Genomic DNA, 144,179 nt, shown 5'->3' on the forward strand with positions numbered 1-144,179 from the left:
ACCTCTTCCAATGTGTGCCCACCTACCCCCACCTCATACACACATACTCAGGTCATAAAAATGGTAAATTCAAGTTACAACAGGAAAAAATATTCTGGAAATACAATGTTTAAAAAGAAAGACAAGTCTCCTGCCCTCACGGAGCTTACATTCTACTAGGAAAAGTTGGCATTAAATATACAATCACTCATATAAATATATAATTTCCATTAAAATGACTGTTATAAAGGAAAATGCAAACCTCCAGTTAAAGTACTAATATTAATTATTAACTTATGCTTCTGAGCTATTAACCAGTCATGGCAGCTGGATTTGCATAACTTACATTTTTTGGCATTTTCTGATTTAAATGGTCATTCATTTCGCTTCAACAACCATTAGAGTAAAATATAAGTAAATAAAGTAATTATTGAAATGAAATGACCAGTTAAATAATCATGGGAAAACAAAAACAAAAAAAATAACTAAATTCCCAGATAAATTGACACACCTAATTCTAAAAAGAATGAAGAATAAAGTTAGCATTGTCAATGGCCCTAACGATACCAATGACAAATTTCAAGCCTAAAAAAGCAAGCAAACACAATTTCACGAAAACCACTTGGATCCATCTGGCAATGACCAGCAGAAATAAGGTTCCTTCTGGATAACACCTCTCCTCAGCTATCCCAAAGAAAATTATGATTCATTGAAAAAAAGTTTATTTCTAACTGTATCCGGGTAAAGGTGACATGTTCTTGTTCAGAAAACATGAAAACCAATCCAAATAATTAACTCTAAAGTGTGAAGCAGAATGAGCAAATTATATTATGAGGCAAGATGGCCTATAGGAAGAGTGAGAAAGCTTCCATTTTATTCATTATGATTCTGCCAGTGCATAACAATAATCCTTAGCATGTCTCCTTAACATGACTTAGCTGTTCTTATCATCTACAAATGATAAGGGATTTTGCAGTTTCCCAACCTTGAATAATTAATAATTATGGAGTATGAAAAGATCCACACCAACTATGTAAGGACACATCACAAAATGATATCAGTGCTTACCTCAAGGGAGAAGACTGAGGGGGATAAATAAGGTTAAATGAAGTAATGTTCTCTTTAGATGAGTTATTACTTTTTTTAAGAAATGACATTCATCTATCATTGGAGGTTTAAAATTTTAGAAAATATTTAAGAACTCAAATAGAAAAAAAAAATGATAATGTTCTTGAATCCAATTTTACCTCTGGACTCAAACAAAAGAAAAAGAAAAAGAAAAAAGAAAGACTTTGATGCACAGATGTTTCATTCCAGAATCCCTGAATTCACTAAAGAGGAAAGCAGTGTCAAGAAAAATGCTCTAGGATTATATTGTATGGAAAGATTTAGGAAGCGTTAATTTACAATGCAAATCAATTACTGCAGACTGGACAGGTTCAACAGCTATTTTATGCACAACTAGGATTTAACTTGATTTAGGAACCTACAATGTAAAATTCCTAGAAATGTTATGACTCCTTCAATAGGTGGCACAGGAAAGGAGAGCTGCATCAGGGATTCCCTGATCCATGCTAACTTTATCTTTTCTGAATGCCCACCACATTTTTTTCCCTACTCTCACAGCATTTGCATTCTGTCATTTATACTAACTTGTCCACATGTTTTCATTTCCCTACTACACTGACATTCTTTGAATGTGGATGCCACATCATAGTAAAGATTGTATTTTTGCTCTAGAAGGCAGATTTGTTGAATTGATTTGCTATTAAAGGGCTTACAAATCATGTTTCTCATTTCTATATATCTAATTAACCAACATATAAAGGTTACCACTCTGATTTGCAAAACACTCAAATCCATCTGACAATCTTCTTTCCCTATTTAACATCAAAAAGCATCTTGGTCCCATAAACAGAAGAAAAATGTAAAGGAGAAACCAAATTCCCATGCTTTGCACTTTTGTGCTGATTGAGAAATACTATTTGATGAAAAGTAGTGAAGTAAAAATATATGACCCATATGTCAACAGAAAACATTTAAGACTGACATAATAAAACTAAATGACGTTAAGTGACATTTAACATTGATGACATTAAAATATCAGCTGAGTATAAATATGAATTATTCTATATGTAGAGTTAAAAGGTTATAGAATTAGAAAATTATTTTTGAGTTAATTTTTTACATCATATATATGTATGAGTATATTTAGAATATTTATTATATTTCTATGTGTATACACATGTATTCATAGATATACAAAGACATATACTTCACTTAGTTGATAAAATAAAATATAAATACAGTTCCCTCTATGCCATCTTGAGTCCTTTAATAAGGGACATGGTGTGGAATGCCCATTAAGAAAGGAAAGTAGATAGGAATTTGACCAAAAAAATTTAGAAAGCATCCCAAATAGTATATAGCATCTCTACAACAATTGATACATTCTGTCATGTGTATAGTTGCTGGAAGGCTTAAAATAAGATTAAATTATATTATTGGAAATGGGTGACCAAAACACAAACTACAATAGCATATGTTCTCTTTATTGGCTCAAAATATCCAAGCAACATTTGTTTTGAAAGCTTTATTTTTATACATTTAAAACTTTGCTATTATTTCTTACTTTGCCTGGCTCAGGTTCAGGTGCTTTTCAAGCGGAAAATTTTCCCTGCTAGATGACACAGTGTAAGAGAAATTTCATCCCAATTCACCAGATTAACATTCAGAGCACAAGAAAACTCAGAGAATTTAAGGATGAGACAAATTCCTGCATTTAAAATAACAAAAACAAAACCCACAAAAAACAAAAGGCGACAGACCAAGGGCACATTCACTAACACACAGTTAAATGATTAGCTTAAGGGCTATGATACATGTTTACCACAGCTACAGATCATCTACTCCTATTTAATGACAACACTAAACACAAACGTGGATGGTTCCAAATGGCAAAGTAAGCATGCTTTTAAATCTGGCATCAATGCTGTCAAGGAGTACACATGCCTGACTTACCAAGTGATGCAGAAATGTATACCTGGTTGATAACGTTCTTAAAACAAAGTTAGTATGTACAAAAGAAAGAACAGGCTTGTCTTGTTTCTTTAATTTTGTCATAGTACTACCTTTCCAGGTTCTTGTGGAATTAATGTGTGTACATGACATCTAGCAGGCAAAAAGGTGATGAGCGCACAGCAGTACCACTTCGATGTTGTACGTGCTTACACTCACATCCCAATGCAAAATGGCTGAGGCAGCTGTGCTCCTGAGTTAAATGTTTGAGGATGACATATTTATGGTAACTACACTCTTTAGTTAACTACCATTAAATGGTACTGCAAAAAATGACACTCAAACCTGTTGCTAATTTCTAAATATACTAATTATATAGGCAGCCGACATGAAAAAGCACCTAAAGAACAAAAAAAAGTGAAACATTTTGATGGAGTTTTCTTACCTTAAATTCATAAAATATTCATTAATACTCATACCTACCTTCCAGTGGCCACTACCAACACAGAAAGGTCTAAATACATTTGCATAACTTATACACACTGTAATTCACAGAGATGATATTAAGAAGAAACAAAATAATATAATACCTTTACTTTTACCTATGGATTTGATGAAATGGTTCCATGAAGAAAGGGTTTCCATACAAAGAGAATAAAGAGAGAAACAACAATAAGAATTATGTATATATGTAAATACACTACTCTTTGAGAATTAAACAAGACAAGAAAGTATATATAAGGGTTTAAAAACACATGGAGATATAATCAGTATATTTTCAGAAATCTGTCCTTTTTTAAAGGAAATACATGCAAGGAAATTGAAAAGTCCATGCTCACTTTTAAAAGATTACACAAAAAAGAAGATACACAGGACTACACTATAGGTAGAAAAAGTATTGATTCTGTGAAACACTATAGTCAGCATTCTAAAAGCCAGAAGCCAAAGATGTCTTCATGTTCCCAAACTGCCATGCATGGGTGAAAAATGGACTCTTTCTGGTACAGGAGCATAAACTGAATATATTCTTTCAGATAGTAACTTCTGATGGTTCTCGGTTTTTCTTTACTATAGCTACCCTTAACTTCATATGCTTATAAATGTATGGAAATTTTCAGTCACAAATTCTTATGTCTCATTTATTTACAGATATAACAGTGCAAAGAATGAATGAAAATAAAAGTCAAAGCAGCGAACCAAAATCAAACCAACAAATAAAGGGGAAAAACATATGAAAAAATGTGAACAAAAGTTATGTATTTAATTTGCAGCCAGATAATTTGCAAGCATTTGCCCTTCCTTTGCAGTGATGGTTTAAAGCAGCTACAGAACAAGAAAACACTGAAAGCAGAGTGGAAAAGGAACAGAGCCCATACCTTGGTCGCCCATCATCAGGTGCGCCAGACCTTGAAGGGAAACAAGAGCACAGTCAGCAATAAACAAGGGAGCATGGGAAGTCAGGGTTGTCACGGTGACAAAAATGTTCAGTGACAGACATCTTGTTTCCTATGAGACATGTCTGTATCTCAGAGGCAAATCAAAAAGCATTCTTTCAACTCCTGGTTGGAATGCTTTGGGGCAAAGAGTTAATAGTACTGTAATTGAAACAGTGGCATATGCTGGCCTGTGTATTTCTTCAATGTATCCGTTGGAACAATGAAGAACATAAAATCATGACTTAAAATCCAACCAATCCCTTAAATATTGCATTTGTCCTTCATGCCCTTTGACGATATTGCCACCACAGGGCTTGTTATTCTTTGGTGATGAAATTATATTTTTTAAAACCCAAAAGAATATCTGAAACATGGGCTGGGTCTGATCTTTTTCCCCTCATCAAAAAATGAGAAGTTTTAATTAAATCAAAAAAAATCCTTAGTCACACTGAAATGATAATGCAGAAATGTCTCCTTGTCTGACACGTGTAGCGATACAAAACCAGATTATTAAACATGCAGCTGTAAAGTCAGAATTTACTACAGAATCATGTATTTAGGAAACAATGGATCAGCTTTAAATAGGCTCAAGTAATTTTCCATGGAGGACAAAATTATTTAGTCTTTCACCTAAACATTACCTAAATAGTGAACTATGAGTTAATAAGTGTGTGTGTATATATATTTATATACATATATACACATGCATATATGTGTATATATATTTGTATACATATATACATGTGTATATATGTGTATATATATGTGTATATATACACACACATACACAATAAAGTTTTGTTTTTATATAATTCCTAACTTCATCAAGGAAGTTTTCTAAAATAATACTGAATTCCCTTAATTTAAGTATGTATTATCTGTTGCCTAACAACTAACTTAAGATTGAAGTTCACCCCTTTACTAAATATTGCTACTGTTCTTAAAAAAAAAAAAAAAAAAAAAAACTCTTTCACTATCCAAGAAGTTAGTTTTTACTGAGGAGCATTAATTCCTAGTTCTTCATTCCATATTCAGCAAGAAAGCTTCTCCTCAATCCATGTCTATTTCAAGAACATGGGAAAAAGTTACAGCAATACAGTAATACATTCAGCAATTTCAATAAAATTTATATTTCATTTCCTAGTGTTATTTATTGAGCTACATAATACCATACATTAATTGCATCAATACTGAAATAATCTGCATATTTCCTTAAAATTTTAGGAGTACTTAAACATCCTCAGGGGCAGTGAATTTACAAATCATTATATAATCAAAATATAAAGACGATTTAACATAGAAGTTAAATGTTTATGTAATATAGCCTTTTTGTATTTTCAAAGTGATTATAACAAAAGCATCACACAGGGAGATTAAAAAGTTTATGATCTGTTGGTCATGATGTGTAGGTTATATTATTTTTCATGTAATTTCACTTTTAAAACCTACTACATATATTTCTGAAAAAAGTTTAAAACTTTGTAGACTAAATCAGGGATTTTTCTCTATAGGATCTAACTTTTAGAAAATATATAAGACACTTCTAATGGTGGTTTTTAATACCTCCTCAGTAAGGATATAGGTTAATAAGCCTCAAAAACATTCACATTGCTCATGCTAGACTTCCTTACCTCTAAGGGAGCTCTGCTATATTGCCAAAGTCAAGTTATGAGTAGGAACGTCACAATTATGATTGAATAGTTTATGGGCCTATACTCTGAAAATCTTGCCAAAATTTTTCATGGGATGCATGTGTGAGGAAAGAAGCATTCAGGCTTATTAGGCTGGTTTTAAAGCCCCTGGAAGGCAAGTGGATTTAAAAAGAAGGAACAAAAACATGGAGTATTTTACAGAATGTTTAAGGAAATGCAAAAAAAAATTGAAAAGATACTTAAAAAATCAATCTCAATTAACATGCATAATATAAATGATGCTGATTTTGAAAGATGTCAGACCCTCGGGATAATGTCCTCCTTATCAAGTGCATATTCACATGCTATTAAAATTATAGTATAGAAAAACAGAAGCCATACAGAGAGCGAACACTTGGAAAAACACTCAATGATGATTACTTCTGAAGTTTTAATCTATTTTATTTAAATAATGGAATAGAAATGTTCACCAACTAAACAATTATATTGTCCAGGAAAGGATCACAAATAATATGCTGAAACCTGCTACTTGACCAACTTTGTATTACCATGAATCGTTCTGTGAGACATCAAATCTTCGTGACATTAATAGCTATTTATCCGTAACCTCAGATGGGAAGTCTTTTTCTAAGAAATCTGTCATTCTGTAAAAGTGTTCATTATTCTTAAAAAATGGCTCTATTTTAGAATATCGCAGCAAAATAAAATATGTTAAACACTTCTGAAATATATACGTGAGTTGAATGTTTCTGCAAGAATTGTTAATGCTGTGATTATGTGAGCTGACAGAACATGAGCATCCCTTACACAATTACCTAGTTCTTTTAGCACTCTTATCCTTGAGAGATTTGTCTGGCAGCACACTGACATACATTTAAGTTCTTTAAAGATAGAATGTTGAAATATGTTTTAGTTTGCTGGATTCTATAGAAAAAAGTATAACTTTCTCAGAGTTCCTTTATAAAGATAATTTCAGAAAAAAACTTTTAATGACTATTGTAGTTTTATTTAACAGACACAGGATACCACAAGCATACTTACCGGTAATCACGCTGGAGTGCTGTATACTTTCATTTCCAATGGCCAGTGGCTTATTTTTTCAAATCTAAATGTATGCCTCTTACTATGAGTCAATGCTTTATTCTGTGTTTTTATATAAATCAAATCACTTGAAATTAAACCAATGAGCTTGAGGTGATGAAATGCTAAATGTTTCCAAAAGAAAATAAATCATTTTGATGGAGAAAAAAATGAAGACCGAATCATGCATTGAGTTCTGAAACTTCAAAGAAATACTTTCTCATTTAAAACAAAAGAAGCAGGATTGCATCATTTTCCCATACAGAACACTGCGATAAGCATTCTAAGGTTTTGACAGCATGTTGGAATCCATCAAGCGACAGAGTTAAGACTGAAGGAGTTTCATATATTTAAGGGCTGATGGGGTTGAGAGTGTGTGTTCTATATGAAAAGTGATACACAATCCAAAAATTGACAAATGCTCAGAAATAATTTCAACTTACCGTCTAAATTTGAGATGTACTCTATTAATACTAAGAAATAAAAGGCAAATGAGAGTTGGAAAAAAAGTAGAAAGCACCCACCTTCCACATTGTTGTCTTCTGAAAGCACATGACAAGGAGGGAGAGAAAAGGAAAAACATTCATTAAGCAGCATGCAGACTGGACCTTTGCCTTTGCATGTCTTCCTCATGCAAGGCACCAAACACATCATGCAAGTGCTCCATCGCTATTGTTCAAAGGGGAAAACAAAATCATGGGAAGCAGGTTCCCCCCTACTGGCAGCATTTTAAGAATGTGAAACAAAATTTCAGTAAAACTGTCATGTCCTGAGCAAGGAATTTTAAAGTCATTCACTGCCCTGTATTAAGCAAGTGTTATTCTTAAATGTCACTGATGTAGTTGTTTTAGGCAATTATTTTTAAAGCCTTATTATTATTATTACAATTACAAAAAAAATTACATTCATAAATTCTGATCAGGACTTGGATAAAATAAAGCCCACTGTCAAGAGCCATGAACCTTCACTTAAAGACACCCCAGATCTACAAAATATGTAATCCATTTACCATCATAGACTTTAAGTATTTCTAATACTTTAATTTTTTTCCTTAAACACAACATAAATCTATGTAACTAAAATTTATAATCTTGTTTATTTATAGTGTGTTAATAGTTCATTACAAATAATGGTAGTTTACTGAATTTGTTAAAAAGTTAATTTTCAAACCCATTATCTAGAAAAAGTAATCACTGCAAAAGAAGTGATATAGTCTTTATCCATTTGGGGGCTGTCCGTTAGGAAAAATTTATCATAGTTTATTCACTTTGTACTTCTGTTTACGGTATGAGTATGAAAATAGTTAATATAATGACAATATTTGGTAAACCTTCTTTTCCATATAATATATATATTTACATGTTTTCATATATTTACATGCATTTACATATGTGTACAGATATACATGTATATACAGACATATACACATACTTGTGTGTACAAGCAGATTTTGCATGTATTTCCTACACATAATCAATGCAAGTGTATGGGATTTGAACTGTTTTCAGTAATTACTAAAAACTTCAGGGCTCAAAAATGATACACAGGGCTCAGCATACAGTAAGAAGTGGAAGATAAAGATGTTTTCCAGGATTAGGGCACCATCAAGGTTTTAGTACTTATCATAATGCTTTCAACAATAAAATATATTCATGTTGACATTTCTAGTCTTATTCTTTAATTAATTATAATTTTAAAAGTGGTTATTTGATCAAAATTGTTTAAGATGAACACAAGAGGAAAAGTAGGAAGTTGGAGAAAACAACTTATAAATGTGCCATTTCATAAGGCTGAACAAATAAGTCTTTTTAATTCGTAAAATTATTAATGGATTAAAAATCTTCAATTTTGTTTAAAATCTATCAGCTGGAAACTGAAATATCAACATAGGCACTTTTATACTGAGATGGTCTTAACAAATTTAACAGAAGAAAGCTAGTGAATAAATGTGTACAATAGCATCTATACAAAATACTGGGTTTGCCAAAGTTTTTTTTTTAAAGAAATAACAAAAAAAAGCCTGAAATATTCATTTCCTGATTGGTTTTTGTTTCCAATCTACGAAATAAGAAATTAGACTGAGTTTGCTACTTTTCAATGGCAACTTTGACACAAGAAGGACACAAATATTAAAGATCTGTATTAGGGGCACCTGGATGGCTCAGTCAGTTTAGTGTCTGACTTCAACTCAGGGCATGGACTCACAGTTGGTGAATTTGAGCCCCACATCAGGCTCTCCGAGGTCAGTCAGCACAGAGTCTGTTTTCAATCCTCTGTCCCCCTCTATCTGCCCCTACCCTACAGGTGATCTCCCCAAAATAAATAAATATTTAAGTAAGTAAATATTTTACTTCATTATAATGGGCATCATACAAGATACCAATTAATGTTTAAAATATACTTTCATTTTAGGTTAACTGCCCTCCGAAATTGTATTCCCCATTTAAGATGTGTTTTCTTATATAAAATTTTTTAATATAGAGACTAAAACAACAAAATCAGGGAATTTACAGGGAAGTCAGTTGGCAAAAAAGTCCACCAATTTCCATGGCACTACTTAATTTCTGTAAACAGAGACTGGCAATATGATTTTGAGTAGCACAGTCTCGGGGGAAAAAGGGTTTTTTGTTTGTTTGTTTTGTTTTGTTTTGTTTTTTGGTAAAGTGCTACATGAAAATCTAATATGAAAAGAAAAATGAAAACCAAAGTAAAACAAGCCCAGCCTTGACACCAATTTTATAAATGTGCTAAGTAAGATACTGGGAAAGGAAGCTGTGGTAATAAAATCAAGGTCATTGCCTCGGATCCCCTGTGAGTTCTCTCCTTTCACTGTTAACTAAAACATAAGGCCACAGATTACACCACTGATCTTGCCCCGCCATCCAGCATGTTTCTGAGGTTTTGTTCATCAAGAGAACCAGCTTAACTAATGGTATCCCCCCACTATGCAAATCCAAGTCATTTCCAATGTGTAAACAAATCCTGACTTGGCCAAATTCAGGAAAACAGTCTGTCTCAAAAGACTTAGATTAAAAAAAAATCAAACTACTATAGTAAATGAAGGGATAATATATTAACTACTGTATTAAAAAAAAATAGAATACGAGGGGCGCCTGGGTGGCTTAGTCAGTTAAGCGTCCGACTTTCACTTAGGTCATGATCTTGTGGTTCGTGGGTTCGAGCCCCGCGTTGGGCTCTGTGCTGACTGCCAGCTCAGAGCCTGGAGCCTATTTCAGAGTCTGTGTCTCCCTCTCNGGCTCTGTGCTGACTGCCAGCTCAGAGCCTGGAGCCTATTTCAGAGTCTGTGTCTCCCTCTCTCTCTGACCCTCCCCTGCCCACGCTCTCTCTCTCTCTCCTAGAAATAAATAAAAATATTTTTAAAAAATAGAATAGGAAAAAAAGGAAGAAAACTGGTTTGGAACAGACTGTATTGAGTTTCAGACAGAATTAAAAAAATACTCTCTTTATTTGTATCTATTCTATTTTACCTTTTCAGTATCTATTTATTGGCTTTAGTTGATTTAAATCTGTTAACCTACAGATGATCCCTACATTATGTCAGAATCTGGCATAATTGTAAATGGTGGTAGCTCTCCCATTTACAATCATTCTCCTGGTGTTTTTCCTTCCCTCTTTCCCTCAACTTGGTTTTTGGACTATAAGAATATCAAGTTTAAAAAGATCACTTTTCCTAATCCCATCAACTCTTGCTTTCTCTTTGTAGATTCTTTTGAAATCAAATAGTATTTTGAGTTTTAACAGCAACAGAGACAGGGGCAAAAACTGGCATGCTACAGTTTAAAGTTAATGAAGTACATTTTGCTTTAGTGTAAGGTAGAAAGCAGTTCATCCAGCCTTACCTGTGGAGATTGTCAAGTTAGGAAAAAGCCCTTGGTTTGCAGAATACCCTGGCCTCTTAATTCTGTTGACCTAATACTGTTGTGTACGTGAAGTGAGTCAGTAATCAACCTCACTATGATGACCATGCTACCTATAAAGATTACCCTCATTTTTATCTTTTGATTGTTAAAATAAGGAATAAAATCATGAAAAAGATACCTTAAATTTTCTTTTTCTTTCAGATATGTTTCCCTCACAAAAATGGGAATAGGTACCAGAACATCTGTTATGTTATGAATAATTTGTGTGCAATTGACATGAAGAGAAGCTGCGGACTGTTAAACTGTGTATTTCTGAAATACTTCAAAAGAGCATCTCCAGAAAAAAAAAAAAATTTCCTTTGGCCTTCCAGCTTATAAGAATGCAAGGACAGTAAGTTTAATTTATCATGAGGTGTTTTTGCACATAATTTTACATGCTTCTAGGAAAAGAAAAATAAGCAAGAAAATAAATGTATTTGTTTCAATGTAAAGAAAATCAGGAATTTAATCATGACCAGTAGATACAGTTTGATATAAAAACATCATAAGTAACTCTCTTTTGTACAATCAGTATTTAAGGTTAGCAATATGAAAGCTTCATTAAATCTATAAGCAAGAGTCAACTTATGTGCTACATTATAAGTTCAAAATTGGCTAAAAGAAGTCTGTCACCACTTGGGCATTCCTTCTCTGTTTTGGCTTCCTTCCTTTGCAGCTAGTTGCCTATAGCTCCCTTTATTTTATTTTCCTTGGGCCCTTTTTTCCTTCATCAAAACTCCCTTTAATGTAGGTAACTTCCCATCCAGATCTAGCCATCCAAAGTAGGGTATAAAGCAACAAAACTGGTGGTGGTAATGACCAGCAGAAAGAGGAATACAGAATAGGATTCCATTTCCTTCTCACATACACCGAGCTTGCTAGCTTCTATACTCAACTTTCTGGCCTCTCACAATATATTCAAGACTTTATCTCTCATTTTGAAGATTAAATACCAGTATAGCAGAGTCTGGTTCCCATGGTGGTACCGGATGGAGCTTTGCTTTATTTTATTTTTCTTTCGGTGTTAACAGTGAGAGCCTTTAGAAAACCTCAGTCATCTGGTAATGTTTCAAGAACTGGGAAATGGAGGAAAGCACTGAAACTGTAGATTTGTGCAACAGTTAGCTGGAGGAAGAGAAATGCTGGCCAGAACCAAGAGAAAGTTCAAACAACAAATGAAGCAAAAAAGCTCCACTGTGGAGGTTTATGGAAGGAAAGAAACAGCCTGGGCACGGATCTGGCTAGTTCCAAAAATGTTTTTTACCAGGTGGCCTCAGTAAATTATTTTAAATCTACCTAAATGATGTTTCCACCAAGCCTGCTGGAATTGCAGTCTTTGGGCATGAAGGGAGCCAACTAGAATAACTAATATTTTTTTTCTTTCTCTCTTCACTGATTAGGAGTAAAAGAAGGGGTATCTCTAAACCAATGTGCAGCAGTAAGCACATTCATACATCCCACTTGAACCTATACAAACATTTTCCCTAGGAACATGAAGAGTAATATCAAAGTATACTCTTTGGTACAATATACTATGATTCAAGTATATTATGGTGTTAATGAGTCCTTTGTGAAGTGGTCTGAGAAGTTTACCTTGCTGGAGAGTGTGGTTCCCCTTGAAAAATATGATACGAATTTCAACATTTCAAAGAACTTTTGGAATATTACTTCCCTAAGTTACAGACTACCTTTGTTTCTGTATCACACAGGTGCCAATTTTGTTACAAAATTTGTGGCATTCAATTCAAAATATTCCATGTTGTTAACAGGAGAAAGAAGGAAAACACAATGAGAGGAAGGAAGGATAATTATATGCCAGATTCTTCTGGTGCTTAAGCTGTTCAATGGACCTGATGAAATTTAACAGCTATTAGTCAACATATTAAAATACATACTAAATGACTCATATAAACTATACTGAATATAATTTCAAATTTTATTTTCACAGGGGACTATGACAAGGATTTTGTTTTGCTTTTAGAGCTTCAATTCTTCCCTACATCTAAATTTTGAGTTAGTTAACATTGCTATATTAATATCAATAGCTTAACTTAGAGAAAGAACATCACATATAAGAGTGACCATAAATATTGTGACGAGAGTAGTCTATACTGCTCATGTGTCTGCTTATGTCACCCATTTTTATTGTTTTATTGCTTACTTAGAAATAAACTTTCCTAAGACAAAATTGAGCATGCATTTTCCCATCCAAACTCAACCAATGCCATACAGATCTTCAAAGAAAGCTGGCTGGGGCGAGTAGCACTTCCTTTCTAAAAGGCTGAAGTCATCACATTTTAGAAAGCAGAGCAGGAGAGCTCCTGGATTAGCTGGATGAATAAATTTAAATACAACCCTAACTATCCAACATTCCACCTCCTCTCATGCTTATATTAAGGTTTCAGTACTCAGAGATGGCTTTTTTTTATAACCAAAAGAATGGGAGACCTCCTCTAAGTATATGCTACCAGAAGAGAATACTCAACAAAGTGTCTTAGGTTCACCAACATTAGGATGGAGAATACGTGAACTTCTCTGCTGAAGACCACTAATGGTCCTTCATTTGAGAGAATATAGGCTATGTTTACATAATTTTTTCACATATTATTTTATGACAGAGAATTTTCAAATAAATTTCCAAGTACTTCTGATTTACTCATCTATACTTAGTTTCTCAGACTAGTCCAAAATAAATCTATTCAATTTCTATGAGAGAAAAGCAAACATTTTAATTTTGGGGACACTGTATGAAAATATGACTAAGTAAACCATAATGTAAAAAACAAAGGTCCTATGTTTAGAGTTAATAAATTAGATTTATATGTACTAAACAGAAAATGGTTCACATAAAACTGACTAGTCAATAAGGATATATATTTTATTTAAAAAAATGAAATTTTATTTCAAAATAAAAAATACTTCATATTGTTTTTAATTCAACGGGCCTTTCCATATGTAACAAATAGTCTAGAAAAAAATGCACTATTAAAACAATCTATTGGTTCTTCAGGGCTCTTAGTTTTCATTTTCTTCAGTATTTAAAACATAGTTATCTTTTCAACTATAGCACATTTCAACAAGAGGAAGATTGGAGAATTCCTCTGCTTCTCCAAAAACTGAAATCATTTATTCCAATAGCACCTGAGGTTGAAATATGACAAATTATTATTTTCAGATAAAAACTGGTCAAATAGCAATAGTTTAATGTGGTTAAATTTAACATCTTTAAGTTGATAGTTTTCCTACAAACTTTGCTATTCTCTACTTCCTAAATGTAACATAGTAATATCAAGTTAAATTAAAACATTTCTGAATTCCTGAGATTCAACCCACAAAAAGCATTTGGGAGTGGGAGGTACAGGCTTCTAGATATGGAGTGTGTAAGTCATGTGAATGAAAGAGACAGCATAGGGAATGCAGTCAATGGTAGCGTAATAGCATTGTATGGTAACAGACGGTAGCTACACTTATGGTGAGCACGGCATAATATATAGAGTTGTTGAATCACTATGTTGTACACTTGAAACTAATATAACATTGTGTATCAACTATACTGCAATCAACCAATAAATCAATCCACAGAAATGACAAAAAGAAGGGAATCAGAAAATACAGTAAATGAAGTTTTTACAAAACGTTTCATAAAATTTTATGAAGAACTCAAGAAACCTTTTCTAAATGTTCAAAAGAAATAAGAAATAATACACTAATACTTGAGTTGTCTTACCACTTGAAAGGTACTTTCATAAATATTATCTTATATAATCCTTATCAGTTAATTTGCTATGGTTGAGTGACTTGCCAAGATACCCAAATAGAAAGGAGAAGAGGTTAAAAGTAAATAGAAAGTATGTTTGAAGGTTCTTTGTCCAGGACTGTGTGGATTTCAATTTAAAAAAAAAAAATGAACATAAGGAATCTGAATAAAATAGGGTAATGCTGGCATATCTACTAAAGTTGTGTTATGCTTCTGGAACTATTACCAAAATATATCAATGAGCATCACTTTAAAAATAATAATATAATAAAGAAGTAAGAAGATTGTATTTATTATTTCTTTGACCCTTTTACAAGAAGGCAAATATTTCTTTCTTAATTGTACTGATTGTATAAAGTCAAGCAAATTTAATACTGTTTACTTTACTGAAGAAAAGAATGCCCTGACACTCTTCTCCTCTGTACTATTAAAAGTATTTCCCAAAAGAAGAAAAAATAGATAAAAAATAAAACAAAACAAACAGACCAAAAAACATCAAAACAAACAAAAAGCATATTTAGAAAACCTTTGGAAACAAGCAGTACACGTTTGTACATGTGTTTACGCACTAAAAATAAGAGGAAAAATTATCCATGTATTTCTTATAGTTTTAAAGGAAAGTGTTCATTTCATTCACAGCACACAAAATTTTGCATCCTTTTTAAAAATATCTGAAATAAAGAGACACTTTCATTCCCAGTCAAATATTTTGGAATTTTAGGCAACATATATGTAGTTGCCACCTAAAGTGTTTTTCCCCTTTCATTTTAGTTGTAAAATGCAAATCTGATAAAGATACTACTTGTATTCCTTTTACATACATGTTGCGTAATAAACCTGGGGACTGCACAGCATGTTCTAAACTTTTAAAATTTGACTCAATAGACAAGTAGGAAGAACCACTAAATAGACTGTCCAAACTCCTATTTTCTTAAAACAAAACAAAACAAAACAAAACAAAACAGAAAGGGGTGTGTGGATGGTTCAGCTGGCTAAGCAACGACTCTTGGTTTCAGTTCAGGTAATGATTTCATCTTCCATGATACGAGCCCTGTGTCAGGCTCTGCGTTGACAGTGTGGACCTGCTTGGGATTCTCTCTCTGCCCTTCCCCTACTCACACTTTTTTTTTTTTTTTCCCTCTCTCTCTCAAAATAAATAAATTTTTTTAAAAACCCACCTTTATGTTCAAGGCTAAAAAGAAAATAGTTTGTTCATAGGTAAAATAAATTATATGGTTTTAAACTATATGTAGTTGTTTGGCCTAATATCTAGTGCTTATTCATGCCCACATGAAAGTAAGCCCATCCCGCAGAGGCAGCCATGAGCTTGAACAATTTACCCTTTATCTGCTGATTTACTGATCCATAAAATCAAATCACCACATATACAAGCCTTTAAAGTAGCCTTATAAATCCCAATCTTATCTTTTCCTAAAACGGCCATTTGCCACTTAAGAAAACATGTTAAAATATAGATTTCTCTTTTGGACTCTTATTAAACATATTGAATGTTAATGCCATCATTCAGAACAGCTCATTTGATTATTTAAAATGAAACAGTATGATTGTGATATAACTAATTATTTCTTGACATATGTGTAAACTGCTTTCTGATTACTGGAAAGTCTGAATTCTTTTGACCCAAACAACTTCCAAACTGACAATTTAATTTTCAAAATAATCTCAAGTTATATCTTATTACATATTGATTTAAAATGTGTGGCAATGTTATTGTGATTACTTCAAGAGCTCCACTCTAAACATTAATACAAGCATGTGTGCCATTTCTCTGACACAGGCACACATACCTATTTGTACTTTCTTTTGAAAACAAATTCAAACCTTTATACTTTTCTCAGTAAAAATATTTTCCTACAAAAGTTAATATGGACAGAATAAGACACCATTTACAAATAATATTTGATAATATCATCAATAATAATACAACTCCTACTACTTTACTTCACTGGAAATCTATTTATCTACTAATAAATAAGCAATAAATGAATTCTAAATTTCTCTCTTTTTGTTTCCCTCTATTATTTAACTTTATGTTTGTCTGTATCAGAAGAATTTTCTAACTACACTAATATGTGACCCATCAGACACATATGCCTAATTACATATCATTTAAAATTAATTACAATTAAATAAAATTAAAACTTTAGTTAATTTACAATAGGGAAATTTCACATTCTTAGGAGTCATATATGGTCATCAGCTACCAGACCAGATCTCACAGATTACGAAACATTACTATCATCACAGGAAGTGTGATCGAGCAGTATCAAGGGTTTTAAGCAAATTGCCACTTGCCTGGTAATATCTTTGAATATAAAGCTGGTCAAATAATGTATACGTTATTTGTTTGCTGTTTTTTTGTTATAAAGGGAAATAAGTTAAATTTATAATGATGTTTTTAAAAGAACACCTAAATTGAGATTTGATATAGTTATAGTATTTGTATAATGTTGTGGAGAACTATACAATATTTCCATTTTGCCTACAAAATAAAAAACACAAGTTGAGAAATAACTTTAATAAGAAATTTTTTCTCATGCTAAAATGTCTTTGAATAATAGAAGCTCTGGACAATTATTACTCTTTTTGTCATATGCCCTTTCCCTTAAGCCTCACATATAATGAGAAAATGCTAAATGTTTTGATTTTTAAGTTAATTACACAAGCAATCAAGTATCTTTTCTCTTGATTGCTCCACCCATTTCTCAGTATTCTCCATTTAATATTGTTTGTCATAAACTTTATGTGTAAACCACATAACAGTTTAATAGCAACATCAGTTTTTAAATTGGGAAAAAGTACCCTCTATCCCATAATCTCAAACAATAAATGCCTGTACATTCCTCTGTATTTATAGAAAGGGAAAGATTTACCTTTGTATAAAATGGGCCTTTTACTGAATATTACACTATGGGTAAATAAACCAAATGGGCAAATAAAGGGATCAGCATTTCTGCAACACTGAAATACAGGAGAAAAGAAATATAAAAGAATAAAAAGAACAGTTTAAATCTCTAGTTAATTCTATAAAAGCCCAAGATCCTGTTAAGGGACTATTACATGATAATAAATGTACCACTGAATAAGCAGATAAAAAACTATGAGTAGGAAGAATAGAAAAATAACTCTGAATATGGAAGCATTAACTGTGGAGTAGTAAAAGGCAAAAAAAATGTGGCAAAAACATCTAAGAGATAAAATGATGAACAAGTTTTCCATAAAAATAAGATGTACAACAAAAATTCAGAGCAGACCTAGCAAGTCTATTTTCAGTATTTAAAAAATGTAAGCCTGTTCTTAAAGTTGAACAATGTCCACTTTATTATTGAAAAGTGTGCCCTTTTTCATGATTGGTTAGTGATATCCAAACTCTACTTTTACACAGTACTGGAAATGAGGCAATATAAGAATGAAAAAAATATATTTATAGTCTCAATACCTTAATGAATAAGATTTAATCTAGTTATCCCAACCAGCTGCTGTCCAATAAATTAAGTGTTAAGAACAGTTGATTTCTAGAGGTTACTCAGGTCATCTGACATCTTAGTCCAATCTTGGCATTAGAAAGGCGTGAAAGAGATTACACAACATAACCATATATTTATCTTATTTCCAAAGAAGAAAATCAAAACCAGAAGCAGTTTCTTGATTCAGTACTTGTTATGGACTGAATGCTTGTACCCTGCCCCAAATCCTGAGGTTGAAACCCTTCTGCTCAGCATGACGATATTAGGAGACAGAGCCTTTGGAAGGTAATTAGGGTTATGTGAGATAATCAGAGTGGAGCCCTCAGGAATGGCATTACTGCCCTAACGAGTTCTGAGAGAGCTGGCCTTCCCTCGCTGCTCTCCACCATGCGACATACACCAAGTCCGCAGCCTATAATCCAGAAGATGGCTCTCCCCAGTATTTGACCATGCTGGCACCCTGATCTCACATTAGCAGTCTCCAGAACTGTGAAAAATGAGTTTCTGTTTTTAGCAAACCACCCAGTCTATGATACTTTGGTACATCAGCCTGAACTAAGACAGTACTATTTTAGATCCTGTATTACTAGAGAAAACTCACCTTTACATAAAATAAGAAATATGACACAAAGCTTAATAGATTTCTGATATTATTACAAAAACAAAGGAAAAACTCTAGTTGCACAACATGTACAGTATGTGGAATGGCTAATTCCTGCTAGCAAATGTAGCTCGTGACAGTACCTAGTAGCTTAGAGAATGTTTACCTTATAGCTGTTTGAAGTAAATTATATTCAAAATGTGCAATTTGCAAGTAATACTCAACCTATGGGGAAAAACAATGGAAAAAGAGTAGAAAAGCCATTATGTTTTAAAATATTGAATAGAGGATTCCATCCTTTTTTTTTTTTTTAAATTTATATGCTTCCCCTATAGTATGGGAGAAGTTCTGAATGGAGTTTGAAGAAATAGACTTGATAATTTTACATGGGTTTATCAACACATAACTAAATCAACCACTTTAAAATTCATAAATATGAATAAAATATTCACAGAGTAAAAGGAATCAACAAGTATAATGAATCATTAAAACCAGAAATTCTTAGAGAATCTAGGCATTTCCTGACAATATGCAATACTTCAATGTTTCAACTCATTCTCTCTAAAGAAGGAATTGGAAAGGATAGCAAGCCTGGAGTTAGTATCCTTTTAGGCTTTGCCATCACAAATCAGTTTTAGGAATCTAGATAAAATTTTTTAGAACCTTTCTTTAATTTTCCATGTGCTAAATGTTTAACTTGTTCCACAGAGAGGCTGTGGCTCATAGCAGTACAATAATGAAAAACCACTTACTCAATAATGACAGATTGTAAAGCATTTTATGTATAGATAATACCTATTTAATGATGTTAGCCATGACATTATTATAATTAATGCTTCCTTACACAAATTGTTGGTTACTTAAGAGCAGAGCTTTCTCTTCCTTTGTTCAGCTGCTAGCCTGGTGTGTACATATAAGACTTGCTTAATAAATGTGTTTTAATGAGTAATTAATTTCCAATATTAATTTCCTGCTTAGCTTCTAGGAAGCTAGCAATGTGGGATGAAGATGATTAAGTTTCTTTTCATAGGCAAGATTTTCACCACAACAGGCTGAATTTAGTTACTGTATTCTCATATCAGAAGTAAAGAACTTTAACAACTGGAAACTTTTTTGGGGGGGGCAAAGTAAATCAAAGGGTTTTAGTACTCATTTCTATTAAAATATTACTCTGAGTCAGTTCAAGATGCATTAACTGGATATTTCCAAATTATTTTCCTCTGTGGACTGTTGTTTCTTATGTAGATCTGACAATGAAGATGGTGGGGATGCAGAAGAAATACAACCACCACCACTTAAATTCACAAAACCATTTGTGTAATCTTAATTACCAAAATGATGTGGCCAAGATCAGTTAAGAAAGTAACTATTAAAGTCCAATGGTGTGCACATAATGCCTATTTATTCACCACTTTATATACAATTCTTAGCACAGTGCCTGGCACATTGTAACAACTCAATAAACATGAGGGAATAAATGAAAACTGAATGATTAAATGGTAGAAATCAGCTCTTTTGACCCCAAATCATATGTTCTTTCCTCCATACTATGGAGGTTTATCAAATTAATCACATATATCCTAAAGTCTTATACTATATTTATAGGAAGCAAATTATTTTAATCAAAACAAAAATTGAAATGCAAATAATTCCAGTAAAATAATGACTTAAAGAGCTTCTTTTAAAAAAATTCACCTTCTGTGAAATACTAGCACTGTTTCCCGCAAGTAATCTAATGTTTCATGATATACTTATACTAAGATATCCATAACAAATATTTTAATTATATTAAAACCATTTTAGTGAAATTATATGAATTAAATTTATTTTCCATAATTCTAATAAGTTGTATGATTTATTCATTATAATGGCATGTGTTAGGCCTCACATATTTGTGCTGGATAGAATGTGAGTTTTTAGCATGGTTACACTGGTGACTTTTTAAGATGATCTCAAATTTTAGTTTTCCTACAAATTTTGCCTTAATACTTAAAAAAAAAAGAAAACAGAATAATATTTAAAATGGCATTCTCAGGGTGCCTGGGTGGCTCAGTCTGTTAAGCATCAGACTTTGGCTCAGGTCATAATCTCACAGTTTGTGAGTTCAAACCCTGAGTTGGGCTCTGTGCTGACAGCTCAGGGCTTGAAGCCTGCTTGGGATTCTGTGTCTCCCTCTCTCTCTGCCCCTCCCTCCCTCTCTCAAAGATAAATAAACATTATTATTTTTTTATTTTTATTTTTATTATTACTTAAAACACAGTCTCTGCATTTTGGCCAAAACAGTCATCTCAAGGTTTCACTTAAATTGGCTGTCATGATACTTGTTTGACAGGTAGTTACTAAACTAAAATGCTCCATCCCATTAAAGCAATCCAACGCAACGACATCAACTATGTGCATGAGAAATACATAATTTAAAGTCTTCTTTACTCATTTCTAAATACAACCTTCAGAAATGCCAAGCTGGTAAATGTGATAGACACCTTCTGGTTCTAAGGGGATGGATGTTGATAAGAATGTTTTTACGTACTGTAGTTAACTTAGCAGAAATAATTGAATCACCCATTGTATACAGTCATATAATACTCAACTAAAGTTTTAAGTGATTTTCCTGTAAAGACATTACACAAGGCCTACCTTTAAACGCAACACCCTAAAAAACGTAATTATTTTTCCTATTTGTAGTTTAATCCTATTTATAACCCCTGAAACTCTGACTGAATTTATCTTTTTAAAATGATCGTAAAGTGCAATGATATTTAGAAATTTAGAGTGATAGAATTTAAAATTTTTCATTCTATTTCTGAGAGAGACAGCATGAACAGGGGAGGGTCAGAGAGAGAGAGACAGAGAGAGACAGAGAGAGATAGAATCTGAAATAGGCTCTAGGCTCTGAGCTAGCTGTCAGCACATAGCCCGACACAGGGCTCGAACCCACAAACTGTGAGATCATGACCTGAGCCAAAGTCGGACACTTAACTGACTGAGCCACCCTGGTGCGCCCACAGTGACAGAATTTTAAAACTGAAATGAATAGAATTTTGTTTAACAGACTAAGAAAAAAATCAAATCAAAGGCCCACTATTGTAACATGTGATGAAACCTTGGTTAACTGGCCTCAGGGTCTTACCTATGAATAAAACCCCAAAAGGAATCGTATCAATAAGAGCCAATGTTGTTTGAAAAGGAGCCTTCAGCTAATAAAACAGATCAAAGCTGCATACTTCATAAACTCCTTAAAATAATCTAAGTTGGTTGTTTTTTTTTCCCACATGAATTTCAAATAAGAAACTGGAATTCTAAGTTGTTAACAGATTTCTGTATTGAAAGGTTTGAAAAAATGATACAGAATAACCAACTAACTAAGACCCTACCAAAATAAAGAGCATCTGAAACCACATATATCAAAAGTTGCAACTAAATCATTTGATATTTGTCTGCATCAAATGGGGAAGGAATACTCATTTTTTTTTTTTACATTTTACACATGAAAAAAGTGAGACCCAGAGAGAGTAAGCTACTAATCCATAAATGCCATTAGCAACAAGATATGCCGTCTAAGAGTTTTCTATGCTACTTTCTAAATCAGGACTGTCCAGCAGAGTCTTCTGTAACAGTGGAAACGTTCTATAAAACCTTGGACTGGATTATGATCCTTTACCAAGAGTAACCTCTACCACCTAAGTTTTCCCATCAAGAATCATGTCCTAGGAAATATCCCACTGTCCTTGTAAAGATCTGAATGAGAAACAATCACCTCAATAAAAATTTCTTTCTGTGAGGACTTCAGCGCAGCTCTGGGAAAATAAAAGAATTTGGCTCATGATTTAGCCCAGATCAGTGTTCCACACAAAGTAAAGGAAAATGCACTGTGAAATAATTTTCAGAAAATAATGTATGCGGCAAAGACACTAAGAACATTGCTAGAAAACAGCACAGAAAGGGAAATACTTTCTTATAGATACACTTCCTTATTCTTCCAAAGAACTCTTTAAGTACAATTACATAAGAAGCAAATTTTATTTGTGGAAGATTTGGCATTTGACTTCTGTCAAATGATGGAAGTGGAAAGGAAAAATTATGAACCACCTTGTATCTCTGGAAAAATCAAAATTGGCTTCAGCACTGAAAAAATGCAGAACTTGGTTGTTTCTGTTTACACAGAATTTAAAAGAAACTCGTATATCTAATTTCAGAATTTATTTTCCACATAGCTAAAAGAGTAAGTAGGATATTCTAGTGCTATAAACTTAGGATGTGAATTTTACTTGCCAATTGTTATGCACAACTAAAGGCATGTCTTAGAAAAAAAAAAATTCGCAAGAGCTGATCCAGTTTAAGCACTGGTTATGGAAATCATGGAGAACAGGCTGTGGCCTTGTGGCTGAGGCAGAATGGCAGTGTGGAAGGAAGCCACAGCCACAGCCAGGCCCAGAGGTTAGGAGTTCCAAATGGGTCCTATCACAAACTGCTTTGTGATGTGACATTGAGCACCTTATTTCACATCCTGAGCCTCAATTTCCTCATATTTAAAATGGAAATAATGAGGGGCGCCTGGGTGGCTTAGTCGGTTAAGCGTCCGACTTCGGCTCAGGTCATGATCTCGCGGTTCGTGGGTTCGAGCCCCGCGTCGGGCTCTGTGCTGACTGCCAGCTCAGAGCCTGGAGCCTGTTTCAGTCTGTGACTCCCTCTCTCTCTGACCCTCCCCTGCTCAGGCCGTCTCTCTCTCTCTCTCCTAGAAATAAATAAAACATTAAAAAAAAATTTTAATGGAAATAATGAGACCTACCTCATAGGATTAACATAAAAATAAATTAGTGAGAGTCATACAGAATATATAGCATGTAGCTGACACACAGTTGACACCTAATTACTCCCCTACTTCAATTTAATCATTTTGTATGAGCAAGCAGAGAAAAAATTTTAAATTAAACCTAACTTTAATCTTAACATATTTAACAACTATTTTTTATCTTCTACCTCTGTCTTGCAAAAGGAAATTGTACACAGAGTAACAGCAAGAATTTGAATGCCAACTGATTTTCAAAACGGTGCAGTATAATTAGGAAATTCATGAGTCAAATTCCTGTTTATGCCTGCAATGTAAAGGCTAATCATTTGTTTGTTTTCTATAAGAAGGACTTGATTAAAGCCTCTAGCAGCAATAATTAAATAACCCTATGCACTGAAGGACGCAGGCTCAGCTAGTACTGTGGTATGCTAAAACCCATGATTAATGCACTGGGATGTGTGTAAATTAACAACTGAGTGTCATTTACACTAACACTACAAATGTAGATTTCATTTTAGGGAAACTACCTCCATGTTTTCTGTTAACTATCACATCCTGTAAACACAATATACAACATAAACAGCATTTTAACATCTATAAACAGCCTCTAGTTCAGGCCGTGATCTGGATGAAAACTTGACAAACTTTTGATCCTTTTTTAAGTTAGTCTCAAACATAAATTAGAAAAAAAAATGACAAAGTGAATTTACCACAAGTTTGCTCAAGATTTAAAAGCATTTTGAAAAAAAAAAAAAGTTACACACTTGTGAATCATTTTTATTGTTGTTGTTGTTGCTGCTGTGTTGTTAATTGCAGCTCTTTTCAGCTCTGTTTCAAGACCCCTGGAAGTCACATCTAATCTGGGATAACCTCAGAGGATGCAAGTCGCATAAAATTCACAGCTGGTATAGGATTCTAGAATTTGCAAAAGATCAGGTAGGCTTAGAAGCCTACAGACTCCCATCGTAAGGCAGCCTTTCCTAAAGTCAGCCCTAAGGTACATTAGTCACGACAAATTTTTTTTTTTTAAGAAGTCCGTGGAAAGATATATTTGGAAATATATATTTGGCCAATATTTTGGCAAGAGTGCATAGGACATTATAAACATGAGTGTAAACATGAGTCTACTGCTACACTCTGAACATTAGTACTAAAGAGATACTTGTCAAGGAGCCCTTGACCAGTAAGTTTGGGACACTTAAACTCCTCTCTCAGAGATTCAAAGTGCATGATTACAACTGAAGATGCTGAGATATCCTGTAATAAATTAAAAAAAAAAAAACTGCATAGCTTTATGCAACCCAGCATTTCCAAGATTTATTTCTATAGAAATCCTGTATTTTGATCTTGCAGTCTATAACAATACTTCTCCAGAATAAAACTGGGAAAAGCTTTCATATAAGTTATTTAAAAATTTTTTTTAATGTTTTTTTTTTTTTTTTTTTTTTAGGAGAGAGAGAGAGAGACAGCGTGAGCAGGGGAGGGTCAGAGAGACAGGGAGTCACAGACTGAAACAGGCTCCAGGCTCTGAGCTGGCAGTTAGCACAGAGCCCGATGCGGGGCTTGAACCCACGAACCACGAGATCATGACCCAAGTGAAAGTCGGACACTTAACCGACTAAGCCACCCAGGCGCCCCCATATAAGTTATTTTTAAACATTACATTATTTCACTCTGGGTGTGGGGAAACTACCCCATTATTCTCACATTTGACAGTATGCAGGTAGGGACACTCATTTAGCCATTTGCTTACATTCTATCAGTGTGGCATTATATCGGGACTTTTACCTCTAACAATCAAGTAAAGACCAATCAAATTTGTAAGATAATCTAAGCAGTATGAAAATTACACTCACCTCAGGGTACTTGAAAAAGGGGGATGTAAAACAAATTTCAAACATTAAATATCTCTGATTTGAACTTTGAAAGATAACAACAAAAATGTTCACTGAGGTAATATCTAGTGATAGAGACTTAAAGAACTTTGTGCTGAATGCACTGGAATCCATTAAAATCCAAATAATTCTTGCTTTTGTTGAATGCTGCTTAAGCTGTCCAACAGGAAGAAAAGGATGAAAAAGAACTGCATAGTTCATCAGTTTCTTATAGATGGCTTCTTATAAGATTTCTGGAGGCTTTTTCACAGACTATTTAATAAAAAAAAAAAAAAGGCAGTTCTGTTCTGGCAAGCCCATACTGGGCAGTGATTATCTGAGTTATGATCAGTCTTTAATTTCCCAACATTCTTTCCTTTGCAACCAATATTCTCTTCCACAACAAAGCTATACATTTTCGTCTAACATCAATTTGGGTACTAGAAGCTGGGCTGAATTCTGGAATTAATCGTATAAAGTAACCAAAATCAACTTATTTACAAAAACTAAGCAACATATCCTATTTCTAGGATCTAGTATAACCCCTGACATACAGAAGGGATTGAATAAATATGTGGTGAATGAGTAAATGAAGAGATGAATAAAAGAGAAATATCAACTACTTTAGCTCAAATATACAACTACTATTATTTATAAATCATTTTTACTGAATAATTTAGAAATACCTTCTGAAACTGAATATCCAGTAATTCAAAAGAACTGAAACAAGCAATATGATAATCTATTACTACAGTTACTCATTTTGATATCATAACTATTATTTGCCCATGCACAGTAATGGAGAAGTAAGGTACTTTGTGCTGGATAACATAATAAATCCATCCATGATACAGAGACAATAGGCAGAATAAACTTTTTATTACAGTGCTTAGATTATATTGTGGAGTCTATCTATCTTCATATGTTGAAGGATTAAAAACAATCAATACCAATTCAATATCATAAAATTCTTCAACAGAGCAATAGAACAATCCTCTATCCAATGGTTAGGAAAAGTTACACATCCAAACATAGCCACTAATACAAAGGCTATGAAAGTACCCTCCATTTCTACATATATAGAATCCTCCAATCTACATATATAATATCTACTTAACAGCATATTTCCTAAATTACTTTTCCACACTAGTGAAAAGAATAAAAAACCTTTTCATCACTCTGAGTATCAATTTAACAGGTTATGCAATCTGCAAAGTATTGATACCCTTTATTCAGAATGATAGCATGGTCCCATTCATATTTCTTTGTCATTTGTGAAACACTGACTTATCTCAAAATGAGTTAAAAAATTATTTTTCATGTAATACTGGAAAATAATTCATTTTATTTTTAAATGTTACTACTTAAAAACACACTTCTCAGAACACCTTTATAATGTATATGGTGCAGATACCACAATTTCCTTCAGTGAAAAAATATGTCTTTGCCTCTAAGAGCACATTAAATAATTTCCTGAGGTGATTTTTGTTTTCTTTTATCCATTAATGCATGTACCTCTTAACAGTTTAATGTTGACAACATTTTAAAATCACCATGTGACTATTAACTATTATGGAAGACTTCATAAACACTTCCATGGCAATTTAAAGAGATTCCAAATTTCACAAAACTAAATATGATATTATTTCTAAATACTTATATGCACTAATTATTATTAATTCCTAGATACCTTTTGTAACTGAAACAGCCACATGACAAATTAAAAAACACACTTCAACTGAATTGTGTGAGGAACACAACTATAATTAAAAGCACTTTAAAAATGTAGTAAGTGCTCTTTCTTCAATTTGGGGGATTAAACCAAATAGATGACTAATAGTTTTATACAGGTGTATTAAATGTGATGCCAGGAAGTAAAATAATGAGAATCAAATTTAAAAGTACTGATGGGCAGGTTAATATTTTCCAAATTTGGTTTGCTCTTCTGAGGTTCACTAGTTGCTCTGGCCTCATTGAAGTCTGTCTCACTGGTTCAGAACTCACTCAATGCAGAAGAATTCTGATGATTCAAGGGGCACCTGATACACATTGTTCCCCAGGCTTCTGATGTAAAAATAAAACTTAACAACTCTTTTTGGACTTCAGAGCAGTCACAAACCATAGACAATTCCCTCTCTGGCAGTCACTGATGGAACACAGTTGCTTTTTGTCTGTGTTCTATAGTCAAGATACCAAACTGAATTACAGGTTTGGAGCTCTATTTTTATAAGAATTGATAGATAATTTACAATTAGGGACAACGAAAAGGACACCCTTCTCCTGAACAGTTGCCAGAACACTGTAAATATACTGAAAGGGTATTTCCATGAATTCAAAATGGCTTTTCCATTGATTTTAGATCTGCTTTTAGGGTACACCAAGAAAACTTGCTGCAAAAAGTGACAGCCAGGCAGCAAAGAAAGAAATGCTAAGTCTGTTCTACACATCTAAGGGAATGATGCATTTAATTACTCCGGTGTTTGTTAGTAAGCAGATTTGTGCCTATGCTCGTGTAACCGGAACACGAGGAGGAAAAACGTGAAAACCCCTGGCTATCACTAGTATCTTATCCAATTTATTAAAATTATATAAATGCATCTTATTACATATTCTCATTTCCAAAACAATACATGGGTCTCAAAAGGGAAAACAAATCACTATTCAAACACACAAACGGAGTTGAAATAGGAATTTAGATAAACAAACAGAATGAAAGTGTGTTTGGTTTAAAATGTGTCTAATGTAGTCACTTACCTTTCATTTCAATTCTGACGTTTCCAAGGGTCAGAAAATGACATCAAGAAATAAACTTGGCAGAACAGTTTACACATACTCATACTGAAACACAGCCTTTAAAAAAATAATTATTAATATAGTTCCATATAAAAAAATCAAACTGGGGAACACAAGGCATAGAGAAGGCCACAATTCTCATCTGATAATTCCATTTTGTCTCCAGAATAAAAAGGTCATGCTCACTCTCCTTCTTCTTGCTGCAGTCCAGACATCCTGCAATGTTTTCCAATGGGAACACATTTTGGAGAGCAATATATGGTGTGGTTGCATTCCTACTCAGGCCTTCATTCTCCTAAGAGCTTCTCATTGTTTCTGCAAGGAAAGAATCTTCTGATATCTTGGAAAAATTGGGAACTCAAAATAAAAACTTCACTGGAGAGTTTTACTTGCACAGCCAGCACTTGCCATGCACTAACGTCTGCTAACCTTGCATTTCAAGGGTCAAGTATTCCCACAGATGAGTGATTCCAAGCCACAAACAGGCTTTTTTGATATCATTTATGCATGCCCACCTATTTCTCTTTGAAGTGTATATGTACAAGGAAGATTCTGAGAAAAGTACAATTCATTTGCTACCTCATATATAAGTGAGGCAGCAGAGAGTAATTAAAACAAGAACGTGTATGGAAGTGCTGGTTACTTGTGTGTTAAACAGACTAAAAATACTGGAATCATCTCCTGGCCTAATGGTTAGAGCAACCTATAAATGCTTCCAACATTTTCCTACTCACTATTTCTTTTCTAAAAGTAGTGGGAGAAAGTGACTGGATTTACTCTTCTTTTCTGAAGCCTACAAATCTTCTAAAATGTGACAAGATATTAGCTTTGTAAATAATTCAAATAGGAAAGCTATAAAGAAGGGAAAATGAAATGGTCTTAAAATAGCAATAAAAATTAAAAGATAAATATTTATGAACATGTAAAATTATATACCTTGTTCTCATTCATTTCTCAGAATATATAGGTGGCAATTCAGGCTGGCTTTCATTACAGAAATAACTCCATGAACCTGAGTTCACTTCATGAGCTCTTTCTCTTCAAGAATAAAAGAAAGCACATGAAAAGCAAACACTAACAATAAACTTAGGACTACATGCTATATATCTACAGCCGGGTTTCCTCACCTTCAATGCTATTGACATTTTGGGCTGGAAAACTCTTTTCGGAGGGACTGTCCAGTGCATTTCAGGATATTAAGTAGCATCCAGCCACTAAATACCAGTAGCAATCTCCCTCACACCTCACCCAAATCACTCCTAACTTAGAATCACAGATCCACAGTAGCGTAAAAGGCAAAGACTTTTTGGCAATAAAAAGCACTAACATCAACTGTATCTTTGGGTTTACGATAAAAATGTTATACAGAGAATATGCTGTTTAATAATCACAGGCACAATGGCTTTAATTATCATTTCCATTTCATAGCAGAAAAATCTCAATCTCCAAGATATTAAATAACCTGACAGTTCTCACTTTTATAGGTGGTTAGCAAAACCATGGAATGGCTTTGGAAAGCCAGCAAAACTTAATTATTTCACAGATACACGGAGAGGTCTGATTTTAAACATATGCCTTAGTCCTTATTTAAGTAAATGCACACACACACATACACACACACACACATTTGTTTTCAAGTAAAGCTTTAAGTCCTCATAGGTCAACAGTTGTTGGGAGCCATTCTGAGCCCACTAGTCGAGAAAACTCCTGGTGAGGTTAAAGCAAGTTTGCACAGTCTCTTGCCAATCAGATGACAACCAATATCCATCCCCACTCAATTATTTCTGCTTGAGCACTAACCCCTAGGGTACCTTGTTGATCAATATCGGGAGTGACTTGTCTCCTTATTCCGGCCCTGGTATGATGATTGCACCTTGTGAAGGAACTTATTGGGGGAACTTCTTCTTTTGATTATGGGAACAGACATCGTGTCTCCAGAAGGTCTTGTTTCCCTCCATACTTTCCCTTGAGCTATGAACAGGCTAATGACCCCTAGTCATAAAAGATTGACCTTTACATGTACAATTCTGCTTCTACTGTTGCATTAGTCCAAGATGTTCATACAGCTCAACATGCAAATCAACTAACCAAAAATGTCTTTCATGCCCTAGCTATTCAAGAAATCATAAAAGTAGACACAAAGGTAAATGCACTTGTGGAGGCTATTCTACGTATTGGGAAATAAGCTAAACTCTTTAAAGGTATGGTTGGCTCTCTGGTGCAATAAAGCATATAACTGGAAAATCAAGTCTTGCCCGGAGACAAAGAGCCTAACTTAGAGAAAAGGAACAGATAAGGGCAGAAGATAAGTTAGTACATACACCTTTGCTAACTGATGGTGTATAGCAACCCTTTCCCTAAGGCCTGCTTTCCACAAACACCTTCCCTTACTCTGACAGCTGTGATGAGGATGGATAAGAGTATCTACAAACCTATGACTTATCTTAGTGTTATTAAAATGTGAACACCTTGTTATTTTCTTAGTTACTCAACCTCACTATGATTGGGGCAGTTCTGCAAGAAGACTTCTGCAAAACCTGTTTCTGTACATTTTCCAAAAACACCTTATCACAAAGAGCTATCCATTGTAAACATTCCATTTCCTGATGCCATGATAACATATGACCTATAAATAAAGACACCAAAACCGACAGGAAAGAGATGACTGCCTGGTGATCAGAAAGGATCTCGGGGCTCTCTCACTCTCTTTCACCAACACCGTCCATCCTTCAGGGACCCCTGGACCTGTCGGAGCCGGCACGGCCTCCGACAAACAGTAGTACGCTGGGAGTTAATTTATCAGATTTTATTAAACTGCTCAATGACAGAAGCTTGTCATAAGGGTTGAGAAAGCCTCGGCTCAAAGCCCAGAGTATTTCCTGGGAGATGCATCTTGAGGACAATATGAGGGATGAAAAAGGATGGGATGAAAGAATGACTGAAGGCAACCAGTGCCAGTGTTAGTAGATCTGATTGAAAAGAAACATTTATGCCTCAACTAAAGGGAAGAGAGAAATAAATTTTGCCCATCTCCGTATTTATTTACAGCAATGGTTCTCAAAGTGGGTAATACTAACCCACAGGCACAAATATTTTAGATTTGTGATTCCATACATATGTAGATACATAAGTAGAATGTGGAGCCATGCTGAGATTTAGTAGGTAGTAGTCAAGGATACTAGATGTCCTATATTGCAAAGGGTAGTCGGTATGTTCCGTGCTGCTTCAAAACACCCTATCATATTTCTGAATGAATAACCTCTTTATAATTATTGGAGCCAATAATCTAATTTTAAGCAAACAAACGCAGGCATTTTTTGTACACTTTCACTGAATTTCTGGTATTTTGTTTGTTTGTTTTTGTTTTATTGGTTTGTTTTTGTTTTTGTTTTCAGAATGCAACAATTATGTAAGCCTAGAGAAATGCAAAACTTATTTGGTTTGGAAATTTAACAGGAATTATTCACCATTTCATAAAATAAGTCACGGAATACAAAACCTCTCATACTATGAGTCACCAATATAACACACCTCCATTAGTGTGCAAGTGTGGCTTCATATTCACAGAGTTTCTATATTTAGATATAAACAGCTGACTACCTTTTATGACTCCTATTATTTACATGTCTGAATATTTGCACATTGAGGTACATAGATTTTTATAAAAGTAGCTTCCTCATATTTCATCTTTATAGTTAACTAAATAGAATTATATTGACTTTGAAAATTATGAGGTATATAAACTATGTGATCTCTTACTAGACTATCTTATTTATGAATTTCAATTTAGGATACTAAAACAGGGCCTGTGCATTTTATAAGAAGTACGTATTGAAACTAAGACCCTGATAAAAGTTCTATCTTTTCTTACACTTAGAAATATTCTAACAAAACAGTAAACCTACTAATCCCCACCCTTGCTTGTAATAAAAACCCAGATAATGTATTGATAAGAGCATGCAAAATGTAAAGCCCTTTAATATTAGCTGTTTTAGTAACCAGAAAGCAAAATGAAGATGCTTTTGTCTAACTCTTTCACCAATTTTTTATTATGAAGCTGTTACATGCTAAAGGCAGTTTGTAGGTGTTAGAGATATAGAGATAAACAGGTCAAACATGGTCTGTGCCATCACTGATTTCATGTTCTAGAAATAAAATAGGGAATCTAAGTTACAAACACTCTTAGTTTAAATTTAAACTACTAAAACTTTAAAATGTTTGGTAAGTTCTTTATATTTTTTGGATATAAGCTCAACACCCTAGAAACAAATAATCCAGTGAAGAAATGGGCAGAACACATGAATAAACACTTTTCCAAAGACATCCAGATGGCCAACAGACACATGAAAAGATGCTCAACATCACTCATCATCAGGGTAAATCAAATCAAAACCACAATGAGATACCACCTCACACCAGTCAGAGTGGCTAAAATTAACAACTCATACAACAACAGATGCTGGTAAGGATGCAGAGAAAGGATCTCTTTTGCACTGTGGTGGGAATGCAAACTGGTGCAGCTGCTCTGGAAAACAGTGTGGAGCCTCCTCAAAAAATAAAAATAGAACTACCTTATGACCCAACAATAACACTACTAGGAATTTATCCAAAGGATAAGGGGGTGCTGATTTATAGGGGGACATGCACCCAATTGTTTACAGTAGCACTTTCAACAATAGCCAAATCATGGAAAGGGCCTTAATGTCCATCAACTGACAAATGGATCAAGAAGATGTGGTTTATATATATAAGAGAATACTACTTGGCAATGAGAAAGAATGAAATCATTCCACATGTAGCTACACGGATGGAACTGAAAGGTATTATGCTAGGTGAAATAAGTCAGTTAGAGAAAGACATATATCATATGTTTTCACTCATATGTGGATCTTGAGAAACTTAACAGAAGACCAGGGGGAAAGGGAAGGGGGAAAAGTAGTTACAAACAGAGAGGGAGGCAAACCATAAGAGATTCTTAAATATAGAGAACAAACTGAGGGTTGATGAGGGGGCAGGGGAGAGGGGAAAGTGGGTGATGGGCATTGAGAAGGGCACTGTTGGGATGCCCCTGGATGTTGTATTTAAGTGATGAACCATGAGAATCTACCCCAAAACTAAGAGCACACTTTACACACTGTATGTTAGCCAACTTAACAATATTATATTTAAAAAATTAACTATTAAACTATTTTAAAAAAATAGAAAGAAAAGCACTTCTGATGAGGGTACAGAAGCATGTTTCAAAGAGCCTGTTATGAGATAATAGGTCAGCATCAGGCCAGGCCATCTGAACTGACTTCAAATCACTTCTTCAAACTCCTGTTTTTTCTATTCTGAAATATTTTCTATCCTTTCTCATCTATGCCAGATCACAGTGAGCTTCACCTCCACCCTCCCACTTGACATACCTGGACATTTTTATTCATCATCTGTACTGGGATAATTTTGACTAGTCAACCAGAAAGCAAGGTGCCAGAAGGAAAGAACCATCTCGTAGGGGTTTTTTTTGTGCTCCATCCTGTGCCCAACAGAATGCTTTACATAGAATATAATCCATAAATGGTCAATATATATGGAGGAGAAAGGTATTAAGGGGATGAACATTGTTACCTGGCAAGAATAGGGCAGGCAAATGGGAGATTTAAGAAAGAGGCTTTAACTTTCCTTTAATTATTCATTTTTCACTTCCTGATGGATTGTAGAATAGGGTAAGCATGGACGCATTGTAGATACCAGAACTGTTGAACAGAGTTCAAATCCTGATTCAGCCATTTGCAATCAAACCTTAGACAAATTCCTCAAAGTGTCTGAGTCTTAGTTTCCTAAGAGAGAGCAATGAAAACCTTATGAGATTGTTATAATGTGATGTTTCAAAAGTACTTAGCAAATTGTATAGAATACATTAAGAGGTCAAGTGTAGCTCATGTCCAGTTCTCTAGTTTAGGAGTTGTGCTTACACTGTTGGAAGCAAATGATGTAACTATGTGATGTGACTGGACCACACCAATTACATCATGGATCATGTGGACTCTAAAAACTGAAATAGAAAAAAAAATCTATTCTAATAAGACAAGTAAATGTTAATCTGTATTCAACTATCAAATTGGAATCATACCATTTGGCATTACATGGGATACTCTGTGTAGGTTAAAAATAAATATATATATTTATCAGAATTGAGAAGTCCCACCGTGGGGAAAAATATACCCATTAACTAACCAAGCATAATTTTTTAATAGTTGGATCTATACTTTCTACGTACTTCATTTAGGAACTCCCTAGCCCACACTTCCCTACATACAGGCACATGAAAGTGATGTTTTTTACTGACACCCAGAGGCCTAAAATAGTCATCCATTTTAATAAGGTTAAGCATTTATTCCTCCTCCTCCTGAGGTATTATATATACCATATGTATAAATTATATGCCATCAAATCTGACTCCTTTGCTCATTATATCATGTTTATATGTTTTCATTTTCCCAAATAGAAGTCAAACACCAAAGCATAACACTACTTCTGATTTAATACAGTGATTTTAACGTCACCTGGTCAACACTTTTGAAGGGATAGAGTTATATGGATCACCTTGTAGAGACTTCCATTTCCAAACTGACTACGTATTAACTGCCAACACTCAGTTCACAAGTTTGCTTGCAGGGCAAGCTTTAGTTGATGCAAATGTTACCCACAAAGAGTGTGACACAGGGATGATTCAGAAGTTTATAGAACAGATGAGGGACATCCAGGAATTGAGGCACTGACACACGCACTTGAAAATGGAGCATATACTCAAGGTCCAGCAGTGCTGGTAAGAAAACGTGGATGAGTGGGTAGGTAATAAAGGAGATAGAGTAGCAGCCACTGACAAGATCTCCAGGAACACATAATCAGACAGGAAAGCAGGAGGGGTGATCTTACACAAAAGGTTTTGATCATAAGGCGTGGGTTTCAAGGCTAAATATCAGTTATTCATAAAGTGGGAATCAAGACAGAGATGGAGTTTCTGTAAAGCGAGCACTCAATAGAAGCTTCCTACAAAGAAAAGCTCTTAGTTTCCAAAAACCAGGATTCACGACACAGCAATCAAAGCAAAATAAGAGACTTAATGATGACATCTGACTAGGTTAGGATGGTCCCAGGACCTAAAGGGGTTAGTGTACAGTACTTTCAAATGGGAGGTAAACACTTAGCCATGAAGAGTGACTCAAGTGGCATTCACATGGGGTGCAGCAGGTGTGGAAGGAGAACAAAGAAAAGGAGCCAGGTGTAAGGGTGTGTTTGCTTTCATCCTCTCTCTCACACTCACATTCACACTCACACACACAATGGTCTCATGAGAAAGTAAGCATTTTAATCCAGAGCTGGCCTGAGTCGCTACTCATACATAAAAATATATGTATTACTTGAAGCCTGCAAGTAATTATACACCAGAGATATTATGAATAGGATGAAAATCACAGTTCACAATACTGTTAGTAAATAAAAACCAGGAGAGGCAAGGCTCAGGCCTGACTGCCATCAGCAGTGTTCAATTACAGTTCTTCAGTGCAGTTCAAAGACTAATTATAGAAAAGTGAGTGGTGGTTGCACAGCATTTTATGTGATCATCTAGTTAGTCACTGGGTTCCTTCTTTAAGAGGAAAATTTTAAAGTAATTTTTTAAGCAAGGTTGCAGATGTATCAGTGTAAAAGTGAATTTTATTAAACCATGTATGAAAGCTTCTCAAATGTTCCCTAAAGCTATGTCAGATGACTATAAATAAACATGTCTGTTGGCTGTAGAATAAGACCAACTGAAGGAAGTCTTGGTCAGCATTTTCAAGTTTTGTGAGCAAAACACACTGACTTCCATATTACTGTTTTCAGCCAATTAACACTTATTAATCTAACATGACTTTATAAGTTTTTTGTAGTTTTTAAATTTATTTTTGGGACAGAGAGAGACAGAGCATGAGTGGGAGAAGGGCAGCGAGAGAGGGAGACACAGAATCTGGAACAGGCTCTAGGCTCTGAGCTGTCAGCACAGAACCTGATACGGGGCTCGAACCCATGAACCGTGAGATCAAGACCTGAGCTGAAGTCAGATGCTCAACCGACTGAGCCACTCAGGCGCCCCTAAAGGAAATAAATTTTATAAAGTCTAGGAATAAAGTACTAAATGTGTTGAGGATGAAAGATGTGAAAGGAGTTAGCATCACAGGAAAAGCTTCAAAGAGCGGGGATCGGGGTATACAATAAAAAAAAAAAATCCTTCCCTTCAACCCAGATTTTTTTCTATCACATTAAACAAAAACCAGAAAATATAACCCCTTTTGCCAGTCTGACTGCATCTCTGAATGCACCAATGTACTATGATATCCTGGTTGGAACCCATCGTAAAATGCCATGGCCACTCTGATCATTTTTTCAAACCTAGCTTGACATTTGGTGCCAAACTAAAAGTCCTCATAACTGACCTACAGGAGCCAAAAACAAAATTCCCCATTTAGAGCACACTTAACCTAAAGGCTAAACAGATACTATGTAGTTTGTACATATCATCTTATCTACCACAATACCCAGTGAGGCAGGAACCATTACTGTGGTATTTTTGTATATGAGGAAACAGTACAGAGAGGGTAAGCAATTGGCTTATACCTAAACAGCTAGATAAAGTAAAAGTTGAGATCTGAAAGTAGTTTCATTAAGTGGTTATGATAGAGCTTCGTTTTACATCTCCCAACAACATTTTCATAGAGAAGGCAACACTTCCTTCTCACCCAGCGCAACAACTGAATAAATAAATGAATGAAATATGTAGCCTTTCCAGCCAGTTCTGTAACAGCAGGTTACAGAGTTGGGCCAAAGATTCCAGAGAGAACTGTCTGGCAAGACCTGGACTGGCAAAATACAGGAAACACACATGTAAGAAAACAGTGCTGAAGAAACAGTGGCTGTCTCTACCCTAGTAACTCAGATTTTCTTCAGGTATTATAAAATGTTTAGCTAGTTCTCATCATGAAGCAAAGCAGATACGTACTTCTAGTAACATTTTAAGGTGATGGGCTTAAAACACATTAGATTTTAAAACTAAAATTTAACATTTACAGAGCTCATGTTCTGTTTACTGTTCTAAATGCTTTACATATGGTAACTCCCGTCATCCTGGCTCAAATTCTACATGGAGGCACTACGACCAGCCCAGGTGTACATATGGAGACACTCAGATACAGAAAGATCAATTCTCTTTCCCCAAATATGCAGTAAAAAAGAAGCATTCTGGACTAAAATACAAATATTCTGACTCCAGAGTCCATACTTTTGCCATGATGCCTCACTATCCTTTAATATGAAATGAAAAGAATGATGCAAAAGATGTAATTGGGGATATGTGGGGTTCAAATAAGTTAGCTAAAATGTTATCTAAACTGGGAGTATCAGAGTAATTATCACTGCCACTTTGTGCAACACTCCACTCTTAAAATCTGTGCACTTGTATAAACCCCTATTACATGACCAAAAATAAGAATTCAGTAGGAGAATTTGGTGTCTTGCAGACATCAAGATAAATCCGGTAGCAAATTTAGGTTCTGGCACCTTTTAGCGATGTGTCTTTGAGCAAGTTATTTAATCTCTCCCAGCTTTTAAATATATATATACGTATATATATATAAGGGGATTATGATTATACCTACCTCGAAGTTGTGGTTATAAAGTTGAGGTTATAAAAAGTTCTCCGTCAAGGATGACTATACCCCACAGGACATTTTTTCTGATTCACATAACTGGGTGGGGTTATTACTGGCATCTACTGGATAGAGGTCAGGATGCTGCTAAACACTCTGCAATGTATAGACCTCCACAATAAAAAACTGAGAGGTAGGTAAAATGTTACACATTTTCAGTTATAAAATGAATAAAGTTTGAGGGTCTAATGTACACGATGGGGACTATAGTTGACAATAATAATACTGTACTGTAGAACTGAAATTTGCTAAGAGACTGGATCTTAGGCATTCTCCCAACACACACAAAAGGTAAATATATGAGGTGATAGGTGAGTTTTATTTCGTTTTTTTTTTTTCAAGATTCTATTTTTATGTAATCTCTACACCCAACATAGTACTCGAACTTAGAATCCCGAGGTCAAAAGTCCCATGCTCAACTGACTGAGCCAGCAAAGTGCCCCAAATGATGAATGCATCAAATAATTCAACTGTGGGAATCCTTTCACAATTGTGTGCATATCAACTCATCACATTGTAGACTCTAAATACACAATTTTATATAAAAATTATACTTCAAGAAGCTAAAAAAAAAAAAAAAAAAAGGTGAGCATCCTTGTCTAGTTCCTGATCTTAGGGGAGACTCTGATCTCAGCTGTGGGATTTCTATAAATTCTCTTTATGAAGTTGAATATATTCCCTTCTATTCTTAGCTTGCCACTAATTTTTTTCATTTGCCTTTTTTGACTTGGAGTTTTGTTTGTTTTTATTGCTGCTGTTTTTTTAGCTAGGTTAACTGCTTAAACCATCAATGGAAAATGCTTCTTTTTTTAATCATGAAATGATCATATGGTTTCATGTACTTTCTTTTTTTCTTTTTCAGTTTACTAATACGGTGAACTGCAGCGATTTATTTCCTAATGTTAAACCAACATTGCATGCTAAACTCTGGTTAGTGATCATGTAGTATCATTTTTATATATTGTTGGATAATGTTTGTCTAATTTAATTTTGAATTTTTGCATCTGCATTTGTAAAAATTTTGATCAGTTTTTTTATTTGAATTGCTTTATCTAACTTTAATAGCAGTATAATAAAAAAGGCAGACAATAACAAGTGTTGGTAACAATTTGGAGAGAAATGATAGCCCTCATAAATTACTGATTAGAAGGCAAAATGGTACAGCTTCTTTGAAAAATAATCTGTCAGGTTCTCTAAATACACAGATAATAGAGTTCATAGATGACAGATAGATAGACAGAGTTATGCAGCTATATATATATATATATATATCTATATATATGTATTCTAGATAGACAATACAATTATACAGCTATCTGTATATATGTATTATAGATAGAGAAAGAAAGAAAGAAAGAAAGAGAAAGAAAGAAAAAAGAAAGAAAGAAAGAAAGAAAGAAAGAAAGAAAGAAAGAAAGAAAGAAAGAAAGAGGAAAGAAAATATAGAGTTATGTATGACCCAATAATTCCACATTTAGGTATGTGCTCAAATACCAAAAACATACGTTTACACAAAAATTGGTTCCAGAATGTTCATAGCAGCTTTATTCATAACCACCAAAATGTGGAAACCTCCAAAATATCTGGCAACTTGATGAATAAACAAAATATAGTACATTTATACAGCCGAATATTATTCAGATACTAAAATAAATAATAAAGCATTTAATAGATGCTAGAACTTTAAGACATTATGTTAAGTGAATGAAGCCAGACAAAGATCCACATATTGTATGATTTCATTGTATTAAAAGTCCTAGCTAGGCAAATTCATATAGTGAGAAAGTAAATTAATGGTTCCTAAGAGCTTTGGGGGGGGGGGGGGGGAACAGTAGTGACTGCTAATGTGTGTGGGGTTTCTTTTTGAATGATGATTTGATTTGATTTGATTTGATTTTTATTTTATTTTTGAAATTAGACAGTAGTGATGGTTCCACACTCATAAGAATATGCTGAAATCCACTGAACTATTCCCTTTAGAAGTGCATTTTATGGTATGCAAATTATATCTCAATTTAAGAAGTCATACATGCATGTGCACATATACATACATGCATTACTGATTTTATCACATGTATCACTTGATTATTTTCAAGAAGAATGGTATTTAAAACTGGAAGTAACATTGCCTTACAGTTCATGCTAACATCCCGTTTTAGCAAATGGAAACTTGAGGCCTGTAGAAATTAAATTACCCAAAATCACATATCTAATTACATGGAAATTTTTTTTAAAAAAATACTTATGGTTCTCGATTGCTTCCAGAACCATTTTCTTACACGTAAAACTTCTCCACTGTTGAAAGCATAAAAAAATTAAAATAAAATAACCCTAAGGCAGCTGTTTCTTTGACTCCTTGTTCCCCAAATAAATTTTTTTATCGGTCTACTTTTTCTTAAATGGTAACAAATACCCTTTCTGGTAGATTTTAATATTAAGAATATTAACCAATCTAATATCACTCTCAGAAAGTGACTCACATAGAAAACTCCTAAGTGGATACAACCTATGTTACTACTCCCTTATTTTACAGATGAGAAGTAAACAGTAAGTGTCAAGAATTTGTTTCCATAAATAAAATTAGCCCAAAAGAGAACATCAGATCCCCCTTTCATAAGGCACTAATTTTTCATATCAGATGTAGTCAGAGCCCTTTAAAAGATGTTCTTTTTTCCAAACTTGCTCCTACTCTCCTTCCCTTTCTTTCCCTCTTCCTTCCTCTGTCCTCTTTCCTTCCTCTTTCTTTTCTAATTATCAGTCTGACTTTTGAAGTCATCTCTTCTTGGGATAAATACCATGAGAATGTACTCAGCATGTATATGCAATTTAAAGTCTTGTTTTGAAGAAAATAATCAACTCTTAAAAAGAAGAACTGCAGAAAATAAATATTGGGAAGAACCCCAAAAGCCAGTGAAGTTAGTGTGCAAAAGGGCACAAATATTGAAATCTGAAAAGCAGGAAGTATATGCCATATATGGAAGGACGAGACGAGTCTCAGAACTTCTACACTTTGCTCACTTTCAAGATTAATCTGTAGCATCTAAGACGTGAACCTGGGTTATCCTAATAGCCCTAAGAGTCTCCTGATATAGACCTAGATGCAAAATACAAGTATACTACGGCCCTCTCCTTGCATTAGGATAGTATCCAATATCAGAAGACTGTTTAAGACAGTTTATTTTTTAAAAAAAAAATTAAGTATTCTATTTACTCTCCAAAGACATATACTGATAACCTGGTTTCACTTCTTTCATCAGGTACTTAAAAAGTCAGGGTTAAACAAAGTGCTTTTAGTCTTTTTTTAAGTTTATTTATTGTGAGAGAGATAGAGACAGTGAATGCGAGAGGCCGAGAGAGAGGGTGGGGGGAGGGGGGGGAGAGAGAGAGAGAGAGAGAGAGAGAGAGAATTCCAAGAAGGCTCTGCACAGTCACTGCAGAATCCAATGCAGGGCTTGAACCTATGAACCGTAAGTTCAAGACCTGAGCTGAAACCAAGAGTGGGGTGCTTAACTGACTGAGACACCCAGGCTCACCTTTTTAGTCTTTTAAACTGACAGAGGAATGATTGTTTTGATGATTACATACGGATCATTCCATCTTAGTCTCAAATTCAGCTATTTTTTTTAACTATGTTATAATAGGGAAAAATGTATTATTTTATTTCTGTTTTGAAAGTCATGATGTTGGTGCAGACCCAAGAAATAAAGTCCTGCCCTAATGTGACACACAAGAGATTATTCTTCAGAGAAACAGGCACTCAATATCATGTTGGTCACAAGTATGCATAACCCATGTACCAGGTCAAATGAATGAACTGAAGGGAGATTACGGTTATGACACTCTTAGACTGCTTATTTAATAGGGAGAATAAATACTGGTGTTTAAATTCTAAAGATAAACAGAAAAACGGCAGTACGAAAAAATGGCAGTACGAAATAATGAAGTATTTTTTTTAATATGGTATACCATGACTATGATCATTAAGAATGGTAGAAACTTATTTCCAAAACACTTCATGCTGATTCACAACAAGGCAGGTTCCTTTTTATTTATGTTTGCTGTCCCTACAATCCAGTTTTGTAAATCCAAGACTTTTTGAGCGAGTTAGCTCTTCCTATGCCCAGCAGTCACATTCTGACACTGTTATGCATTTAAAAACACAGCCAAATATTTTTTAAAATTAGCAAAACATATATTTGTAGATAACTTTGTAAAGATTACTTTTCAGAATGGAATACTTGATGCTTAAACATAATTTAAGAATACAAAACAGATTCTATCTCTTGCAAATGTAATTTCCAGTATGCTAGCAGGCTAGATTTAGATGTTTAACCAAAACAATAGAAACAAGAGCAAACACAAAGCAAAACCACAAGCACGTACTTCCAAGAAAATTACCATTCCCTACTGAGTTTATACATATTAATTTATGTCTTAGAAATCAAAAATAATAATATAAAAGTAATATAATATAAACACAGAGCTTTTAATCCTTAAATCAGTCCCACTGTTATTGTTCTCAGGTGAGTAGTGCATAGCTAACAAAAGCTTTTATAAAGATTAGATAACATATGGGACAAATGAGCAAGTACCTTATGAATGCTCAGTATTTATAGATATGCTGATATAAAGATATGGCCTTCATAAATTATATGTCTATTGGGAGACCTATAACTAATACTTCATATCATTAGATTTGTTTCCTCAGTAGTCCGGTGAAGTGGCTCAAGTGTGTATCATAATGGCCCTTCTACATATGAGAACACTGAACCATGAAAGAGCAGTCCACTAAGGATGAGAACTCAGTTCTAGATTCCAAGTTCTTTTCTAGACACCATAACAGAAATGACATGCAAAGAAGTGTATGGATTCAATATGTTACACAAACATTCTTAGGACAGAACCAGTACATAGTGGTTTCAAAATGTTCACCACTAATAAATTTTCCTTTTCTCTATATTGTCTCTCTAGACACCTTTCCAACTTTATATTAAGCTAAAACAGAGTAGAAATTTGATTAGATATAGCAAATCACTATAATATTGTGAAGAAAAAGTGCTTTTCAAGGATATCTTTTTTTAATGATAAAAAAGAATCCCATTTGGCCATTATAATGTTTTTATTACATTTATTTATTATTTTCCTTTTTATAATAACATGATAAATGAAGCACAATTTTTGAAACTTGGTGAATAAAACTATATTCCTTTAAAATAATGTGGGGGTTTTTTTTGACCAAAGAAACCCCAGACAAAATACAAATAACGTTTCTGTTAAATTTTCAACTGTTACTATTTGACAGAATGTATTCCAAACATACACAGGGGATTCTGCTGTACAATATTTTTAATAAATAATAATTATCATCAATTGTATGTTTAATCTATGCCAATTGATCTACATACACTGTTTAACTGAAATATTACAATAATTCTAGACTGTAAAACTATGTCCTCCCTACCCCTCCCAATTAATAAAAAAAGGCAGGCAAGGCTAAGAGAGAATAAACAACTTTTCTAAGTCACATAACAGACAGAGCTTGAGTCTGAGTTTAACACCATGTTATGCACAAAGGATATAACTTGGCTCAGCTCTTTAGCTACAAGTCATGCCATGAAGAACCTCTTCTTGCCTGATAGGTGAGGCAAAAACCAACATATACAATAGACTTGTTCCGATTAAATACAATTCCCTAGTTGCTAATAGTCTTTCTGTAGATATTAAGTCAGAAGTGAATACAGTGTCATAATTACTCTTATTTCCATACAAAAATCACTTCCTTAGGATGGGATGTTTTTCCTTTACAATGTCTCCATGATTCCAGTCTGTGTTGGTTTTTCAAAATAACAGAACTCACAACACTCCTGCCAAACAAGCAAACTTGTTCCTTCCTTCATCTACACATTTAAGAATTGTCATGATTTCTCACTTATCTTTAAAATTTGTGTCAAATTCCAAGGCCTCACCTGGACTCTGTTTATCTATCTTTCTTGCCTATGTATTCCTCAATACTACTTTAACTGGTACTTTTTTAACGTATATTTTTTTAACTCTTGATTTTGGCTAGTAACTGAAGTTCACAGCTTCTCAAACTAATATGCAGATTTTAATGTAAAAGTAGATTTCAATATTTGTATCTTGTTAAAATATAAACTATTTCTCAGTAGGTGTGGATTGGACCTAGTATACTACATGTTTCATAAAATCTCAGGTGTTGCTGATGCTTCTGATTCCTGAACAACACTTTTAAGGAACAAATACTTAAACCACTACAAAAAAAGAGAGTTATATGTAAGATCGACTCATAGCTTGTTTTAAATAACTCTTCCATACTACTCAAGGCTATAGCTGATCTAATTCATATGTTTACTGGTTTCATAGAAAAGAGATGGGATGTTGAAAAAAAAACACACACACACACACACTTTATTGTATTTTTTTTTAATTTTTATGTTTTTTTTATTTACTTTTGAGAGACACAGAGAGACAGTGTGAGCAGGGGAGGGCCAGAGAGAGAAGGAACCAGAGAATCCAAAGACAGGCTCCAGGCTCTGAGCTAACTGTCAGCACAGAGCCTGACGTGGGCTCGAACTCACAAACTGTGATAGCATGACCTGAGCTGAAGTCGGATGTTTAACCAACTGAGCCACCCAGGTTCCGCAAAACACACATACACTTTATATACATACACCTATAAGGAATGTTTAAGTTCTAGAAAGATAAAAAGAAAGGATAAAATATGATCAACTGGGATTCATCTATACCATCTGGAGAGAGTCTATGTAACATCAGACCACACATACACACACTTTTGGCCAATAATTCAGTCACTAAGTGTGGTATCTACTTGAAAGATAAATGGCCCAGAATAGTGATCCATTCTCTTAGCATTTGTGGTGTTGAGTCAGGGCAAGTAAAGGGGATTTTTATTAATCTTTACCTCAGAAGCAAAAGATCATCATATATATACATAGAGACTAGCATATCTTCTGGGGAACAGGGTTTATTCCTGTATATCCTGCATTTTTGAAAATTTACAAGATTTTCTATAAGTTATCAACCACAGTTGAAGACAATTTCTAGAGTAGCCTGGCAGGTTAAAAATAAAATAGAAATTAAACTGAAAGAAACTAAAGGCAATGTAAAAAATCTAAAGGATATTTAAAACAAGTTGGCATTTGCCTTTAAAGTACCTTTTTAGCATATGAAGTGATTCTGAAAGTACTAATGGCTAGCTCCCAGGTTAACAAAATACTCTCACTTCACTTACATTGAAAGTTTCTCATACTTATATAAAATAACAAATGGCATACAGATGTATCCTAAATCTCTGTTCCATTCCATAACTGGGAAGTACAGTTGTTAATATGAACAAAAGGCTCATCTCCCTTCCACTTGTAATTCCCTCTATCACTGTTTTTCAGATCTGCCTTCCAATTAAAATTCTGATTATCTTCCTGAGTGTCCCCTGAGGCCACTGTTTCTTTTTTAGTAGTTGCTAGGTGAGCTCTAGGCTGGTAATTTACAACACCAGAACCATCCAATGATGGAGAATCTTTCAGTACACACCATGGAAATTTAAATGTGGTCTCCACACATCACAGCTTCTAAGTTTTTAAGTCTACTCCCTATACTCACAAGTGCAAGAAAGCTTATGCTTGCCTCCTTTTATTTCCCAGAGTAATTGTGTTCAAGACCTAGGACCCTCACTGCAAGCTTCCTATTTTTTACCAGATCTTACTGTCTTATGTCTGGTTTTTTATGCTGATGATGACTTAATCACTGGTTTTGCCTCAGAAATTGTATTTCTACTGTAAATGTTGTCTTCAGTATTTTTTTCTTTTATTTTTAATTATTTTTTAATGTTTTATTTATTTCTGAGAGAGAGAGAGAGAGAGAGAGCCAGGGTGAGCAGGGGAGGATCAGAGAGAGAGGGAGGCACAGAATCTGAAACAGGCTCCAGGCTCTGAGCTGGCTGTCAGTAAAGAGCCCAACTCGAACCCAGGAACTGTGAGATCATGACCTGAGGCAAAATCGGCCACCCAACCGACTGAGCCACCAGTCGCCCCTTCAGTATTTTTTTCAAGTTACCGTAAATGCTGATTATAAAAACAATTTCAGGCTTACTGAGAAATCAAGTGTACCAGTTAGTATGGTACAATTTTGCCCCCAGATGATCTCAATTTTCCAAACCACAGATCAAGACTTCCTAAGGTTTTGCTCGTTATCAGTCAGCCAGCAAGTGTTGAATGTGATCAGATACTCAGCCTTACAGAAGACATGAGGAGGAGGGAAAACACAGCCAAGATTATCACAAATGTACAAAGAAGGCTTAATCCTGCTATCTGCATTTACAGAATGTTTCCCTAATATGGGTTATATGAATTTCTAGAAGAAATTCTATTCCCTTCACATTAAAGATATAAAGTGTGTAGCCTCAATTGTATACGAAATTGACTGTGGCATATACCACAAATGCAGATTTCCCTTTTCGTTCTTTAATCTGACTAGAAATTACCTCATTAATCTGTCAATTTATTTTTCACCACAGCTGCTGGGATGCTATTGTCCATTAAGATTACTCTGATATTAAAGAAACAATGAACCAGTGCTGGCCTATTTGAAGGAGAAAAGCTATCTTCTTGCTTCCTATCTTCCATCTTGCCTGTCTGCCATCCTTCTCTCTGTTTCTGCCATTCTTCCTTTACCTTTTCCTTCCCTTTCCTTCCTTCTGCCCTCCCTCCCTCCTTCCTGCCTTCCTCTTTTCCTTCCTTTCCTCTCCTGAACACATCCTACAATAGAGAAGTGGGAAAAAGAAAAATGTAATGTAATTCCTCTAATACATCTTTATTACAAACTACTTCCCATTTATTACCTTTCCTCCAAAGAAGGAATTAATTTTCCTTAATTGATGAATTTATCTCACAAGTTATAGAGGTTTGAGCTATGTGCTTACAGACATGTGACGCAGGGAATTCTTCAGTGATTATTATTAACAGGGATGCTGCCAGCGTGCCAAAATGGAAGACACACACATTCACATCATGTCTAAGAAGGTAAGACATGATGCTTTTTTTCTTCTCAAATATATAAAGTAGCAAAGATACTGACTGATGGGGGCCTTACTGTTAAGCACACACCTCTAATCTGGTAATGAAGAATTAGGTCTTTTCAAGGAAAGTCAGTGCTTCAATAAATCACTTTCTTCTATTTCTTGAAGAGCTCTGCAAGCAAGGGACTCTTTTGTTCACCATACACAGTACCTTGCAAATAGTTAACAATACATATTTGTTTAATGAATTATGATATCCTTGCACCAGGCATCAGTCCAGTTTAATTTGAACTCAAATAATACTGGACTAACTGTATGTCATTGTCTTTCTCTTGATGAAAAATAGAATAATATCCTAATCAGCATTTAACTTTTTGCCTACTATGCAGAAGAACTGGGAATGAAAAGTATTAAAATCCTGTCATGGTATTTAGTCAAAAATCATTACAAAAATCCTTGTCATCTGAATTATTAATACAGTTGAAAATGTCCAGTCGGTAGAATGTTCAGACCGTGCAAAGGAAAAATTTTTATTAATCATTTCAAATTTTCTGCCATTCCAAGTCCCATGTTTAGAATAAGAGTCATGCAATATTTTATTTTAAGCAGTGGGAAAGTCGTGGCTACTTTTCAGATGAATCCATATGTTTCAGATAACCACTAAATCAATAATATAGTTCCCAGTGTTTTTTGTGAGTCTGCTGTAGCACAAAGAATATGCATTCTGTCCCTTCTCTCCTTGAAGATGGAGAACACAAAAATTAGTATAGTTTTTCAGTTAAAGAATACAACTTTTTTATTTTACTCAAATGTGTCCTTTTTAAAATTTTTATTTATTACCAAAATGTGATTTACAAATATCCAAATTTATGAAATAATTATGATAAGAAACTTTGTCTCCAAAAGGATTTTACATTTTGTAAAAGAAGTTACCGTGATTTTTAAAAACAAAACAAAAAACAGTTAGGGATCATTCATTTCACATGATTTTGAGGACAACTTTTCATTTATATCTAATTTTCTTTAGAGATTATCATTTGGCAGATATTCATAAATGCTTTATTACAGGCAGATTTTTTAACTTAAGGTACATTCTCACATAAAAAATATTGTTATATAATCAGATATTAAATCTGGTCAGATTCCATTTCCATTAAGTCACTCCCAAGAACAGTTCCTATTGATGCTTCTATGAAAGCTCAATTATCTTTTTAACTTATGGGAATTAAAGATGGAAAATATGTAACATATTGTTAGCCAGGGGGACTATACCTTAAGAAAGAAATAATAAATATATAATTTCCAGTTTTAAATTTTATTTTTAAGAGCTGAGTACATATTAAATGTACTTCTCATTAAACTAAGAGTCCATTATGAAGTCAGGTAAGGTAGAGAACTATATAACTTTCATAGTCATTCTATTCTTTAAAAAAATTATGAAATATCTTAATATAGCACAATTTATACAGAGATACATATATATATGCTCATATGTGTTTATGTGCACAATATATATATGCATACATGTGTCCAAATGAATGATATCTATGTATACTTATATACATATGCAATATATAACTATCTAAAATAATTTTCATCTTAAGGATATTTCAAGTTCTTGAACACAAACTTGTTTTACTTCGCTGAAAGAGTACAGTTCTTAGGGCTATATGAATGGAAAATATTAGCTATGTAAATACTGTGAAAAGTAATACACTGTCGTAAAACAGAGATTATCATGTTTACTGATCATTGATACAGGCCTCTGCTTTGAGACCTGGCAGAGAAAATTCTTTGAAAACATCGTGAATAATAACCATTCAACTACATTTCGATAATGATAAATTTCAAACTGATGTTTTTAACTGTCTTACATTATTAAAACTTAAATATATCAAAATTATACAGTGGTCTAGATTACCCAATGGTCGAGATTACATTTATTTTTGCTTGACTAATTTAATTTTTGTTTTCCCATGATTTTGTAAACCTTATAAAATCTTTTATAAAGATTTTTTGATGCCAACTCAGATATCTGGCTACATAAAACCCATGGCTTTCAATGCTAACAAGAAATTAGTAGATCATAATAAATTTAACACCTGGATGAATGCAGTAAGGTAGCTAAAGGAAACAAACAAAAGATCTTTTTAAGGAAAACCTTAACATTTTATTAAGAATTAAATTTTCTAATAAAAATGGACCTCAGTATTCATGCCAGTTTTACGCTTTTTATGCACACAAAGTTTCAGTTTTATATATTTATATAGAACTTTTATATAAGATCAGTGAAAGGCCTACCACTACTTTTTCATATATATTGTCTTATCTCCCACAGAATTTTGTCTTTCAATTCTTCAAAGTCACATCTTCTAGTAAAACATAGACACTTTCACAATTAAAGAGACACATTACAGCAACATCAGCTTTTGTATGTTTTTTCTCAATAGGTAAGAAAACTCCCCTGATGTGTTTTCTTTATAAATTTTCCCCCAGCTATTTTGAACACTTCTCATTCAGTATTTTTTAAAAAGTAATGCTGCATTTCACGTTCATGAATCTGTAAAACACGTGTGCAATATATTCATAGGAAAGAGAGTAACGTGTATATATGATCCTTTGCTGTTACAAAATGTCAGAGGCTGGAAATTCTTAACAGAGCTGCCTACAAGCCAATTAAATCTTCTACAAGGCGCCACATCAGTTTTTCCCCCAATCCCAATAGAGATTTAAAAAAAAAAATACCAATGAATAGCATCTACAATTAATAGCATTCCTGTAGCCTGTAGGTCTAGCCTGTTCCTTTAGTTTCCCCCTGACAATAATGGAGGGCCTTATTATTTGGTTTCTCCTGGGCATTTATTAGGCATGATGAGGAAAAGGTTACATCTTCTCTGGAAAAGTGCACAATCTTCAACTCTCTTCCAAATGCAGATGCCGTAATGGGCATTATATCAGAAAGGCATTCTATGCTACCTATTATGTTACTTCTTCCCAATTAGAAACTCTATTTTAATGTGACTGCCAAAAATTTAGTGCCTATCATTTGATAAGATTGAGAGTGGGATTTGCTAAACATGAGTTAATAGAAAATGTGAGGCAAATGCTGCATGAGTAGACTGGCTGCCAGTGGGTAGAAATGAACAGGCAGTAATGGAAATTAATGGATAGGGGAAATCTACTTTGATTTCCTTGGAAATTATTCTGTAACTGTTATGCACATTATAAACCAAACTCTTGCTGTTTAAAAAGTGAATAATATGATATTTTGGTTTAATAGGATGACACCTCTTCATAAATCATATAACTGGATTAGCTATAGCTCTTTTGGATACATTCACACTATAAGTTTTACTTTGGTAAAATCATCTGTTATGACACTTAGCATTAAAACAAATCAAACTGTCAATAACTAAGAAAAAGCTGTTAAAGATGCCATCCTCCAATTTATCGTTTTAAATAATAAAAAATGTTTTAAATAAATAAATCAGTATATTTCAATATATATTTTCAAAATCTCTCCTCCATTTGAATCCCACATTAGGTTCTAGCCTTTTATTATCCAGATACATAACTTAGACATCAGATAACAAAGATAAGGCACATACACTTGAACTTAAAAGACAATATAGATTTGGGGCGCTTGGGTAGCTCAGCCGGTTAAGCCTCTGACTCCAGCTCAGGTCATGATTTCACGGTCTTGAGTTCAAGTCCTGCTTAAGTCTCTCTGCTGTCAGCATGGAGCCCATTTGGGATCCTCTGTCCCCTTCTCTCGCTGCCCCTCCCCTGCTCATATTCTGTCTCTCTCTCTCTCAAAAATAAATAAACATTAAAAAAAAAAAAAACGACACAGTCAATTAAGCATTCGACTTCAGCTCAGGTGATGGGTCTCACAGCCTGTGAGTTCAAGCCTCAAGTCTGTGCTGGGAGCTTGGAGCCTGGAGCCTGCTTTAGATTCTGTGTCTCCCTCTTTCTCTGTCCTTCTCCCACTCATGCTCTGACTCTCTCTCTCAAAAATAAATAAACATTAAAAAAAATAAAACAAAACAAGACAGGGGCACCTGGGTAGCTCAGTCAGTTGAGTGTCTGACTTCAGCTCAGGTCATGACCTCACGGGTCATGAGTTCAAGGCTTGTGTCGGGCTCTGTGGTTAACAACTCAGAGCCTGGAGCCTGCTTCAGATTCTGTGTCTTCCTCTCTCTCTCTGCCCCTCTTCCACACTCTGTCTCTCTCTCAAAAATAAATAAAAAACATTAAAAAAAAAACAATACAAATGTATGCAGACCATTGACATTTGACACTTATATTTAACACTGACACATCCAAAGTGATTTCCAATCGTTATATGTAATTTCTAACATCTTCCTTTCAGAAAATCTAATTAAATCTATCATTTAACCTGAACGCTGCAGTCACTTTTAGCTTCTTAAATCCATCCTGCACAATGTCCAGGTAAATTCCCAATATTTCTTATTTAAAAGTCTGGTAGTAGCCAACTTTTTTAAAGGAGCATATCTACTGCTGATGTTCTGGAAAACTGGAGGAGGTCCACGAATCATGAAGAGCCCAAAAGGCAGAAAGGAAATTTTCACTTATAGAGTTGTTATGATTTTAAACAAAGAATATTTTACACTACAGTAAGTGCTAAATGGTAAAAGAATGTGAGGGGCTAGGATGGAGAAGCCTCACTCTCCTCCCAGTACTACAGTAAAAGGGGTTGATGTTGGGTAAGTCATTTCACTCTCAGAACTTGTTTCCTCTTTGGCAAAAGGAGATAACTTGCATTATTTCTAAGGTATTTTCTAGCTTTTGAAATTTGACGAGCCCATATTATTGCAGTTGGCTTTTCTGCTCATTTATCTCGCAGTAGGCTAAAATTATGGGATGAAAATATCAAAGGCTAAACTTAGCATGGTGATAATAGCAATGCATGGAGCTCATGAGTAATGATTACACCTCTCAATGAAATAATTAAGATACTCCCTGGGGGACAACTTCCTAATTTAGGAAACTGAGTAGTTCTAAAATGAGGGATTAGGTTAGAGATTTAAAATTAAAATAATACTAATACTACTAATAAATTCCTCTGAATAAGTGAACAAGAAATTATGGCAAGAATGGTAGCAAAATTTCTCAAAAACTCTGGCCCTACCATTCTCTTTGACTCCTGCACAACAGTCTCTGTGCATCTTCTTTTCATTCCTGTATGTGATACAGTCAACAGAGTATCATCCACATTTCAAAATTTTATAGAACTCCTGCAAAGATTCATTTTTTAATTGATATACTCAAGTGGCGATACCAATGTTTTTTTACTCATTTTTTCCACTATTCTTAAATGTCCTGTACACAGTCCACTCACTCAATCTGAACCATTTATCACTGAGAAAATGGAGGTGTCTTATCTTCTGACAACCAACTCTGTCGGCCCACCTACCTCTGCACCCCATGCTCTCTACATTCCCTCCTGCTAGTGTGGGTAAATTTGTTTTTCATCTGCCAGAGGTCAAGGCTAACATCTCAGGTAGTTATCTGGATCCCATCTTCCTACTCTGACACAATGATATTCTCTGAGAAGATAAAACTGTTCATTGGAATCACAAATTCTTCCTTTTTACTAGATCATTCACATCAACATTCAGAAATAGAGTTTGTGTTCTCATCAAAAAGGAAAGAAGAAACTACCCTGAAGCCAAATCCCCTTAGCCCTGCCCAATTCTGCACTGCATATACACTATGCTGAAATGCTCTTCTTCCTGAACTGCACAGGCTTTTACTTGCTTTCAATGATCACATTCTCATCGCAATCTTGCTAGACCACCCATTACAAGTCCTCACCCAGTCACTCATAGATACAGTTCTAATTTTCTGCAGAGCACATATCATTAATTAATATTATAGTAACTTACTGGTTTTTCTACCCCAAAGATATGAGACCTAAAAGAGAAGAAATCTTACTACTTTTTTCCGCTTCTACATTTTCCCATTAGAAGAGGTTGACTTTAAATAATTATAAACTCTCTTAATGAATTTACTCAGCTATTATTTATGGCAGTAATTAACCAGTGGTTCTTATCAGGTAGTAGTATCTTTCAGGAGAGAACTGTACTAGCAATAGACAGTTTTGAACATAAAATACAGTATTATTTGGAAATTAATAAATGATTTACGCATTTGAAGAAGTTGTTTCATGAGTGTCAGAAAACACTCAGAACGTAAAAGCATTTTTTTAATTTGTACATACATCTAACTTTAAGACTACTATGGCGAATCTTTATTTAATAATCATATATGGATCAAAGTTTAGTACTGAAAATTTGCAGCCCTATATTCAATATTATGAGGACATTATTCAATAAAATCCAGTCATCTGGCATCCCACATAGAAACCAATGAGATTCCTACAGACATTGGGGTTTCATGGCATAGAAAATCACATCAATACCAATAATAAAAATTAATTTTTGTGAAGATGAACAGTAAAAAGAACTCAGAAAATCTAAACATTTAAAGAACTCTATACAAAAAAAAAATATTTTTAATTCCTACCTTGATTGTTAATAAATTACCATCAGAAAAAAATCATTAAGATCATTGAAGGAAAACAAATCATGAAATTGTGAAAGTTCACTATCTTGTTACAGATAGGAAAATAATGTAACTAGGGGTTGTCATATTTATATCAAGTTATGGGACTATCATTGCATAACATGCTATTAATCTTTGAATTTTATGCTATGAATATAGTGGAGCTCTTTTTGTAATTTTAAAAAGTTTTTAGTTGGGGTGCCTGGGTGGCTCAGTTGGTAGAGTATCTGACTTCGGCTCAGGTCATGATCTCAAAGCTTGTGGGTTTGAGCCCCGCATCAGGCTCTGTGCTGACTGCCAGCTCAGAGCCTGGAGCCTGCTTCAGATTCTTTATCTCCCACTCTCTCTGACCCTGCCCTGCTTACTCTCTCTCTCTCTTTCTCAGAAATAAATGAAAACATTAAAAAATTTTTAAAAATTTTAAAAAATAGTTTTTAGTTAAATCCAGTTAACATACGGTATAATATAAGTTTCTGCTATACAATTTATTGATTCAACAGTAGAGCTCTTTTAATGATCTAAGCCATTCCAGGAGTCTAAAAAGAACAATTTAACCAAATTATCTGTTTCCAGAAACTGTTTCTTCTGAGCTTGCTTTTTTCACTATTAATAGTATTTCCTCCTAATTCAGGATAAATTATTTAAAATCACAACTCTGGGGGAATGCTTTATTATACAATAAAAATTGATTATAAACCAAGACTAGTGTTGACAAAACAGGGTATACCTACAAATCTCAGTTTTATATTATACTTGAAAAAACTAATTTTCTATTACTCAAAAAGAAAAAAGAAAACTCCTGAAAAACAGTATTGACTGCTTTAAATCTCAGTTATCTGCCTCCAATGTTAATGCATAGTAGACAGCTACTAAATTATGGAATGAGTAAATGAATAACATAGCCATAATGCCCGTTATCATCAACTGAATGAAATTCAATGATTCAGATATCTAAGTTTTTAAAAATAATTATTTTATGGAGTGAATAATTTTTTTGAAAATCACTCCATTTTTCCTCTTTATATTTTTATAGACCTTCAAATTATCTGAGAGTTGTACCTTTCTGATCTAATTTCTCACCTTGTTTACACACATTTATACACACACACACACACACACACACACACACACAAACACACTTAAGATAATGGGTCTAGAATCCTCATAATGATCTACATGGATGTTTTTCTCAGGGGCACCTGGGTGGCTCTGTCAGTTAAGCATCTGACTCTTGGTTTTGGTTCAGGTCGTGATCTCATCATTTGTGAGTTTGAGCCCTATGTTGGGCTCTGCACTAATAGTGCAGAGCCTGCTTGGAATTCTGTCTCTCAGTTCCTGCCCCTCCCCCACTTGTGTGTGTGCACGCGCTCTCTCGGTCTCTCTCTCGCTCTCTCTCTCTCTCCCTCGCTCTCTCCGGATAAACAAACATTTAAAAATAAAATATTTTCATTAAAAGTTCCTTCTCAAGATAATACAAATTTACTAACTAATGGAAGAATTATGTTTGTCTTATTTAACTTATAATGATAGTGTTCCTGTCACCTGACCAGTTTGATAGAACAGACCCACCAATTGAAATTATGTGCCTTTTATTTTCCCAAAGAAAATACTGATATTCCCACTTCCATGTTTGGGGATTTCAGTAAGAGAGAAGATATGCCAGAGACTCAAATATCCTCACTTAATTGTAAGCAACGTTTTCTAATAACTTATGCTGCTCATAATAATTTTTTGAAACAGATTTCTTAAAAGAATTCCTAAAAGGAATTCTGCAAGGAATTCTTAAAAAGGATTTTGTGAATAACCTAAATTGGAATTAAAATTTGTGTATATTTTTATGTGCTTCATTTGAAAGGAACAGTGTTTTAAAAATTTCTCAAAATAGCTATGCTGCTAAACAAAGAAATAAGTGATTAATTAGATTATCAATTGTTGTTAATATCGTTGCTTTATGTTGGCCTGAAACATGCTTTATTGTGCTTTGGATCTACCTTTACACCATGACCACCACCAATCTAAATGTCACCTTTGTGAAACTGGAAAATAAGTCACCTCCATAGAGACACAGAGCCTTGGAGGCAAGACTTGATGAGCTGACTACTACTTCATAGCTAAAATCATCCCCCATTTGCCTTTGCAACTAGATGTCCATCTGTAGTGCACAACCTGTGCAACTGCACATGGGAGCCTTGTCCTTTGGAGATTCACCTTCTTCCACATAGCAGTCCATACCAGGTGCTTTGGTGACGGTATCTTTTATGCATTATCTCCTTCAACTTTCAATTAGAATGTAACTAACCATAACCCCCTAACTCAGGGATCCTTAGCATAGATCTAACTATAAATTACACAAAGGTTAGGGATCTGATCCAAAGGCATTTCATCTAGAAGGTGGGTAACAACCCTAAAAGTAGCCAGGGATGTGGCACTCTGCAATAATAATTATCAGCTAAATTAATCAGACTGGCCCCCTCAAAAAGAGTGGCAAATATTCCAAGAGCAAATGTCCAAGGAGATGCAGAGATATACATGAGCCATCCTGCACAGTTCTCAAGATGAAAGCTGGTCTTGTAAAGGCTACTGGTTTTTTAATTGCAGTCCCTACTGCAATAGGGACTACTTACAAATACGTTATATTTGTCTTCAAGATAATTGAATTTAATCCCAGATAAAAACAACCACTAAGAACCCAATGCTTCTCACACTTGAAGAAAGTTATCATCTACTCTAGGAATATATTCTCTAAGGTCAACATTTCTTGTTTCTTCAATAACTAATCATATACCAGGATTCTATAGCTCCTGCAATATTTTGCCTGTTTGACTCTGAACAGTTCCTAGAGTTCCCATTAAAGACAATACTAAAAACAGACAGAACAGCATTCTGACCCAAAGTAGAGCTGAACCACCACCTCATTCAACATTTAAGTTCACTACTGAAGTACAATAATTTAAGTATAGAAGAATTTGCACTTAAGTTATGATTATAAACAATGGTGCTGTTTTTGGTGATTTATAAGGCTTCTGAAGTTCTCCAAATATCCTAGGGGCATCATAAGAAACAATTATCTTTATTCATTTCTGAACAGGGAGAACATTTTGGTTTAACCAAATCTTTATTTACCACAGAAATTTTATAATGTTACCTTCATATTTTTTATCATTTATCTCAGTCACGATTTGTGGGTTGCAAGGGAAAAATATGTTGGGGGTTTCTAGTTATTCGTATGGAACATTATCATATATTAATTAAGCCCTGTATACTCAAAATGACAGCATGCAATGTGAGAGTAGAGAAAGAATAAACTAAGAGGTCCTTCCACTCATGAAATAATCCTTCTGGTGTAGAGAGATACTATCATTCATGAGATGATTTGCAGATTACAGAACAGTCTGAACAGTACCCTCCACTCAGAGTGATCCAGGTTATCTAAACCAAGAGTAGTGATGTCATGCAAAACTCCCTAACTGAAGATCACTCGACTATTCACATTGCCATTTTTACTCATCATGTGAATACAGTTTGACTATTTCAATAAAAGTTGTGGTGAATAATAAGGACTTTTTGTACAAAATGCCAGACAAGGGACAGGAAATGAGCCTCTATTCCATATTATTCTCATTTTGACCATGATTCACTCACATCTATAAGATATATGCCTGACAGATCTTTAGGTTTGAAAGGCAAAAGAGAGAACAGTACCTGGGGATTGTGCTTTTCAAGCTTACACAGCAGGATATGAAGAAAAGAGGTCAGGGTTTGTGCTAAAGGAACTGCAAAGAATAACATATTTGTCAGAATATGAGACACAGCTATATTTAAGAAAAGTTGACCTAAAATTGCTGACCATCTTATTGTCTGATAGTGGAGCTTTTGCTTCACTCTAGGCACTCGGGCTTTTATTCTCATCACGCACATCCAAGAGTTCTTCCTTTTTGAACGAGTTGGCTGTTCACGTTTTTGGCATTTTCTAAATCAGTCCCTCCATGTCATCGCTGTGGAACTATTCTCCCCCACCTCTCTGGTTTTTTTCCACCTAAGATCTAACCTCCATCCTAATACTGAATAATCTATCATAAATGTAACTTTAAAAGAGGGTTTTCAAATTTTTAAAACTAAAACTCCTAATAAGAAAATAATTTGCATTATGAAAAATACACAGATGATCACGTAGAGACACACATATTTAATTCACAAAAAATTTTATCCTTTAGAGCTACAATGCATTCGTATTCTCCATTCATTTTCATTCTGTTTCATTATATCCAATTCCATACCACAAATACTAATCACAAGCCACTGCATTAATTCCATGATCCTCCAAAGTAGCAGTTCCTAAAACATGGTCTAGGGACCATGTGGTGTACCCAAGATGACTTCAGGAGATCCACGACGTCAACATTCTTTTCATAACTAAAGCATCATATGCCTAATTACTCTCATTCTCTAATGAGTGTATGACAGAATTTTCTAGAAACTACATGATATGAGGCTGTCATCACTCTGACAGCTAGTGGAAGATATGCTTATATATTTTTGTTTAACATTTTTATCAGCTTTAATTTATAGTACAATCAATAGCAATTAATATAACCATATATACAAAGCTCTGTGGACTTTTTAAGAATTTAAAGGGATCATGAGGCACAAAGTTCGAGAACTGCTCATCCAAAGCAAGCTTCAGTTTGAAAATCACTGATTTAAGTTAAATCACTGCATGTACACACACACACACACACACACACACACACACACAAACACACACACACACTTACACACACACATTTCAACCCTCTATGGCCAGCCAAGCAAATGCAACCTGGAATCAAAGGTCTTCCACAACTTAGCCATGATTCTACTGTTCCCTTAAAACAATTCTCTATTCAACCAGAAATTCTAAGACCTCTAACCATACCTTGTTCACTTCTACCTTTGAGCTTATTCATCTTCTGTTCCTAAAATATCTTTATACTTTTTTTAAATTTTCTGATGAGATAAATCCTATTTATGTGGAAATCTACAATTATTGGCTCGGCCCTATGTTGCTTTTTAAAACTCTTCAGGACTCCATGGATTTGTGTGGGAATGCATATGTGACCTAACTTTCCACAGACGTGGGGGATCCACACTATTAAACAGAGAGCTCCATCCCTTTGGAATAACGGTTACTGTAGGGTACAAATTACATGGGGAGGGCTATACAAGGAAGTACACAAGGAGCAGTATCAGTGCTAGGGGAAGAAGAGATCATGCTATTTTCTTATTTTCATGTTATTGCTCATTATCAGAAAAGCAATGAGACCCATTAGATTAAGCAATGGTTTAGGGCTGCTGTGGGAAGAACCTCATTTAATTACTAAAAACATTTTTTTTTTAACTGAGTTATTCCTGGACTAGAGAACTATGTATAATCTTGGCCCTTTGTTTGGCACTGCTCCTGAAGATGCCTGTATCGCCTTTATGTTCTGATAAAGGTCTTCTGAGAAAGTCTCCTAATACCTCATAATTCTCTTTTAAGATACATTTTATTGGGGCACCTGGGTGGCTCAGTCGGTTAAGCATCCGACTTCAGCTCAGGTCATGATCTCAAGGCTCGTGGGTTTGAGCCCCGTGTCAGGCTCTGTGCTGACAGCTAGCTCAGAGTGTGGAGCCTATTTCACATTCTGTGTCTCCCTCTCTCTGACCCTCCCCTGCTCATTGCTGTCTCTCTCTGTCTAAGAAATAAATAAAACATTTAAAAAAAATTTTAAAGATATATTTTATTATTTTACTTTGTGACTACTTGTTTTAGGTCTTCCTTTTGTCTTGCAAAATCAAAAGGTGCAATAAAGAGTCTGAATTTGCCTCTGTGTCTTAAGTAAATGGTTTTGTGTTTTTGTTTTTGTTTGTTTTAAACTTTCTTAGAACTCTAGGGGGCTCTAATTTTTAATATGTGTTTGGAACCCATTCACTTGAATTTTTGTTTTTCCTTTAAGGATGACTGACAAGTTGAATGCTGGGTTATCTTAGCAGTTTTCTTACATTTCCTTAGAGTGCTGTGTCATGCACAACTTTTTTTTTCACTTGTGTTTTAGACATGTGTTTTTCACTTGTGCTATCCCCCTGCTCAAATGTCATCCTTTTATTAAGAAGACACACAACTTACACACGTGAAATGAAGAAAAATTCCATGTTTTTAAAATATAAAGTTGAAATCTCTTAATTAAAACTAGAAAAGCAACTTTTTCATATTCATGCTAATAGAAAAAATATAGTATTGGAGAAAATTCATACTAATACTGATACTCTTAAAGAAAAAAATGGAAATCAATCTCTATAGTGTCAGAAGGTCACAGTAATCAGGTAATGTGACCCTGTGTCAATTTCAGTAAGATGAAGACTTGAGTATACCACAGTGTAATCAATTAAATCACATTCTGAATGGCCTGAGCAGGCTTTGCTACATATGCCTGAGATTCACAATTAAGACATAGCCTAGAAGAATTCAATGATTCCATTACCTCTTTGTAGAAATTAAAAAGGATGTTAATCAAAGGACAAACATGACTTCTCATGTTGAATTTAATTGTTTAACAGGTCATTTGAAATTTTCAAGTCATAACCTAATATTCTTAGAATTAGCACTTTTTAATTAACCAAACAGCATAATAGAATTTACAAGGGTGAACAAAGCTTAGTTAGTGTCATAAATAGTAATTCATCCAACTCCGTATTTCTTGGTCCATTGATCCTAAGAGGATACCTCATTAACATTTAAAAATACTACAAATAAAAATAAAGGGAAAAAAAGGAGAGTATTTACAGCATGTTCATTATTTCATCTTGGTGTTTTGCAAATGTAATTATAGCCATATTTTGGGGTCAGAGATGACCATTTGGTTCAGTTTTCCATCACAAAAGAAAAATTCCTGTTTCATAAAACCATGCAAAGCATTTAATATCTATCTAGTCATATTTTATTAAGAATATATTTTACACTATATATTAAAATAATATGTATAATTTTGCACATTATGTCTAAAATTTGCATTATATATTTTTTTTGTCAATCAGTTAGATTGTTTTTTTAATGTTTATTTACTTGAGAGAGTGGGTGCACACATGCGCACAAGCAAGGGAGGGGCAGAGAGAGAGGAAGAGAACTGTAGCAGGCTCCATTCTCCATGCTCACAGCAGGAGGGCTCAATCTCATGAACCAAGAGATCATGACCTGAGGGGAAATCAAGAGTTGAACACTTAACTGAGCCACCCAGGTGCCTCTTAAACTGTTTTTCTTAAATATATGCCTGTATACAAAGACCACACACACCCCAGTAAAAAGGAACATAATCTCCATTTTTAAATCTGCATGCAGGAAATGATACGGGTTTAGGTGAAATATGAGAAATAGTTAATGTTAATGCAAAATAATTTCTCAATGCATTCAAAATATTACACAGCTTGAAAGTAGTATGATCCTGTCCACAGCATTAAGTATATTCCTGCCCTTTTCTGACCTATTTTGCCAAACCTAAGAAAGGTTCCAGAATTTATCAAAGTTATTTCAACCCTCTTATCCTTATAAAAACCAAAGGCAATGCCCATGATTACACTACCTGAACTCACATCACTTTATAAATAAGCTTCTTTTTTAAAAAAGTCCTATCATAAGTTAGTTGAGCATATTTTGCCTTACTCAAAATAATGCTTAACAATGAGGCATTCCCTCTATTCTTATTTCCAAAATGTAAATAATTGCAGATTAAAACATAAATAAAACTAAGCACAGAGAGTGTCTCCTCTTGGGGGTCATTCGAATGTGTACCACAGCATGTTGATGATTTTGTCAAACTAACCAGACCATTTTCTTGACTAAAAGTTGGCCATTGCAAAGCAATAATATATCTTCTTAATGGTACCATAATGATCTATACATATTTAAATGTTTTTTAATGTTCCAAAATTATATGTTCATTCTAAAAAAATCAGAAAAAAATAGATATGGAAAAATATTACTTGTAATTTCACTCACCGAAAACAAATATTAACATTTTGGTATGCAATATATCCTTCTACAGAATATATAATGTAAGTCGATATGATATGTGCATATTGTGTATAGATTTGTTTTTAAACCAACAGACACTTTAAAATGTTATTCCATAACCTGTCCTATTCACTCGGTAGCATCACAAATATATTCTCATGGCAACAATATACATTTATATAATCTGTATCAGTGTTTTTAATGTCTGCACAATATGCTATTAGTGGCTACAGGAATTCAGCTAAAATTTTCTCACTGGACATCTAGTTTCTTTCCTTTCTAACTTCTGGGATTGAGCTGGGATGAATATTTGACTACTATAATGTCTATATACTTAGGACTGTTTTTGAGTACAGGTTATCAAAATATATCCGTTGCATGAATGACTGGATGGATGAACACAGTAATAAGTGAGGACTTCAAAAATATCAACTTAAGAAGCATGTCTAGTTGACATTCTGATTTTCACTCAAGTTACCTCATACACTGTTGTCCTTTCTCCCTTTGAATTCTGATAAAAAGAAAACATCTTATGATAAAAAGAAAACTGTTAAATGACTTTCATCCCTGGATCTTTCCTTACCATGTATGATTTTGTGGGATTATCGATAATACTCTGTTTAAAATTATATATGCAACTGATATTCCGATAGTGGAGAAAAAATTACTGTTTTTAAAAACATTATAATTTTCCATATTTTTGTCCCGCAGAGAGTATCTAAAGTTATATGGAAAAATATTTTTCAGCACATTTCATAGATCCCATACTCCTCTCTAAAGTTTTCCAAACTTGACTTAATAAGTATCTCCTGAAAATTTATGCCTACCATTATGCTAGTCATTATGTGGAATATTAAAAACTTTACTATAGCCAAAACTATACAACCCTACATGACCATCAGTATTTTATTGATGGCTTCCCCAAATAATACCAGATATCCTTCCCATTATAAGAAGAGTCTTATATAGTTTATTCTCCAACCGATATAAATGCATGGGATATTTACACAGCTGGAAGGAAGACAGGACTTCTCACCAAAAGAAGATGTGACAATTCCACTCGTATTCTCAGCACAGTATCCTGTTTGTTTAACAAACACCTTGGAAACTGTCCAATTTTCAGGAATTCTCATCTTGGGATAGTAGCCAGTTATTCACAATGAAACCACAACAAGAGGGCAGATGTATAACATTTAAGAATAAGACTTACTTTTCTTTTGATTGCTTTACCATGATAGTGGGGCAAATAATTTATATGTTATATATTAAATTATAAATTATTTCATAGACAGACAAAATTTACAAACGTTCATCTGAACTTAAAAATTATATACCTTCTGGGGTACCTGGATGGCTCAGTTAGTTAAATGACTTTAGGTCAAGGTCTCACAGCTCTTGAATTTGAGCCCCACATAGGGTTTTCTGCTGTCAGCATGGAGCCTGTTTGGGATCCTCTGCCTGCCTCTTTCTCTCTCTCTCTCTCTCTCTCTCTCTCCCCCCACCCCCTCTCTGCCCTTCCCCCCTCTTGTTCTCTTTCTCTCTCTCTCTCAAAAATAAATAAACATTAAAAAAAAGTATATACCTTCTATGCACAAAATTATGGACCAAGTCACACAGGCTAACTCCATATTTAGCTACATATGGTAGTAAATCTTACTCAATCCTTAAAATCTCATGGATTTTCACTGAGTACACTACACAAGAGCTCACAAGGAAGGACACTATTTAGGCCATGAGAAGCTACTCGGTAAACAATGTCATCCCGGACTTGAATTATTCTATATTTTCTATGTATCACTTCTTCATCAACCTTAAGTATATTTATTTTCCTGAAAAGGGGGATAAAGCATAAACACTGGTTTCAAACATCTGCTTGTCCTAATTTTAACAAAAACTTGTCCCATGACTAGGAGCCAAATATTTTAAGCAATCCGTTTGTCCTCTGTAAATAAATAATACAGTAAAATTGCTAAATGTAATTGGAAAAATATTAGTAGCCCACAACACAAACAAGCCAAAACTCTACTATAAGCTAGTTGTGCATATTATCTTCTTTGTTTTTCTATTGTTCATATGGTTTTACTATAGTTGAGTGAAATTCTGAAATGCTGCTTTCTATAATCTGTAGAAGAGCTTTGATCTTTACTTTTCATCTTCTGAATAAGTGACAAATATTAACTGATTAGGAATTGTGCTGGTAATTATGATGGTAATGAGCATCATTGTGAGATGCTAATCATTTAATAAAACCAACTTTTATTATGAAGCAAATTTAGAAGATAGGAGTAAATAAATGCATGAAAGAAAGGAGGGATTTTTAATTCAAACAAGAAAATCCATAGATGGTAATATACTATGTTAAATATCACAATAATAGAGCACAATAAAATTGCTACATGTGAAAGTATCAATTACTAAAACTATCCCCTAAAGCATTTCCTTGCATTTGGCTACAAATGTATTTATTTTAACATAGACTGCACTTTCTGCACATTTTTTCCTACAGGTCTTTATGCAGAAAGATTACCTGTGGTAGAAGAATTTCTATATAAATCTCAATGTTTCCTGCTCTCCTATTTAACAGATTTCCCTAAATACTTGTTACTTCTTCTAAGTACAGAGGCATGGTATGGCATTAAAATGCAATGTATGCAGCACCAACTTATATTTCAAACAGTGATTACAGAAATATTTTATGTGATCATCTAATGTAAAGTCTAAACCATTCTCTAGAGGCAGGGAACACCAGAAAGGCAAACCAGATTCTGAAATGCTTATTTTCCTATATTGTAAGAAACCTACCAAATTTCTTCATTGTGTAAGTCTCTTTAGTCATGTGTATTATCTGTTAATAGTGTTTTTTAAATTATGGGTTATATTTTTGTCATTTATCCATTGACCATGAACTGATTCAAATTCCTAACCAAAGGAACAGCCTGCAAATAAATCCATGAGTTGAAATGAATGCCTTTTCCAGATTTTGGCTCAGAAATTAGAAAAGGAAGCAACCCTCATCAAAGAAAAAGGGAGGGAGGGGATTCTACAGTTGAGTATGGTTTTTCTCCTAGCAACAGGAATTTTTTAAGTCCAGAGCTTAATAATTATTTAGATAAAGAATGAGTATCTGTGGATGTGTGTGTGGATGTGTGTGTGTGTGTGTGTGTGTGTGTATGTGTGTGTGTGTGAGATCTACAGACATGAATAGTGGATTAAAGATTTTTAACAATGGTTCAATGATATTAATAGGAATAAATTCAGATACATTTTTAAAGGAGAGAATAAAAGGGGCCATGAAAATAATTGGCATGCACTCTTTAAATCCTAGAACCCCAAAAGACATTTAAGCACCCATCATTCATCTTGACAAGTTATAGAGTCAACTTCAATTTCATCCTGGATGAAGGGGTAAACTATAAGACACACACAAACAAACAAGGGGCACCTGGGTAACTCAGCTGGTCAAGTGTCTAACCTCAGCTCAGGTCATTATCTCATGGTTTGTGGGTTGAAACCCCACATTGGGCTCTGTGCTGACAGCTCAGAGCCTGAAGCCTGTTTCAGATTCTGTGTGTGTGTCGCTCTCTGTCTCTGCCCCTCCTCTGCTCTCTCTCTCTCTTTCTGTCTCTCTCTCTCTCAAAAATAAGTAAACATTAAAAAAAGAAACAAAAGCCTTGAAATACGTATTAAACAGGCAAAAAGCCATGGAAAAAAATAAAATCATATACATTTTTTCTTATAATTTAGCCTGCCAACTTCCAAGTTGGTAGGTCAACTGTTTTCTAACAATGATTAGCTTAAAGCCATTTCTTTATAGTGATATTTTTCAATTGCCAAAAACAAACAAACAAAAAATCTGAAGGACAAATCAACTCTATTTATAAGGCTCCAAGAATAAATTACTTTAGACAACTCTGCTATTAGTAGTTTTGTTAATGAAAAACCTATTTTAAAGGAGCAATTCATACACTGAAACCATTCTGTTTTTGCAATTCACCAATAGTTAATTTGGAGTTCACTGGATTCCCTACTCTGAATATAAGCTAAGAATGATTCTAACCTGCCATCAAAAAAGCTTTGATGTTGCTAATACTAAGATGGCGTATTACATTTATAAAGTGCTTCATCAATAACAGTCAATGAGTAATTATCAAATTTTACCTGAACTTCACCTTTCCAGAAACAAGTAGGAGCATTCTTAAACCCAAAGGCATCAAGATTGGTCATTCAGCATGTCATCTGATTTTTCCCTTTCACACTCAAACTAATAAAACTTGCTTTTTGACTAGACTGATGTTGAAACTAGAAAAATATAAACATAAATTTGTCAATGCTTTTAGTATCAACTTGATCACTTTAATATGCACATATTATTTAAGCCATCCACCAATAATATGATGCAAATTTAAAATTCTCGTCATACTTTCCCATTTTGCCTAATGAATTTGGTCTTTTATGGTTTGTAAACATAATCTTCTGAAGCTTTCTGAGAGTTATCAACTGTTTGTATTTTTCTCTAACTTATTCACACATTTTTTCATTCATTTTTTTCTCCTTTAACCAATGATCTGTTGATCAGAGAGTTTTATATGTAAGTCTTTATATTCACTAAATTAGGAAAGTCATCTTTTCCAATCCAAATTCACTCCAAATCTGTTAGATCAGAAGTTCACACTCCCAAATCACAGAACATTTACTGATTATTAGTCTAGATAGAGTATGATATCTTGGTTTCTGCTTTTGGCCACTTAATTAAGTCCAATTAAATGTTCTTAAATTAATGTCTCTAAGATTTCCTCCCCAAAGAGGGAAGATGGAAGCTACTTTTTATATTGAGAGATGTGAGAAATACCTATCACTTTCTCCTAAAGAGAAACTTCTTTCTTTTTCCAGGGCCACTACGGGGTGCTTCTCAAACTCAGAGTTTCTTTCCTGTTTCAAGGAACACTTCAATGATCATTTTCTGTGAGTGTCTAACAAAAAGTACGGTCCCCATGGTACTTGGGGTACCCAGTAGCTTGTCTTAGCTTTTGCTTATAATAATAAACTACTGGCATTTGCATTTCCTAATGTTCTAGGGACCTCTTCAGAGGATAATAAACAAATTATTAATATCTGTTGATCCTCTAAAGGGAAGGCTCCCCATTTATTTGCCTATATATAAAATTCAGGCACTTTCCCTTATAGAAATAACTATGAAAATTCCAAAACATGGAAAATGTAAGTATATGTATATACAATAAGAATCTGTCCATTTTAATGGAATATAATGTCTCCTTTTATCTGCTAGAAAGGATCTTGTTCATGAACATAAATTTTATGATGGGATACCTGGCTGGCTCAGTCTGTCAAGCATATGACTTTTGATTTTTGATCATGTCATGATCACACAGTTGTGAGATGGAGTCCTGCATCAGGCTCTGTGCTGAGCATGGAACCTGCTTGAGATTCTCTCTCTCCCTCCCTACCTTTCCCCTGACTCCTGTCAAAATGAATAAACTTAAAAAAAATGTTTATGATGACTTCCATGCTCCCTTTTAATTATTACACAAATATCTTAAAACCAATGGATATATCTCTTCTACATAAAACTCCCTATATAGTTCAGTGGATCGACATTATCTAGTTACTAACAAAGCTGGAACAAAGTCTGAAAAATCTCTATTTGTCTAAAGAACTATTTCCAAACTTCAACTCTGAAGATCAGGATAGAAACAAACAAAAAAAAAAAACATAAATAAACTCTGAATGTTCTTTTTAAAAACTATAGTTAGAAATAAATTATAAATTGGGCAAAGATAATCAACACTGACAGACTGCTGACAGGTGAAACTATTTACCAGTTTTATAATGACAGTTCATCTTAATACATCTGAAAAACATAAAATGAGCTATATTCATTATGAAAAGGCTTTGATTACAATGACAGATGTGCAGAAACATAGTCATGGCTACCATTCATGAATAAAGTTTTATGGAACCACTATCCTGGCCTTCACCGCATCAAAGCCCCTTCTATTCAAACTGACCTATTAACATGTAGGGATTAATGGAAATCCCTAGTAAAGATTAATAGATTAATAGATCCCCAATAGGAAATGGTCACTAGAGAAGTGCAAAAAGAGCCACAGTTGAGGGTCTTCTCTATTAACCTGTCTAGAACTGATTTTGCATGACCCTACAGGTAAGAACCAGTCTTAAATGTTTAAAGACTAATAAAACAAAGAAGGATATGCAACATAAAATGCACGTGGCCAAAAATGCCTACAGTATTCATTACCTGACTCTTTACAGAAAAAGAAAAAGTGCCAATTTTTACTAGTCTATGGTACATACACTTGCCTATTATATTTGCCTACTACATACAATGTCTTAAATTCCTAAAAAAAAAAAGGCATATAAAGAGAAACAATCTTGATTTTTCCTGCTGAGTCATAGGCTGAAGGCTCTAACTGGGACAAGAAAGAATGGCTATTTCTAAATTATATATTTTTTCAGTTCCCACCAAATGTGAACGTATGTGTTAGAAGTTAAAAGTAAATGGGCTTGCATCTTTAACACTGATAAAGGCAATACAGTGTGCTCTTATTTTAACCAAAATGTACTTGGGTACAAGGACATTTCTTTAGTGAATATCAACAAATCAACTGAATAGCATTAAGAGAAATTAAAAAGATAGGGGTGCCTGGATGGCTTAGTCAGTTAAGCTTATGACTCCTGATTTCAGCTTAGGTCATGATGTCATGGTTCATTAGATCAAGCCCCACATCGGGCCCTGCACTCATAGTGAGGGGCCTGCTTGGGATTCCCCCTCTCACTCCCTCTCTTTCTCTGCCCCCTGCTTCTCTCAAAATAATTAAATATTTTTTAAAAAGAGTATTTAAAAAGATAAACAGCTTAAGAGGTAATGCGATTATACTACATCTCAGATTTAATTTATATCTCAATAAAATCTATTCCCTTTATACTTAATAGACTTAAGAATTCCTTAGTTATATAATATTATGTTATAATATATTAATTATGATACAAAATTTGGTTATATACAGTTACCAGGAGATTTGACTGAGATTGCAGATTTAACACCTGTCTATTTTCTTTTCTGTTCCAGATTCATGAAATGACAGAAAATATCCTTTTAAAAGACCCAAAAGAGTACCAGAATATAAAAGAGAGAGGCAGCAACAGATGACAGATTTGAGGGCTACCTTAAAAATAGAAAACAGAACAAAACTGAATTAAGTAAATACAGAGATTACCACAGACTAAAATACACATGGTGCAAAACATTATAAAACTGGGAGTGAAGGAAGCTCCAACTAGGAAGTGCATTTCTGGCACCTCAGCCAAGAGTCCCTCTATTCTTCGTGTCTTATGCTGTGGAAGAAAGAGCACTGCACAGCAATGAATTTGCTTCTAGACAAGGCAGTAAATGTCCTCACTGAGGATGTGCATGTAGGGATACTGGCTACTTGTCTTAAAGACAAGCTACTAATACACCTGGTCCTGCAATAGCAACAACTCCTTTTCCAGCTCCTTCTCTTCCTCCTCCTCCTCCACAACCACCGCTTTCACTACATCATCATCTTTAACAATATTTATTGAGCTTACCACATTTTAGGTATTGCACTAACTATATGTGTGTCCTCTTACTAAATCCTTAACTTCATCAGGTAGATATGATGATATGACAGGAAATGATATGATATAATAAATGAAAAAATGATATGTGATGATAATAATAAGTGAAAAAAAACTGAGAAAGGAGTTACACAACTTTTCCATGGTTATAGCTATTAAGTTGTGAACGTGAGTTCAAACCCAGGTCTATCTGGCTCCAAGACTCAATTCCTTAACCAGTAGAGCTTGCTGCTTTTCTAAATACTCAACATACAGACTATTAGTATCACCAATATCTGCAAGAGGCATTTTCAAACACAAGGATAAACAGAAAACTAAACAGCACTAGATATTTGAAGAATATCAACATTATGAAAGGGAGGTACCAATCTCACTAAAAGAAGAATTTACAGTGGAGAAAATAGAAGATATAAAAACAAATATAATAATGGGGCGCCTGGGTGGCTTAGTCAGTTAAGCGTCCAACTTTCGCTTAGGTCATGATCTCACGGTTCGTGGGTTCGAGCCCCGCATCGGGCTCTGTGCTGACTGCCAGCTCAGAGCCTGGAGCCTGTTTCAGAGTCTGTGTCTCCCTCTCTCTCTGACCCTCCCCTGCTCACGCTGTCTCTCTCTCTCCTAGAAATAAATAAAACATTTAAAAAAAAAAACAAATATAATAAATATAAGTATAAATTTGAAGAAACAAAAGAAATCTTTCTCAGAATTCCAAAAGTAGAAATCTTAGAAAATAAGTATATGACTTTTGAAATAAAAACTATAGCAAAAGACTGTACACAGCTACAACTCAAATTACTAAATTGGAAGACTGAGCTGAGGAGGACTTCCAGAAAACAATGCAAAATATCAAATAGGTGGAATGAATAAATGGAGAAAACTTTAACAGACATGGAGATTAGTTAACCAAGTTCTCAGATTCATCTAATTAAATTTCCAGGTAGAATAGACAGAATACATATAGCAAAATAAATCTCCCCAAAATGAGGACACATGTTTGATTTAGAGGTTCATACAATGATGGCAAACATAAAATACTCATACTTGGATATCTTGATAAATTTTGAGAACATTTATAAGGAACAGAAGAATATGTTTTTATTTTGAAGCTTTCTGATAAAAATCCAAGAAGCTTCCAGAGAAAAAGAATAACAATTACCCATGTTAGAAGGAAAAAATCAACCTTCTCATTTTCAGCCCTGGTTAGCAGAAAACTATGGAGAGATGGCCTGAAATGTCTAACTTTGAATCTAGAATCTTGTACTTAGGCAAAATTCAAAATACATTTTTTTTTTACATCTGCAAGCATTCAGAAGTTTTCATATCAAACCTACTCTGAAAGAATTAATTGAGGTTCTGCTCCAGTAATGGAAAAAAAAATCCAAGGAAGAGAAAAATATGGAATACAAGGTAGTGCAAGAAAAAAGGGACTTAAATGTAAAAAAGCAAAAGGAAAATTTTAGCAGAAAATACTAAAGAATTGGGATATAGGAGGCTGTGCTAAGCAAGAGATACAATTCAAAGCCATAAAGACAAATATTGAAGTATTTGTTGATATGTAAACTCATTTCTAAGGTTAGAAAAGACAACAGAAAGTTTAAAAAGCCAATGCGAAGCCTGGGAAACATAGATGCTCCCAATATTGTGGACAAAATATCAATATCCAGAATATATAGAATATGTTACAACTCCAAAAGAAAAATTAGCAAAGATACAAACAAAAATTACAGGGGAAAAGAGTAAGTAAAAATGGCCAATATAAATGTAAAGAGGAGGGCTACCTCACCAGTGAGTAGGGAAATAGAAATTAAAATAGCACACTTTTCTCTTCATCAGATTGAGACAAGCAAAACATGACGATATTTTGTCTTGGTGAGGTGCTGTAAACAAAACCTTTAATACTGTTAATGTAATAATAAATTGGGAGAATCTCCACCAGAGCTATCTGGTAGTTGTTGTAATCTGGTACTTGATGTAAATATGCATCCTTGTGTGACTGAAATATGAACAAATAGTTCTTCATATGATGATTATTATCACATAAACAATTTACAAGCAAAATTATAAGAACTTCCTATTTAAGTTAGTACATTCATCAGCATACAAAGGATTAAAAGAATTCCACCCCACAAATCTATGTGGCTTTTAAGGCATGGTCCCCATTTTCTCATTCCAAATATTCTTTCCCCTATACATGGACTCAATCTCAGGTTAATATATTACTTGTGAAATGTGTGTTCTTTTGCCCCCATTGTCAAGTGGAATTTGTGGTAACATATTTTGGTGTTGCTGTTTTTGTTTTAATGTTTATTTATTTTTGAGAGTGAAACAGAAAGAGAAAGCAGGGAAGGGGCAGAGAGACAGAGAGAAACACAGGCTATGAAGCAGAGTCCAGGCTTTGAGCTGTCAGCACAGAGCCTAACACGGGGCTTGAACTCACACTGTGAGATCATGACCTGAGCTGAAGTCGGAAGCCCAACCCACTGAGCCACCCAGGTGGTAACATATTTTGAACAATCGATGCTTTCAGATTATCCTGTTACAAACTTAGAACAAAATAATGAACAAGTAGATTATCCCATTTGAGCCTATCATATGTATATTTTAGGAAACATGCAACATAACTAGGGAAAGACCCCAAAGTCCAGTTTTCATGACCACTGAAGTATCTTCCTACTCTACATTCAATTTGTATGAATACACTTAAGGTAGCTTCTGAGAGAGAATGCATATGTCCTGAGTTATTTTGGAACATCTGCTGTTGGCTTTGTTGGAAGAGCTTATCAATGAATCAATAAAAATTTAGAATCTGGGCATTTCTTTGGGGATTAATGGCTAGCTAAGTAGAGCTATTCAAGCCAAACACCATTAAACCCAATTGGTCCCTGTCTAGTTTGTGGGAGCTGCAGAAAAGGAACACTACAAAATACAGACTTACTTTTTTAGACTTCACTCCAATGCTTCCTTAGCAAGTATCCTTTGTAAGCAATCAAAAAGGATTTATTTTAGAGGCCAACATCTCAATATTCTATTCAATTCAGAAAATCTATACATCTAAATCTGGATACCTACTACTAAAATCTTCACATGTTACTCAAGTCTATCCAGGGAATTGAGATAGTTCTGATGCAGCAGTGATTTATAGGATATGGATTCTTCTGTAAGGGTCAGTCATACCTCTAATATTCAGCTGATAGATACAAGCCACATGAGTGCCATCTATTCCTTATACATAACTTGCAACATTGATGAATGTTCTAGCAGCATACCTAAATCAGCCTAATTCCTCATTCCTCTCTTTTTTATGGCATTGGTTTCCATTTAATAACTTATCTGGTAAAGTACCCAGATTGAAAGGATACAGATTTCTTTTCACAGAAACTATTTGTATTTATTTTCTACCCAAAGAAACAATACGGTTTCATGGCTTTCATTACTGTGACAAAGTGGACCACCAAAAATGCCAAGTCAAAAGGTACTTACCAAAGAGAAGATTCTCTGGAAAATGAGTGTCACTGTATACTAGCTTTACACCAAACCGAGAGAGAAGGTGAACTCCATATCCCCTCCCCTGTTTAATTTTGTATTATTCGTATGGTCTATAAACCAATACAGCCATGGCAGGTATTGAGATATAATTCACTGAGATAATTGATAATTCAATGAAGTAGCCAAGTATTTTTCCAAAAAGGACCATGCAGGGAATCATAGCTCAAGCTTAAGCAACAGCTGTACCTTATTTGCAAATGTTTTTTCTCTCATTTATCAACTATGTGAAGTTGCCTAAATTATGTATCCTGCCTAAAACATAAGTTCTCTCTTCTGAAAAATGGAAGCAACAATAGTATCTACTCCACTAGGTTATTAGAAGTATTAAATTAGGTTATCCATACAAATTCTCACCACAGTGGCTGGTAAATGGTAAGCACTCATCACACACAGATTATTTTCATTAATATTTCTGTTGCCCCAGTTTCCTATCTCTCCCTATTCATAATACCCTCCTTTCTTGTCTTTTAATTTCATTATCTTATTTTTTTACCTTTTCTTCTCTCTTTCACTTATTTTTCTTTTTCTCAAAACTCAGCAACTTAGGTCCTCACAGAATTCTCTCTCTTTTTTTAACTCAGTGTTTTTAAGATATTATAAAAATATGTTAATTTTTCCTGCTTGGAGGGATGGTCCGTAAGAAGCATTTTAAAACCAGAATATTTTGAAATATGTGAAGTTTTATTTGCAATATCCTCAATTCTTCTTACAAACACTTTTTAAATCCAGTTTCAAAAAATATGCATAAAGCACATGGATGGCTCAGTTAGTTGAGTATCCAACTCTTGACTTCCATTCAAGTCATGATCTCACGGTTGTGGGATCAAGCCCCATGTCCGGCTTTGTGCTGGGTGTGGAGTCTGCTTAAGATTCACTCTCTGCCTCTCTCTCTAAATATATATGTATATAGATAGATCTATACATATAGAGAGAGGTATATAAATCCATAGATATATAGTGAACATTTTTTTTTAAGTTTCTGAGAGAGAGAGACAGCACAACCACGGGAGGGTCAGAGAGAGAGAGGGAGACACAGGATCTGAAACAGGCTCCAGACTCTGAGCTAGCTGTCAGCACAGAGCCCGACATGGGGCTCAAATCTACAAACCGTGAGATCATGACCTGAGCCAAAGTCGGCTGCCTAACCGACTGAGCCACCCACGTGCCCCTATAGTGAACATTTTAAATGTTCTCTTGACTTCTTTGTCTCTTGCCTTATGAAGGAAGAATAGTTAATGGAAACATTGTTCTGCCTTGTATTGAGGGGGATCTGCAGGGCTTAATGTTTTTTGATTATGTCATCAAGTAAAGACACAGACTCCTACTTCTCTAATTTCTCCTCTCCATTCTTAATACTTTTCTAATTTACATTTGGACCTGCATTCTTCATTGGATCCTATTTAAAAAATTATTTCTGCTCTCCCAACTCTTAATAAGACAACACCTGGCTAACTTTGTTTTTCTCCCACAGGCTCTATCCCAGACTACATACTCACATGCTGCCCAAGGTGCTGACAATGACATAAAGAACAATCTTGCCCAGGATGACACCTCAACATTTCTCAAACCCTCGACTTCTTCTCTGGGATATGTATAAATGGAGATAGAAGAGAATAGTAGTAGGGAAATATGCACTTTGGGGCATCCAAAAGAACTGGCTCTGTGTTCTGGATCTATGATCATTCATGTATTTATTTACTCTTTTCTTCATGTATTCATACATTCATTCAGCAAAATACTTCCTGACCATCTGCTGTGTGTGCCATATTAGAACCTGGAAATACATTAGTGACTGAGACAGACTTCGTTTTTTCTCTCAAAGAAACAGCAGGTTGTTTGTTGTCCTAGTAAGCTTTAAGCTTCTCTGTTTCATTTTTCTCCGCAGAAGTGGGGAAATAAATCCTTAGGTCACACACTTACTGAATGTGAGAATTAAGTAAGACTTACCAAGACATACACAAATATTTGTAATTTTTAAACAATATAAGGAATGTGATATTCCTTTTGACCTTCTCTCTCACTTTCTGAAAAAGTACCTCCTAAATAAGTTACCCCTAAGGGTGAAAACAAAAATCCAGCTATAGCATCTCACTGGCATAGATACTTGCGAGAATGGTGAACTGACTGTAATAAGAGGCCTAGGCAAACACTTTCTTTTGTGTGTTCTTATAATCCATTCAAAACTATGATATTATTACAACAGCTTATTAATAAACTGTCAGCAGAACACATTGCCTTTCAAAATATCTTCACTCCTATATTAATGCTTTGCCTTTTCTTTCTAGTTCTCATTAATTCTTGCAAGCCCTCTCCACACGTCAATGAAAAAGGAGAAAGACTTGGAAAACAAGACTAAAAAATAGTTTGGCATTACTATATACTAAATTTCAAAAAAAAAAAAAAACAGCTTCTCTAAAGTCTCAAGAATGGATTCAAGGGACACATTCTTCTGAGATAAAAAATAGCTTTTACAATACAAAGTATTGAAAGACACCAATACAATACAAACTTTTTATTCTTAATTTCATTCTTGTAACTTCAGTTTCAATAAAGGATTCCACTTGAAATGCTTGCCCATCTGGTGGCTGCTCTGGAATTTCTGTCACTACTCTCCAGACATTTTATCTACTTTTATTTACATCATAAGTGGCTCAAAAGGAAAAGTCTGTATCAAGAATGTGAACGCATGAATCTTTTAGTCTAAACACCTAAGATTTAGTCCAAAAGAAGGTAGGATAATACTTCAGAACCCAACCTGTTTTCTCTCAGTCTTCATGAAGAACTATCACCAAATCAATTGAGGGAGAGTGAGAAGGAAAGAGAAAGAGAAAATTAATAAACTTGACTGCTATTTCTATTGACAAAGTTCTCAGCAAGATGTCAGCTTTTATTCTATATACTTAAAACCAGAAACTGCTCAATATCTGAATCTGATCCTTCAACCAAATAATGACCAATGAGTACCCAATGGCCTCCAATGAGAAGGCACCGAGGATGAATGCTGGTACCCATCAATATTACTGTTTTGTTTCATATTATACACACACACACACACACACACACACACACACACACACACACATTCTCCAAATACAAGCTAATGTAACTAGTGTTAATGCGTTTGAGTGCTAAAATAACATATGATTTATTTTATTCCTAGCCAACTAGTGATTTAGATATAAACACTAACTGCATTTTACAGAAAACAGAGGCTTTTAGAACTCAAATAACCTTGTACAAGGTCACACAGATAGCCATCAATAGAAAGGATTTAAATATAAACATTCTGTCCTCAAATATTTCTTTAGCTATACACAATAAGACTTTAAAAGGCCAACTCCATCCTTACCTAGCACACAGTAGGCATACAATAGGAAACCATACCTAGCACATCAGTGAATCTGAGGTCCCCAAAATAGGCTTAGTGCTTATCAAAGGCACAGCTCACTAGAGCCAGAATGCTACCTATTATAAAAATAAGCTGTCGGCTAGACCTGAAAGAAATCAAGGAGGCCCCGGAGGATTAAGGAGAAGATATAATGAAAATCAGGAAGCTGGTTTAATGAGAAAGAAATTCAATATACTTTGCCTCTCCTTCAATCTCTTTGTGTTTGGTGTACTCATCTAGGAATGACTCAGTCTGTTTCTTGTTCTTTCTTACTATTGCTTTTCTTTTTCACATAGCCTGGAAACTATTCATGTTTCTTTAGAAGCACAGGGCCAGAACAGTTTCTGGGGAAGATTTAAAAAAGTATGGACTATAAGAAAATATAACATATAGGTTAACTGCAAATAAATATCTTTGGAAGTTTTTGCCAAGCGTATAGGTACAACGGTATAAAACAAAATTTACGAAGTGCATGAATTTACAGAATAACTGTAAAACTTTTTTGTTTTATTTATTTCTGAGAGAGAGAAAGAGAGAGACAGCATGAGCAGGGGAGGACCAGAGAGAGAGGGAGACACAGAATCTGAAACAGGCTCCAGGCTCTGAGCTAGCTGTCAGCACAGAGCCCGACATGGGGCTCAAACCCACGAACCGTGAGATCATGACCTGAGCTGAAGTCGGACACTTAACCGACTGAGCCACTCAGGCACCTCAATAACTGATTTTTTTATGATCAAAAACTACATAAATGAAGCCCTCTCTAATGACCTCTAAAATAACACATACAAGAAACTCCAAAACAGAGGACATACAAGGAACAGGGAGGGGGAAAAAGAAAGTATTAATAGGAATTAGTACCTTTAATAAGGAAAGGTAAATGATAGTTATGGGAGAAAATAGTTACATATTGTTTACAAGGAAAACTAATCTCAGGGTAATTAGATTGGAAGACAACATAAAGATGTCCTATTCTTTGATCTCACTAAATGACAATGGAAGCCCAAATAATGCACATCATATGCACATTTATATGATGAATGTACAGCTCTTCCTACCACACAAACTACCCTCAAAATTTTTATCACATAAAAATGCAGTACTAAGTTGCTTCCTTATCTTTTATTTGCAGCTCCCTTTGATCCTTAGATTTGTTCTTTTATATTTCATTACTTCAGTCCTTCAAACCTTCCCTTTATTACTCGGTAGCTGAATCTCTGTTTCAATCTAACTTTATTCTATTAATCAAGGCTTAATTCTACAACTTATCATTCTTTTAATTTTTCAGACCATCACCTGAATTCTTTGCCATAAAGAACAAAAAAAAAAAAGGTGTCATAAAAGTTGTCTGCACGCTTATAGTTCATGATAAAATGTGCTTCATTCCTATAAAATGCTATGTAGGTGGAATGCTAGGACAATTTTAGTTTCCACATTACAAAGATAGTTCCATAGACCATCTTACAATTCACAGTAAGCTTCTCAATCACTATTTGCAAAGGATTCTTCACAACAATAATTTTATCCAGAACTTCCTTCTCTGGTCTATCCAAGCCCTCCACTGGCATGAGGAAAGCCATCCACTGTCACGTTGAAAAGGGAAACCCTGAGTACCTCACAAGTATTTGTTATTTAACTGGTGCATATTTTACCCTTGAACACCTCTCTATATTCCTATACTCACTATTCGAACTCATCTTTCCAGAACACCCATTTTGGTTCCCAGGGTACACAACAAAATCTAACAAACAAGTTTTAGGTTTTGTTTACAATGTTCTTTGTACTAGACGCAGTTAGAAGCATTCCACATTCATCATTTACTGCCTTGTTTCAAGATAGGAACTGTCACTGTCCCCTTGCCTAGATGAGAAGACTGATAATCTGACTGTTGTCATAGACTTGGACCTAGGCATTTTAGATTTAGAATATGTACTCTTAAGTACTAAGTTTCACTAATAAACATGCCCATAAACACACACATATTTAATAAACTACATTGAGGCTAAATGTCAGCTGTATTTTATCTTCTGTCCTTCAAGGAACACATTCATAAGAAAAAAAGTATACACTAAAATACGGAGAAAACCTAAACTCAAGTTTCCAACTGTACTGATCTCTAGTCAAAAGCATTCACGTCTGCACAGATCCCCACATTTTCAGAGTTTATCAAGATTTTCCTCTACAGGGAAAAGGTACACAACCAGAGAGGCAAAGAAGAAAGAGTAAGCCAAAGACCTAAGCTTGCATCTATTCTGTGACAAACCTCATCATATTCAGAGAAAGAATTCTCAAATTCCCTTCCATAGGAATATGACTAATTTAGATGCAGTTCACTGCTGGAAAATGCATTAGGTGAGTGTCATGAATCCAGAAAATGCTTAATAAATATCAACAGATAATTACCAATGTTATAATGTAAGTTACAATATAATATACACATCTGAGTTTTTATTTTTTATTTATTTTTTTAATGTTTTATTTATTTTTAGGAGAGAGAGAGAGACAGCATGAGCAGGGGAGGGTCAGAGAGAGAGGGAGTCAGACTCTGAAACAGGCTCCAGGCTCTGAGCTAGCAGTCAGCACAGAGCCTGACGCAGGACTCGAACCCACGAACCGTGAGATCATGACCCAAGTGAAAGTCGGACGCTTAACCGACTAAGCCACCCAGGCGCCCCCACATCTGACTTTTAAAAAGCATAAATTTAAAATAGGGTTTTAGATTACATACAAGGGACACCAACTGCAAAATTAACCCCATGAAAGCAACAGCAAGCACATGATGCAAAAAACCTGCACCTTACTTGGTAACTAAATATGAACAGTGATGCAGCTATACAGGCTTTGTATTCTTTTCTTCAAAATTCCTTCTCAATATGATTTTCAGTTTTAAGTTAAAGTCACACAAGCTTGAAGAAAAGTATTTGCACTCAGTTCAAGATAAATATAGAGTAATAATCTTGAATACAAATAATCATGGGAAAAGGAATACATCAATGGGAGCATTTACTGAGGCCTCATCTATCAATCAATATGTCACTTATTATCAATTTGGGGGACAGCTACATTGCTTTAAGGGCTGATAAAAGGGTCCAATCAGGGAAATAATGAATTGTCAAGGTGAAAAGGATCACAAAGGTCATGTGGTCCCACCTTCTAGCTTTCCAGATGAAAACACTGAGACACAGAGAGGAATAATGACTACCCCAGTGTCACAACATCAGTCAATGGCAGAGAAAAGTTAAGAGTTCAGAGGGGCCTACACCTGAGAGACTACATTTGAAAATGAGAGAATCTTGGAAGGGGCCACTAGATTTTAAATAAATTCTGCATCACATCTGGTAGTTTATCTTTCAGTCAAGAAAAAATGCCTCTGTAGACATGTCCTGGCTTTATATAGAGTAGGCCAGCTCAGAGATTCACAGCAATAATTCTTCTGTGACTAAGCAAAGGCCTCAGCTGCTATAAAGCCCTACATGCTTTCATCTCCTCGCTGTCATCCTGGTCCAGTCTCTCACTGCAGGAAGGGACCTTAGAGGTAGTAACTTCAGCTTTCTAAAAAATTCAGATGATTTTGGTAGATAAGCATTTAAATAGGTTATGTTCTTCTAAGTCTATACACAATTCTCTAATAAGGCTATTAGAGAAGGGAGTCTCGGGTATGTGGATAAACATATACACACACATATATGACTTTGACAATAAATAGTGAATACGTTCTACAAGCAGGTATCTTAGAAATACTAAGGTCCTGTAACTAAAATAAAACAATCACTTCTCTGGAAAGATGATAAATGGGCAGTATGTGGGAGGAAAATGGTGGTAACATTTTTTTTTTTTTACTTTTATTTTTTGTTTTTTTGTTTTTATTTTTTAACTTTTTTTTAATTTGTATTTTTATGGCACAATGCTACAACTGTGTATGTACTCCGCCTAAAGAATATTAGCTTGAAGGAAACCATCATCTCACAACTTCTTCCAGGAAACCCTAGATGGAAATTGGTGAACCGGGGTGAGGTAAGAGAAGGCGGGCTGAATTTAGGCCTCTTGCCTAACAAGCTGAATCACTTAGTGTAAGCAGAAGACTAGTTCAAACCAGCTTAAGTCTTGTATGCATGGATATATTTGTGCTTACATGTACATATGTATTTATTTTTCACATATTTAATTAATGTCAAATATAGTAGTGATAATGGAAAACAGCCCTGGAATAAAAACCACAAAACTTCATTTCACATCCCAGATAAGCATTAACGTGGCTTCTGGCCTTCATCAAACCAATAGCTTCAGGATTCTAGAGCTAGAAAAACAAAATCTCAGAAATTGCCCAGGGAAAATCCCCCATCTCATAGATGGGGAAATTGTGCTTAAGCCTTGTACAAAAGCCAAGTTCTAGGTAACTAACTGGCTGAGCCAGGACTCAGCAAGGAACCAGTCAGTCTAAGCTCCTTTGATAATATCTTCCAGTTAAAGCCCACCTTTCACAGATTCCCTTGATATTTAAATTCTTCCCATTATCAAGAATTTACCAAACTCACAAAAGTAGAGAGTGAGCATTATAATTGGGCTAGTACAGAAATGGAGTTTCTCCATCTCAGTTATAATTACCTACCTTGTAGGTTGCACTGAAGAGAAATGAATTCATGAGGACTTTCTCCTTTTTTTTATGGATCATGAAATTTAAAAAGTTGCAACAAAACATATGAAATAAGTCATTAAGTTTGTATATTGTGCATAGTAATTCATCACAATTTCTTTAAATACAGTTTTTTTAACAGTTTCTTTTTTAATTTGGGGAACAAACTTTTCTCCAGGGAAATATCTCCCAGTTTTAATATATAAATGGTAAACACTTTAATTTAGACAACCTGAGAAGTATTTCTGAAGACAAACCTATAATGAACACAATTTCTTAAATAAAACATGGATTGTTTACGCACTTACATGTATTTTTATTATGGAGTGCTATGAAGATTTTTGAATTTTTAGAAGAGATGAAATCAAAAGGGAGGACCAGAAGAAAATGTACTTTCCAAAAAGGCCAAGTCTAGTTTGGAAAATAGAAGCAGGGTCAACATTAATAGCAGCCAAAGGAAGACAGACCAAAAACTGTTTATATTTACACTAGGGAATCTTTCCACTTGATGAAAATTCCCATGCTACTTCATCCCTTCCTTATGTAATCCTGCCCATTAACTATAATACAAACATTTTAAATCAGGCATTTTTTCCAAAAAACCCAGTAAGTTTATTAGACACAAGCAATACTGATATGCAGTAAATTGTTCCTCACCCATACACATGCACAGAGAAAACAGTAAGTCAGATATATTTCAGCTGCATTTAAATGAATGCCCTCATTCCAAGGGTAAGCCCTCTAGGGCTAACCTGAATGCCTCTGCAAACAGGAGGCTGACAGGCAGGAGCCATTTCTCCTGTAGCATCCCAGGAAAATCTCTCTCATTCAAATTGCCTTTTACATTAATGGACATACCAAAAGGATTTGCATTCATTTATGCATGAATCATATTGTTTTACTACTTCGGAGATAATGGACTGCATTCACCTCTTACCATGTTGGACTCCAATAGATTTTCAAAAAGGAACTCTGGCTGGACACAACTTAGATAAATGTTATTAAGTATACGATTGCATCAGGATGTGTATATAGTGTATTTAGAACGTGGCTGCCACATATTTAAATGCTCCATTAAAAAACTATTAATGTTACGATGAGAAAATAAATCTACAGTAAAGTGGTACTGATGACAGAAACATATTTTAATATCCTGTAGGAAGATTTCTGGTATTTCAAAGTATTTTACAAACTTCTGTATAATACATAAACTACCACAGGGGGATCTCCTTCAAAACAAGGACCTTCTTTCCCACACATAGTACACTATCAATACAATATATATTTGTAAAATGAATTAAGAAATGAATGAATGAAATGTAGATAGCCCAGTGTTAGAAACTACAATTCTTTGAATATTATACAAAAATGTGTCTGAATAAGGTGACGAGAGCAAAGGATTCCCAGAAAATTAAAGGTAAAAATGACTAACATACTATTATCTTGTTGAAAATATACTCTGCAAAATAGGCTTACAGCAAGAGCTTAGCTGTTGCAGCAAAGTATGCTTCCAAATGCTTAAACCCAAAGAGCCCTAACCCATTTTGCCAGCATGACTGTAGATCCCCTCACTGGTATTACTCCTTTGTGCAATTTGCTAGCAAAGGACCCAGAGTTGAAGAAGAAAGGCAAACACCACATGGCGATTCTTTAATCCGGGTTATCTTTTTTGTTCCACTATAATCATTCTCACTTATTCATTGTTTTCTTCAGTAAATATTTATCGAGTTCCTATTATGTGGCATATTCAGTAGACAGATATGCCCCTTGCCTTCCCTGAGCTTAGTCTGGAATAAAAGGTCACTGGGAGAGAGTGTGTTTGTATGGGGCTGGGAGATCACAGCCGAGTAAGAGGGAAAAGAAGCTGCACTTACTGAACATCTCTTATGTGGCAAGCACAGCACTCAGGGCTCCTTCCCCAGAGTTCCTCCTTTCAGAAAATGACCCCAGCAGTCATCCAGATACTCTGGTCAATCATTTCTGAGTCATCTCTGATTATGTTCTTTCACTCCCACCCTACTGTACAAACCATCAGCAAAGTCTGCCCCTATGCTTTCAAAATGTGTACTAACATAGACCAATTCTTCACACCTTCTCCACAGTCCATCATCACATCTGGTCAACAGGATGGTTCCTCTACTGCCTGTCTTAAGCCCCTACCAGTATTCTCTCTGGAGTGGCTGGAACAGAAACAATGCCATCCCCCTTTTCCAATACTTCATAGGTGTCTTGTTGCATTTAGAATGACAATTTATGTTCATGTTGTGGACTATCAAATCCAACATAATCTGGCTCCCAGTTACCATGCCAATCTCTCTCAGTCTCTGTTGTGCTCAGCGTGTTCAATCACTCTGGCCTCCATGTTCTCGCTGAGTATTCAAGCACACTTCCACCTCAGACCTGCTGCATGTGCAATACGGCATTTTACCTCAGAACTGCATGCTCCTTTCTTGTGTTTACTCAGGTGTCGCCTTCTCAGACGGCCTGACATGATCACCCCACCTAAAATCAAAATGCCCCTTAACCAATCTCTATGCACTTGCTGTTTCATTTTCTTCACACCACTTGCTGTTTCCTGACATCAGAATACATCATGTAATAACACTACTGATTTTTCTTCATCACCTGCCTTACCATCTGACCAGACCTGCAGGAGCAGGGCTTTGTCCTTATATGGCTCAGCATCTACAAGAGTACACAAAATGTAGCAAGAGCTAAGAAAATAATTTTTGAGAGAACAAATTATTTCATGAAATCCCTACAATCTCTGAGGTTGCTTATATCATTACTATTCTATAGTCAAAAACAGTAAGATGAAAAGATATAACACAACCATTTTTGGAAACAGATGAAAGGATTCAGGAAATAGTCCTCCCCCTACGTTTGAGGACTAGATGCCTACGATAGGATGGAAACAATGAGGAAACAGAAATATGAAAAACAAGGTGTTTTTGTTTTTAAATTTCTAATTTCCTTAATTTTAATACTACAAATTAATACTTTAGGAAAAACTCTACCTTACTTCAGTAACTCAATTTGCCTCATTAATTCCAAGTCAAAAATTAAATACCAAAAATAATGGTCATTGCTTACAAAAGATGAAAAATGATGGAAAACATATAGTGGCCATGATTAATTACTGCCCCATTTTTCTGCTTCCATAACAGACACAGGACAAACTTATACGTGCGGCCAGGCACAAATTATAATTTGAAAGTAAGGCAGAGAACAATATAGTTGGAACTTGCAAGGACACAGGAGATTACAACCAAAGAAACACTGGAAAGTATGAGGGTTACAGAGGACTATAAGATCTTTGGTGGATGAGTAGGTTTTGTGTTTTCTTTTAGCATATCCTCAGGACTGAATGGATGCTTTGTGTGCTAAACAGAGTAAAGCCCAAGTCAAGTTTGCTGCCTCCATATGGTGCCAACCACATATGCACAATGGTAGATTTAATGAAGGCAAAGAAAAGGAGAAGTCGTTTTCCTAGAAAAGGCACTGTGTTGCTAGGACTTTAATGAGTAAGAGTTCAAATGCAAGCCAGAGCAAAAGTCAAACTTAGAATATCATTTTGTTGGTGGCTTTCCAAAACAGCAATTTGATAAAAGAGCATCTGCAAGTCTTTTATCTGCAAACTTAATTTCATTATTACACCATACTGTACTTAAAATAAAAACAGACACGCACATTTATTAAAATTGTACTGAATGAATCACTTAGGCTTTGATCTCCTACACCAGTTTTAGTAAGCTCCTTTAAAGGGACATCAGGGGCGCCTAGGTGGCTTAGTCGGTTAAGCGTCCGACTTTCACTTGGGTCATGATCTCGCGGTTCGTGGGTTCGAGCCCCGCGTCGGGCTCTGTGCTGACTGCCAGCTCAGAGCCTGGAGCCTGTTTCAGTCTGTGACTCCCTCTCTCTCTGACCCTCCCCTGTTCATGCTGTCTCTCTCTCTCTCTCCTAGAAATAAATAAAACATTAAAAAAAAATTTTTTTAAATAAAATAAAATAAAGGGACATCAATTAGGCATACTTTCTCCTTTTTTTGCAAATAATGCTCTCAGAATATTCAAACTTTATCAAAAATTTAGGCATAGCAAACATAAAAAATAAACTATCTCCCATTCATGCTGTTTAATGCAGGCAGAAGTCTTATTTGATTCTTGATATGAAAAAAAAAATTTACATTTAATGACATTTCTTAAATGTTGTCTGACACAATACACTAAGAAACTTTTTAAGATACAATTAGAAGCACTATTAAAATGTAGTGTTTCTAGGAAAGTACTCTTTTCATCAACTGACATATCTCCCTAGAAAACAAAATCTAACTTCATATTGTGAAGGTTTTGACTTATTTGCTGTAGAACACCACTGCTTTTGTGTTTCAAAATACAAAGTAAGAGACTCCTATAATGATGAATTTGTTAAAATAACTTTACATGTTTCTCTACATAAGAAAAACACATTCATTTTCCAGTACATATAAAGAGTTTTGTTATGAATCTAAAACTCTCTTCTGCACACTAAGGAATAAAGTGACCCAAATAGGCCAGACAAAAGAATTCTCTATAAATGTAATAAAAAGAGAAAAAAAGTAGACACTTCATCAGAAATTTTACATCACATATAAGAGACGATTAAATATAATTTCTGAAGTGTTCTTTCTGTGCTAAGAATGGAATGATGTCGGGCCCCTGGGTAGCTAAATGGGTTGAGCATCTGACTTTTGATTTTGGTTTGGGTCAGGATCCCAGAGTCATGAGATAAAGCCCTGCACTGGGCTCTGCACTGAGCATGGAGCCTGCTTGGGATTCTCATTCTCATTCTCATTCTCTCTCTCTCTCTCCCCCTCCCTCTCCCCATCTTCCCGCTCATGCTCTCTCACTCTAGAAATAAAAATAAAAATAAAACAATGAAATAAAATAGATTCTGGGTAAGAAAACAAAAGAAACATGCAGAGCCTAAAAAAGACTCAACAGCCACTGAATAAATATTTGCTTTCAATACAGGTTATTTCTGTCTTTGGTTGCTCTACAGCTCTTCTCTCTCCATCTTGACAGTATTTTGTATTTTCTTCGGGTGTGCCACTGACTTAGTTGATATTTTATTACATGGCAATATACCTATTTTAAACTTATGAATATTTTGGAAAATTAAGTTTCCTGAAAGTAACTTTAAAGTACATGATTTTATAAATAAACATTTGTTAAAATGAAATTTCAGGAGAACAGCACTTTGCTGTTATTTTTTCCCTTCATCTATAAATTGTGATGTATTATCTGACATTAAAGGGCTATCACTAACTGGGTGAAAACACTTCTTCACCCATTTAGAGAAGTACTTGTCTTACATCAAGATAACTGGAAGTATGGATTAGAAGGAAGTGGGGTTTGTAAGCATGGAAACAAAAATTAAAGGAATGGGTAAAGCCCTGAGAGGTATTAATTTTAGAGGATGGTAAAACTTAATGAATCTTGCATCAAAAGATAAACAATATTGAATAGTAACTAGAGTATGCATGTCTGCCTACATTTTTTTTTTTTTTTGCAAAAATTAGCCAATTTATTGACGATGGTATGTTCATTTGGCCACTCCTCGTTCCTCTGATGACTCTGTTAACTGGATCTACAACCTACATCTTCCTCTGGGCTTCACCGTGTGCTCTCCTTTTTCATTTCTGTTTCTCATTCTTTCCATTTCAATTCAACAATTAGCCTACCCATATCTTAATCACTCAATTCTAGGCCTCCCCTTATTTCTCAAGAACAAATCCAGTTTTCATTGCATTTCTAGATACAGAGGAAGTTAACACTCTTCCAAATATGTGTCCATCTATTGGCAGTCACGGGCCTTAATGTGGGTGCACAGTCACTTATTTCCAGTCCTGCTTTCCACCCAAGACCTACCTTTGTAGTCACAGCAGTCTTTTCTAAAATTATAATCTTATACTATTTCCTGTTCTCGTAACTCTATTGTCCAGTCAAAAGGTAAGTTGCATGCCCTTTAACAGAGCTTACAAGACTTGCACAGCTTAGTTTGTAGACTGCATTAAGTCACTTTCACCATTTTTCCCTCTCTGTGCCATGAATTCTAAAACTATTTTCAGCTCTTCAAATGAGGCACAGTGTCTTCTTCCACACTCTCTTTCTCTTTCACCTTCTGTTCCCTTAGTTAATTCCTAGGCATATTCAAATCTCACCTCAGCTGTCTTATTTCTCCCTTTGGGAGGCCTTCTGTACCTACATCTGAGTTTTATATATGTTATCATTAGTGTTGTTCATTCTACATTGTAGTCTGACCTTATACACATCTGTACAGAATATAAACTCCATAAAAGGAGTGTCCAGGGCACCCCTAATCACACATATATTCCTAGTACCTAAGCCCAATGCCTTTAAATATTGCTTAAAATGTCATAACTATTTAAAATTTTCTCTCTGGTGTCTCAATTACCACCTTAGACACTACAATGAGCTATAGCTATTGATCCATTTTTACTTCAGGGTTCCATTTTGTAATAAACTATCTTTGTTTTGATATGTAATTGGATATATGTTTCAGATAGTTATCAAAGGATTAGTAAAACTTTGAATTTTCTGATATACTTTTGGAATGCATAGATAGCACACAAAGAAAAAATTATTGTCCAAAGAAAAACTGATGCAACACCCATTTATGGGTTTTGGAATCTAAGGAGGGACAAAAATGTATTGCACTACAATTTCTTAATTATTTACAGAAGTTTTGGTGACACAACAGGAACACCAGGAATATAATGAGTAATTTATGAAATAAATGCAAAGTCAAATTAAGTTACCTGGCAGTTGTTAAAGGTTTAGGAAAAGCATGCAAAATATATAGTCAACCACCACACCCTTAAGAACGTAGTTTTACCTATATCCTTTTCTGTGTGTTTTACATACAATTTTTTCTCTGTGAAATTACAGACAACTGAGAGTTTTGAAAGGAGAAAAGAGTAATAATGGTTTAATAAACATTTTCAGGAATGCATTTTTACATGAATGTTTCTTAAACTGGGTAAATTTTGAAATAAAATATCATCATAAAATATATTTAGCTAAAATTTAACCAATAAAAAGAGTCATGGTAAGCAGAGGTTAGGAAGAAAAACTCTCTAAGCTATTTTCTTCTTTTCAATAGTTCTCTTCTTAGTAGGTACATTGTTTGAATGTTTTATGATGAGAAATAAGCCAAAATATTATGGAAAAAAATCACAAGCCTTAAAAAGCCTAATATATAGCCTTCAAGCCTTATATATTGCCTTATAGCCTTAAAAGAGTAAGAAATGCTAGAAAAAATAATTACTCTTTCACAGAGGGGAAGAAGAAGACAGAACCAGGAACACACTAATGAACATATAAAGAAAATGAGAGCTGAAAACAGGACTTTGTATATATGTTGAGGTTTGCCTACAGTCTTCCAGTAAAGTCTTTGGAAAACATACCTAGAAGTTTCTTCTTGGTCATTACCAGCAATACATCATTTAGTTGGGAAATGCATTCATCTATACATAAAACAGATAAAGTAAAAAGAAAAATATGAAAGTCAAATTGGCTAAAAGCAAATTCCAAATAAAAGGGAAGCGTCAAAATTTAAGAGTATCTCAAACGCTATTATGCTTTCTAAAAAGAGGTGGCTGGCTCTTAATCATTTGTATATGTGATTCCACAAGGTCCACACAAACTATTCTAAGTTGTGAGTGTTGACCGTGGAGACACAGGGGAGAAAGCCTGGGGCTGTAGAGGCAAATGAAGTCTATGTTCAAATTCTCTCCCTGAATGAAAATAATCAAACAAACTTAATTGAAGTCCTGAGAGTTAAACACGATAACATACATAAAATTGATGATACCAGTATATAGTAGATGATCAATAAGTATCAATCCCTTCTCTTCCTCTTATTCAAGGAATTTTAAAAATTTATTATTAATTTCACTTCATATAACATAATTTTATTTACTTATTTTTTAATGAATAGGGTATTTTAAATGTTTATTTTGAGAGAGAGAGAGAGAGAGAGAGAGCACACGTGCAAGGGAGAAGCAGAGAGAGGAGAGAGAGAATCCCAGGCAGGTTCCATGCAGTCAGCATAGAGCCCTATGCCAGGCTCCACCTCACCAACTGTGAAATCACAACCTGAGCTGAAATCAAGGGTCGGCAAGTTAACCTACTGAGCCACCCAGGTGTCTCATACATAATTTTAAATTATGTATAAACACTATCAGTACATACTAATAGCCATTAGAATAATGGTAATTCCACAACTTGAAGTATTTAAACTTTTTTTTTTTGAGAGAGAGAGAGAATGAGCACATGTGGGGAAGTGGGGCAGAAGAAAAAGAAAGAATCCCAAGCAGGCTCCACACTCAGCTCAGAGCCTGACATGGGGCTCAATCTCATGACTGTGAGATCTTGATCTGAGGGGAAATCAAAAATTAGATGCTCAACCAACTAAGCCACTCAGGCACCCCAAGTATTTTAACTCTTTATGAATCGTCATAGAAATAAAATATTTTTTGGACTTAAAAAAAAAAAAAACTTGTCTATTTATATTTTTCAAAAGATTACCTTTAATTTAGTAACAATATTACAATTTTTTGCAGAGGTAAATCACATTAGCCTTTTAACTTTGGTTTGTGTTTGGGTTTGTTTCAAATGGGAAAATCAGAGATATACAATGAAGGAAGCAAATATTCAATAAGGCATAGCTAATTGATGGGAAAGCAAAACAAAATAAATAAACAAAAAAACCCCACCAATTAATCATTCTATGAATAGCTTTAGTTCCCACTGAAACCATGAGTTAATGGAGTGCCTGGGTAGTTCAGTCGGTTAAGCGTTGGACTCTTGATCTCAGCTCAGGTCATAATCTTATGGTCCTAGGATTGAGCCTCACACTGAGCTCTACACTGGCACGGATCCTGCTTGGGATTCTCTCTCTCCTCTCTCTCTATACCCCTCCCCCACTCACACACACACTCTCTCTTTCTCCAAATCAATAAACTTTTAAAATAAAGTAAAATAAAATAAAATAATAAAATACAATGTGTATGAAATCATGAGTTGGTAAATAATCTGGATAGTCTGCATAAATTCTTGCCACTTAATTCAAATCTTGCCCTGAATAATTTCAAGGAGGTGACCCATAAAGGCTAGATCCGAGTTACATATTGCAGCAAGTGGAAAGATCTAAGACTTTTCTCCACAGAATTTTAGCATTTTCTACAGAAATTCAGTTGTGCAAGCACCTGAATAGCATGAATAATTGGCTCATACCAGCTAAATCTTTGAGAAAGAGGTAAAAGCCATTTGGGGTTAGATATGAAAAACTTTATGCAACAAATGCATATTTGGAAACTGCAAAATGAGCATTCAAATCAATTTATATGCATGGGTGAATGAATATAGATGAGCTATTTTCAAAGTATAGGCATCCTGGTGTAGCATAAGATATCTGCACAAAAGGAATAGGAAGGAGGTGAATTGCTCAGCTTAGTCATCCACTTACAATTTTCAATGGAAAATTGCATTGTCAGTTTTCATTACGCCTGCACAAATTTAGACAAATTAAAGAGTCAACTAAGTAATTATTGATAACATACATGTGTGTGAAGTAAAGCAGGAAAGCCTTGTCAGTCATTTGGAACTTTTCAGATGTTTCTAGGAGTTCTATTAGGAAGAAGAGACATTACTAGGATGATGATACACCTGATGATGAGACCAATTTGAGACACAGCACTGATTTATTCAGCCATCTCTCTAATGTGGGATTGGAGAAGGTGAGGGCAGCAGGAGATTTTGTAAATGGAACATTAAAACAAATCACTCCCCTACTGAGAAGAAATAATATATCTGCTTCCAGACCCTGTACCTTATTTGGATTCCTCTATTAAATGCCAGGAGAATGATCATTCAACCTGACAAATGGGTACAAGTTAAATAAATAAATAAATACATAAATAAATAAATAATCAATCAATCTTTGGAATGATACAGAATTTAAATTCTATAATTCTCTTTTTTTATGACATTCTTTTAGAACATATCCTGCAAGGTCAGTGCCACATTTTATTCTGACAACAGGAACATTCTGTTTTTCTTTCTATAACAGAATGTTTAATCTAGAATTATAGAATTATAATACAAATCCTTGGTAAGTCATGTAATGAATCTGATATTCTGGACTATTAATGACATTTCAAAATCTCATTGAAAATATCTCAAGATGGAGAGTTACACATTTCCTCTGTTTATCTGTGTTTTTTTGGTAAATGCTTATTTATTTTGAGAGAGAGTGTGCACGTGTGCAAGTGGGGGTGAGGCAGAGAGAGGGAGAGAGAGAATCCCAAGTAGGCTCTGTACTGTCAGAGCAGAGCCTGGCTTTGGGCTGGGTCTACATTAACCATGAGATCATGACCTGAGCTGAAATCAAGAGGTGAATGCCTAACCAACTGGGCCACACAGGTGCCCTACTAATCTGGTTGTAGTATTTGCAAATATATTTATTGTTTAGCAATTTAAATAGATTTTTCTTTTCTCCCTCTCCGAAGAAAGTAAAACATCAGATCTTTACAAATAATTTACTTTTTTTTACAAATATGTGTGTGTGTTTGCAGTTTGATTATGTTCATTCAACAATATGTTTTAACATATTTCATAACAGTTTATAAAAATATTTCTCATTTATGTTATGTTGTGAGAAGTTGTGCATGGGTCTACGGTGGTTTTGTTAGTTAATTATATGTTAATTAATAGTTGAATTGATTCCATGTTCACCATGTTTTCACCATTACAGAAAATAGCATTATGTATCAGTGATGATAAACCTATGAAACATGTTCAGGTATTTCTGTTAAAAAAAAAAAAAAGTTCCTAGAAGGGGAACTGCCATGTTAAAAGATGTAGACATTTAAGATTGTTATAACTACTGTTAAACTTTCCCTTAAAACAGTTGTAGTAACTTACACTCCAACCAAAGATACACAAAAGCGTAAAAGTGCATGTAACTGCTACATCTCTATCAATACTGTGTACAATCGTGCTCTTTAATTTCCATCAGCTAAGCAAGAATACCTCATTTTATTTTTTTAACATTTATTTATTTCTGAGAGACAGAACATGAGTGGGGGAGGGGCAGAGAGAGAGGGAGAAGCAGAATCCAAAGCAGGCTCCAGGCTCTGAGCTGTTAACCCAGAGTCTGATACAGGGCTCAAACTCATGCATGGTGAGATCATGACCTGAGCCAAAGTTGGACACTTAATCGACTGAGCCACCGAGGCGCCCCAAGAATACCTAATTTTAAATTATTTTGCTTTACTTATTATTGAGTTCAAGCCTCTTTTTCTTACATGTATTGGCTTTTTGTATTTTTCTTTTAAAGAATTGCTTATTTTTTCCCTCTGACCGTTATCTTTAATATTTTCTTCTTATAATCTTGAACTTAATCAAATTTACTAACATTTACTGAACTCCTACTATGGGCCAGTCTGCTCACTCTTATTTATATAATAGGGTAATAAAAAGGAGCATAGATGCTCCCCTGGGGACTTAGAATCACATGAAGAAATACAGCAGGATGTTAAATAACTATAATAAAATGGTTGAGTGCAATACTATGCGAACAAAGAGCTACATAAAGCCAACATTTGCTCCACAGGAGGGCCAGGGAAGAACACCACAGAGGATTTAGGAAAGATCTTTCAGAGGGGTCACAAATGATGGGTGAAATTTCACTCAGTAGGGAATGGACAGAGCCTTTAGGTACATAGAGAACAGCAGCTGAAAGGGCTCCAAGTCATGTTAATGCAATAATTACTCATAATACAAATGATGCTGACTTAGATCATAAGGCTTCTGTTGGCAGAATGTCGTAAGAAATGAGCCTGGGAGATCAGGCAATGACTTAATAAAATAGCTGCTTGCCATTCTTAAGAATGTGTGCTTTCTCCGTAGTCCTTAAGCCAAAGGAGAAATATTATTTTTAAAGGATCATCTGAGTAGTGGGGCAGAATGGCTTTGGGTGGGGAAATGTAGAATACTGCCTGGGATTAGGAGACGTGGTAAAGAGATGGTGACAACAATCCTGTGGGTAAACAGCAAGGCCTGAAACAGCAATCATATCAGTAGACTCTAGTGAACGTGGTCACTGAAAGCACATGATTAGCCCCTTTGTTTTCTGGCTTCTAACAGCATTCCTCATATCTGTGACAGCATTTATTGCATTCATACAACAAATGTATGTAATCATGCATGTTATCTGCCAGCCTACTCCACTAGAAGGTGACTTCTTGCCTTTGAATTCTTAGACCAGTGGCTGACAAAAACATAGTGTTTCACTAAAAGATAAAATACCAAGTTTCCGATCTTTCCTTGTGTTCAGTTTATGCCAAGATAAGTATTTGTTAAACCTATGCTTTTTCTACCCATTCTCTGTAACTATCTAATGACTCACTACAAAGTGTTTTCTTTTGACACTGAAAAATCCAGTGATTAGAGTAATTTGAAATTACAGTAACTTAATTGAAAATGTGAAACAATCCATTAACTGCAATTTTTAAGAAGGATTCATAAGTTTGTTATTCTTCATAGGCACATCTCCATATATGGATTTTTCAAAAAAGCAGCCTCATTTTTACTACAATGGAGGATACCAATAGTATCACTAAATGGTACACATGTGCACCCTATTATAGGTCTTCATATACTGTGATTAATAGTGAGTTTTTTTACATTTTTGATCCCTGATTTTTTTATATTGGTGTTTAGACTTCAACGCCTTCATTTGTGCTGCTAAATTTTGTCCTCAAGAGCACTGAGAACACAGAGGTGAACAACTGCATAGGTGCTAATGCCTCATCATGTGTATGACAGCTTCTTAGTAAGTGGTTTGGGAATTATGAATGGGTTCACGAATGTGCAAAAAACATAGGGCTAGGGATGCCTGGGTGGCTCAGTTGGTTAAGTGTCCGACTTCAGCTCAGGTCAAGATCTAATGGTTCATGGGTTCGAGCCCTGTGTCGGGCTCTGTGCTGACAGCTCAGAGCCTGCAGCCTTTTTCAGATTATGTGTCTCCCTTTCTCTCTGACCCTCCCCTGCTCACACTGTCTCTCTCTCTCTCAGAAATAAAAAAAAAAATTAAAAAAAATTTAAAAAAAACCATAGGGCTCCAAGATGAAGCTAGAGTTCCTGTTTGTGTAACCTTTTGTGCCAAGAAACCATGCACAATACAGACTACCCATAAATGTTTTTAACATTGTGGGCAGTTGTTTTGGTTTTATTTTCTTTGTTTTGCTTTTAAGTGAAAAACTTTTTTTTTATTCAGCCTTCTCATCCCATCCTTATCCAGGAAGAATGCACACCAGTGCCAAAACTCCTTTCATCCAAAGCTGTTTCCCAGAGCAAGAGCAAATGACACAGAATATAAAGGTACATACAAATACAGGAGGGACATCACTTAAGTATGCTACACGTGGGCAGCAGGGGGGGTGGGTTCCCTTTGGGGAGGGTACCCGAGAGCCAGCACAATGAACCAACAAAGAGTGAAGTGAGTTGAGATACAGGCAGCAGCTGTAACTTGAGCTCCAACACGTTCAAGGAAACATGAAACTGGGACAGTCCACTGTGTAAAGAGGACAGCTGGCTTAGGGCAAACACAAGCATGCCTGCCCGGCGTGTCTTCCAGGGACACCTACGTGCAGCATCAGCAAATTAAGACAATTGGGAAGGTAATTCATGAACCAAGTGTTCTGTGGCAGTTGGTGCCATATTTTATCCCAATGTGTCTGTGAATTATAACTTCAGATACTTTTAAAATAGTTTTTTTGTTTCATTCTTTTTTTGGCCAGTGGAGAGTTTGGGGGATTTCTGGGGGGGAGGTGTTAGGGGCGGGAGTTGTTTTGAGTTTCTTCCATCTCCTATTTTGAGAGATTTGTACATTAAAAGTTTTCAAAAAAGCTTGATTATTTGCATAACTAAGAGCTGAATATGTATTCTAAAGGTCATTTAGTCCAGGCCTCTGACCAGGAAAAGGGAAATCCTAAGCAATTTAAAACTGGCAGTTGTGTGTCTAAGCTTTTGTTAAAGATCTCCAGAAATAGAGATTCACCCACCACTTCTGCCAGCCTGTTCTCACATTTATACCAGAATTACAAGCAAATGCTGTTTTCTCCTTTCTTAGACCTAACTGAACACACTCTTGTTCTAATCCATTTCCATTGTTTAGTCCTCTGTGGACCAGACTCCCACTGCCAGTTTTCCTTAGTCCAAATTCTTTTTTGTGTTTGTCAGCTCATATTTTTCTGGCCTACTTTTCCTGCTTACAAATGCAATGCTATCAAGACACTTTACACAATTCTAGACTGCCTCATCTACAGACACTAGTAACAGACATTTTTGCTTTTTTTTATAACTGCCAGGTAACAACCATCTACTAAGGACTTTATAAAACCTCTGCCCATGCCACTTCCAAGATATAATGGGAAATTAGCAAGTCAGACAGAAGCAAGGGCAAAGGTTAGGGAGTTGCTGAAAGTATAGCAGTGCAGCCACTGTGATGAATGGAAGAGAATTGTCACAGGTTTGGGGAGCTAACCTTGGGGGAGCACATTAGTGAGTCGTGGTGATAGCGAGTAAAATAAACAAAACAAGGGGCTATTAGGACAAGAAGGCTGAATGTCAGATCAGTTTCACAGAAGGGGGATCTAAAACACGTTTAGCTCAGTGAAGACAGCACTCTTTCTCTTAAGCAGATAAAGATAATTCAAGGGGATATTGACTACATGGATTTTATTTCCGCTGAGGACCTAACAAGAAGAAATTAATTTATGTCAGCAGAGAAAGGATTTTCATTAAATTTAAAGAAGAAATTCTGCCCAGGAAAGGTTATTAAACACTTAGACGAAATAGTGAGAGGGAGAGAAAATGAAATTGCATTAGTTTATAGAGGCATCATTTAAACACAGGGAAGATTCTCACTTGTGAAAGTGTGGAGGATATACATCAGTTATTATTATTTTTAAAAAAATGAAGGAATTACAACTTTAGGACATGGCCTCAAGGGGTCACATAGCCTCGGTATGAATGCCAACTCTGCAATTTCCTACTGTGTGAACAGAGTAATTTTGCTTAATGTTTACTTTTTATGGAAAGAGACAAAGCTAGCAGGGGAGGGGCAGAGAGACAGAGAGAAAATCCTGGCTATCAGCACAGAGCCTGATGCAGGGGCCAAACTCACAAACCCTAAGATCACAATCTGAACCCTTATCAAGAGTCAGATGCTCAACTGAGTGGGCCACCCAGGTGTCCCTGAACTGAATAATTTTAAAATTCTCTCTGTGCCTCAGTTTTCTCAGCTGTTAATTGGGGTAAACAGCAGCTACTTTATAGGGTTGTGGGAGGATTAAATGAATTAGTATGTATAAAGAGCATAAGACACTGTCGGGCAAGGGAGGGTAGGAGTTACTCAAGATTTTGCTACTGCTGTTGCTGCTATTGTTAGTCAGTAGGACAAAGTCCAATGACATACTGCCAAAACCTAGAGCTAAAGAATGATTATATTTTATGTAACTAATTGTTAGACAATAATGTATTTGTCCTTGTCTTTTTCTTCCTAGCTCTCCTGCTCAATCTCAGGGACAGAAGTCAAGACATTCATGTTCTAGTCGCCTCCTTCACTAACTGGATATGATTTTTCTTATTTTTAATTCATCAGTTCTCAGTGTTCTGATCGTTTCAAATTCTGTTCGCGTTCTCTCTCTCTCTCTGTCTCTGTCTCTCTCTCTCTGTGTCTCTGTCTCTCTCTCTCCCTACCTGCCCCCAGCCTTCTCCAACACTTACTTTCCCCCCAATCATCGTTTCTCCTATCTCTGTCCCTCTTTCAGTCTTAGGTCTCATTTTCTCAATTATTACACATCCCAAGCTCCATAGCTTCCCTGGGCCTCATCATCCCTCCATCCTCCTTCCCTTGTGGGCGGAAGACACTCCAGGATTGTATATTTGGCCCCAAACCAAATCTTTATTGCCTCTATTTAGGATGAAACACAGCATTTGCTGTGTCGTACAAACAAGGACTTTGTCCAGGATGGATAACATCTTGAGTCTGTGGGAAGGAGAGGTGCCCATCATTCTTTATTTCTAATGACTTCTGGGAGAGCGCACAGCTCTCGGATAACAGCCATAGAGGAGTGCCATTCCCAGATGAAGAATTACTCTAATTCCTGAAGCTCTACCTCTGCTTGTGCTTTTATGAAGGAAATCAATGTAGAGATAAGAGTAAACAATGGATGAAATTCAAGTGAAAAGAAAAACAAAAACAAAAAATAGTAACAATGAAAAACAACTTTAAATGCTTTTTGAAGCCAAAAAAATATATAAATTGTGATCAAAATAGAAAAGCCACATTATTTTAACTCTACCATTCATATCTAAGCAAAAGTTTAAGAGGCAGGAAGGAAAATTAATGATGTATGAATCCAGAATTTTTCATGTAATGATAGTGACCAAAAGTCATGTTCTGAAGGTTGTACATGACTCATTTAAATATTAAGAAAAATTCTTATAGATCCTCCAACTACTCTGGTAAAAGAGATTTGAGAGCTATTTTTGACTTAAAAAGTGGCTGTTTCAAAATATCCCTCTGGTGGTCTTGGCTTATTCAGAACTCATTGGGAGCTCATTAAATAAGTTTAGCCCCATATTTTTCTAATGGATAGAAGTTTTAAAGAAGTCATTATTACTATTAATTTAACTTTTTCCATGTGTTTGAACACATTGTGGTTCATTCCAATAAATAAATAACAACTATTATTATTTAATAATAATAGCTAAAGTTCTGTCAAAGCAAATTAATCTTGGTAACTGTCAGAGCAATCTGAGAGCAAGACTTAGTACAGTTAGATTTTCATACAACCCCCAGGCATAGCTGGGATGCTGTCAACCAATAACATGAAAATGCTATTTTTCAGAAACTTCACACTCTCTAATCCCATGTCTGATCATAGAAAGTCATTTGTCTTACTATAAGCATACACTTTTCAGGGCGCCTAGGTGGCTTAGTCGGTTAAGTGTGCGACTTTCGCTTGGGTCATGATCTCGCGGTTCGTGGGTTCGAGCCCCGCGTTGGGCTCTGTGCTGCCAGCTCAGAACCTGGAGCCTATTTCAGAGTCTGTATCTCCCTCTCTCTGACCTTCCCCTGCTCACACTGTCTCTCTCTCTCTCTCTCTCTCTCCTAGCAATAAATAAACCATAAAAAAAAATATTAAAAAAAAAAAGCATACACTTTTCAGGTTCCTAAGTCTTGTGTAGAAGAAAATATATATTACATAGACTAGTTTAAATCAAAAAGGCATTTTATTTTTATGACATGTTTAACAAATATATATTTGTGAAGGTTTTATTTTAACATGATTTATACACACACACACACACACACACACACACACACACAAACAATTATTTACTGAGAGAGAGAAACAGAGACAAAGACAGAGCATGAACAGGGGAGGGGCAGAGAAAGAGGGAGACACAGAACCCAAAAGGCTCCAGGCTCTGAGTTGTCAGCACAGAGCCTGACATGAGGTTCAAACCCACAAACCATGAGATTATGACTGACCTGAGCTGAAGTCTGATGCTTCACCAACTGAGCCACCCAGAAGCCCCTTAACATGATTTCTAGGTCTTAAAAATATCCTTTTTTGCTTACATTATATAATGTTCTTATTTATGCTATATTCTTGTATATTTCTGTTTATCTACATACACACAAATATATATATTTATTTATCAAAATAACAAGTCTCATCATTTTAAAAATCTTTAAAAATCGGTACTTAATGTCACAGGAAGTTGACTCAATTTTTAAAACAGGGGCTCACATGTGGAAACTAATTTGACAATAAACTATTTGTAAAAAAAAAAAAAAAAAAAAAAAAAAAAAAAAAGGAAAAAAAAAAAAAAAAAAAAAAAAAAAAAAAAAAAAAAAAAAAAACAGGGGCTCATAAATGTATCCTCTTAAACATTTGCTTGTGCATTTGGGTCATGAAATACAATATATTCCTTCCTATTTTTAAGTTTTCAGTTGTATGAATTAAACAGTTAGTACCTTAAGTATCACATGTAATGATTTTAATAAATAATCTGATTATTTGCATGGAAAAAAATCAATATTGCATTCAGATCAAAGGTTTAAGCTGAAAAGTAGTGTCTTCCGTATGGCAGCTATAGTTATATGCTACCATGCCAGCTATTTCCCTAAGGAGAGTCCAGTCATGCTTAATTATAGAGAGACATCATTACTTAGAAGAAAAACATGAGTCTTTAATTTCCTTGCCTCTGCTGGACTGGGGCAGTTCATTCTGCTGAATCCAGCAATGTCTGACTAACACCTAAGCATAGCTGGTTCCACATACAGAGCCTGGTATTGTTAGGTCACCACCAACAGTAGCTTCTGAGCTGTGATCAGTGCGGTTTCCCTTATGGAATGTCATCCACACAGAATTCATTATGTCTATAATTAAACACAGAAAGCCCCTCCTGATGTTAGGGTGCTTGTGAAGCAACTGTTCCTCTTGGCAGCTCTTCCTTTATCTTTTGGACCACCAGCTCCCTCCTGGGAACTAATCTAAGAAAGTGCTATTTGAAGTAGCACTCAGTTCTATAATGTGGCGTCAGTGTATTTCTAATTACAGTCCAGACAGTTTTGAGCACAAGTCACTAGACAAGAGTCCAGGTCAGCACTTTGGCTTGCCAGGTCAGACTTGTTCTCCTCCTACTTCCTTCCAATAATAGTTTCTCATATATACCAGAAATAGCATAGGGAATACATGTTCTAACTCTAAGAACCATTCCCAAACTCAGTTTCAGGTGATGTGTTGGGAAGCCAAACTTACTTCTCCAAAAGGAGATACTACCTCCTCATTATGTAATTTCAGTTGAGTGCCCAGTGTATCATCATCTATACTTTCAGCAGAACCATGTTCTAACTCAACAACTCTAAGTGTCTACTTATGTGATAGGGACAGATCTTTCTACTTATACTAAATCACCATGAATTTTGATAATTTCAATAATGTTATCTTCCAGGCTCGGAAATGGATGTAAATTTGTGTTGCCTGTTTTGTGAGACCTAAGTATTTTCATTCAAAAGATTAAGAATTAAATGCACTTCACGGGGCGCCTGAGTGGCTCAGTCAGTTAGGCATCCAACTTCAGCTCAGGTCATGATCTCACTGTCCGTGGGTTTGAGCCCTGCATCAGGCTCTATGCTGACAGCTCATAGCCTGGAGCCTGCTTCAGATTCTATGTCTGTCTCTCTCTCTCTCTCTCTCTCTCTCTCTCTCTGTCCTCCCACACTCAAGCTCTGTCTCTATCCATCTCTCGAAAATGAATAAATGTTTGGGGCGCCTGGGTGGCTCAGTCGGTTAAGTGTCCGACTTAGGCTCAGGTCATGATCTCATGGTTTGCGGGGTTAACGCCCCGCATCGGGCTCTGTGCTGACAGCTAGCTCAGAGCCTGGAGGCTGCTTCAGATTCTGTGTCTCCCTCTCTCTCTAATCCTCCCCTGCTCATGCTCTGTTTCTCTCTTTCAAAAAGAAATAATTTTTTTTTTTAAATTAAACATTAAAAAAACTTAGAAAAAGAATTAAATCTACTTCAGATTAATTTAGTTCTTTAGGTGCAATATTCGGGTGGGGGGTATTTCAAGCTATGTTAAAGTAGAATCAACCCATTAAGCATAATATTAATAGAAGGTCAACAAAACCAGAAAATAAGCAAGTGTTACAGAAACAGAATATGATGAATTCTGACAAGCTATTTTGTTTCTTTATTATCATGATATTAGGAAATGGCACTAAATTTAAGGGTCTGCCACAATCTTCAATTCTGAAAGCTTTATTACAAGTCAGCCACTTGTATCAGCAGTAAGCTGACAACTCATAAACAAATTCCCAGCATCCATTAGCTGTTTGTTAAGTGAAACACACAGGTTATGTCATATAATGGACAGAGTTGCCTGCTGGGGTAGTGGATACACCCAGGCCCAAATTTCAGCTCTATCAGTAAGCTATGGGACTTTTGGCAAGCTAGCTCCTCCAATACACAATTTTCTCCACTATAAAATGGGAATTTTATAAGACCTAACAAGTAGGATGTTGTAGAATAAACAAGGACAAGATGGGCAAAGCACACTGTAAAGATTTTCACTCAGTAAACACTAAATAGTAATTATAATAACTATTGTGATTCTAAACAGAATAATTTCAAGTTGTATTCAAACCCAAGAGGTGCTTATGGCATCAAGAAAGGAGGGACATCTAGTGCACCTTTTGAAAAAATTTGATGCCTAATATTCTGGCGGGGAAGAAATCATGTGTATTTATAGATTTAGAGAATAATATGAGTTATGGCTGTTCTGGTAATGTTTTTCCAATATCCAAACACTCATTCAAATATTTATTAAACCCTTACAACATACTCATCATCCAATTACTTAAAATTCCAGTAATTGATTTGTCCTAAATAGAAAACTGACATTGCTTGAATGTGTTGGTAGGACTTTTGCTTAATAGGTGCAAAAAAAAAAAAAAAAAAAGGAATGGTTTACTGTTTTATGGATGTGTTATTTCTATTATAAAGGCACAAGAAATTGGAAACAAGGGTGTACCAGGGTTTAAAACAGAATACTCTTCTTACCCTTGAATTTATTGACATGTATATACACTTGCTCTCCAGAATGTTCTCTGGATTTAAGTTACAAATATTTTACTCTTTTGCCTACCATTTTAAAATATGGATTTTCAGGGTCACCTGGGTGGCTCAGTTGGTTAAGCATCCAACTTCAGCTCAGGTCATGATCTCACGGTCTGTAGGTTCAAGCCCCGCATTGGGCTCTGTGCTGACAGCTCAGAGTCTGGAGCCTGCTTCAGATTCTATGTCTCCCTCTTTCTCTGCCCCTCCCCAACTCATGCTGTCTCTCTCCATTTCTCAAAAATAAATAAATGTTAATAATTTTAAAAAATAAAATAAAATATGGATTTCCACTAAGAATTTCTTCCTAAGTACATTTTCATATGTATTTAGGGTATGAATATGTACATACTGTATGTATTCATCAAGCATCATTCTTTTTATAATTTGAAGAAATTTTTAAAATTGAGATAGAACATACATAAAGTTTCTTACATGTAGATACTTCATGTATGTAAATCTTAAGTGTACAGTTCAGTGAATCTTTACAAAAATATATAGCCATGTAAACACCAGCCAGATAATGTGAAAGGCTCCACTGCGCCCTCTTCTAGTCCATACTGCCAAAAGGCAATCCCAAATCTGGACTCTATCACCACAGATTAATTATATGTTTTGAATTTCATATAAATATAATCATAATATACACCCACTTAGTTGCTGCCTTAAATTGTTTATTTCATTTGTTTAGATTTTTACACAGAAGGAACAAGGACACCATTGTCTTCTTTACTCAGCTTGTCTGTACTAACACATCAATGTGTAATAAGAAAACTACCACATCTTATACACACTATTGAGCATGAATGATCTAAACTTCATCTAAAATGACCCCAACACAGATATACAGAAACATGTTTATCATTTTCACTATTAACATTTACACAATTTTTCGGGCCATCTAATCTGCTGCCATTAGATATTTCTTTCAAATGGGGCGCCTGGGTGGCTTAGTCGGTTAAGCGTCCGACTTTCGCTTAGGTCATGATCTCGCGGTTCGTGGGCTCGGGCCCCGCGTCGGGCTCTGTGCTGACTGCCAGCTCAGAGCCTGGAGCCTGTTTCAGTCTGTGACCCCCTCTCTCTCTGACCCTCCCCTGCTCACGCTGTCTCTCTCTCTCTCTCTCCTAGAAATAAATAAAACATTAAAAAAAATTTTTAAAAAAAAAAAGATATTTCTTTCAAATGTCCATGTTTATCCAGGAGTTTAAATCTATTAACTACTTACACTCTGAAATAGGTTAGCAGACGCTCAAATATATTAATTGTCTGATTTTGTGTTTCTCAATTTACAATCATGAAAATTGAAACAAAGAACATAGTTACCCTATTTTTAACAGTGATTTATAGGCAATGCCACATCTAGAATTTAGTTCTTCAGATCACATGCCACATTCTGTTTACACACATTGTGTAATAACATGGCAGGAACAGAATCTGAGAGAACACTGTACCCATTCCCATATTAAGCAGAAACACAGAGAATCTATGCATAAGAGGAAAAAAACATAAATGACCAAAAGACTTTTTATATGTAAAACCTAATTGGAGCATTTTAAGACCTACTATTTAGCAAAGACCAAGAAATTTACCAATTCCTGTGTTCTGAGTAATAGAAAAGGCACTGTGCTGGGGCGCCTGGGTGGCTTAGTCGGTTAAGCGTCCGACTTTCACTTAGGTCATGATCTCACGGTTCGTGGGTTCGAGCCCCGCGTCGGGCTCTGTGCTGACTGCCAGCTCAGAGCCTGGAGCCTGTTTCAGTCTGTGACTCCCTCTCTCTCTGGCCCTCCCCTGCTCACGCTGTCTCCTCTCTCCTCTAGAAATAAATAAAACATTAAAAAAAAAAAAAAGAAAAGGCACCGTGCCATAAAATTATACATAAATATATGAGAAAAAAGTATACGGGTTTTGCATAGTATTGTTTTGTATAACAAACTCAAAACTTTTGGAACACAAATATGACTTATTCTGAATTATGTCTTAATCACTTATGCACTTCTTGAAAGTGCAGTTTGCATAGAAACTTCTAACTTTATTATCTCCAGAATAAAACCTACATATCTCTGGGACTTAATTTTCAATTATCATTTATAGGAATTAACCCTGCAAGGAATGTGGCCACTAAATGTTTACTGAGAAAGGGAAATAAAATGTGGTCACTGACTCTTTTCAGGAAACACTGTACCTTCAGGTATCCTCACAATATAGCTAAGAAGGTCATAAAATATTATATAGTGTTAGTCCTTTCTGTAGTCAATTAGGAGTTGTTTTGTTTTGTTTTCTATCAGTTTATTATCACATTTCATTTAATGGTATCCAAAAGTGGAATATGATTTCACTGGCATATATGTACATTTATGCCAAAATATGTTTACAGTAACTATAAGAATATCTTACTTGAGCTTTTAAGCTCAAATATAGTATCTAGCTACTTTGCAGATACATGCAAATAACTTTAACTTCTAGGAGAGCCTCAAAGACAACATAAAAGGATAGGTCCATTAAATATCTATATCTATATACTGGAGAAAATATAGTAAACATCACTACTTAAGTATAGGATTGAGATGAATAAATGTATTCGTTTATATGGAGGGTGGTGGTTTTTACAAATGCTTTTGCATTAAAGGCTTGATCATAATAAAAGTTCTCAATTACAATAAAAAAATTAAATGCCTACATGATATTTTCTTTATTGCAGTAGTTAAAATATTGAAAGCTTAGAATCAATCAACTAATATATACTGTCACAAGAAAAGCATACTGAACAAGGTTTTTGGAGGGTACAACAAAGCCCATTGCCAATGGACTCCAAAAGCCGATAGATTTGGTGGGTTTATCTGAGGATATTATCTATATGATAATCCACAGAAAGGGTTCAGATACTTTTTGCAGATAGAAACAAGTATTCCTAACAATGAATGGCCTTAGATTTCTATGCATAACAAAAGTGACAATGATTCTAAGTTCTTTAAAGATAGAACCTTGTTTTTTCCCCATGTGCCCCTAGTTCAGTCTACAGCTTAGAGTGGGTGCTTAAAGAAATTTTGTTGACTGACAAACATAAAATGCTATTTTCTCTTTTTCCTTGGCCCCCTATCAATGTGTTCTCTACACTGTAGCCAGAGGGACATTTTGAAATATAAATTTGATAATGGCACCCTCCTCCCCACCTTCCACTAACTCCTTCCATTATTTTTCCATCACTTTTACCATAAATATTCAAATACTTGATATGATCTAGAAGGCCCTGAAAGATCTAGCCCCCTTCCTATCTATAAAAAGTCCATCCTCAAAGGCATTCTCTCAGTTGTTTGAATATGCCACCCCACCTGCTATAGCAGGCTTTTGTACCTAGTATTATTACTCTGCATTTACCTGTTAAGTCTTTCTCATCTCTTATATTTTAAACATCAATCTTCAAGGAAACCTTCTTTGATAGGTTAGTTTACACTATTTTAATCTCTCACAGTATCACGTACCTGTCCTCCAAAATACATACTACCAGTTTAAGTCTCCATTTACTTTTTTTATTTTTTTTAAATAACAGTGTCTACTCACTGGAATGCAAAGTCTAGGAAGGTAGGAGCTATTTCTGAGAGTTCATTCACCGTATTATTCCCTGAGCTTGCTACTCAGGCACATACAAAGCATTCAATCAATATTTGTTGAATAAAGAAATGGATGTAGAAATGACTAAGTGAGTATGTTTGTCTATCTGGTCACATTAGTAAAGTCCTAGAAAGAAGGGACTTTATTAAATTAAATGACATCGATCACACTGCCATGTTTAGTCATTTGTAGGAAATAACTAGCATAAGGTGTATGTGTTCATGACTACTTAAATAGGGAAGTAAATAAAAGTGACATGAAGGGTCTAGTATGAAATTTTAATATAAACGACCCTAAAATGCATGAAACCTGAAAATTATAAAAAAGTATAACTTCACTTCTCCTTGATGAGCCTTTTATTCCCCTTTTTTGAGCTGGATAGCCATGGAATTCACTAATTCTTTTAAGCTGCTAAGAAACTATTAGTCCTTTTAAATAGGAACTTATTAAATAATAATGGTCCTGGGGCACTTTAGATCAGTATGGTTCACGGAAAAAGCTATGTACCCCATAAGCATCCATCATTCAGGAAAGATGACATTCTTGGATAGATGAGTTCGGAGGTTGACTTTCAGAGTGAAAGAATGTAAGTGATGCATAAGTTAGTTCTGTTCTATCAGCCATATATTTCTACATATATTTTTTCTCTTGTGTAATGCCTGAATCTAAAAAAAAAATCAATCCTAGTAAAATGGAAATCTTATTCAGCAGAGAAGAGAATATAGAGCTCTAGATTAAGGGTGCCTGCACTCATAAGCAGGCTCTGTCACTGTCCTGGTCATGACACATAATCTTTCTTGTGTTCTCCTTCCACTGCTATATAAATAAATATATAAAACTTGCTAGGTCTGAATAAAGTAGAGTCAGTCAGGATGAAACAGAGCTCATTAAATAAAAAATATTCTAGAAAACCATAGATACAGAAGTTATGGGAAAATATTCTGGGCCAGAAAAAAAGAAAAAAAAAAAGGATAGAAAGAATATTAGCATTGTCTTTTTAGTAGTTCTTATTGTACTTTTAATATGAAGACAACCAAATGATACTAAATATTAAGTTAATAGAGAAATTTAGTTAGAACTAGATGTAATTGCAATCTTATTTAATGTTGGCTGTTAATTTTTCTCCTAAATTTTCTATAATGAATGTGGATTTGTTTCTAAATTAGTTTTTAAAAACAATGTGGCAATCACTGTAAATATTGGCTAGAGGCAACTTTTGCTTATACTTCATCTGAATAGAAACCATCTATCCCTAGCCATCAATACATGATTGGTGCTGGGAGAGGCATCCATTCTCAATTAATTATTTAATAGTCACTTGACACACATGAAATAGAGAAAATACACAAAATGGAGCCAATCCTTCTGGGCAGATCAACTCTGCCTTTATCATTCCATTTCCCATTTCTGTGATAATCAAAAGAATCCAGCCTTCTGTTTTCCTTTCATGACTAGTGGTGATCTTTGCACTCTGTTTCCAGATCAAATTTTCAAAACGAATCATGCTCCAGAACCATCCTAATGGATTTTTCTTTTCTGACTTGAATTACCTTATATACCAGGTACTAGCCTGTTCAGTTATATATCTTTGTAATTCTAAATTCTTCCTCTTATAGAAAGACTTATCCACTGGCAAAATAAAATGCATTTCAGAAACATCTAATTCTGCTTCTCTTCAACACATTACTTTTGCCATGCTTTCTCCACTCTTAAGTGTTCCTGATTATGCACGATCCCTGATTCCCTACATTTAAAATGCACAAAAAAAAAAATAAAAATTTTAATTTAAAACACCCTCCCACACAGAACAAGCTGTCATTGTGTCATATTTGTTTCCTAATTTAAGGAAGTTATATCTCATGTATCCTTCATTAAACTGCCTGCTCTGTATTTTAAAGTGGCATTAGGCTACTTAGAACAATATTTCCATTAAGTAATGTTCATTTTTCAAAATTTATTTCGATTAATCAGTGCTGACGTATGGAGCTTCAAATTATAATAGAGCAAATCACCATATGTAGCCATTTCATTCAAGATTTACAATTAAATGAGATTTGGGAGAGGAAAAATATGTACTGTTCCATTTTTGTAACAAATAAAATTAGGCTTAATTTTGTAAAACCTAACTATAAAGCCTGGTGCTAAATCCATGGAAATTTACTGGCCAAATTGAAGTGCAGTATAGGCCATGAGATACATAGCCTTCTACAATTACTCAGCCAAAATCCAATGAAAAAAACAAAAAAACCTTCATGAAGGCAGAGAATATTAATCCTTTATTTTTTTTCCCCTTAAATCCATGAAGGCTACAGAAATCCTCTTTTTCTAATGACCAGCTTTTTTTCTTTCTAGCTAACTCCCTTTAAACAATTACAAATTTTATCAAGTCTTCATTTCTCTTAAAGTCAGATGAGAGAGAACTGCCAAGTCTAATAGGATTTACAAGAGCTAGTTCCTATTAGCAGCGTCAGCAAACAAACAAAAAAAAAAAAAAAAACACCAAAACAGACATTACACAATAAACTACAGCCACACATAGAGCTTTTGTCCTTACAGCTAAATCATATTTAATAATCTTTTTAAAACAACTTCAGCCATACATGTCATTTATCCATGTGTTGACTGTCTTGACTTGACCCATAAGCTATCTACTTTAAACTCTGACATCTCTCCTGCTCAGCCACAAATAAATCCATATTTTATCTTTTTCATATCAGTCACTTTCTTTTCATGGTTTTTTTGGTATTTATACAATATCCCTCCTTGGCCATTCTCATGTAGCAACATTGGAGACACATTAATGACTGAATTTTATTTATCAAAGGGAGAAAAAAACTTAAGTATGTTTGTGTGTGTGTTTCAATTCCCAAAAACAACAGAAATTACAGCTTAGCCTCAGATAAATATCATTAGCTAAATATACTCAGGAAATCTCTTGCAATCCTTCATATGCATCTCCTGTTTATTAGCCTCCCAGTCCAACAACATCTAAATTGCTGTGCTATTTATCTTCCCAAGGCATCTGCTAATTGAGAAATATGTTATTTAATCTCTAACATTTCTAAATATTAGCTGACCTGTCTCCCACTTCAAGAAACCACAGAAATCACATAATTTTTGCTAAACTGACAAATGTTGGACGTGGATATAACCGCAGACACTGATGTTAATTCCAAGAACCCTCCTCCTTCTAATCAAAACAATTTTCACATGTGTCCCCTCCCACTGCCTCATTTTTCCACAACCAGGAGCAGGACTTTACACTTTACTTATAAAAGGCAAAGCTAGTTCCTATAAATCCTGTTCCCCTGTCCTTTTCCATGAATAACAAACGTGGAGATTTCAACCATAGTGAACCTCTCCTGCAGTTCATTCTTCACCAAAAGTGTATCCAACCAATCTTCTAGATGCTTGTCTGCATCTTACGGGGAACATCTACGTATTACAGACTTAGAGGTGGTAGAGGAAAGCACAGCGGTTATTCAGGGAGACCATGGCCCGCTGAAGATAGGGAGCAGCCTAACAACCCAAGGCATCTGAAGAGGAGAGGTCATTCTACTTGCAACTTGGAAGGAGGCGGGGCTGGCACAAAGGGTCCCCTAGAGGAATCTGAATCTGGAAATGGGCTGCTCAACCATTAAGAGGATGCCAAAGGAGGAGCTGGGGGTGGGGGAGGGGGGAGGTGATAAGGCAGAGAGGCCACAAACACGTATTCACCTTGAAACTAGCTGAAACACACCGTCCAGAGAAGGAAGACCCCATGCACCAGCCGGCCCCGCCTGCCTCGCCCTGCCTCCCCGCGCCCTGCCCAGGCCGAGCCCCCCCTCGCTGGGTCAGGCGTCGGGCCTTACCTTGGCTGCAGTCTTTGCCGCGGAAGCCGGTTCTCGAACAGTCGCACACCGCCTGGTCGTCAACCACCGAGCACACGCCTCCATTGAGGCACACCCCGCCCTCGCCCTCCTCGCCCGCCTCGCACGGGCTTCCCCCGCCACTGTTGGGCGGCTCGTCGTCCAACTTCACGTCGCCGCTGTCCACCGGCTGCGCCTGGGAGGAGTTGACCCTCACGTCGCGGATCCACCCCTTAAAGGGCTCTCGCTCCCGCACGGAGGCCAGCGTCAGCTTGAGCGCCGCGGCGCGCAGTTCCGGGGGCAGGCCTCCGACGAAGAGGCCGCTGAACACCGTCATGTCCCTGCGCTTCGACTTGACCTCCACCCACTTGGCCTCCACCTGGTCGATGAAGAGCGTGGTGTTGCGGAACTGGCGGCGGATGCGCACGTGGTGCCACGCGCCGTCGTTGACCGGCGTGTCAGCCAGGAGGGTGGCGGGCTCCGCGCAGAAGATGGAGAAGCTGAGCTGCAGGCGGCCGCCGCGCGTCAGGATGAGCTCCAGGAAGTCGCAGAAGCCCTCGTCGTCGAAGTAGAGCACTAGGCCGCGGGCGCTGCGAGTCTTGAGCTGGAAGCTCATCTCGCTCTCGCAGCAGGCGTTCCACTTGGGGAAGCGCGTCCACTGGCCCTCGGCGCCCGGGAACTCGAGCCCGCTGCCCAGCTCTGCCCAGCAGCCCAGGAGCAGCAGCGAGAGGCACAGGAGAAAGCAGCCCCCGCGCTGGAGAAGCGCCGTCCCCATGCTCGGGGCTGGGGTGCGGCGGGGGGGTGCCGGGGCCGACAGGGTCAAAATGGTCCTGGACACCGTAACGTAGAAATAAGGGTCTGGAAACGAGGAGGGTAAAGGGATGGGCAGGAGTCGGAGGGTTGTGCCCTCCTTTATCTAGCTCTTTTTTTCTTCTTCTTCTTCCAGCAACCCCTCCCTCTCTCCCTGTAGTCCCCTCTCAACTGGAAAATGTAGACCCCAGTGGTGCAGGGCAGCAGCAGATCTTCCGATCCAAAGGGAGGATACACTTTGGAAGCAACGTTCTGGAAACGGCGTTAACAGAAGGTCAGGGAAGTCACTTATCCATTTGAGTCCGATGACCTAGTTCAAGGGCATCAGTGGTGTCAACAGATGCTTCACTCCTGGAATACTATCATCTGCGAGGTACTATCAGTGGTACTGGGCAAAAGGGAAACAGAGCAAATACTTCTCAGAGAAGCACAAGAAGTCTGCAATAAGCCAGGATCCTTGGATACTTGTGAATGCCTCTAGTGTTTGTCGTCCAGGTGTGATGTCCCAAACCAGAAGGGAGAAAAGGGTTCCTTGCCTCTTTAGGGCACCACTTAACCCCTGAGTGGCTTCAAAGGCCTGCTTCTTCTGTCATTATGGACTTCCAGCACCACAGTAGCCAGTGCAGAATTCCCTGTGCATGGACTCACAGCCTGGATTTTACTTCTCTTTTCCCCTCCCCAACAGTAGGGTTCAAACCCTGAAGCTGTGGAATAGCCAGAAGCTGTTAGAGGTCACAACAGCTCCTCTTCTTGTCTCTCTGCCTCTGCAAGGCCAACTTAAGATGCCAGCATATCAATTGGTTGTATGTTGGTGATGCATTTTGGTTTTGTCTTTTTATAAGGACCCAGAAAATCTGCAGAGAATTAAAATAAAAATTAAGTTCTAAAGTCATGTATAGTATCATATAAATCATCATTCAGTTCAGAAACCAGGTATATAACTAAAGCCATTAGGAAGCCAGAGTTAACCTTATTGGAAGGGGTTTTTTAGTCCTGATCTACAAGGAAGACCTGGTGTCTCCTAATAGTTAATATTGCACTTTTACAATCAGCCATTACACCCTTGTAGTTTATTATAACTATTAGTAGGTTACCTTCTTAGGCTATTACACAGATTTGTTTATGGTTATCTTTTACTTTTTCTGAGAAAGTTTTTTTTTTTTTAAATATAAGAAGGGGTGCAAAAGAGGCCCCTTTAAGGACTTCTGCTTAAAATATGTACTGATAACATGAACAATAAAAATACATCCTATTCAAATCTCAGTTAATACAGATTTTATAACAGGCAAAACAGATGAAACAGCGACTGGAAGCTGTTGGCTTGAATTTGTATAACATTGCTACCATTTTATGTTTTTCAGAGAAAGAATATTGATGGTTTCTTGGGAGTGTCTTTTAAATTTCAGACAAGTATTTTCCTTTTATTAAAAGAATAATCTGTTCTAGGAGAACACATATAACTGGAGTTATGTCTATTTTGGGCATCATTTGTGTCTCAATTGCCATAACATTAACTCCTCTAAAGATGGGTAAAGTATTTAATATTTTGCCAAACAGTGTAATGATCCTCACTCCTCTTCGAGTCCTTATCTGGCTGTTAGAATCTGTGTGGTCAGAACAGCACTTGGCATGTGTGTCACCTTAGCTGCTATGGCTCCAGGATGCTAGAATAATGAAATCATACCTTTGAATCACTCACTATAAAATCACCTCTTCATTCAACCCTAATCTGACAGTTTACTGAAATGGTGCAGAAATCTTAAGTAGTGAGTTGTCCTTTTTTTTTTTCCCCCGAAAAGAATAGTACTCTCTCATTTTGACAAAAAAAAAAAAAAAGAAGAAGAAGAAGAAAGAAAAGAAAAATAGAAAACAAGAAAATTGCAAATGGTTCATCTGGTCATGTCAAGCAAACACATGTATTTCCCTCAACATTTCCCACTATTACCACCCCACCCCCTACACACACACACACACACATGCACAGGCACACGCACACACATTTATTGCCTGGACACAGAAGCTCACTATCCAATTAACACTTTTTTCCCCTACAAGCTGAAACTAGCAGTAATTTATGGCACCGCATTGTGCTGCTGCTCCTCCATGGAGGGAGCTGAGAGCATTTCTCTTCAGTACAGAGCAGTCCCTACAGGTGTCAGCTGAGAGCCACCAAGCTAGGGGATCCCACTTCAAGTTCCTCCCCAGGTTAAATTGATGACTGGTTCTCTCTTTTTCAACACACACACACAACACAGCACATATACACACATACATATGGGCCAATATAAAAGAAATCGTCTCCGTCGCTTATTTATTATGGCTGATACATTCCACACCATCAGCAATCACCAGCCATATCTTGTCTACTCCTGTGCCAAGCCCAAAGAAAGGTGCTCTTAAAAATCATCCTAAGATAGCATGGCATTCAATATACTCTCATTTTTAATTGGACTCAGGCATCTGCCAATTTTTCAGTCATTTGCAAAATAAATCTGGAATTTCAAGATCAAGAGTAGTGCTTTGAAACCATCCAAAAGCTTATGTGTTAGAAAACCTTTGTGTGTGTGTGTGTATGTGTGTGTGTGTGTGTGTGTGTGTGTGTGTGAGAGAGAGAGAGAGAGAGAGAGAGAGAGAGAGAGAGACTGGATTGTAGCCGATTATTTTATTAATTAATATTACATAGATCACAAAACCTTTATTCACTCTTTTCTCCTTCTCTCCTCCACTAATGCATACCTGGACAATTTTTTAAGGAATGGTGGAGACGGGGGAAACACATATATATTCTTACCACAGGGAGGTCAACTGACTCTCCCAGTTCTTAGAGGAAGCTCATTGTGTGTGAGAGTATCTGTATTTATATGGAGAAAGAGGATTCTCTCTAGGTGCCGGAAAAACCTGGTGAGTTCACAAATTAGAGGATGAAATAAAAGGATCTGAAAAACAACCTTACTGCAGCCAAAGGAAGAAGCGCTCTAATTCAAAAGCAGACTAACAGCCTCATTAATCTTTTCTTTCATTTCTAGAATCAAATTCATTCCCAAGCCACTGGAAGGATCGATACAGTATGCTCGTCCGCTGCAGTTGCATTTATTTTAATATGTTTATAAAACACACACAAACATATGCACACATAGCTTTCCATGCATCCTTCAATATGTATACCATCACCAAGAACCTGAAATCTTTGGGATAATTTTTAGAAGTGCCTTTTCCCCCCTTGCTTTTGCAAAGTCCCTTAATACCAATGCACACCCAAATTCTCCCTGGCTTTCCCGCCCAGTCTCTAAGCTCCATCTCTAATACCAGTGCAGTTTCTTGGAGCCTGGAGTCAACTGCACAAATTAAGGATAGGCACAGCATGGGGCTGATGGGGAAGGGAAATAAAGATGTAGATACAGATATATTTTATTGCTTTGGTTTCTAACTTGTCTGTTTTCTTTCTCTTGCTAATAAATCACTGCATTCAGCCTTTAAGTTACTATCCCAGTTCCACCATCTCATCTTCTTGGCATCTATTTAAAAAGCTGCATGCAAAACAACGAAGATCTATACTCCTCCACCCTCCCACCACCCATCCTTCCTTGTGCATTTGTGGCAGATCCTGGCTCAGTTACAAGGGGGAAATATATCCCTCTCCAGCTTGCCTCGCCCCATCCCCTCCCCCAACCCAAATTGAGCTTCTTTACCTGCCCGGTTATTCCCCTTAGCTCGACCCAGAGCCTGAAGCTTGTATCGGTTCAAAGCGAATTTCCTGAGGTCTGTGGATAAGGCGACTGCCGCTGCCTTTTCAGAGGCGTCAGGCTTGAGCGTCTCTCTCCAGGAGTGCGGGAGGGGAGAACAGGCAACGGAGGGGAGCGGGAGGAGGAGGAAGAGAGGGAAAGAGCTGGGAAGGAGGCGGCGGCGGCGGAGCCTGAGAAGGCTGGGTTACGTGACGCCGGGTGCTGTCCTTCTGAAAGAGAAGGGCGGAGCTGAGCTCTCCGCAGTACCATGGAGAGCGGCGGGCCGTCCTCAGGCGGAGATCCTGGTGGGCTCGGCCCGCGGTCACAGCCCTTCCAGGTCGGGATGCTGCGGAGCGAGGCGTTTATACCTTCGCTTCGTCCCTTTGCAGGGGAAGCCCGATCCTGAAGGCGGGGACCTGCCGCAAGAGCTTCTAACTTGTCACCACCCACCCTACCCCGAGAGAGAGAGAGAGGGAGAGAAACCAGAGAACCACGTAGCCTACTGAGCATGCCCAGGCCCCTGCTAGACCCACGGAAACCTGTGTGGAGATTCCACTTCTCCGGGGTTTAGTCGTGATTGGGCGAGGGTACCTGAAAGGGGGCCAGAGAAGAGCTGGGCAGCTAAAAGAAAGGGGGCAAGTAGTTAGTGATTAAGATGAGCTCAGGGTTGACTTGCGCACTTTGGGCTCCTGTTTGGAACCCTTGAAAAGCTGCAGCTCTTCGAGGAATGCAGGGACAGGCAAGACTCACACAGTCGCTGGCACATCCCCCAGATCCAACGTCCCTGCCCCACCCCTTACCGTGGCCCTAACCTGAGCGATCTTTCAAACCTTCACTACCTGCCTAGCAATTGTGCCAGAAAGACCTACCCGGCTAATGCGCCAACTTGTAGACCAGACTCAAGTCTGTCTGACAAGGTGCTTTCTGCGACAGCCTCTTGTCATATCCCAGCTTTCCGTGCTCTGCCTTGGCCACGGGCATTCTGAGCCGAACCAAGTTCTGTACCTGTTTAACTCTTCTATCAGTCTCCTCCTGTCTTTTGCAGCTGGTAAAACCTGGAGAAAGTAAAACTCCGTGCGAGGCTCTAACCATAGCTTTGGGCATGCCCAGTAGGCATTGCTGGGTTTGGTGACAAAGGAGTTAACTCTCAGAGAGCTTGCAGAATAGGTGGTAGAGAAGTCCAAAATGTGTGGCTTTAAATTACAGTTTGAGTGCTATGGGCATTTGAATTCCTAACCCTATTACATTCCCAACTTGGGTTAGTTTTAAAGCAGAAAGATCAGACATACTTATTTCAATACTACAAACCTAATAGCTCCAGTCTCAAATGCTATAGGATAAGACTATTTTCTGCTTCTAGGCCCTATAAAGCAAGACTGTAAGAACTAGACAAATTCAGGAGGCCTGAAATAATAAACATTCCAAATGCAATATCCATTTCCTTCCAAAGAAATCATAACTTATTCCTATGGGAAGCATATTTATACTTTCACTACATTTGTAAGAGAGTCTAAACAACTTGAAGGCAGGAAACACAAGTTTTATTATTTCTATTGCCTTTAGAAAGGCAGAGTGTCAAGTGATTAAATGTATGGAAACTAGAATTGGGTCATTTGGGCTTGAATTCCATCTCTGCCATTTATTAGGTGTGACCTTGAGTAAGATACTTAACCTTACAATTGCCTCAGTCACCTCATCTGTAAAATGGATATAGTGATAACCCCCACATCATTTGTTTGATGTTGTGAAGAACAAATAGATTAAATGGGTATAAAATATTTGTAATTGTGTTGAATAAATACTATATTAGTTTCAAGCCTACTTAGTTCTGCTTGATCCAATGGAAGTTGCTTCTCTGAAACCCAGATTTCTTGCCATTAAAATAGAAATACCAGTGATTGACCACTTATTCTACAGTATTTCTTTGGGAATGGACTTAAATAATAATTTTTGACATGATTAAAAATAAAATAAATGAAATTTTAAATAATGTAGAGCTAAGTCTCAAATTTAATACTTGATCCAAGGTTATATAGTCAAGAAGTGAACTTGGACCCCCCCCCCTAAAAAAAGTAGTCTACTTAATTCAGGAGGTGTTCTGATTTTTCTACCATTTACCATTAGGTTTTAGACCAAACAGCACATATGATACACCCATATGTGTCTAGTATAGAACTAGACCTTACCACAAAAGTAAGTGGAATCGACAACCAAATATTAAGAATTGAAAGTTTCCATGATGCTCCTAAGATCTTGTGTGTATATTCACCAATGAATCCTATGGTGATGGAAGATTTCTAAATGCACTCATAAGAGTCAAAGCCCTGTCTCTTACCTGAAATCATAAAGACAAACAAACTAGCAAACAAAAACCCACACACACATTAATTGCCACTATGGTATATGACCTGAACAAGTATTTTGCTTATTTAATTTTGCCCTTGTAAATTTTGATCTTATCTTCAATAGGGCTACACAGAACTTCCACTTAATCATAGTTTTCTCTGGGCTCTCTTCTGTGGTTTTGATTCAAAGATATGTTAACACTCTTACTCCTTGTGCATAAGGTTTAAAACAAAAAGTCAAGTCCTCTGTGCCTTCACTCTTATGCTCACACACACACACACACACACACACACACACTCACACACACAAGTAAGGAACTACCTATGTGCTGTTGTAATCTCCTTTGCAGTTACCAGATTTAAGAAGCAGTTATCTAGTTTAAGGAGCATGGGCAGCCACAAGATCTGTTTGTTTTATTAAGTAAATATGCAGAGGGAAAATTATCAGTAAGTGCTTAGAATGGGGAAAATCACAACATAATGTAGTGATAAAAGCTCTTACTTTATTTTAAAGTATGACTTCCTGTGTTGTTTCTACAGAAATTGCTTCAACTTTCTGAGAGTTAGTCTCCTCACCAGTAAAATACAGGTAATGGCATCTCACTTCATAAGAGTTGATGAGGATAATGCCAATGTTTGATGTTAAGTGCCTAGTCCATGCCAAACATGCTCCAAGTACTTTACTTACATTAACTTAGTGTATCCTTCAAAGCAGCCCTATGAGGTAAATTCTAGAATTTCACTAATTTTGCAAATGAGAGAAGTGAAGCACAGAGAGATTGGCCCAGAGAGTCAAGGTCACACCTAGTAGATATAAGTGCAAGGAAGAAGATACAAGCTAAAGCCTTTGTTGTTAACTACCTTGTAACACTGTCTCTCATCAAATGATCATATACCCCCCGCACATTGCTTAACACAATGCAGATACTAATAAATGTTAATTCTTTTTTTTTTTCCCTTCTAAGAGTTTCATCAAGAAGAATCTGGGAAACTAGTCAACTTTGGGATGTTGCAATATCATTCCTTCGTGACAAATATAATATGAAATAAAGAAAACAAGTGAGATGTTTTCAGTGTTATTATTTTGTTGTTTGTCGTTGTCGTCTGTGGGTAAATTGCAAAAATTATTCCTATATATCTAATTTTGAGGCAATTTAACACTTGCCAGAGCAATCTAGTATTTTTCTAGAAAGGTGGAAACTAGGGTTAATTTCTCTCAGTCACCTTAGGGACTCTACCAATTTTAGAATACAGTAATGTGTGAAGGATTTTAACTCCTGCCCCTTGCTACCTCTCAGAACAAATGAGATAATTGTGAAATCAAGGTGGTTGCTTATGATTATGTCTGATTGAGAGAATTTCTGACAACCCAAATATGGAAAATAAGTAATATCTCATGCCATAAACTGGTAAACATTTTGCAACAATGAAAATGGAAATACATGATCACCATAAACAAATATATTTCCATAAGGTATTAAATATTAATGAGCATCCTAACATGCAAACTTGCTCCACACTAAAAATAAATGGAAACTAAGTGATAAGATTTTTTTTTTTTTACTGAGAAATGAATACAGAGAGACTCTGTGTTTACTGCTGCAATCATAGCTTGTGTTTTAACATTAGGAAATCACTGTAAACACCTACTTTCCCAATTAACATTATGGTAAAGTGGAGTCTTTGAGATACCCATGAATCTCAAGACTGACATGAATTTGGAAGTGGGATTTGTTTGTAAGTAATTTAAGAAGAAATTCAAGTTAATAATGGGGGAAATGTGAGTGGCTACCATCAAATATTTTTCTACTAAAGTTGGTAAATAATTTAAGAGCGCAATAAAATTTATCACTCTGAGGGAATTTTCTATTTGTTGTGATGCAGGTAATCATTATGAAGTCAACTTTTTCTACTGAAATAATGGTAATACAAGGGAAAGATTAGATTACATGGTATTCTCAACTAAATTTAAGATTAATAATGAATTCTTCTAATCAATTATAGTAACATTGTTGCATAATTGGAATGTTACTGTTTATTTAGTTCACACTTATTTATAAATATAACCCTTGCTATTTGGTTTGTGGTTAAATGTATCTAGCTGGTTTCCTTTATATAAACCAATATGAGCTTTCTAGTTACAAAAGTTGATGAATAGTTATTAAATATGCTGCTATGTAAACCTCATTTTCAGCACAACAACTAGAAGCATTTGTAAATGAATGGCCATACAATCAAGTATACAGTTTTGGACTCAGCTATAGACTGGAATAAACACACTGGAATTTAAATATAGAAAAATACACATAATTTTTCATGAAGTTGACTAGGTATTTTCAGGAGAATAAGCAAACTCAGTATGTTACATAATTTCATTCTCTTTGAAAAAAAATCTTAAACATCATAAAGTTGAGCTACTTTCATGTGAGTATATAATTTTTAGTAATTATAAGATAAAATGTGATTTTTAATGCAGCTAGAAGTCATCAAAATAACGGTAATTATTAACCTATCAAGCTACAATACATAAGCACTAGATACTTGAAATAGTGGTTAAGTTCTAAAGGATGCACCTGCTAGAGAGGTTTCACTGTGGGAACCCTGCAGTGTGTTTGATGGGCAGTGGTTTTAAATCTAGGGCAATGCTAACACCTGAGTATGTTCTGCCATGCCTACTCCCACCCCTCTTTCCCCAACAATGATGAAAAATCTTTCTGAAGAAGAATAGCCGCTGCTATAAGCAGCCCCTACTTGGTAGTTTTTCTCACTTGGTGATTAGGGGCATACTTGAGCCCATGTTCATCATCTCCCTATAAGAACATATTTCTCCTCCTATATGGAAACTTTGTCTATTTACCACCCCTCTCCCACTTACAGTCAATCCCTTCCATTTTCAACTGCTAGATTCTAGGAAAGAAATGTTCTCATTCATCAGAATCTAGTTTTACACGTATTTTATTAGGTCCCTGAAATCAGTAAATTTCTTTAACCAGTCCTGTTTAATTTCCTTTACTCTAGCTTTTGAGGGAAGAACAGGAGAGTTGTGTTGAAGTTAATGACATTTTTGGAGGCTTGTTGTATCTTGCTCCATTTCAGCTATTTCTACCTCTAGAAACATGTGGAAAATCTATGTTCTGTGGTGGCATATTGAAATATTTTGTGGTTGGCTTTTTGAACATATCTCGTGTGATTTTATTTATGTTGTTTCTTGTTTGCTTCCCATTCTTATCACTTTCAAACTACTCTCTCCTACTTTGATAGATTTAAGCTTCTTTTTTTTTTTTTTTTTTTTTTTTTTTTTTTTTTTTTTTTTTTTTTTTTTTTTTTTTTTTTTTTTTTTTTTTTTTTTTTTTTTTTTTTTNTTTTTTTTTTTTTTTTTTTTTTTTTTTTTTTTTTTTTTTTTTTTTTTTTTTTTTTTTTTTTTTTTTTTTTTTTTTTTTTTTTTTTTTTTTGCAGGGCTCTCTCCTTCTGCTCTAGTTTTTATGTTTACCTTTCTTACCCAGTTTAGTTTATTTCTACCATGCTACATCTGCTTAATATTGTTTTTCATTTATATATATATATACATATAATCACATACATATACACATATACACAAAAATATATAATTATTTAAATATATAATCACACATATGCACACAAACACTACTGACCCCAACTCTTTTAGCTATTATGGGCCCAAGTCCAACATGGGGAGGAGGGTTCTACCACATAAAACACCAAGCAATTCTCAGACACTAGCAGAGTACATAAGAATTCAATTCCATTCTGACACTATCTACCCAGAGATGCCATCAGAGTCTACAGGTTAGAGATTCAATTCTACAGGACTTCCCCCAATCTTGGCTTCAGATTCAAGTCACCAGCCTTAGGCTGTTACCTGTGCTTCTGACTTGCTACACATTGGAGGTTCCAATGACCTCTTCCTTGAGTTCTTTTAATTTGTTAGAGTGGCTCATAGAACTCAGGGGAACACTTAGGTTTACCAGTTTATTAAAAGATATGATACAGAATATGAATCAGTAGCCAGGTAAGGAGATACATAGGGCTAGATGTGGGAAAGGGCTTGGACCTTCCATGCCCTTTCCAAGAGTACTACTCTCTCCCAGGTCTCCAAAGGTTTAGCAACCTAAAAGCTCTCTGAACCTAGTCCTTTTCAGTATTTATGGGGGCTTCTTTGCATAGTTGTGATTGACCAAGTTATTGACCATTAGTTGATTCAACCTCCAGCCCATTTCAGTTGAACTGAAGATCAGAGAGTGGGACTGAAAGTTCCAACCATCTAACCAAATTGTTGGTTCTTCTGGCAACCAGCCCCACCTTTGGGTGAATTCCAAAAGTTGCCTTCATTAATAATAAAAAAATATATATATCCATTTCAACTTTATGAGTCTAAAGTGCTTTCAGAAACTGTGAATGAAGATAGAGAAATCTGAGAAACATATTTTGGTCATCTGAATGTTCAAAATATATAACTCTTATAAATCATATCATACACACAGAACTAAGTATGTTAACAATAAGCCAGTAGTAGATTTTAGATATACCCCCAGCTTGGAACTTCAAAGGTTAGTGGACAACACTTTTTTATACAAAAACAAAAGTTAGGGTTTCAAAGTTACTTATGAAGCAGAATTGACAAGAGTTTTATTTTTATAAGAGAATTATTCTTGCCGAAGGAAAAATGACAGTAAAATGGATATGAACTAGATCCTAAATTATATTTGTGCACTTGATGGAGACATACCATTGAATAAGACTATAGGCAGTACTAGGCAATTTAATTTTCTCTAGATCAAGGAGAGCAGGGTGAAATTACTGACAAAGTCTGACATGATATACATGAATAAGGTAAACACAACGAGGGAAATGATGAAGGTTGCTTGGTATTGTGGGCAACTAAAAATCACATGCATCTCTAAAAAAATAATAATCTTCTCAGCTCTAACCTCCTGTGGTCATTTGGGTCCAGTATTTCCAGATCATATGATTTTTCAAGAGCAGTTACAGATCTGGAATTTGAAGTAAAATCTTTCAATTTGAAAAATCTTAACTCATTAAAAATAATAACCTCCACAACCACTCTGTAGGACAGAACAGACATCTCTGCCAGTTAGAAATGGCACATAGGCTGTCAATGTGTCACCTTCACTTTATGTTCACATATACTTATGCCAACTCACACTTGTGTATTATTTTTCTCTGAGTTCAACATTTCACCTGATTTATTTACATGTTCTAAGTCCAGCCAAGTATATCGAAAAGACTATAAATAGACACAATCAAGATTAAAAGTTTACCTGAAGATGACTTTTTAAGTAGCTTGGCACCTGAGGAGAGACACTGGATTCTGAGTAACATATGTTTTCTATCTCTGGCTTTGTCATTAGTTTTGTTTACCACTCCAGGCAAATCTCTTAGTTTTCAGTTTCTCCCAGTTTAATGCCTGCTTGATACACATTGTGGGTCTAATTGTATCCCACCTGCCTCCCCCCTACCACACACTAAAACATAAGCTGAAGTTCCCACCCTCAATATCTATGAATGTGACCTTATTTGGAAATAAGGACTTTTGCAGACATAATCAAGTAACTATTAGGTTATGTTAATATTTCCTAAATCCAATGATTGATGTCCTTATAAAGAGAAAGAGATTTGAAGATAGAGGACAAATAAAGAAGATGGCCATGCAAAGACAAGAAATTGGGGTGATATAGCTACAAGCCAAGGAATGCCAAAGACTGTCAGCAACCACTGGAAGCTCTGAGAGAGGCATGGAACAGATTCTCTTGCAGAGTCTCAAGAAAGGCCCAACTCTGCTGTCATTTTGATTTCAGACTTCTAGCCTCACAAATTTTGAGAAAATAGAATGATTTTGTCTTAAACCACCTGGTATGGGATAATTTGTTATTATAGCCATAGGAAACTAAAACAGTATACATGATAAAAGTTGAGGGGAAATATATGTATGTACAAAAAAGATATAGGAGGTGATTTTCTAGATGATTTTACATATATATTACTTTTATTCACATAACAACTGTGAGACATAGACAGTCATTCATTCACTCATTCATTCCCTTTCTCTTGCTCTCTTGCTTTCTTATTCTCTCTCTTTCTCTCCATTTCCCTGTCTCTGTCTCTCTCAACAAAAAATTATAAATGCTAACTGACTTGTCCAGAAATTCATAGATTGCTTCTTGATGGAGTGATAACTAAATCTGTCTAAGAACAAAGTCCATATTCTTGTTCCTTGCACCATTCTGTTACAGTACTTCAACAACAGAAAACTACACAATATAATTTAAAATTATTATTCTGGAATCTTCTTTAAGAGATTGAAGATAGGGAGAGAAAAAAATACCAAAATAAAAAAAGCAAGAATGCCTTATTGCATAATGCCTATTGCATTTTAACATCCTTTATCATATTAAGTAAATTTCTTCCTAATCTCAGGCTACCAATATTATTGAATTTCATCAAATGCTATTTCAACATACTGTTATACAATCATATAATTTCTCTTCTTTCCTCTGTTAATGTGATTAATAACACTGGTTAATTTTCAAATGTTAATCAGTCTTAAATTCCTGGCATACACCCTACATACTCACAATATATGACTCTTTTACTTATTTTGTTTGGGAATATTTTAGGTAGGATTTCTACATATAAATTTCTGAAAGATAATGACCTATAATTTGGGAACAAAATAATGTTATCCTTGTAGAATAAAATGGGAAATGTTTCTTTATTTTTTTTCTCATGCTTGGTAAAATATTCACTAGAGAAGCCATCTAAACTAAGACTTTACTTTTTTTTTTTTTCTTATTCATATAGGATGCTCACAGATCTTCCATTCCCTCTAGCATTAGTAATTTTTAATCCCTCTCTTTTTACCTTCATAACTCATAGGGAGTTATTGAATCTAATTATCTTTCCTAAGAGTTGAGGTTTGTTGAATTTTTGTATATTTGTTTTCCATTTAATTGGCTTATGCCTTAAAATATTTTATTTTTAAAAGTTTATTTTAAAAAAGTTTAATGAACTTTTTTCTCATTTCTAGTTATGTTCTTAAGACAGTTACTTATAATATTAATTGTCATTCTTTTTTAAAAATGTCTTCTTTAAAATTATACATTGCCCTCTTAGCATGACTTTAGCTGTACCTGTAAATTCTGATATGTGGAATTTTCATTATGATTTGTGTTAAAAACTTGTATTTTTAAAAAAATTTGCGATTGTAATTTCTCTTTTGATCCAGAGGTACTTAGAAGTACATGACTTAACTTTCAAACATTACACATTTTTTTCATAATGTTATGCATTCAGAAGTCATATTCAATATGATATCCATTATTTAAAATGTGTTGAAACTTACATTAAGGGCTTATACTTGTTAATTTTTTAGGTGTTACACATATATTTGAAAAGAATGTTTGCTCCATAGTTGTTGGACATAAATGCTCTATGTTGTCAGTTAGATCAAGTTTATTTACCATGTAATTCATATATTATATATCTTTTTGTTCTATAAATTACTTTCATATATTTTGTTGCAATAATTTCATATATTTAATATATTTGTCTTTATATATTTATGTAATTTGTTGAATAAAAACATAATTATTCTATATTCTTAGTATATGGATGGTTTAATCAGTATACTATATCCCTTTTTATCTCTAGTAATGCTGCTGGCCTTGAAGTTTATTTTGTTAGATATTAGTGTAGCTAACGCCCGGAAAACAAACAACCCAGTGAAGAAATGGGCAGAAGATATGAACAGACACTTCTCCAAAGAGGACATCCAGATGGCCAACAGACACATGAAACGATGCTCAGCATCCCTCCTCATCAGGGAAATACACATCAAAACCACACTGAGATACCACCTCACGCCAGTCAGAGTGGCTAAAATGAGCCAATCAGAGAACTCTAGATGCTGGCGAGGATGTGGAGAAACGGGCACCCTCCTACACTGTTGGTGGGAATGCAAACGGGTGCAGCCCCTCTGGAAAACAGTGTGGAGGTTCCTCAGGAAACTAACAATAGAACTCCCCTAGGACCCAGCAATAGCACTGCTAGGAATTTACCCAAGGGATACAGAAATGCTGAGGCATAGGAGCACATGTACCCCAATGTTCATAGCAGCACTCTCCACAATAGCTAAAACATGGAAAGAGCCTAAGTGTCCATCAACAGATGAATGGATCAAGAAGATGTGGTTTATCTATACCATGGAATACTACATGGCAATGAGAAACAATGAAATCTGGCCTTGTGTAGCAACATGGATGGACCTTGAGGGTGTTATGCTGAGAGAAATAAGTCAGGCAGAGAAGGACAAATATCATATGTTTGCACGTATAGGAGGATTAGGAGGAACTTGACGGAAGAACAAGGGGGAGAAGAAGGGCGGAAATGGTGGGGGAAAGGGAGAGAGGCAAACCATGAGAGACTCTTGAATGCTGACAAAAACTGAGGACTGATGGATGTGGGGGGGAGGGGGGGATGGGCATGGAGGAGGACCCTTGTGGGGATGAGCACTGAGTGTTATGTGGAAACTAATTTGACAATAAACTATTTGTAAAAAAAAAAAAAAAAGATATTAGTGTAGCTAAGTTAGTTCTTGTAAAGTGTAGCTTTTTTATTATCCTTTTGCTTTAACTTTTATGCATGTTTATATTTAGCATGCTTCTCTATAAATTGTATTTGGTTGAGTTTCAAAATTCTTCATGACTTCCTTTGTCTTTTACTTGGAGTTCTTTGCCTATTTACACTTAAGTTACTTCCTGATATATTTGGGTATAAACCTACTACCTTTCTATTCATTTTGTAATTATCCTATCTTTTCTATTTTCTTTCCCTCTTTTTTCTTGCATTTTATCAACTTAGTGAATTATTTTTATTATTTAATTTTTCTCTTTTATCAGCTTTTGGTGGTTTCCTAGGGTTATAGCATGCATACTCGACTTACCAAAGCCAAAAATAAATCAATATTTCTAGGACAATGCACTGGCTTTTGACCTTTCTAACTGCCTTCCCCCTTTATGGCTTTGGTGTTATTGTTGTCTTATATTATATTTCTATACTGTAATGCCTATAATACATCACTATTATTATTTTATAGGTCAATGTTTATGTATATTACCCACATACTTAACTTTTCCATAGCTCATCATCCCTTCCTTGTTTTAGTTGTTTCATTAGATTTATTTTTCTCTGTATGAAAACTTTCTTTTCTTATTTCATGTACTATAGATGTACTGTTGGCAAAATATCTCAGATTTTGTTTCAATATGCTGATTTTGCCTTTGTTTTTAAAAGACACTTTCATTTATAGAAAATTCTCAATTGGAATTTCATTTTCCTTTTAGCACTTTAAAACTATCATCCCAATATTTTCTAGCTTTCATCAATTATGGCATGTTGAAATATCCACTGCCAAGTCATCTTGCTGATCCTATAAGGGAATGTGTATTGTTAGCCCCAGTAATGATTTTTAAGAATTTTACTCTGGTTATTTTACTCTGGTTTTAGGGAGTTTTACTATGACTTTTTAAGGTGGGATTTAAGGGGACTCCTGAGTGGCTCAGTTGGTTAAGCATTTGACTTTGGTTCAGGTAATGATCTCACATTTACTGAGTTTGAGCCCCAGAATGGACTCTCTGCTGTCACTGAAGAGCCTGCTTAGGATCATCTGTTCCCCTCTCTTTCTGTCCCTCACCAGCTCATGCACGTGCTCTCTCTCCTATCTCTCTCACTCTGTCTCTCTCTCTCTCTCTCTCTCTCTCTCAAAAAAGAAAAAAATGGGGGACTCCTGGGTGGCTCAGTTGGTTGAGCGTCTGACTTTGGCTCAGGTCATGATCTCACCACTCATGAATTGGAGCCCCATGTTGGGCTCTGGGCTGGACAGCTCAGAGCTAGGAGCCTGCTTCAGATTCTGTCTCCTTCTCTCTCTGCCCCTTCCCCTGCTCAAAAATAAGTAAACTTTATAAAAAAGAAAAAAAGGAAGAAAGAAGGAAAAGGTGAGATTTAAGATCTTAAATCTGTAACCTGGTATCTTTCATCAATTGTGGAAAACTTTGGCCAGTATCTTATTACATGTTGCTTAATCCCAATGATTTATCTTCTTTGTTGCTTGAACTGCAATTTCAAATATATCAGATAATATCCCCACATTCTATATGTCTCAAGCGATTTTTTTTTAATTTCTAATTTATGTTTTTTCTTTCTGTGTTTTAGTCTTGACATTTTTCTATTGACTTATATGTAGTCCACTATTTTATTTCATTTTATTTTTTTGCTGCTGATTCTAACTTGCCCTATTTATATTTTCTCAAGTGGTTGTAATTTTTCAAGTTATAGGATTTCTACTGATTATTGTAAGATTCCAGTTTTCTTATAAAATTCTTCATTTCATTATCTATTTTACTTAACATATTAATCTCAATTATTTCAAATTCTCTTTCTGATTAACTTCAATATTTGAATTATATTATTTTACTTGAGTTTCCCTTTTTAAGGTCTTTTTTTGGTCATTTGGTTTTGTTTGTCAAATGCCTTGTGATCTTTGATTGTCTTTTTTTTATTTCTTTTTTTGATTTCTTAGCCTTTCACTGAAGAGAAATGTGAAAATAACAGCACAGCAGACTGTCAGTCTAATCAAAATGTACTTACCTGTTGGCCCATATCATTGCCCATCATCTCTTGGTTGCTTCAGTTGCTCCTTGAGGCTTGTAAACATTTTCAAGATTTTTCTTGCTGTGCTTGGTGGGCCAATAGAGCTTCAAGGAGAGTCCATTCTGTATTTTATTAAAGAAAATTTATGACATGTCAAGGGAAGGATTTGCAAACTACAGTTGGAAAGATGTCAGGACATGTTTGCATATGCATATGTATCAAGGCCTTATTCTTTTAAATTTTTTTTTAATGTTTATTTAATTTTGAGAGAGAGAGACACTGAGTGTGGGTAGGGGAGGAGCAGAGAGAGAGGGAGACACAGAATCTGAAGTAGGCTCTAGGCTCTGAGCTGTCAGCACAGAGCCCAATGTGGGGCTCAAACCCACAAGCAGTGAGATCATGACTGGAGGAAAAGTCAGACACTTACCAGACTGAGCCACCCAGGAACCCCAAGGCCTTATTCTTCATGCAGAAAGCACAGAGGTTAGAATGTGTGTCCTTATGGAATAGATAGCTTTCTGCAGAATTTCATCTTCTAACAACAAATTAATCTCATGTGCAAACAGTCATGCTTTTCGTTGTGTTTGCAAATTTTCAAACATTTTCAAGTCATGCAAATGTAGTATCGTTACCCAATGTGTAAATTGTTAATGTATATCTAGGTGAGAATACATAGAAATATTTTGTCTAAAGTGTAAACCATGAATGCATTTGACTTCAACACCTAAACCGAATTTTTATATGACATTACCAAGGCTATAAGCACTAGGCTTTATTCAAAAAGCATTCAATTAAGTAACAGTGAGCATGCATTTTCCCATATTCTATTGTGTTAGTCCTTAAAGCAATCTAGGGAATTCTCACCATAAAAATTTAAATGACTTTGTAAATATTATTTCTAGAATAGAGAGATTCCAGGATAGCCATGTCCAAATTTATGGATAGAATATTTTAAAACATTCTGCTTATTGGTAATTTCTTGCAAGGCAAGGGAAGCAAGTTTATGGCTTTTGCTTCCTGAGGACAGCTTGTATGTCTAGCTTTTTTTCCCTGTTTTCTTAGTTTACAGTGTCTCACATAGTGTCTACCACATGATAGGTGCACAGTCAATATTTGTTTAATAAATGGATAAATGGGAGAATAATCTTTAAAAAATGAGATTAATGGTTAAGTTTGGGGACAATATAAGTAAAATAGTATATAAATCAGAATGTTAATTTCTCCTTATTAACTTGTCAGACAGCCTTGGGGCAAAAGAAAAAAAAATCATATCATTAAATATTAAGGAATTGTTTGACCTGTTCATTTATTTTGCTGAAATGAACTAGATTTTTCGTCTAAGGTATCTACTTTCTTAAATATAGATATGCTGTATGTAGTTTATAGGATATTGTCATAGAAGTTAATGATAAAAAATATTTTCAACAATAATGGAACCAGCAAAATCCTTGAGAATTTACTATAGTATTTTCTCGTTTTTTGAAAAAAACATTTCAAATAATATAATTATAAATCTTGGAATGACCTAAAGTAGTCTTTCTGCTCATTTATCTACCACTGGGTAGGGTAGTAACATAAATACTTTTAAAAGGTATCAATTTGTATCAATTTGTATCAATTTCAATTTGTAATGTCCCTAAAATTTAGCATATAAAATTAATGCAATTTAGAATCTCATAATCCTTATTAATTAAAAAATTTCCTTTTAGAATCCAACCAACCCTCAAATTTTTCCACTGACATTAGGATATGAATACATTTGAAAGTGACAACTATTACAATGTTTGGTCTGTAAGCAAAACAATCTCATTCTATAAAAAATCAAACAATGTACATTCTCATAATGAGTTAAAAGCACCCAAATCATATTTCTAGAGATAATCTCAATCAACATACTGGTGCCCATAAGTACTGTTAATTTTACTCTTCTAAATTTGCACTTTTTCTTTTGGGGCTTTTAAGAAATTATCAACTTATTTTACTTCCACAACTGAACCAGTCCTGATTCCCTTAGCTGTGCTCAAAAGGTACTTTAAGTTTATTTTATTCTTCAGATTTCTTCAAGTTTATTTTTAATTAAAAAAAATTTATTTCTGAGAGAGACAGACAGTATGAGCAGGGGAGGGTCAGAGAGAGAGGGAGACACAGAATCTGAAGCAGGCTCCAGGCTCCGAGCTGGTTGTCAGCACAGAGCCTGACCCGGGGCTCGAACCCACGAACTGCAAAATCATGACCTGAGCCGAGGTCGGCCACTTAACTGACTGAGCCACCCAGACGCCCCTCTTTAATTTTATTTTTAAGTTTTAACTTTAATTTATTTTTCAGATTTTGTATTCCTTTATACGCTGCAAACCTAAGCCATTTTTGAACAATTTTCTAAGGAGCTTTGTATAGGCTTTAAACAAGCTGTTTTAGTCTAATGAAGACACTAGTACATGGGGTCCCTGGTTAGCTCAGTGGGTTAAGCATCTGACTCTTGACCTCAGCTCAAGTCATGATCCCTCAGGTTCATGAGATTAAGCCCTGTCCTGGGCTTTGCACTGACAGTGCAGAGACTGCTTAGGGATTCTCTATCTCCCTCTCTCTCTGCCCCTTCTCCACTGACGCTTGCTCTCTCTTCCATAAACAAACAAACAAACAAACATAAAAAATCACCAGACAGTAATGAAACTCTGTAATAGTGAAAGAGCCAGTATGACAAAATCTGATTCTATGAATATATGTCACAGCAAGTACTCAGTAGGCCATCAAATACTTGGCTTCAGTTTCCTCTTGGTCATAGGACTTCAAAAGCAATTTGTTTGGATAAACTTTCCATCCAAAATATAATAATAACAATAGAGTAGAATCTTTGAAGACATAGATTGTTGATGAGAACTATTATTTAATCAACTCAGTACTTTATTATATACCCAAACCTGAATGTAGGTATTTCAGGTCAGCTATATATATATATTCTTTTTCTTTATGCACTCTCCTCCCTGACTATTTCATTTTTAGTACATTAACTGATTAATTTTTAAGAGTTATTAACCAACAAATATATATTAGGGCACTTCCACTTCTACTTAAGTCTAAAAAAACAAGTTCATTTCGTTTCATTACAGAAGGAATCTGATTAAGTTTGGGGAGCATGATTGGTCCTACCTTTAGGCAGAAGCGTATTTGCCCAGGAGATGTAACTGGAGGAAAACAACCTTGCATGCTTGCCTGTTATGCTTTTAAATAACTGGGGTAAGTCCATTCCACAGAATGCAGAGGAGCAGAGCCACAACAAAGTGAGGCCTTTGCTTCTGGTGCAAAACTTAAGGGGCTGCTGAAAAACTCCATAGTCAAGGTAAGCAACATTTTAATGTAGTATTTAAAAAATAAAATTAATGGAAAAGTATCCCTAATGAATAAAAAATAATTTTAAAGAGAGACAGAATACACACAACTTTTATAAAGTATTACTTCTTTTACTTCAGCTCCAGTATGCCTTGGCACAGTATTTTGTCATGCTTTTACTATTTTCTTGTTTGTAATCCCCCTCAATTTTTGCCCCCAAGGTAAGTGCCTCACTCACTTTATCCTAGTCCTTCCCAGCTCTGGAGGCTTTCCTTTGTTAGTATTGAAAGAAGTAAAAATTTAAGAAAATACAATGAAAATTCAAGCCACATAATGTTTCTATTTTCTCTCTGTTGTCCTATCTTTATGATGTACATCTCAAACTCTAAAACTGGAAATACTTATTTAAAGATATTTATTCTCATTTGGAAACCATCCCTTCAACCTGATTCTTACTTAATATGTGTAAGGGAGCTGGGGCGCCTGGGGCGCTCAGTCGGTTAAGCATCCTATTTTGGTTCAGGTCATGATTTCGGTTTGTGAGTTCAAGCCTAAAGTAAGGTTCTGTGCTGACAGCTTAGAGGCTCTTAGTATGCTTTGTCTCCCTCTCTCTATGCCTTTCCCCTGCTCCTGCTCTGTCTGTTTCTCTCTGTTCTTGCTCTTAAAAATAAATACACATTAAAAAAATATATATGTGGGGGCACCTGGGTGGCTCAGTCGGTTAAGTGTCCAACTTCGGCTCAGGTCGTGGTCTCACGGTTCATGGGTTTGAGCCCTGCGTCGGGCTCTGTGCTGACAGCTAGCTCAGAGCCTGGACCCTGCTTCAGATTCTGTGTCTCCCTCTCTCTCTGACCCTCTCCTGCTCACACTGTCTCTCTCTCTCTCTCTCTCAGAAATACATTAAAAATATTTTAAAATTTAAAAAAATTAATATATATATATGTATATGTATAAGGGCGGGTATAGGAATCTATACTTCAAAATAAATACCAAGTAATTCTGTTGTAGGTTGTCCAAGGATAATTCTTGGAAACACTATTGGCTAGACTGTAACAGCTGTTCACTATTGCTTATATCTCTCTTGACAGAGCAAAGTTTTCTCATGGTTATAAAAAAAAAAAAAAGAAAAAAAAAAGAAAAGAAAAGGAGACAAGAAGAGAAGAGAAGGGAAAACAAAAGAAAAAGAAAAAGAAAAGTTGCCAGAAACCATGCCTGGTTATATTCAATACAATACCTGTCTCCCCTGCAATGTGGCATTTTTATGTGTTTTTATGTTTTTGCGGGGCTTTCACAGCTATGTAACTTTTATTAAGTTGGGCAGTTTGGAATTAAAGTAGAATATATTCGGTATTCTAGAAATGTTAGTAATTGATGAATCCCATGCCTAGTCGATCTGGAGCTTAAATGTATATGCCTTGTAGGAAATTTACCATTTAAGCTATTTTACATTTAAAAATCTGAAGAAAAGTACATTGCATGTGATTTTATAATGTAGACCTATGTGCTTATAAATGTACATACCTCTTACCATGAGAGTCTTAATATTTTCTTATAATCTCATGAAGACTAAATGTAGACTTTCTAACTTCTACCTCTTTTCATACTATGTCAGTTCATTAGTGTTATGAACTAGATGTATTGAAACCAACTGGACTGTTCACTAACAGTGTGCTCTTCTATCTAATAATTGGAAGTTTCTAAGAGTGGAGACCAGGAATCTGTATTTTTAATCTTCTTCCCCAAATAATTCTGCTGTATCCTAAACCTTAAACCTTGAGTACTGCTAGGTGTAAATCTTTCTGTTTGAGAGATTTATATAGATATAAATGTAAATATAAAAATAAGTATATATATATAATATATATATGTTTATATATTATATATATATGTTTTCATGTAACACATTGTATGTTTTCAGTGTGATAGCTGGTGAATGATTCAATCTTCCAAGCAGCTCTGCCCATTTGCTAATTGGCCTCCAAATGCAGAGCCATTTCATGAATGTCAAGATATAGAATAGCATGGTTAATAATAAGAGTCATGGCTGAGCAAAACCTGTAATTCAGATTTCTCTCTGATGCTTTTTTCTGGGGCATTTATGTTTTATGTTTTATGTCCTATCTTTATAGCTTTTAAGTGTCAGCACGGGAGCTGACATACAGAGCCAGACCAATAATCCATCTGGCTGTATGTAAGAACATTCTTGCTCTAGGAATAAACCTAAGAGGAGGTACAGGAAAGACATATTCTTAAGTCTTTTAGTACTAGTATCAATTACTTATAGATTTCCTTCCTGAAAGTAACAATAGTTAAATTTTGACCAACTTCACCAACCCAAGACCAGTTCAATGAGCACACTGTCAACCTTGGATGATATAAGGGAGCACTTCCATTCATGCATTTCTTTATGTGCTCTGCATCATTCCTCCTCTGCTCCACATCTCTCTATCTTTATATTTCTCTCCTTTTCTCTGTTTCTCTCTGTGTCCATTCATCTCCCTAACCTTGGACTATGTCCTCAATTACTTTCTTTTCCAAATTGAAATTTCTATTTTACTTGTGGACTTCACATACCATTCAACACACTTAACACACTTTCTGATGCCAAAGTTTCACATTGCCCTCAGTTAAAAAGCATAGTCAAAGTCAGTAAATACCATTACTTCAAAGTCACATGTCTGGGAACTAATGTCTTCACTGTAGAAATCAGGTTTTCAGAAATCAGCTACATAATCAAACAGAAGTTCCATCTGCGTATCAGAGCCTCTATAGTTAAGACAACAAGAGCACTGGCAAATACTTCTTAACAGCAGTACTCACACAGCTCTGTTCAGACTATTAAAATTCTTACTAGATAATTTTCATGAAGAGGCTTGACAAAATCAGAGAAAGAAGAGGATAGTGCTAGCACACCAGGGCCTTGTGGTACAAAATAAATGTTGTCATTTAATGCCAGCCCTCATGAATGCACAAGGAATATAAATGACTCAGGATCACCATGTCCTCATCTTACTTCTTGAAATATTGGTGGTAATTCATTAACTGTCTCACATCAGCAAGAATTTCTTATTATGAGATATACAATTGTTCATGACAACATACTGTCATAAGTCTTTTATAGAGAATTCAGGATGTTTGATTTTTGGATACAGGAAACATATTTAGTCTAATGCATGAATATGGCTACATGAGTGATTTTTTAAATTGTTCAATTACCTAGGAATTTTAGTTACTGCTCTGGATCAAAGCTTAACTTCTGAATCTTGGAAACTAGCACCCTCTCTAGTTTTAGCACCCGTATTACATTCTCAATGTCCTTGGTATCAGGTATTCTGATATTAGTGTTCGGAAGGGAGCCATAACTTAGAAACTGTGCACTAGCCACTATCTCTTTGGTTCTTTTGTCAGGCAGCTTAAAGGATAACTCAGATTCTCCATCCCCAAAATAAGACATTCTATCTGTTCAAATCACACCTGGCTTTAAAAAAAAAAAAAAAAAGCTCAGTGACTTACTTTATTTTAAGAAAAAAACTATTATTTAAATTCAGATATATGCTAAAATAAGATTAAAAACCTCTGTGTTCCTTCACTCTAGTAGTCATCAATTCATGGACAATCTTATTTGTTCCGACCAGTTTCTACCTTACAGTTCCCTATACTCTAGGTTTTGCAGATGGCATCCATGGTTTAACGTAACATGTTTCTGTCTCCTCTTCATTTCATATGAATCAGAGGTGAGATCTAGAGATTTGATGAGATTAAAGTTAGACAGTTTTGAAATACTAATTTATAGGTGATATTATATATTTTGTTCAAGAGATATGTAAAAGTTGTTTGTCTTTTTTTGAGTCATGTTAGCATTTGATGATCATTGCTTAAGTCTGTTGCTTGATTAGCTTTTGTAGAATAGCAATATTCTAATTCATTCAATATTCACGAATTTAGTAACTGAAATACTCATATAAAGAGAGACTTTCTCTTACCAACTATTTGGTTACCATGAATTACAGTTCATATAGGAAAATCTGGACAAATGCTTATTTCTTCTCTTTCTTATGTTTAAAAAATGAATTAATTTCTATCATCATAACATCAACAGTGTGTAATTTTTGCTTGTTTAAGTTTTGCTTATGTTCAACATCTTTATAATCTGTGTTTAAATATTTTGATGAATTTGTTCATGAAATTCATTACATCATTTGATGTTATTATGCTTGTCAATGCTCAAATTTTATCACCTTTGACTTCTGGGAGTCTATTTAAGTTGGCCATTAATGTTTTCTTTATAACTCTACTATTATTATTTTCCTTGTTCCATAAGCTTTTCTCATAATATCCTTTATCAAGCAATCATGACAATGGACCAATATATTATTTCATTATAGGTAGGAAATGGTGATAATATACTTCTAAAATATTTAAGAATGTTAATATTCTGATTTTATCATTTCTTCTTTTATTAGTTGAAGATACCCATTCTCCATCAACTCTGAATATTTTGATTAACAATTTGTACTAAAAAGGCAGAAAAATATATTTTAAGTATATTTTTATTTATTTTATAATATTAGTTGTTTTTTTTAATGGTTTCATAAATGATCATGGAAAATTAAATCATTGATATTAATATCTCATCCTACCTGTGTCTACATTCTAGCTATGTTACTTTTCAGTTAATTTTTAGTAGAAGCAGAATGTTCTTCTTTTTCTTGACTTTGGACTCAGTCATGAGACTTACTTTGGCTAAAGGTATGTTTGCAGCTGTGAAGAAGTAAGTAGCTTGACATGTACTTGTGTAGTTGGGCTTTCTTTCTTGCCTTCTGTCATTGTCATGAGAAGAACATTTTCATCAGTATGGTGCTGACCTAAGAAGGATGACAGAAATATAGAGGACCCCATCTTTTGCTTGGAGTCAAGCCCAGACAAACCCATTCTAGAGCACCTGACCTCCAGAAACACCAGACATGAGCAAGAATCTATGAGTTTTGCTTAAGCCACTGAGTTTGAGGGTGTTTTATTTCATAAGAGTAGTAGTGGTAATAGATGAGTGATAGAATGACCAGTGAGGATTCTATATTATCATGAACTGATAGTTCATGTTGTTAGTGGTACTCCTATATTCTCTAAAAAAGAATCTGTATTCTCAAGCTTCTTCAATCACAGAACAGATTATATTCTCAAAAGGAATTAATGAAAGTTTAAATGTTAGCATATCAAATGTACAAGTTAAATTATAAGCCTTGTATATTAAAATAAAGGAGAAAATCTGTACAACCCTGGTCTGGCAAAAGATTTCCCAGAAAACAAAAAGTAAAAAACAGAAAGCAGTATGCATGAAAGAAACCTTGATAAGTTGGACTTCATTCAAATTAAAGTCTATTCTTTAGAAGATGACACATAAAAATGAAATTTAAAGCCATAGACCATGAGAAACTGTTTATATTTATTGACAAAAGACTTGTACTCAGAATTTATAAAACATTTCTACAACTCAGTGTTAAGAATACAAATAACCCAATTAAAACATGGGCAAAAGACTGGAATAACTATTTCACAGAAAAAGGCATATGAATGGCCAAAGAGCAAATGGAAATATGTTTAACATCATTAGTCATCAGAGAAATAACAATTAAACCAAATGAGATGCCAAAACACCTCCATTATATTGGCTACAGTACCAAGTGTTGGAGAGAATGTGAAGCAACTAGAATTGACATAGACTACTTACTGGTTGAAGTAGAAAGTAGTACAATCACTTTAAAAAAAAAAAAAAGTCTTTTTTTTTTTTTTTTTTTTTTAGTGACAGGTTTGTACTTTTTGACTCCTTATACCCATTTGGCCAACCTCCAACTTTCCACTTTTGTCTATAACCAGTCTGTTCTTTGTATCTAACTAGAAGTTTGGAGGGGTGCATTTTGTGTTTTGTTTTTGTTTTTGTTTTCGTTTCCATATGTAACTGAGATTACATAGTATTTGTCCTTCTCTGTCTTATTTCATTTAACATAATGTCTTCAAGGTCCATCTATGTTTCCACAAATGTCAAGATGTCATTGTTTTTTGTTTTTTTTTTTTTTTAACTGTAGAATGCTCCATGAATTTTGTGTCATCCTTGCATGGGGACATGCTAATCTTCTCTGTATCATTATAATCTTAATATATGTACTGCCAAAGACAGCACTAGATTTCATTCTTTTTTAAAACTGAATAATTTTTATTAAAAATATCTCATATAATATTCATACATATATACATATATCACATAGTAATATCTATGTATATATGTTTCTATATCTTGGCTATATTATAAATATGCTGCAATGAACAACAGGGGTGCACATATCTTTTTGAATTAGTGTTTTTCATTTCTTTGGATAAATGCCTAGCAGTGAAATTGATGGATCATATAATACCTTATTTTTAATTTTTTGAAAAACTTCCATACTATTTTCCATTGTGGTTACCTCAATTTGCATTGCCACCAGGAGTGCTCAAATGTTCCCTTTCTCTACATCTTCACCAACACTTATTATATTTAATCTATTTGAATTGCTTCTCGGCCTTTTGGCTAAGATCAAGTGTATATTTAATCTATTTGAAAATAGCCATTCTAACAGATGTCAGGTGATAGCTCATTGTGGTTTTAATTTGCATTTCCCTGATGATTGGTGATGTTCAGCATTTTCCATGTACCTGTTCAACATCTGTATGTCTTCTTGGGAAAATGTCTATTTAAATCCTCTGCCCACTTTTTAAGAAATGTTTATTCATTGTTTCTTATTTGAGGGAGAGAGAGAGAGAACACGTGGAGGAGAGGCAGAGAGAAAGGGGAACAGGAGATATGAAGCAGACTTGGTGCTGACAGCAGACAGTCCTCTGTGGGACAGCAGACAGCCCTCTGTAGGGCTTCAACTCACAAACTGTGAGATCTTGACCTGAGCCAAAGTCAGATGCTTAATTGGTTGAGCCACCCAAGCACCCTTCCTCTGCCCACTTTATTAATTTTTTAAAAATTTTTGTTAACCTTTATTTTCAAGAGACAGAGCACACGCAGGAAGGGGCAGAGAGAGAGAGGAAGACAGGATCTGAAGCAGGCTCCAAGCTCTGAGCTATGAGCACAGAGCGTGACACGGGGCTTGGACCCATGAACTGTGAGATCATGACTTGAGCTGAAGTTGGACACTTAACCGACTGAGCCACCCAGGCGCCCCTCACTTTTTAATTTTTAATCTTCCTGTTGTGTGTGATTTCTTCTATAGTTTGACTATAAACCCTCTTTCATATATATCATTTTCAAATATTTTCTTCCATTCAGTAGGTTCCCTTTTTATTTTGTTGGTAGTTCCCTTTGCTGTGTAGCAGTGTTAAGTTTGAAGCAGTCCCGCTTGTTTATTTTTGCTTTTATTGTCTTTATTTTTTTATGTCAAATCCAAAAATCATCACTAAACCTGTTTTTAATTTCTAGGGAATTGGCTATATTAAGCTTTTTATGTGATAAGCATGATTCATTTTTTTAAAAATTACCTAATAATAACAAAAAGAATAGTCAACCAAATATTGTAATGAACATTTATTGAGTTCATTTTTATATCCCAGTGCTATTCTAAAAACACAACTTCCATCATCTCTTTTAATCTTTGCAACAGTTTTATAAAGTAGATGCCATCACCATGTGCTTGGCAGGTCTTGGGCAGAGTACAATCTGGTTAAATACATTTTGAGTAGATTAATCCACTTAATAGGTGAAGATGCTAAAGCTTTGAGAGGCTAAGTCATTTGACCAAGGCTCACTCACTATCAGTGAAAGAGCCAAGTTTAAGATTCATATCAATCTGCAGACAAGACAATTATACTCTTAGTTGCAAAGCCCAAGATTCTTTTCATGTCTGACAAGTCAAGTAGGCATTCATTTTCTTCTTCTTTTTTGGAACACTTTTTTATAATCAATGGTATGAGAACAATTTGTCTCTTCCTTTAGAAGAGCAGGTTAATCTCCAGCATTTGCTCTAAAATTGCTAGCCTTGCAAATAGTGTCAAATGTCGTTTAGCCACAAGCATTCTATTTAGGCTGCACTGTGCATATTTTATGAAGTTGTCCCTACTCTTTCTTCAGTCCTTAAATCAGTAGAGAAGGTAAATTAGGAAAGTATTACCAACTGAATGCCAAAAATTGAGAAATGGTTAAGAAGTCTATCCTTCTGAAGTGACTGGAGCCATAATAAATTCTTATCATTTTGAAAACATGGGGTTTGGAATAAGGAAGAATATAGAGTCACAAAGTTTGTGTTTGGTTTCCTGTGAAGAAGTCTGGTTGTCTGTTTCTAGTTATGAAATTCAATGTATAATTGCAGTAAAATTGTGACTATCCAATGTTTGGATATTCTACTGAGTGAACTGAAGCTGTCTGGACATGTATGATAAAAGTTAGAGATGTAGGGGTGATTCCAGAGCTAGTGCCAGATTCTCCAAGAGAACTCTTACACGAAGAATAGATCATCTATCTTAGGGTATCTATAGGAAGGCATAGTGCTGTAGCTTTATAATTTGAGTGTGTGTGAGTATAAATTATAAATGTTTATATTTTAGCATATTATAACACTGCATATATATAAGCTCATAAACATAAAATATATAATATTTTAGAGACAGTGCTCATATAAGAGCCAGGTGCTTTCAAACTCATGGCGTCATTATAATTCATATCAACACCCTAGTGCTGACTTCTTTGACAAAGAAAGTCTTTACTTCATCTCATAATCCCAAACACTGTTTTTAACAATTATCAAGATCAACTTCTCTTGTAAACATTGAACCTAAAAATAATCCATGAAAAAAATAGAAATTTTCTGTCAATGAACTCAGAATATCAGAATATGAAGTACTAATGTACATAACAATAGGAAGAAGAGAAGAGGGGCCAATCACTTTTCCCTAATATATTTTTTTCCTTTTATGATAATAACAATTAATAACAAAATACTAAGAATTCATTATTGTGGTGTTATTATACTGAAAAGATCTAGCTATTGCCCTATCTTCAATTTTGTTCATATCAAAGTAGTACTACATTTTAACAGTAGGAAGTATATTGGCTATTTATTACCATTTCATTGAATAAATCGAAGTAGAAATACCAATGTGACCCAGATTAAATAAACAAATCAGTACCCAAAAAAGTTGAGGGCACTAAATTTGGAATCCTGGATAAGAATTCCCTACTTTAGCTTAGATTCTCTTCATTCAGTAAGGAGAAGAAAACTGGCTGTCTCCCCAATAGCCTGTGAAAGGTGAACTTGGTATCATTGTAATAGACAAGTCTCTCACATTTTAAATTGGTAAAATTTAACAGTTCCACTTGTACCCTATTCAAATTCTAAAGGAAATATCATTCCACAATGAAATGTTTTGCCTTTATTTCTCACATTTGTGTTGGATTTAAAAGCATGTCCTAAGTTTGTTAAAAATTTCAAGATTTCAGGCATGAAACTGAATCATGCCTATAGGAAATAAACTAAAAGTCTCGGATTCTTGTCTTTCACCTAGCTCTTCTACAAAAATATAAATCCTCAAGGATAAGATTTTTCTTTTATTCCTCTGAATTCATTAACATAATTTTAGATTAGGGGCTCCTAGCTGGCTCAGTCAGTTAGGCGTCTGACTTCACCTCAGGTCATGATCTTGTGGTCTGCAAGCCCCACGTTGGGGTCTGTGCTGACAGCTCAGAGCCCAGAGCCTGCTTTGGATTCTGTGTCTCCCTCTCTCTCTGCCCCTTCTTCACTCACACTCTCTCTCCCTCTCTCTCGAAAAAAATAAGAAACATCAAAAATTTTTAAAAATTAAAAAAAACATAATTTTAGATTAATAGTAAAGGAACAATAAAGAGCATTTGGCTCCTTTGTTCATTTTATAAAATTTAAATCATTGTTTTTCATTATAACATATAGCAATCACTTATCCCAGAAATAACTTAAAGTTTTTTTAAGTTTATTTATTTATTTTGAGAGACAGAGAGTGTGTGTGTGTGCATGTGTGTGAATGGGAGAGTGGCAGAAAGAAGAGGGGAGAGATAGAATCCCAAGCAGGCTCCTTGCTATCAGCACAGAGCTCAGTGTGGGTCTCAAATGCACCAACTGTAAATCATGACCTGAGCCAAAACCAAGAGTCAACACCGACTGAGCCACCCAAATGCTCCAACTTATAATTTTGTAATATCCCTGAGATCTCCTTTGTAGATATCATTAAGTTACAAAAGTAATACAAAGTTCTTATCTGAGGACAAAATATAGCTACTTACTGGAGTGGTATAATACTAACAAATAGGCAGAATAATTTAAAACTCATTTTGAATAACAAATATTATACCATACTCTGCATTTCCATTGTTTGCCTTGTCTTCCTGGTGTTAGCTTATATTGTGGGAGTAGAATGAGTAATGTCAGCGGGCATAATGAAGTGTACTTTTCCAAGAGTAATCATCACACTCATTCTTGATTTAAATAATAATTGTTTAAGATCTTAAATAAATGTATTTAGGAATCATCTGGTAGCAAGTTCAAAATGTAGATTTCCAGGCTCCATGCCCATAAATTTTGTGTACAGGGGCAGAAACATGAATCTTAAAATAATATATACCCCAGTGATAAAAAGGAAGGTCCAGCCCACATATGAGAGTTATTGTCTTAAGATTTCCTCCAATCCTGAATCTGTTTTTCTCCTATGACTGCTAGCAATGCAACACACTTGGCATGAATAGGTAAGCCATATTCTCCTGGGTGTTATTGCTCCATTTATAGAACCTGTTAAGATTTATCCAGTACGTAGATGGCAGAGGGATGATGGAAACTGAGGAGGTTTGCAGAGTCATTCCAAGTTCTGTATCTTTTAAATAAAACTGATAAATTATACACAATTCATAAGAACTCATTGCCCTGAAAGATTTTAAGTTCAATATCCAAATAAAAAGAGCTTCTTTATGGCATGTTTATTTAAAAGAACAATGAATTTTTCTCTGACGTTGCACCAACAGAAATGACTGCTTTTACTGTCATTTTCATACATTTTACCAGCATTAAGTGGAAAAATTGTTCACACTAATAAGGAGGCATGCATAAATATTGTATAAAATTCTTATTTAAAATTAAGAATGTCTCTTTAGCAGCAGTGCTCACAGGAAAAAAAAATCACCCCATGCCTAGTCAAAAAAAAAAAAAAAAAAAATCCTAGAATCATTTCAAGCACAAAAACATGTCTAGCTCCTGAGAAAAAAAATTGACAGTAGCCATAAGGAAGGAAGTTAAACATATTTCTTTCCCAAAATATAACTACCCAATTATAGCAGCTGAGAGACAGAATGGCATTCCCACTACTTCTTCAACAATTGTCATTCTACGTCATACAGAAGCTTCTTACTTGAATGAGGTACAATTGCCTGTGGCTAAAGATGAGTGTTGAGCCAAAAATATTTCTATTGGATTTGCCTACTAGAGCAAGCCATGGGCTTTCCTGCTCAGTGCAACAGTTCTAGAGAAACTCCTAACACATAATCTTTTTCTGAAGGCAGGTTCTTTACCGGTAGTTCATCAGGTAGTCGATGAACTACAACAACTTACCCTGTTCCCTTGCACATGTACTTGAACTAACAACATTTAATAGTGCGATTTTAAAAGATGAAGAATAACTAAAAAAATAAATTTATTTTAACGTCAAACAACCTAAAGAAACAGGAATTTAATGCAGGAAAACCAGATTCTAGTTATATGCATGGGTGTATATTTACACATATCTACATATTGTATATAACATATAATGTATTACTATTTTAATTTTTTAATTGAAGGATAACAAATCTACAGTAAAGCACACAAAGTTACCTAACTTTAAATGTTCTGTTTAATATTTTTACACGTTTTTAACATTTTAATATTAGAAGGTACTAATTTTTGTGGTCACCAACTGGATGAAAACATTTTTGTAACATTTTATTATTTATATCATTAATTTTGCCTGTTTTTGAAGTCCATATAAATAGAATTACAAACTATATACTAGTTTGTGCCCGAGTTATTTTACTTAACAAAATACTGCTGGGATTTAGTTATGATGTTTAGTGTATCAATATTTCATTTTTTATTGTTGCATTGTATTTCATTTATAAACTTACCAGTTTGTTCATTTTCTTACTGAAGAACATTTGAGTTGTTTCCACTTTGGGGATATTGTGAATATAACTGCTACAGAAATTCTTGAACATGTTTTCTTGTGGGAATATGTACTAATTTCTTTTGGACTTACACTTTGGGATAATGCAAGTGCTTGACTATTGGGTTTAGTTTCAAACATTTTTTTTTCCCCATGTGGATTCATGTTAGTCCAGGTTTTTCTAGAGTCTGACACTAAAATGGGACTAAATGTACAAAGATTTTATTAAGGAAAACACCTGTGAGAGAAAATAGAGAGAGAGCTAGGGAAGTCTGAGAGACCTATCATGGGACAATGCAAATCTGAACACCTCCTGAAGGAAGAAGGGAGGCTTGGTGAATATAAACCTCAACGTTGGGTAGTAACCAACTCAGGGAATTTTGGTAAGGCAATCAGGGAGGCTTCTAGGAGTTGGGGAATTAGAGGGCACATTCTTATGGCTCCCCATATATTTTGTACAGAAAAGTATGAGAATTCTGATTGTCTAATAGCTTCATCAACATTTGGCATTGTCAGTCTTTAATTTTAGCCATATGGTGAGAGTACAGTGGAATGCCGCTTTGGTTTTAATTTGTGTTTTCCTGATGAGTAAAGATGTTGATTACTTTTTCAATTCCTTACTGGCTGCTTTGCTTTTCTTTCTTGTGAAGTCCCTTAAGTCAAATATTTTGTCCATATTTTTTATATTATATTGTATGCTTTTTACTTGCTTATTTGTGGGAGTTTTCATAAGTTCTGGATCCGAATCCTTTGTTGGCTCTATATCTCTATATCTATATCTTATCCATCATGTCCCTATTTATTTTTTTATAACAATGCATGTTTGATGACTAGCATTCTAAATTTTGGGTAAGTCCTATCTATTCACATCTTCCTTTAATTGCTTGTACTTGGTTTCAGTGTTTTTTTTTTTTTTTTTTGGTCTCTACCAAAGTCATGAAGATTTTCTCCTATGTTTTCCTCTAGAATCTATGTAGTTTTATGTTTCATATTTACATACAAAACTAATCTGAAATTAACTTTTGATCATCATATGAGTTATGGGGTTAAGATTTATTTTCCCCATGGATATATAATTGTCCCACACCATTTATTGAAAATGAAACAAAACAAAACATATTCTCCCTACTGAAATTCATTATCATTTTTGCTATAAATCAAGTACACATTTATTTAGTAAATGCTTTATATTAATCATCATTTTATAAATAGCTCATTTATTCTGTACTAAAAAAATAGAAAGTAAATTCTACTACATCCACTTTGAAAAACTGAAGTGCAGAGAGGAACAAGTTAAGTGATCTCATTTAGCTAATATGTAGCAAAGCCAGGATTCAAACATAGCCATTCCAACCCCAGGACCTATGTGCCTAATCTTTGGGTGGCCTGAATTATAAAATGTATGAAAATTCACCTAATTGGTTATTTTAAATTATCTAGATATGGTTTACATGGTTGTTTTGTATGGCAACTGATGAGTTTTATAAGTTATATGATATTCCATAAGAAATTAAATTATACTAATCTAAGCAAGGTGCCTAACATTTCTGACTTTTAAAAGGTATAAAAACATTTATGAATCCTTACTAAAAGGTATACAATGTTTTCCAAAATTAGGAAATTTTTAAAAATATGGTTAAGTTTGTAAGTGCAAAATGGCATATGATGTTGCACCATTTAAGAATGAAGGCAACATTAAAGCAACCGAAGTTTTTCAAATTTTTCCAAAGAATTAGTATTGAGCACCTACAATATCAGCACACAGTAGACATGGACTAAGCATGTGTCCTTATCTCAAGAAACTTATGAATCTGTGAAATAATACTTTACATAATCAGCCATACTGCATGTCTAAATTAGTTTGGGTATATTAATGGGAACCAGGAGGCA

At 35.3% G+C, this 144,179-nt stretch overlaps 1 protein-coding gene, 1 non-coding gene and 1 pseudogene across 2 annotated transcripts; 1 reads left to right on the forward strand and 2 right to left on the reverse strand.

The window, feature by feature from the left end:
* Positions 1–4,320: 4,320 nt before the first annotated feature.
* On the reverse strand, positions 4,321–109,979 carry LOC120224859 (neurexin-1-like). Its single transcript, XM_039223099.1, has 2 exons — positions 109,208–109,979; positions 4,321–4,403 (listed from the first exon to the last, which is right to left on the reverse strand). Exons 1-2 carry the CDS (start codon positions 109,977–109,979, stop codon positions 4,321–4,323), a joined length of 855 nt encoding a protein of 284 aa, XP_039079030.1.
* A 26,187-nt stretch (positions 109,980–136,166) lies between these two features.
* LOC120224861 lies at positions 136,167–136,272 on the reverse strand. The gene has a single exon (XR_005526685.1). It is a non-coding gene; the product is annotated as a U6 spliceosomal RNA (small nuclear RNA).
* A 367-nt stretch (positions 136,273–136,639) lies between these two features.
* LOC120224860 lies at positions 136,640–136,797 on the forward strand (annotated as a pseudogene).
* The last annotated feature ends 7,382 nt before the right edge of the window (positions 136,798–144,179 follow it).

The sequence above is a fragment of the Hyaena hyaena genome, unplaced genomic scaffold, assembly GCF_003009895.1.
Source record: "Hyaena hyaena isolate Hyena2069 unplaced genomic scaffold, ASM300989v1 scaffold_1282, whole genome shotgun sequence".
Lineage (NCBI taxonomy): Eukaryota > Metazoa > Chordata > Mammalia > Carnivora > Hyaenidae > Hyaena > Hyaena hyaena.

Bases quoted from the DNA above. Each gene is read 5' to 3' on its own strand.
- LOC120224859 (XM_039223099.1), bottom strand. From the start codon at position 109,979: ATGGGGACGGCGCTTCTCCAGCGCGGGGGCTGCTTTCTCCTGTGCCTC. The intron at 4,404-109,207 runs GTAAGGCCCGAC...TTTCCCTTCAAG, and splicing joins CGGCAAAGACTGCAGCCAAG to GTCTGGCGCACCTGATGATG.